Raw genomic sequence first — 144,179 nt, 5'->3', positions numbered from 1 at the left:
GGAATGTTCATTCAAATGCCAGCCTTTGGTGAGGACTAGTGGAAGGCTGAGTGAGGCTTGCCAGCTAGAAACGGGTATTTTCCAGGTCCTGCCTGAAGGTTCCAGGAATGGCCTCTCAAAACAACAGAGACTATAGGAGTTTAGGCTATCTGAAGGTGTCATTGAGACCAAGTCCAAAGGACACAGGAGCCAGCAGCTTCTGAGAAGGAAATCTGAACTGGGATCTGTACTAAGGCTTTCCTGTGCTTGAGAGGGTAAAGAGGGTACTTTTAGATGCACAGTAAATGAGCTCTTTCAAGGGTTTACTAGTAAGTAATAAAGCAAAAGTTCATTAACCAAGTCTGGAGTAGAGCTGTGCTGACTGGGTTTTCTCACAGTGGCCTTTGTAGAGTACCTACCATATTTATCAATGAGCACCCAGTTCCTGGGGACAAGGTCTTGGGAATAAGGGAGCAGAGTAAGACATGATAATATAAACATTTCCATGTGTTTAGTTCAGTGGTGCCAGCAATTACCTGAGCTCAGGAAGCAGAAAACCTGGGTTCGTGATAAAGTGGTTCAAATTTGTATTTGTAAAGAGATGTAATTCCTATCCTAATCTGACTGGGATAAATACATTATGCAATCCAGACTGACCCCTTTCCTAGAGTTTAACTTCACTGATGATCCAAATGGAACCTCTTCAGCCTACACGTTTTGCCCAAGCTCAACTGTTCGTAGTTCCTGGCAGAAGCGTCATGTCCCAAACCCTAGTACCTTCTCCACTAATACTCTCCCAATCAACCCTCTTATATCCTGCTTTGAGTTAACAAAATGCACCTTCCAGTTGCCCAGCAGTAAAGATGCCACATTTCTATGCAGGTTCCAAACACCTAACATCATGATGACTTAGTCTTAGAGGATTCTTAAGCAGAATCTTTGATTCTGCCATCCTATTACAATATTACACATTAGAAAAGGAATTCCATCTTGGCCTTCTTAACTAGAACTAAAGGCACTATATCACAACATTTTTTTAAATGTTAGAATAAAAGGACTATCTAGGTATTTACATGGCCCTCACCAACAAACAGCATTCAAGAACCACAATCATTTATGGATTTTATCCTATGAGATATGGAACTATTTTTCCCATTTGCAGATGAGGAATGGAGACACCGGGTAACTTAAGTCAATTTGCAAAGGTCTGTGACCCAACGAAGAACTGAACACAGGTCTCAAATCTCAGTCCAGTGCTTCATCCTCTAGAAGATCCTTCCAACTATATTAGTACTATTATTGCATCATTCAAAAAACAAAATGAATATTTAAGCTCAACTGTAACTTTAGAATACTGAAATGCACTAACCTGTGAAGTTCTCTTTCTCTTCATCTGAAAGCAACTGCCTTTTCTGCAAGTGTAGGTTTTGTAGAGCAATTTCCAACATGTCTGGTGGAACTGCACAGCATTCCACAGCTTTTTGAAGAAGCTGTTTACACTTCTTTACATTTCCTAGTAAGCAGTAAGGGACAGAGAATTAATTACAAGTTTAGTGAATACAAAAGATACCAATTAAACTAACAGGCAATATGCTCTTAAGCTCCTTTTGTATTAGCATTTTGTTTGGTATGTGCTTTGCATTACCCTCTCAAGATCAGCGTATTCCAAATCCACTACTGATTTTGTGATCTCCCATTTATCAAAGAGACACTGATTGCCCACCCACCTCATAAAGCAAAAATTATGACAGAGGAAATAGGAAAAGCCAGACATATTTTCACTTGAAGTTGTGTATTGCATCATTGTTGGCATTTACTCATCAGCTACAACTACAACCCACTACATTGTTTTATGTTCTAAAAAAACAGTGACTTTTTAAGATGTATCCCAGAAAAGAAAAGGCATATTTTAAAAGTAAAAGATTCTATAATGACTTCCTAGGTCTGATAAAAACAGTCTCTATAATCCCTGTAAATTTTGATTCATGAAGAGCACACAAATAGAAGTTGTGACTTAAATAAATCCAGCAAAACTAGATAAGGAATAAGAAACAAAAGTGACAAGTCCACTAAGGAAGCTACACCAGGAAAACAAAGCTAAACAAAAACCACACATGAGGAATCCGGGGGAAGGATGAGGAGGAAGAATATTGTTTAATTAAGAGAGAAGGAATTGTGCTCAGCATATTATTTCCACTTCTAATATATAAATACAAGAGATATTTAGTGAGTATATTAAAGTTTTTGCTAAAAACAGAATTTGCTTTAAAATACATACATATATACATAGATAATTATTATAAAATTGTGCATTAGAGAGAGAGACACACACACCCCAGGAAAAAAGCCGACCTTGGCCAAATTTCACCTGCCCTCCCCACTATCACTTACCCAGAACCAGTGTGAAATACTTAGCATCTGATAGTACTTATCTGTACAGTGCTTTGAACAAGTAATCAAGTAAATCTGGTCCCCCTCTAGTGCCTTATCCATATACTCAGCCTATTACTATTACCATTTACTCTGTTAATAGAAGTGGTAGGGAGCTGTGCTGTGGATCTAAATGTCATATCCTGCTGATTACCCAAGCTGGGGGTTAATATGGGTCCACATACTGGAATTATTATTTGCTTGTTTTTAAAATTAGGAAATTACATCCAAAATAACCTACATTAAAAGAACATTAAGGTTGCAATGTCAAGCAGTCAAATTCTAAAATGCCATACATAAGGTTGTACATGCAGCCTTAATTTACCCCCTTGTGCACGTCCATTATGATACAGTCTTTAATTATATGTTCACTACTATTGTTCCCCCCAGAGGACTCATACCTGATTCAAGTGAATGGATAGTTATTCAAGATTTCTTATCTTTCTCTTTCAGTGTGTGGCCCCAGGCTTTATTAACTGCACACCATTCAAACCCTGCACTGAACACAAAATTAATTTCCTCTCAGGCGTTTCTATGGTGCTTTCACCATACTATCCAAGAGTATCACAAACATTAATGAATTTTTTTCCACAACACTGGTGAGAATAGGTTCTATTATTATCCCCATTTTATAGGTGAGGTATTGTGGCACAGAGAGATTAAGGTCAAAAGTGTCCACTAATTTGGATGCTCAATTTGAGACACTTAAGTCCTGATTTTCTAGAGTACATAGCACTTCATATGCTCAAAGCACAGCTCCACTTAACTTTAATTGAAGTCACAAATGCTGAGCACCTGTAATCTGGCCCCTTCTCTCATTTTGGGCACCCAAAAAATGAGGAACACAATTAGGGCCAGCTCTACAACAGGACTCGGGTGCCTGACACTTTAGGCAACACAAATATCCTCAAATCCCCCACTCAGTGGCCTCCTTACTCTGTAGACACCTATTTTATGTTCCTAAAGCTCATGCTTCATGGCTTCAATTGGTCACCAGTTCCTTCACCACCACAGTGCATTCTCAGAAGTTTTTGGTCTCCCTTCCTCTGAAGGATGGACATGGCTGGAGATGGAACACTGCCAGGTGGTCCAAGGTGACACCAAGCATTCTCTCTCTCTCTCATGTGCTTAGCTGGTTGGTTCTTGCTCACATATCTAGGGTCTAACTGATTGCCATATGTGCCAAAGGAAAGGAATTTTCCCCCAAGTCAGATTGGCAGTGACCTTGGGAGTATTTCACCTTCTTCTTTCCCTTTCAACAATCCCCAACCTCATTCACTACACACTTTCCAGCTTCTTCAACTAATAAGGCAGGGGCCCTACAGACAGCCTCATTCACTATACGACCCTGATTAATGCCCATATTGATTTCTGAGCACTGAATAAGATGGGGTCCTGTGGTGGTCAGGGGATACAACTATGTGATCATGCTATTAAAAATCTTTCATTATGTATACACACAAGGGTGTCAAATTAAGGCTGTATGGACAACCTTAATTCTGGCATTTTCTACTTTTGAATGCTTGACTTTGCAACCTTACTATTCAGAGTTGGGTATTTTTGGAAGTAGCTTCCTATAATGAATGCTAACAACTATTGCATTTACAAATATTCAGTAAGTTTTTGTAAATGAAGACAAAAGAGGAGGAGGAGCTGTTGGAGCAACTAATTAAGTCAGTGACCAGGCATAATTATTTATCACATTCCCTCATAGCCTCCAATATCTAGAAAGAAGAATCTAGTTCTCTGTAAGCGGAGGTATACGTAACGAGAAAGTCTAGCTGCCGTCTCTAGGGGCCATTGTGACATTCAAAAAAAGGAAAAAAGAGTCACTGCCAAGTACTGGAGGCAGTTTCTCCAGGAGGAGAGGAACGTTTAGGGGAGCATAAAACAAAGCAGTTGGGTAATATGTCATACATATTATGGGTAATAACAAGGGAACTATGGGCTAGAGACCAGAATAAAGGAACAGAACAGACAAGGAGGGGTGCCTGTGAAACCGAAGACACCGATTAACTTTCTCCAAGAAAGGCTACACTTACTATATTAAGTGTTGCTAAAATACATAAACACCTTTCCCTTTATTTTTCCATTTAATTAAGTCCTGTAATTACTTCAGGAATTTTGTTTGATCATAACACAGGTGTTTCATAAGCCACTCTTTATTAAGACATGCTCCATAGTATGATAAAGTTTGAGAACTCCTGCTATCATCTACCTACTGTAGTTTGTAACAAAGTAGTGACTATAGATGCCAACTATACAGTGTATGCAGGAGCATTGCACTGAGCACAGACCAGCAATATCAGTGAGTACGGATATCATGGGTTTAGAGACTGAATACAAACCTGATGAGAGAATCTCTTTCCATAACACAATTTTTATCCACCCTGGATATCAAAAAAAAGATATTTAACCATTTTCCTTTGACAAAATAAACCTGAATAAAATTAAATTTGAAATTATGACAACCTATGTTAAGCCCTAATCTATTAAAATCACTTAAAAAAAATACACTGCATCACTGAGCTTTTCAAAAATGTTATTGGGTTAAAAAGGTGCTGCTGTTTTAATTATATATAGAATTGGGGGAACATTTCAACTTCTTAGGTCAACACAAGCTTCACAAATATTTCATAAAGGTCACATGCTGCATTAAGTATTTGTATTATTTTCCATCTTTACAACAGAGAGAATGCTCTAGACCAGGGATCTCAAACTCAAATCACCACGAGGGGCACATGAGGACTAGTACATTGGCCCGAGGGCCGCATCACTGAAACCTTTTCATACAACGATACAAAAGTATAGTCAAAAATGAAAAAAAATGAAGAGTAATATAGTATGCTATTAAGAGTCAATGTATTGACTATTTTAAAACTGTAATGCGAAGAGGGGTTTTAACAAAATATAAACACCTGTAACTACTCCTTATGGGTCAGTAACACTGATGATGATCTACACTAACAGTCCATCAACACAGTTGTAATGGCAGGAACTTTTTAAAGTAACTATTCATACAAAATACGTTGCCACTTTTAATAAACATTCTTCCCAACTACTCACAGCAAAGAATCATACATGCTGAACTTCATACCTCAGACTGCTCGTCTAGTCCATGAGGCCCCGTCCCTGACCCGCTTCTTCCCACCCCTCCCCCACCCCCCATTCCAACCCATTCCCCCAAGTCCCTGCCCCAACACCACCAGTGGAGTTGGTGCCTATGGCAGGCCACGGGAAATAACTCCACTGGCTGCATGCATTAACCCAGAAACCGCAGCCTCTCCTTTTAAATTGCCAACCCATTTTAAATGGCCAACCCAATGGCTACTTCATATGGGAAATGAGGGCGCTGCTGTTTGAAACCATTCCCACATGTTATGAAGGTTAAAGAAGCCAAAAGACTGTGGCTTACCATGGCTGCCTGCAAGCCGAATTCAGTTGCCTGGCCCTGCGTGAGTGATCTTTCACACCAAACCGGCATACCCACAATAAGAGGCAAAATGCGACCTTTTAATGAAAGTACATGTGCTCTGTAATGTTAACAGCAAGGTTTACCGTGAAAGAGTCTACCCATTGTTCTATAAAATGGGTCTTTTTAACTTCCACTCTCCCTTTTATTTCCTCCACCAGCTGCATATGTTTCTCCTTCCCAGAGGCTAGCGAAGATTAGAAGGCGAAAAAAACTGCACTCACGATGAAATGTTCTCTGACCTCATGCTGTCCTCCCACACTGACAGAGCACAGCAAAATACATGGAGGCAGACAATCTCAGAGTGCAGGAAAACACAATATGACCGCGAAGAGAGGTGGCACGCTGAAGATGGCAGGTGGCGTCAGCTTGCTGAAAGAAGGCAGGAGTCAATGCTCAGGCTGCTGGAGGATCAAACTCATATGCTCCAGTGTATGATTGAGCTGCAGGAAAGGCAGCAGGAACACAGACCGCCGCTACAGCCCCTATGTAAACAACTGCCCTCCTCCCCAAGTTCCATAACCTCCTCACCCAGACGCCCAAGAACGCGGTGCGGGGGCATCCTGCCACTCAGCCACTCCACTCCAGTGGATTGCCCAAGCAACAGAAGGCTGGCATTCAATAAGTTTTAAAGTGCTGTGTGGCCTTGTCCTTCCCTCCTCCACCACCGCACCTGGTGCTTCCCTCCTCCACCACCCCTCCCGGGCTACCTTGGCAGTTAACCACCTAGTTGTGTGATGAATAAATAAAGAATGCATGAATGTGAAGCAACAATGACTTTATTGTCTCTGCAAGTGGTGATCGAAGGGAGGGTGCTTAGCTTACAGGAAAGTAGAGTAAACCCGGGGCGTGGGGGCGGTGTTTCCATCAAAGAGAAACAACAGAACTTTCACACTATAGCCTGGTCATTCCTGAAACTGGTTTTCAAAGCTTCTCTGATGTGCACTGCGCCCTCCTGTACTCTTCTAACCGCCCTGGTGTCTGGATGCGCGTAATCAGCGACCAGGTGATTCGCCTCAACCTCCCACCCTGCTATAAACATCTCCCCCTTACTCTCACAGAGATTGTGGAGTGCAAACAATCAGTAACAACAACAATGGGAAAATTGGTTTCGCTGAGGCCTAAACAACTCAGTAAGCTGCGCCAGCGCACTTTTAAATGCCGAAATGCACATTCTACCACTATTCTGCACTTGCTCAGCCTATAATTGAACTGCTCCTTACTACTGTTCAGGCTGCATGTGTATGGCTTCATGAGCCATGGCATTAAGGGGTAAGCTGGGTCCCCAAGGATAACTATAGGCATTTCAACATCCCAAAGGTTACTTTCTGGTCTGGAAAGTAAGTCCCTTGCTGCAGCTGTTCAATAAGACCAGAGTTCCTGAAGATGCGAGCGTTATGTACCTTTCCCGGCCATCCCACGTTGATGTTGGTGAAACGTCCCTTGTGATCCACCAGTGCTTGCAGCACCATTGAAAAATACCCCTTGCGGTTTATGTACTCGCTGCCTTGGTGCTCCGGTGCCAAGATAGGGATATGGGTTCCGTCTATCATCCCACCACAGTTAGGGAATCCCATTGCAGCAAAGCCATCCACTATGACCTACACATTTCCCAGAGTCACTACCCTTGATAGCAGCAGCTCAGTGATTGCGTTGGCTACTTGCATCACAGCAGCCCCCACAGTAGATTTGCCCACTCCAAATTGATTCCCGACTGACCGGTAGCTGTCTGGCGTTGCAAGCTTCCACAGGCCTATCACCACTCGCTTCTCCTCTTGGTATTCTTGCGCTTCAGGGCAAGGGAAAGCGAGTCACAAAGTTCCATGAAAGTGCCCTTACGCATGCGAAAGTTTCGCAGCCACTGGGAATCATCCCAGACCTGCAACACTATGCGGTCCCACCAGCCTGTGCTTGTTTCCAGGGCCCAGAATTGGCGTTCCACACCATGATGTGCACACTGCAGGGGCCCGTACTTTGTGAGAAGTCTATGTCCATGTCCTCATCACTCTCATCACCGCGCTGCAGTCACCTCCTCCTCTCCTGGTTTCACTTTTCTTGCAGGTTATGGTTCTACATATTCTGCTGGATAATGCGAGTGGTGTTTTTTTGTGCTCATAATTGCCGTGGTGATCTGAGTTGGCTCTATGTTCCCAGCGCTATGGCGTCTGCGCTGAAAAAAGGAGCAAAACGATTGTCTGCCTTTGCTCCGACGGAGGGAGGGGCGACTGACAACATGGCTTACAGGGTTGGCTTGCAGGGAATTAAAATCAATAAAGGGGGTGGCTTTGCATCAAGGAGAAACAGAATGGCCCCCTTAAGGATAGAGCTCAAAACTCTGGGTTTAGCAGGTCGTTGATTTCACAGAGGGAGGAAGGAAGGGGGGAGAAAATGAATATAAAACAAATCTGGTCTATTTCTTGTTTTGATCCACTTCATCTATCTTTATACATCTTGCTGATAGCAGACGGTGTAGTACGACTGCTGGCAGGACTGAATTGCCATGAGACTAAACTTAAAAGGGAAATGACCTGGCTGAGTCACTCCCATGTCTTCCCAGGCATCCCTGACCGACCTCACCGAAGTCAGCTAAAAGAGTACCCTGGAGTACGGTGACAATGGCTACCAGTCATACTGCACTGTCTGCTGCCAAAAGGCAATGAGCTGTTGCTGTGTAGCAATGCAGTACCGTGTCTGCCAGCACCCAGGAGACATACAGTGACAGTGAGCTGAGCGGGCTCCATGCTTGCCATGGTATGGCATCTGCACGGGTAACCCAGGAAAAAAGGCGCGAAAGGATGGTCTGCCTTTGCTTTCCAGGAGGGAGGGAGGGAAGGGGGGGGCTTGATGATATGTACCCAGAACCACCCCTGTCATAAATATAAAGGGAAGGGTAAACCCCTTGGAAATCCCTCCTGGCCAGGGGAAAGCTCCTCTCACCTGTAAAGGGTTAAGAAGCTAAAGGTAACCTCGCTGGTACCTGACCAAAATGACCAATGAGGAGACAAGATACTTTCAAAAGCTGGGAGGAGGGAGAGAAACAAAGGGTCTGTGTCTGTCTGTAGTCGTCTTGGCCAGGGACAGAACAGGAATGGAGTCTTAGAACTTTTAGTAAGTAATCTAGCTAGGTATGTGTTAGCTTATGATTTCTTTAAATGGCTGAGAAAAGGATTGTGCTGAATAGAATAACTATTTCTGTCTGTGTATCTTCTTTGTAACTTAAGGTTTTGCCTAGAGGGGTTCTCTATGTTTTTGAATCTAATTACCCTGTAAGATATCTACCATCCTGATTTTACAGGGGGGATTTCTTTATTTCCATTTACTTCTATTTTTTATTAAAAGTCTTCTTGTAAAACACTGAATGCTTTTTCATTGTTCTCAGATCCAAGGGTTTGGGTCTGTGGTCACCTATGCAAATTGGTGAGGCTTTTTATCCAACATTTCCCAGGAAAGGGGGGGTGCAAGTGTTGGGAGGATTGTTCATTGTTCTTAAGATCCAAGGGTCTGGGTCTGTAGTCACCTAGGCAAATTGGTGAGGCTTTTTACCAAACCTTGTCCAGGAAGTGGGGTGCAAGGTTTTGGGAAGTATTTTGGGGGGAAGGACGCGTCCAAACAGCTCTTCCCCAGTAACCAGTATTAGTTTGGTGGTGGTAGCGGCCAGTCCAAGGATAACGGGCGTAATATTTTGTACCTTGGGGAAGTTTTGACCTAAGCTGGTAAAGATAAGCTTAGGAGGTTTTTCATGCAGGTCCCCACATCTGTACCCTAGAGTTCAGAGTGGGGGAGGAACCTTGACAACCCCGACAATGTTTTTGCCCCATCAGGAATGGTATTTCTACCCAGAATTCAAATTGGCGCAGAGACAGTAGGAACTGGGGGATAGCTACTTACAGTGCAACGCTCTGGAAGTCAACGGTTGCCTCGGTACTGTGGATGTACTCCACCAACTAAATGCATTAGAGCATTTGTGTGGGGACAGACACAATCAACTGCATAAAAACGCTTTCTACAAAACCGACTTCTATAAATTCAACCTAATTTCATAGTGTAGACATACCCTTAGATAGCTAACCTGCCTCTTCCTCGATTTTTCTAATTTCAGTTGAGAGTTGTTTAGAAGTTTGTCAGAGATATTAATTAGGAGTTAAAAACTACAGGGTGTGAGGGGAGATGATTGACCCAAAATACTTTTTGGATTGGCTGCCCTGTTCTTGATTGAAAGATGGAGACCCTTCTTTGTACTGGTGGAAAAAACTTCACAGAAAAGGCAAGTCTTCACACGCCACATTAACCAGTTTCCATAGAAAAATTTTGTGCAGACAATCATCATATCTCGGACTTCTAGGCAGTGAAGTAGTATTACAAAGTCTCTCCTATCTCATATGAAGCTATACTAGAAAATGTTGGAAAATCTGCTCTAACTATATGGATTATGTAGGCTTCAGTAATCAGTCCTAAATATACCATATTCAACAGAACACACTTTCTAAAACAAATCTGAGACACACGTTCTACTAAAATGAAAAAAACCCACACTTTTCTGAAGGGAAGAAACCAGGGCATTTTAGATCAAATGGAAGGAAAAAGTACTTTCTAAATTCTTAAATTTTCCTGATTAAGTACCTACTACACAATATTCTATTTTCTTAATTATACTGATTTTAAAAAAAAAAAAGAAAAAGCTTCTAATATTAGACACATACCTTGTGACAGTTCGAATTGTGCCAAAGCTACGTGCACGAAAGCAAATTTCTTGCAGTTCAGTCTGGCAAGATGAAACTGGTCACGTGCCTCCTCTGGGTCTTGAAACCTGTAAAATAGAACACTGACAGTTATGTAGAGAGGAAAAGCTGGAAATGAAAGAGTAAAGGAAATTTAAGGGCAGGGTTCCATATATTTAGTGATGGACAAGGAATCTGCTGCAAAATTCACCTTTGCCACAGTACTGCCCTCCAGAAGCTAAACAAAAATCTTTCTACTCATCACAACTGTTAAAAAATAAATTAAACAAATGTATACTATTTCCTTGAGTCTGCAGGAAGACTGAAAGAACAGAGGCGTTAACTGCCCTAGTCAATATCAGCGAGGGTATTCTCAAACTCTTCAGGATAATTTTAACTACCAATACTTTTTTCTTGCAGATAATTTTAGCTGAAAAATTTAGTTAATATACTTAAAACACACACAAGCCTCCAACATGTGTGCAAGGTGCTAAGTGTCAAAGCCTCCAGTTTTCCCCTAACTTATGTTTTTGCCATTATAAAAATTTGCAGTATACCAAAAAAATTATCACCTCATTCTAATGTGAAAAAATGAATACAACATCAAGACACAGGAGCACTATAATTAATTGATTTCTGAAATGAATCTGTCACAGAATTTGCAGTTTGCCACACCAAACTGTTGCAGAATGCAGGGATTTTGCCACAGAAACAAGGTCCAGTTTCCCAAGGCATATAGGGGATTTTGTTTTAGGGACATGGCCAAGATTTAGCAGTCCTCCTTGAAAAGTACAGTTTCATATGTACCTCCTCATATTTAGCTTTAAATAGCTTCACTACTACTGGTGAGGCAATATCTTTTGTTGGACCACATTATTCTAGAAGACCTGAAGAAGACCTTTTTATAAGCATGAAAGCTTGTCTCTCTCACCAACAGAAGGTGGCCCAATAAGAGAGAGAGATATTACCTCTCTCACCTTGTCTCTCTAATCTCCTAGGACCGACACGACTACGACACTGCATTCACTGTTGTTGACTCTCAGATATTTAAGCAGGGCAACCACAATTACAGGTATGAGATGTTAGCACACAACGTAACATCCTTCTAAATATCCCTGATCACATACATCCACTCCAAATGCAAGTTAAGGCAGAGCAAGGTTCATATCTATATTACATTCAAATAAAAAGAAGAGATCATTCTAGTTTCGGAGGGAGGGATGGGCTGACCATGACAGTTTTTGTGGCATATGTTTTCTATACAACTAAATTGGGAGTTCTGTAAAAGGAGTTTAGTAGATGGACAAAAAGATACAATTCACAATCAAGAAAGATGACAACTTTAGCTAAAAGCCTATCTGGTTCATTGGCAAAGTGAAGTCAGCAGTTCAAAATAAAAAAGCAACATATAACAAATGGAAATAAGGGGAAATGGATAGCAATTACTATAAAAGTAGAAGTTATGCAGTGCATAAAACTGACAAGGGAAACTAAGGCCATGTCAAACCCAAGGCAGACAGGGTTAAGGACAATGAGAAGAACCATTTCTGTTTGTTTTTAAGTATACGAAGTTCATAAAAATTCTAGCAATGGTATAGGCCCCTTACTAGATGGAGATGGTAAAATTGTTAATGATGATGCAGAACAGGCAGAAGCATTCAATAAATGTATCTTTTTTGTATTTGGAAAGAAGCTAGATGATCTACTTGCCTCACATGAGGAAAATAAAGCACTTTCCAGTCCACTAGTAACCAAGGAGGATGTTAGACAATAGGTACTAGGAGTAAATATTTTTAAATCAGCAAGCCCACATGACTTGAGCCCAAGAGTGTTGGATTTTTAATCCTGAAATAAAACAAAAACTCCAGAACACTGGAAGAGTGCTAATGTTGTGCCAGTATTCAGAATAGACAAGTGTGATGACCTAGGTAACTATAGGCTGGTTAGCTGGACATCAATCCCAAGCAAAATAATGGAAAAGCTGATACAGGATTAAAATTAACAGAATTATTAAACAATAGGAGTATAATTAAGGCCAATTAACATGGTTTTATGGAAAAGTTTTGCCCAACAAACCTATATGTGCATAGATATAATATACTTAGATTTTTGTCAGGCATTTAACTTAGTACAGCATGACATTCTGATTAAAAAATTAGCACTATACAATATCAATAAAGCACATGTTAAATGGATTAAGAAATGGCTAACTGACAGATCTAAGAAAATACTTGTCAACGGGGAAACATCACTGAATAGGAATGTTTTTAGTGGGGTTCTGCCTGGCTTGATACTAGGCCCAAAGCTATTCAACATTTTCATCAATGATCTGGAAGTAAATATAAAAATCACTGCTTATAAAATTTGCATATGATACAAAGATGCAACAGTGGTAAACAACAAGAACAGAAATCATACAGCGTGATCTGAATCACTTGGTAAATTGGGCCCATAAAAAAAAAAAAAAGCATATTTTAATACAGCCAAATGGGAAGTCCAGGAACAAGGACTGTAGGCCATACCTACAGAAAGGGGACCATTCTCAAAAGGATTTAGGAGTCAGTGGACAAGCAACTCACCATATGCTCCCAGTGCGATGCTTTGGAGGAAAGGACTAATGTGATCCTTGGTTGTATCAATAGAGGAGTAGTGAACAGGAGTAGGAGGTGATACAGATGCTGAAATATTGTGTACGGGTCTGGTGTTCACATTTTGAAAAACCAGAGGGTACACAAAAAAATTTTGGGCTGGAGAAAATGCCCTAGGTCTGGTTTACACTACAGAGTCAAGTTGACACAAGGCACCTTATATCGACCTAACTCTGGAAGCATCTACACTTAAATTTCTCTCCCAGTGACGTAACTGCCCCACTACGCCGACTTAACTCCACCTCCATGAGCGGCACAGTCAAAGTCAATTTAATCAGGTGAATGCAGTGTCAGTGTAGACACTGTGTTGCTTATGTTGACTATTACTGGCTTTCAGGAGCCATCCCACAATGCCCCACAGTGACAGTACAATTGATACAAGTGCTCCTGGTGAGTACACGCATCCCCGACACAAGGAGCAAAGTATTGACACACAAGTTATGCAATTAGTGCAGCGGCTGTATGCCAATGTATGTTAGGTTGACTTAATTGTGTAATCCCAGAGCCGAACTGGACATCATGGCTTGTTCCAGGAGGTGTTGCTTCAGACATAGATTTACTGCAACATACACTCTCTTTTTGAAAAAACAGCAGATAGTGCATTTTTCTTTAATGTGCCACTCTGCCAGAGACAACACACACAGACTACAGGGATCACTATTCTTAATAGCCACCCCGCAAGAAGGACATGTTTAAAACCTGGTGAAGGCACAGCACTAGGGTAACTAACAACAAACTACTTAAACTATTTAACTAAATAACTAAAGGGTACTACTGAGTTAAAACTATTTACAAAGCACACAGAGAAATCTCGCCGTGGCGCAGTAAACCAGTGGGAAAAAAAGGACAGGGAACTCCAACTCAGTTCCTTCTCACCGCCCGCTGCCTGTGGTGGTAGGATGCAGAATGTCCACCGACTTACGTGGGTTTTCTTGGACCAGTTCCACCTGGATTCACAGGGAATTAATCATCCCGCTAATGAACTCCTGCTATGTTTTAAAGTAATCTGGAATAGGTGAAAATGAATCAGGACAGAAGGCTTTGCCTGGTGATGCAGATGAATTGTTGCAATATAGAAAAGAGTCCTCAACCTCCAACGGTTGTTGCACCATGGGTACTAAAAGATTGGGTACCTGGGGCAGGTTGTTACCAAGCCCTGTACTAGGCACAGGACCTTCTATGTCATTGGGATGCACTGAAGAGCTTTGTTAAGACTGCTCTTGGGAACCCAATCCAGAAGCTGACAGAATGTCCCATGGGTTCCCATACGGCCATTTTTATGTATGGTATTGGGGGGTGGGGGGGAGGGAGGAAAGGGGGCAGGCAAGCACCTGGCAGACAGCCATGGTGATCTCTCTCTTGATCTGCTACTGTACTGATGACTACGACATGTGCTAGATTTTGCCACTGAAGAATGAGTGGGAGCTAGTCTAGATCTTCTCTTCAGTAAACAGACACACAGCTCCTCCTCTGAATCCAACAAACAGAAACAGCCATCTCTGTGAGACAGTGATCTCAAACTCAAAATCACCATGAGGGCCACATGAGGATTAGTACATTGGCCCGAGGGCTGCATCACTGAAACCTTTTCATACAACGATACAAAAGTATAGTCAAAAATGAAAAAAATGAAGGGTAATATAGTATGCTATTAAAAGTCAATGTATTAACTTTTTTAAAACTGTAACGCAAAGAGGGGTTTTAACAAAATATGAACACCTGTAACTATTTCTTATATGGTCAGTAACACTGATGATTATCTACATTAACAGTCTATTAGCATAGCTGTAATGGCAGGAACTTTTTAAAGTAACTATTCAGACAAAATACGTTGCCACTTTTAACAAACGTTCTTCCCAACTACTCACAGCAAAGAATCATACATGCCGAACTTCATACCTCAGACTGCTCGTCTAGTCCGTGAGGCCCCACCCCTTCCCTGACCCCATTCCAATCCCTTCCCCAAATTCCCCGCCCCAACTCCACCCCCTCCCCGCCTCCTCCCCTGAGCACGCTACATCCCCGCTCCTCGTTCCCTCCCTCCCTCCCGGAAAGTCCTAAGCACCGCCAAACAGCTGTTTGACGGTGGGAAGCACTGAGAGGTAGGTGGAAGAGGGGGGACGCAGCGCACTCAGGGGGAGGGAGGGGAGCTTGGCTGCCAGTGCAGTCGGCGCCTATGGCAGGCCGCAGGAAATAACTACAGCCCACGGGCCATGTGTTTGAGACTCCTGCTGTGAGATGTAGCTGTATGTACAGCTCAGTGGTTTGAGCATTGGCCTGCTAAACCCAGGGTTGTGAGTTCAATCCTTGAGGGGGCCATTTAGGGATCTGGGGCAAAAATTGGGGATTGGTCCTGCTTTGAGCAGGGGGTTGGACCAGATGACCTCCTGTGGTCCCTTCCAACCCTGATATTCTATGATTCTATCTTCAGAACCGGTACAAGAGATTTAAGCCTCACTGGTACTGCATGTCTTGAAGTTGGTACTACAGATTTCCTGACCATAGAAGTAAAAGTATCTGATGGGATTGGTACCAAGCAGGGGAGCCCAGTACCAAAAAAATGCACTAACTGTGGTACCGACTGCATGACTTGAGCAGAATTTCAATATTCTGCCATAGTAGACGGTTTGTATGGATTCCCCTAAGTAAGTTCTTTGCCATTGCATCAGCTACTGCTGTCATCGGTAGCAAAATTGCTTGTGGCAGTGCTAAAGTTGGTGCTTCAACTAATAGTCTCACTTGTGCTGGCCTCGATGTTACCTCAGGAGGTACCAAGTCAATGACTAAGCTTCCTGTAGAAGTCCAACCATTGGTAACAACAAGCTGCGAGTCTCCACACACACTCTAACCTTGCTACACAATGGTTCCCTGAAGACTTACTGAAGCTTCACAGTGTCCCAAGTGCCCTTTAGAAGAGGAACTCTCTTTTGCTTTTGAAGTCAGATTTCATCCTGAGACTGACTTGTGGCTCTTACAATGTGTTCTCGGAGAAGGAAAACACTTCTTCTCCAGTTGCAGAATCTCTGACCCCACACAGCAGAAAGAGCCATAGGAGAACCACTTGAGGCCAAGAGAGAAGTGCTGGGTCTGGACAACCCAGGTCCAAGGAGGGAAGCATGGTACACTCCATGAGGTAGTCTCTCAACCTAATGTTCCTGGACTTCTGGGTCCTCTTTTTAAAAGATCTACAAATAGAGCACCTATCTCTAATATGTCCCTGGCCAAGACAAAGCAGGCAGCAGGTATAAGGGTCACTAACAGGTTGAGACCCTGCACATGAAACAGTGCTTGAAACCAAGCGACTTGGGAATAACCAAGCTCCTTGTACCAAGCAAAAACAAGCTTGGAAAAGTAAACATAAAAAACCTTTACAAAAACAGAAATGAAATATTGCCAAGGGGGAAAAAAAAAAAACATGCATACCCTAAACTACTATTTATAATATGAAGAAAAAGCTTTCCCCAGAGGAGAAAAGGAAACCTTGAGCAACAGTCCACAGACAGCACCACAGGTAGCAAGAAGGAACTGAAGAGAGCATGGGGGCAACTCCACCCTTTACACCCTCAGCTGGATGTAAGAAGTGCATAGCACATGTGCTGCCCTGATAGGTACCACTAGGGAAAACTCTGGCTAGACACACTAGTACATTAGACACACACACACACACACACACACACACAGAGAGAGAGAATAGACAGTGCAGTCTCTCAAAGAAGAACCAGCCCCTTCCACTTCTGTTTCACTGAGAATAAGTTAAGGGACTATTCATTAGCTTCATTTTATTGGGTAAAGTTATATTCTGGTAATTGACTTGTCTTTGTTTCTGTGATATCAGAAAGAAAAATAACAGTGCCTCTCATTCTGGAACACTTGAGGCCGGCAGGCTTGGATAATGTTTTTCTGAAAGATGCATTACTGTTAAATAGATAACCTGCCCTACTGAGAAGTAAGTTGCAACCGCAACACAAAAGTTATGTTAAGTGGGTTCTAAAATTCCAAAGAGAGGTGAATAGGTTAAAAAATTCCTTTTGAGGTGAATAGGTTAAAATACAACTTAGCATTATTACCCACAATACAGAGTTGAGGTGAAACTTGTTAAACTTACAAGTTTCCTATTTTTTTTGTACTTGCACATAATATTTAAGTTTACACAAAATAGGGGTGAAGGGGAAGGAAAGAATGGGAGGCCTCCTCATATCATTTTCAACCTTCCTCACACATACAATCCAAGTAAAAGAAAATTATTTTTAAGCAAGTGTTATTGAAAGTAATGTAACAGACTAATATTTTGGTGAGATTTGGTGTGCTCCCCGTCCCCCATCCCTATGTGTTAAAAATAAGCTGATCAATCATACTCATCAGTATATAAGAAAATATGCCATCTGTGTCACAATAAGTAGGTTTACATTAGTCACTTATCCTGCACAAGCAGTAAGTTTCTAATGGTCCTAGGTGCCCTCTAATTATAAGTTAAATAACAATGTTAATAGAAGTATTTATTTGCCCTAAGGGCAAAAGAGACTTTTGTTAACTGTGTCTATTTTGCCATTGGTAAAATTCAGAAGTCTTCTTTTGGAGTTTTCTTATTGTAAATTGGTGATTGGTACTTACGCTTTCAACTCAGCAAATCTCACTAGGATCCGAGCATAGTTCTCATTTTGACTGTGTTTTTCTGCAGGTAGTGCAGCAACTGCTTGACTGTAACGACCAATCAATCTATTCAATAGACTAATATCAGTCTGAGGTATACCCTTTTTTTCCAATTTAAGCAAGAAACTCAGCCAGTCTTCCGGATTATTTGCAGTCATCATAATTTGATTAACAGTGCCAGAGTTATCTAAGAAAAAACGCAACAACCAAATACATTCTTAGGTTTATGGTTATAAATACATACATACATACACACACAAATATGAACACTAAATGAAAGGGGGGAAATGTCAATATTTGCAAAAAATTCTAAATATGAGTAATCTACAAACAAGTGCAGTTACTGAAAGAAAGGATCTAAGCAGCGTTATCAAGGTGGGCTGAAATTTGTCACTTGTTTTGGGCATCACTTTTTAGTCTTAAAAAGACTGTAAAAAGAAAATACTGAAATAGATTAAACTGTTTTTGTTTAATAGTTCTCAGATTAGTTGACTTTAGCATCAATTGCAGGAAGAGTGAAAATGCAGATTAAGAAAAAAAACATACCTGTTGTATCAGCTGAGACTTTAGTAAAATTAAGCTCATCAGTAACATTGTCTTCATTTTTATATTTATTTTTTAGGTCTCTGACTCGATTCATGATTGAAGCAATTGTCAGTCCTCTTTCGCTTAAATCCTCCTCCTCCATTTCTAGACACAGATAAAAGACAGGGTAACTACTGCAGAGTTCTGTTGCAGTCAAGGTACAAGTGAAAGCTTCTGTAGCAAACAGCCGTTAAAGCCTGAGAGATTTCCTCATGTACATTTTGAAGATTAAGACCATTCCATATCTACCATACTTATTTCAGCAAAAGCTAAAAACTTCTGTTATCAAGGCAATTTTAATTATACTCCTGAAACAAGTTACTTGTTACTAGTTTGTTAATGGTATCTACAACCTAGCATTACTTTTTCCCTGAATATACACAAACAAGTATTTAAAAGCGTTCTTTGAATGAAGGGTGTGCAATGCTGTTCAACAACATAGCACTTCGAAATTTTTCAGGGCAATTTATTCTTTGATGGATTTGACTCAATAGTTCATTTTAATTGAATGTTACCATCTAAAAAAGTGCAATTAAAAAAGATCTGATGCCATTAAGTGAAATAAACACATATACAAATATTTTTTTAAACACAAACACACATTTCAAAGTATTTGGTTGTTATGGTTCCTGCAGACACTTGGCTTTACAGTGCTGTAAGATTCCAAGGTGCTTTACAAGAATATTACAAGACAGATCCCTCTCCCAAAGTTGCAGCCTAAATAAGACATTATACAGACAGTATGCCTTGAGACAGCAATTTAAAGCTGAAAGCTACTAATATTTGTTGCTATGCTCTGGAGTGCAGTGCTTGTAATGCTAGGAGGTGATTGTGAAGGGTGCAGACGATGCACTATGAAGGCTTAAGAAAATTGCTTGTTGCTTTGCAGGGCTCTGTTTGCTTTCAATTAATAGAATAAAGATGGTTTTCAAACCAAAACAATTCTTTTATTGAAAAACAACAACCGAAGGGGAGAGAGACAAAACAAACACATCAGCACTGTGGTGGATGGAGGAAAGGGAGGATCCCAGGAGGAGGTGGGGTCCTGGGACGGTTAAAGATTTGTGTATGTCCAGGTTTCATATCCAATCTTCTCCTTTGGAGTACAGTGCAGCAGGTACTGTACTTCAGCAGGGCTAAACTGCAGAGGGTGTTGAGTGCAGTGGGTACGGGGAGTCTGCAGTGCTGGACTGTGACAGGAGAGGATTGGAATGCAGCAGGTACAGACTGGAGCCAGGAGGTTGATAAGGGTGTTTTGGCGGTGTCTGGGGTGCATGTGAGAAAGAGTTTTGCGACAGCTGCTGCAGGGGAGGGCAGGTGCGGAGCTGCTTGGTTTGCAGTGCTAGTAGCGCCTGGAGAGTGTTCACTTGGGGCTCCATAACGTTTAAGAGCCGCTCTGTGGCTTCGTTCTGGCATGCCACTTTCTCCTTTCAGTCCCTATTCTTGCTGTCCCGCCACTCCTTCAATTCTTGTTTTTCAGCCATGCAGTGCATCATAACATCACGCAGAGTCCTCTTTAGTTCTTCCTGGCTTAATTCTGCACAGCCATTCAGCTGGCAATAATAAAGAGGGAAGCTGGACTCCCAAGGTCATATCTGTGAAGCCAAAATGCAACATTTTACAGAAGCAGTATTGTTTGCAAAACACAGACCACTGATTCAGTGATTTAAAACACAGCCACTATTCACATACCTGTCACTAACTGGCTGACCCCAAGCAAGCACTCATGAGCCACAAGACCCCCAAAATAGTGAGTAACCGCAGGGGCGGTGAAATCAGTGTTCCAGGACTGTACTGTACACTGAGCACGTGGCTCTTGGGGAGAGCCAGTACTGGGGGGTTGGGGTAGGGTGGGGGGCTTATCATTCCTGTCCCCACATTTTCCACAGGCTGCATTCGTTATGGAAGATATCTCACTGCTAAAGGTAAGCAGGGAATCAAGGGAGGGTCTTCTCCAAGACTGCGGCTTCTGCCCTGGCCCTTATGTGGCTCGCCTGTGTGCGGCAATGGTCCTCCGACCCCCCACCACCACCCTGTGACAGTAGAGTGGTGCGTGAAAGTTGCCCTTAATGGGGCAAAAAACAAAGCAGTTCAGCCAAAGAACCTGCAGCAGTGGATTGCCCAGTACCTCCATGAGAGTTTCCTGGAGAGCTCTGAGGCAGATTCCCATGAAGTGAGGGAGTCAATCAACAATCTGTTCTGCCTCTCAGACTAGGCACGTGGTGGTACGCACATCATACAGACACAAGCCTGCTTTCTGCAACCCTCCTGCCTCCAACAACTCGCTTCAGCAATTCCCAAAATCAAAGCCACTTACCAGGGACCTCCTCTCCAGTTTGTGCTTCGCCAAGCTCCGACAGCTGTGACTGGCTAGCCTCCTCTGGGGTAGAGAAGAGGTCCTGGCTGCGTGCATCTCTGACCTCCAAGTCGTTTCTGCCTCTGGGTCCCCTGAACCCCTCCTCATCCAAGATTTCCTCCTCCTGGCTCGGTCCACTCTCGACTGGCACACAAGTCACTGAAGTATCCATGGTGGCCTTCGCAGTGGAGGTGGGGTCGCCACCGAGCACCACGTCCAGCTCTTTGTAGAACCAGCAGCTCATGGGCACAGCACCAGAGCAGCAGTTTCCTCCTGTGCCTTGTGGTAGGCATTCCATAGATCCTTCACTGTGACCCTGCACTGCAGTGTGTCCTGGTCATGGCCCCTTTCTGCCATGCATCGTAAAATCTGTCCATAGGTATCATAATTCCTACAGCTGGAGCGCAGCTGAGACTGGACAGCCTCCTCTCCCCAAATGCTGATGAGGTCCAGCAACTCGGCATTGCTCCAAGCAGGGAATCACCTGGTACGTGGAGCAGGCATGGCCACCCGGAAAGATGTGCTGAGACCACTGCACGCGTCACCGAGCAAACAGGAAGGGGACTCTCAAAATTCCAAGGAATTTAAGGGGTGGGGCTCATGGTTGGTCACCTGAGGGCAGGGGAGTAGAGTTCAAACCGATGACCAGACAGGCAAGAACAGGCATTGTGGGACACCTCCCAGAGGCCAATCGCAGTGCTGAAGTCGATCAGCGTGTCTACACCGGCACCGCGGCTCTGTAGCCCCAGCACATAAAGCTGCATACCTGTCGTCAGGGTGATTTTTTTTTTTTTAAACAGATCTGCAACTGTGCAGTTTCTATGCACTAAGTGGCTTGGTAGTGTGTACACCTTGGGAGTTTCAACGCAGAAAGCTACTTTACTGTGCAGAAACTTGCCAGTGTAGACAAGAGCGGAGTCATGTTTCCATCAGAAGGCATTGTACGTACAATGGTTAAAAGTAACCCCCTAAAATACTATACCATAGAGGGGGAAAACACAGCTTATTTTCCAATTTTGTTTGAATATTGCTTACTTTGACAGCTTAATTTTAAAAGGGCCAAGTTTCTCCTAAACCTGTTTTCCCATATTGTTAAGATTAGTTCGCCTGATGGAACAAAGTTACAATATTTTCTGAAACTAGGGGCAGTGCCTTAATGATTGGCCACAGATTTTGCCTTGTGGCACAGAGACCAGGTCATGTAAAAAAAATCACTGCCTCCAACATTGTCATAAGATGTGGCAATGTTGCAGCCACTGGCCCTCTTCCTTCTCAGAGAAGTTGCCACTTGATAACCATGAAGAAAATGCTGGCAAACATTCCAATATCAAGACAGATAATTAGAACCTTTCATCCCCAATTAGAACCCTCCCACCATGGTCAGAACCCAAATGTTTCTTTGCACCACCACCATCTATCTATGTTGGGTTCTTCTACCCATACCCTTGAAAATGAAATCACACAGAGCTGTGAAAGTTCTATGGAAAAAGCCTCCAGTTTCCATGACCCACCATGCTGAATTAGCTGACAAAATGAATAGCCTATAAAAGGCTTTTACTAAAATATAAAGAGTCATGAGTTATTCAGTTTATTGTTTACTAAACAAAAAACAAAACAAAAAAACCCAGACCACTTGTTCGAGAGTTCTTGTGAATCTGACACCACTGTTGTCAGTTTGATACAGAATTCAGATACAGAATGTCTCAAAATATACAGGTCCCTATTCACGTAAAAAAAAAAAAATCCTCAAGTGGTTTTAACTGGTTAAGAAATAACCCCTTTCAAAAACCAAAATGCATTTTTTGGAATTGCAGTTCAGTCTGTATTATGGTACACACTTTCTTTCATTCACCTCTCATCTCTTTTCTATGGTCACTGCTACATCTTGTGTCAAATTACATTTGAGTGTTTCAGGACAAGGGCTGTTCTACTGTGCTCTTGAACAGTAATTAGCACAATGGCACCCTGATCTTGACTGCTTGTCACAGGTTCCGCTGTAAAACAAAGTAATAAAACAGCAACAACTGCACACTACATAGAAAGTAAGGCAAGAGGAAGAAAAGAGAAGCTTTTGAAGGTCATGAGCAACAAGCACACTGTCGACTTAAGAACATGAAGTAACAAAAACGGTGGGCACTCGTTTGTTCAATATTTATTTTGTTTAAGATGTACCTATCCACAGTTAATTACTAATCAAGATTAAAAGATAAACTTTCATACAGTAACTTGCCAATTCAAATCAGTCCAACTCCCAAAATATAGAATACAAGGAAAACCTCCCACATCTGACTACTCAATAGCCTGCAACTCACCCTCATCCCAGATGGATGGAAAAATAAGTGGACCTCTCAGAATCTCAAAGGGACAAAATCCAGGTTTAGCCTGGTGGTTAGAGTGGAAAGCAAGTTCCAGAGTTGAAGATCCTTCATAGAGAATACCCTGCCACCAGCCTCCATCCACTTAAAGCCAGAGAGCTATTAGCTCAATGGCCCCTCCCAATTGCAACTGTGGCATTAGCAAAGTTAGACATGGTCTCAAAGAAAGGGCTGTTATGCCCAGGTTAAGCTCCCAACACCTATAAAATACTTATAAAAGGCCAGCATCTATGATAACCTCTTACAGGCTAACTCCCCATAACTTGCCTTCACATGGCCGAGATATTTGCACTAACAGTGCGGGGAGGAGAGGATGTGAACATTGAGTATCTGGCAGTTTTCCCTCTAATTTTTCCTACCCATATGCAGAATTAATTTTGTTATGTGCACCAATGTGGAGATGATGTGTGACACATCGCCTTCATATTGGTGCACATAACAAAATTCATGTGGTGGGGCCAAGGAGTTCAGAGTGTGGAAGGGGGCTCAGGGCCAGGGCAGAGGGTTGGGGTGCAGGCTCTTGGGTGGGGCCAGGGATGAGGGGCTCAGAGCTGGGGCAGAGGGTTGAGGTGCGGGGGTGTGAGGGCTCCAGCTAAGGGTGCAGGCTCCGGGGTGTGGCTTGGGATGAGGGGCTCAGGTTTGGAGCAGAGGGTAGAGGTACAGACTCTGGGGTGGGGCCAGGGATGTGGGGTTTGGGATGCAGGAGGGTGCTCCGGAGCGTTCCTCTTCCCAGCCCAGGTTAGCGAGCAGCCCAGCTCTAATGAGCCCCGGGAGCTTCTCCCTGTCAGGCAGGTGATTGCAACCCCCCCCAACTCCCCCCCAAAAGCCAGCAGCTTGGCGAGTAACTCCCTGGTTGCACTGAACCACTTTCCCCTTTGCACGCCTGGCTGGGAAGGCGCGTTAAAGCAAAGTAGGCAGCGACTCTGCTCTACAGCCCGGCCAGCTCACGGGTGCCCCTATGGCCACCAATGAGCGTTTCAACTCACAAGAAGCAATTAGCTCCCCCATCCCAAGTCCCCGTAGCAGAGGCCAGGGAAGGCGTGGAAACCCGCTGCCTTCTGCCCACTGGGACCAACCACGGCCAGAGAGACTAAGCTGCTTCCGCTGCTTCCACTGCCCACCAGCACCAGGGAGCACAATACCTCCAATCTCTGAGACCACCACTAGCCCCAGGCCCCTCCTGCAGCCTCTGGACACTAGATCAGCAGCCCCAGCCCTCTCCTGCAGCCTATGGGCACGAGATCACTGGCTCCAGCCCCCAGGCACGAGATCACCAGCCTCCTTCCCCCTCCTGCAGCCCCCAGGGGCGAGATCACCGGCTCCAGTCCCCTCCTGCACCCCCAGGGGCAAGATCACCAGCTCCAGTCCCCTCCTGCAGCTTCTGGGCTGAGGGGAGAGGCACATCTCCCTACCGCAGCAGCTCCAGGGCTGAGATCGCAGGATAGGCGCCCCTCCCCGCCCAACAAGTCTGGACCGCAGCTGGGTCAGGCCGTGGCAGGGGCGCCCCAGCCGTGGCAGGTCCAGCCCGGGGTTCGGACCATCCCTCCCCCAGCAGGTTGAGGGCTGGGTTAGGTGGGGGCCAGGGAGGGGCACCCAACCCTGGCAGGTCCCGGGGCGGGTTCCCTGAGCACCTGCATGGCGCTAAATAGGCTGCTGCGTGGCCCTGCAGCCACGCAGCTTACAGGGAACTTAGGTATCTGGTACCCTTAACCATACAGCTTATGGGAGGGGGAGTTCTTTAGCCCAAGAAGGCATCCTACCTTGGAGAAGGTGGGAAGAAAATGAGCATGTGTGACACTGCACTCCAAATATTCTTCACAGTGATATTATATGATTATGACATAATCAATGTATTTTATGCAAGATAAGTCATGTGAGACGTCATTGGAAAGGTTATGATTTGCTGAATATGATTATCCTATTTGTATGCATGTATCATTTTTGTATCTGAAGTTATGAATATTGACTATGTATCTGTATTTCAAATGTAGTTACACCTGGGTAACGCCCACTAGACAAGATGTTTTCAGTCTAGACAACTGGTGGGCAAGGGCCATTAGGGAAAACAATAAGCCCTAGGAAAAGCTTATCTCCCACCTGGGGAGCCTTCCTGAGAAGGCTACAGACAGCCTGTAAATAATGACTGCTATGAATCTACAAACGACACGTGATGTGTCCACATATCTCTGGACTCCATTTTGGGATATTAGTGTTTTTCCACAGATTGGTCTGGGAACCAAGCTTTGAAACAAAGAGTTCCCACTATATGCAAAAGCTATATAAGGCGGGGAGACACATCACCTGGTGTTCTTCGCTTCCTACCCAAGAAGACTCCTGGAAACACTTTAGGAACAAAGACTGAACTGGGGAAGTGTTGGACCCAGGCTAAAGGGATTTTTAGCCTGTGAATGGAACATCTCGGGATTCCAAGCTATAAGCAAGTGCAGCTTACCCCTTAAGAATCTGTAGCCTGCTTGTACAATCTCTTAGGGTGAGAATCTGCTATTCATATCCAATCTATTTAGTATATTAAGTTTAGTTTGCGGTTTTTGTTTATTTGCTAGGTAATCTATTTTGATCTGTTTGCTATCCCTTATAATTAGTTAAAATCTATCTTTTGTAGTTAATAAACTTGTTTTTGCTTTATCTAAACTAGTCTGAGGGAATCATAACTCAAAGGCAAAAGGCTGTTGCATATTCCTCTCCACATGGAGGGAGGAGGCAAATTTTATGAACTTATGCTGTAGAGTTCCCTGTGCAGGGCAAGTTGGTATAATTTTGGGTTTATACTCCAGAGGGGATGGGTGCCCGAGGAGCTAGTAGTTGCCCTAGCTGTAGCCTTCCCATGCAGGGGCTGGTCAGAGCGCCTGCATATAACTGCAGCTGGATGTGTCCCTACCTGTATGTATGCTGGTGAAAGTGCAGGCTGGAGCCTGGAGGGCTTTGCAACTTGTCACAACAGTACAGGGTAAGAGGGAGCCCAGGCTGGTGGGTCAGGGAGTCTCAGTGGGACCCCAGTTCCAGTGACATCTCGGGGGGAACCCATCACAGCATGTACTTAGTCTAACTGGGTAAAGGCCCTGTCATTGCGGTGTAAATCAGGGACATCAGCGGATACCAATAAAACCTATAATGTGAAAGACTTGTTTTGGTTTTTTGATGGTGAATTACCAAAGGGCAGTAGTACATGCCAGTTATAAAGAAGGGTGACACTGGCCTGTATTGCTTTTTCTTCAGGGACTACAGTGGGAGAATGTTTCAGCCTTATGATAGTAGATCACCTGCCTCAAGCCTGGCAGCCCCAAGCCAATAGGATTTCTGGTTGCTGGCATCTAAACTGTCCTCTAGACTTGGTTCTGGGCCCTGGGGGGCTGTGAGCAGGTTTCAGGGCATCCGCCAGGCAGGGCCAACATTAGACTCACTGGAGCCCAGGCCAGAAAGCTGAAGTTTCACTGCATGGAGCTGAAGCCTGGGGCCCTCAGCCCTGCTACCTCGGGCAGAAGCCGAAGACTGAGCAATGTACCTTTATGGGGCGCCCTGTGGCATGAGGCCATGGGAAACTGCCCCGCTTGGTACCCACTAATGCCAGACCTGGCTTTTATATACAGAAAAACAATTGTTGTGACATAGGTGGGCCCTGGAGTTTTTATAGCATGTGCGGTGCTCAGAAAGAAAAAGGTTGAGAACCACTGCTCTAGAGCAGTAGGTCTCAACCTATTTACCATTGTAGGCCACATATGAGGCTCTCTATTACTGATGCAAAATAGTAAACAGTTAACCGCTAAGCATTAGTCTTACCGGTTAACCACCCTAACCCTTAACCCCAGCCATGGCGATGCCAGCCCCGGACCGGCCGGCCAGAGCCACCCTAGCCCCAGTGATTAGTCAATATAATTTTAATAGTTAAAGAAGTTAACTGTTTAAAACAATATTTACATCCCTACTCTCTATGGGTAATGTGTGCCACATCCACACTATATACCTGTAAGGCTCTGAAGGTGTCACATGGGCCACAGCTGCGTGCTGATTGGGCTACAAGCAGCTCACAAATTGAGAACCACAGCTTAAAGAGAGTCAAGGCAGGTCTACACTACAAACTTGCATCAGCGTAGCTGCCCTGATACGAGTCCAATTTAAAGTGTCTGCCATGTTTGCAATATCACTATATGCACCTCAACAAGGCTCTGATTAAGAGTTCCCACCAAGACTTGCAGGCTCCAGCGGACACAACAAAATGAAGCATATTATACCACTTTTCTGTCAAAAACAGTGTATTCCTAGGCGCAATATAACATCATTACTTAGGACAGGACAGATAAAGCCCTAAACTGTTTGGGCTCAGGATAGCCAAGGGACCATTTCATTTGTCATGTATTGCTGCTACAGTTGAGGTCCTTTTGCTTTTGTTCTGCATTTGTACAGCATCTAGCACAACCGTCCATCCCTAGGGTTCCTATGTGCTACACAATACAAATAATAAAGAGCCGGACTCTGATTTGTACAGTGGGATGGGAGGCGTGGATACAGGCAGGGGAGACCCAAGGACTAGCCCTACATCAGCCTTCTTGTTATACCAGAGACGAAACCAGCTGCAGCCCTGACATAACGGTTGTAGGTTACAAGTCACCAGGGCGAGCTCCCTCACACAGGCTCCGCAGGGAGCGCCCCGCCTCTGCACCCCAAGATGCTCCCGCAGAGCCCAAGGAGAGGCCGCTGCGTCTCAAGCTGGAGACGGGGGCAAGCTGAAGAGCAGCGCCAGGCTTCCGCGGCGGCCTCAGGCGTCAAAGGCGCCGTTCGCCACGTTGGTGCACAAGGCGCTGCGCGGGCGGCTCGCAGCCAGTCCGAGCGGCTGGCGAGAGGAACCAAGGCGACAGCCAGCCCCGCGCCCCCGCCAGGAGAGCCTCCGTGGGCGGGGGAACAGGCCGCACTCCGGACACCCGACCCCACAGAAACTCTCGTCCTCCGGCAATGACTGCCACCGCCGCCCCCCGGAGCCCGCCCCCGAGGGCAGCAAGAGCCGTTGGGGGAGCTGCACTCACCGCCGAGCGGGCCGCTGCGCCGAGGCAGGAGATTATGAGCGGGCGACCTGAGGCGGAGGAAACGGCGCGCCGCCGCGCTCTGTGTTTGAATATCGTCACCGCCCAACAAGCGGGCCTCGGATTGGCGGGTTCGGCTCTAGGGTGCGGATAGAATTTAGTTCCGATTGGACAAGAGGCTCTTTTGAGCCGCTCCCTCGTCCCGCCCCCTACTAGAGAGAAGAAGCCCCAGCGGAAAAGTTAGACGTTGGAACCGCCACTAATCCGCCGCGGTGCAACTAGTCTCCTTCCGCTGCTCCCCAGCCCCCTCCCTCCCATCCATCCATCCATCCATCCACCGTGTCCAGGCGCTGCTTCGTCTCCCTCCGCTTCAGCCCGGCCCATGGCGCGGGCGCCGCCCCCTGCCCGCCTCAGGGCAGCCGCATAGCCGACTCCGCCTGCTGAAGGGCTGCTTTCAGCCCCGCCAGCGCCTCTCTGCCGGCGGCCGGGCTAAGGCACTCGGAGCCCTGGGGGTATGCAGCCTCATTCACACGCTGCAGAAACAGCCACGTGACCCTTCCCCCTCACCACCTGAAAGGTTAATTAAATACAGGGAGTAAAGGGGCTATCATGCAAGGTGTGTTGTTCACCAGAGGTAGCTCATCATGCCACAGGAACCTGATTTCTTCCCTTGAGGCAATAACTTAAATCATAGAAGATTAGGGTTGGAAGGGACCTCAGGAGGTCATCTAGTCCAACCCCCTGCTCAAAACAGGACCAACACCAACTAAATCGTCCCAGCCAGGACTTTATCAAACTGGGCCTTAAAAACCTCTAAGGATGGAGATTCCACCACCTCCCTAGGTAACCCATTCCAGTGCTTCACCACCATCCTAGTGAAATAATGTTTCCTAATCTCCAACCTAGACCTCCCCCACTGCAACTTGAGACCATTGCTCCTTGTTCTGTCATCTGCCACCACTGAGAACAGCCTGGCTCCATCCTCTTTGGTATCCCCCTTCAGGTAGTTGAAGACTGCTATCAAATTCCCCCCCTCATTCTTCTCCTCTGCACTCTAAAACAAGCCAAGTTCCCACAGCCTCTCCTCGTAAGTCATAAAAAGAAAAGGAGTACTTGTAGCACCTTAGAGACTAACCAATTTATTTGAGCATAAGCTTTCGTGAGCTATAGCTCACTTCATCGGATGCATACTGTGGAAAATACAGAAGATGTTTTTATACACACAAACCATGAAAAATCTTGGGAGACAGGCCAGTCCTTGCCTACAGACAGCCCCCCAACCTGAAGCGAATACTCACCAGCAACCACATACGACACAACAGAACCACTAACCCAAGAACCTATCCTTGCAACAAAGCCCGTTGCCAACTGTGCCTACATATCTATGCAGGGGACACCATCACAGGGCCTAATAACATCAGCCACACTATCAAAGGCTCGTTCACCTGCACATCCACCAATGTGATATATGCTATCATGTGCCAGCAATGCCCCTCTGCCATGTACATTGGGCAAACTAGACAGTCTCTACATAAAAGAATAAATGGACACAAATCAGATGTCAAGAATTATAACATTCAAAAACCAGTCGGAGAACACTTCAATCTCTCTGGTCACTCGATTTCTGATCTCAAAGTGACTATCCTTCAACAAAAAAACTTTGAAAACAGACTCCAACGAGAGACTGCTGAATTGGAATTAATTTGCAAATTGGATACAATTAACTTCGGCTTGAATAGAGACTGGGAATGGTTGAGTCATTATAAAAAGTAACCTATTTCCCCTTGTTTATTCCTCCCCCCCCCCACCACTGTTCCTCAGACGTTCTTGTTAAACCCTGGATTTGTGCTGGAAATAGCCCACCTTGATTATCATAAACATTGTAAGGAGAGTGGTCACTTTAGATAAGCTATTACCAACAGGAGAGTGGGTTTGTGTGGGGAGTGAGGAGCGGGAGAAAACCTGGATTTGTGCTGGAAATGGCCCACCTTGATTATCATACACATTGTAAGGAGAATGATCACTTTAGATAAGCTATTACCAACAGGAGAGTGGGTTTGTTGGGGGGGGGAGAAAACCTGGATTTGTGATGGAAATGGCCCACCTTGATTAGCATACACATTGTAAGGAGAGTGATCACTTTAGATAAGCTATTACCAGCAGGAGAGTAGGGTGGGGGGGAGGGGGGAGAGAAAACCTTTTATAGTGATAAACACCCATTTTTTCATGGTTTGTGTGTATAAAAACATCTTCCGTATTTTCCACAGTATGCATGCGATGAAGTGAGCTGTAGCTCACGAAAGCTTATGCTCAAATAAATTGGTTAGTCTTTAAGGTGCTACAGGTACTCCTTTTCTTTTTGCGAATACAGACTAACACAGCTGTTACTCAGAAACTCGTAAGTCATGTGCCCGAGCCCCCTAATCATTTTCATTGTTTATTTTTAGTTGAGGGAAGTGCAGTAGAGCTGATGTAATCAGACTTCACTAAAGCATTTCAGAAAGATCATAGAATCATAGAAGGTTAGGGTTGGAAAGGACCTCATTTGATCAGGTACCACATGGGAAGGTATTACAATAGTTAAATTAGAAAAGATGGGGATCAGTAGAAGCATCGCAAGGTAGATAAGGAACTAGAAAAGGAGAAGGCAAATGGGTTGTGCTGAATGGTGAACTGTTGAACTGGAGGGTGGTTACTAGAGGAGTTCCTCAAGGATTGTGCAGTGGCACATCAAAACCTGGTGAATAGTCATGACTGTCATTGCTGACCACTCGTTGCTCCAAGAAGATTCCACCATTACATTCTGTGGTGGCATAGATGACTATAAAGGGTGTCTAGAAGACAGGCGAGCTGGTGGGTGATTGAAGAGTTCTGTGTACAAAAGCAGGTCACTATTCTCACGGATCTTGGCCAGTAGCATGACAGAAGTATAATCATGGCAAATATGGGGCAGTGCTATGTTACTAAGTATCAGTAGCCGTGGCAACAGAGTTGCCTGTAAAGTCCCTGTAACAATATGCATCGCTTTGTTAAGCTCTACATCGTCCAGCCTTGTGTGAGGTGAGTGACATCAGATAGGAGCACAATATTCTGCTGTTGAATAGCAGACGGCAAAGGCTGATGTTCTAAGTGTCCGGGTGCTCGCACCCGGGTTGAACCAGCCACTTTTCTGAGCCAGTTGTTCCGAGTTCTGACTTTGGCTGCCATCTTCCTCAAGTGGCTGCAGTACATTAATGACCTATTCAATGTCACACCGAGCTGAACCATGTTTGGCTCATGCTACATGTGTTGGCCATTGAGAAAAACTTTTAACTCGTGGCTTGCGCTATGCAGATGAAATACACTAAAAATGGTCTTGGAAAAATTTGGTTGCAGGCACCATCAACTACAATAGTCTGCCATCAGCTTCCTATCATCATTCAAGACCTTGTCAATTTCTGAGAAGGACTGAGCTTGGTAGCTGCAGTAGATGTCGTCAGCATAGATAAACTTGTGTGAGAGTGTAGCTGGCAGGTTGTTGATGTACACATTGAACGGTATCAGTGAAAGAACTGAGCCTTGAGGAAGGCCGTTGATCTGACACTTCCAAGAGCTGCATCAGTTGCCCATGTGTATTCTAAACTGCCCGTTTTGGAGAAAGAGCTCTACTACTTCGACCACCTAACATGGGGCAACTTGAGAGAATTTAAACAAAAGGTCTCTGTGACAAACTGTGTTGTAGGTGGCGGTCAAATCCAAGAAGTCGGCTCCCATCTTTAGATTTTGTTGAAAACAGTTTTTGATAAAGATGTTCAAGGCCAGAACTTGATCACATGTGCTGCATCCTTTCCTGAACCCTGTCTGCTCAACCTGCAAGACATCGTCCTAACCCAGAGCGATTCGTTGATTCAAATGCTCAAACACCTTGAAATACACCCACAGCTGAAGATGCTGGACAGATGATCCAGGACTCTGAGGGGAACCAAGCATTCTCTTCCTCTTTTATGTGCTTAATTGGATGGTTCTTGCTCACATGCTCAAGATCTAACTGATCCCCATATGTGGGTTTGGGAAGGAATTTCCTCTCAGGTCAGATAGACAGTGACTTTGGAATTTTTTGTTTTGCCTTCCTCTGCAGCATGAGGTGGAGGTCACTTGATAGGATTATCTGGGCATATCTCATTTAATCAATTCTTTGTCATTGCAGGGGCCTCAGGCATTGGTGCACATCAGTCCCTCCTATTCTCTGCCTGTGCTACATAGTAGTTTAGTTACCTGTGGGCTGCAATACTTTGATTTGGTTGTTGGGTTTAGCTTGTGGGTTGTGGTGGTCTGTGATTTACAAGGAGGTCAAACTAGATGATCTGGTTGTCCCTTCTGGTCTTAAACTCTTATGTGGTGGGAACTGACCAGTCCTGTGGCTGGAAAGGGAAATTGTGCCTCACCGGGCTGCTGGAGTTATCTGAGCTCAGCAACAAATGAGCATCACCAACTCTACAGATTATAGGGCAAGTCTCACAAAATTTGGTGCCTTTCTTAAAGCCTCAACTCCCAGGCTTATGGAATTAGGTGAGAATCTCATTTTACATTTAAAAAAATTATTTGAGTAACTGCTGCATATTCACACTCATGGGATGTTCAGGCATGGCCAAGAGGGGATGTGCGAATATGCAGAGGTCACGCAAAGAACTCTGGTTGCAGTTGAATAACTGTCATTTTCTAACAATGCTGAAAGTCAGTTCCTTATTCCCAGCTCCTTATTCATGGTTCCCAGTATAATCAGTGAATTAGGCCCACGGAAAGTTATTTTGGTTCTGACTGACAATGCAGCTAATATGAAATCTGACTGATAAATGAGTATCCATGTCTTCTGTGTTATAGATGTTGTCATAAATATAAAGGGAAGGGTAACCATCTTTCTGTATACAGTGCTATAAAATCCCTCCTGGCCAGAGGCAAAACCCTTTCACCTGTAAAGGGTTAAGAAGCTAAGATAACCTTGCTGGCACCTGACCCAAAATGACCAATAAGGGCACAAGATACATTCAAATCTGGAGGCGGGGGAACAAAGGGTTTGTCTTTCTGTGTGATGCTTTTGCTGGGAACAGATCAGGAATGCAGCCTTACAACTCCTGTTTAGTAAGTAATCTAGCTAGAAATACGTTAGATTTCCTTTTTTTTAATGGCTGGTAAAATAAGCTCTGCCGTGTACATTGGCAACACTGGACAGTCTCTACGTAAAAGAATAAATGGACACAAATCGGACATCAAGAATTATAACATTCAAAAACCAGTTGGAGAACACTTCAATCTCTTTGGTCACTCGATTACAGACCTAAAAGTGGCAATTCTTCAAAAAAAAACTTCAAAAACAGACTCCAACGAGAGACTGCTGAATTGGAATTAATTTGCAAACTGGATACAATTAACTTAGGCTTGAATAAAGACTGGGAGTGGATGTGTCATTACACAAAGTAAAACTATTTCCCCTTGTTTATTCCCCCCTTAATGTTCTTGTAAAGTGCTGGAAATGGCCCACCTTGATTATCTCTACAAAAGGTTCCCCCCGCCCCTGCTTTCCTACTGGTAATAGCTCACCGTTCCTGATCACTCTTGTTACAGTCTGTATGCTAACACCCATTTTTTCCGCAAAAAGAAAAGGAGGACTTGTGGCACCTTAGAGACTAACAAATTTATTTGAGCATAAGCTTTCGTGAGCTACAGCTCACTTCATCGGATGCTGTAGCTCATGAAAGCTTATGCTCAAATAAATTTGTTAGTCTCTAAGGTGCCACAAGTCCTCCTTTTCTTTTTGCGGATACAGACTAACGCGGCTGCTACTCTGAAACCTCTACATGGTTTGGATACTGGCTATGTAGTTGCCACTTCTTTCCCTGTGTAAAACCTTGGCAGTTGCAGTCAACTAAGGTGCTGCAGCTCACAGCTCCTTGTTTTAAACAGACAAAGACTGCAGGAGGGGCTCTCAATTTAAGATTTTGAGCCAGGAAAGCCTGATTTTGCTGTACTTCTATTCTTCCAGATTTTCCTTGGAGTAGAGTGAATTAAGGTATTGTTAAGGGTAGGCTTTGGAGAATGCTGAATAGATTTTCGTGGAAAAAAATTTTAATGGAGAGAAAGTCTTTCGATGCAAATGACTTCAGGGAGACAGCGTGCATTAAGCATGTGAATGAAGGTTTGTAGGATTGGGGCCTAAATGAGCAGCGCAAGCCAGAGTAATAGCATGTCACCACTATTCATTGCATTGTAAGGCTAACCCCATGTGCAGGTGGCATAATGTACTAATGGGCAAAGCATCACCACAGGTCAGTTATCCCAATATGTATTTCTCATTTGACAATGAAAGGTGATGCAGACACCCATGCAGCAATCATGATAACATGATATCAGACACTTATTGCTTTGTTTTAAAATACCAGAAATATAACCTCACATATCATTTTAGTGATTATGCACTAGTTCTCATTATACCAGATGGCAAGTGCTAGGATCTTGCACAGAGATGCATAGTTATTTCTGCTGATTCACCAATCCAGGTGCATCCTGTTAGCTCCAAGAAAAAAGAAAAGGAGTACTTGTGGCACCTTAGAGACTAACCAATTCACAATTATAAAAAAGAGGTTGAGGTGCTCCTCTGTGATAGAGGAGACCAGGTTAACAGCAAAGATGGCCTATGGTCAGAAGCCAAACTCAAAAGAAAGCTTTCAATGAAATTTTGTTTTGCTCAGTGATGAACTGGGGGGGGCTGATATAATGCCCTTGTTAACCAAACCAATACAGTAAAACCTGCCTGAAGAGAGACCACCTGTCACAAGTGACTACTTGCAGAGGCTATGGAACACCACTGCTCTCTGGTGTGCAAACCTTTGAAGTGCTACCATTTTTGCTAAGTCCCATGAGTGGTCTCTCTTGGCAGGTTTTACTGTAGGTGCATTCCATGAAGGAGAATCTCAGCTCTAATTTTGTTAAAATGTATGCTACTAGACCTTTTCCTTGAGAAATTAGCCTTGAAAATATAAAACAATAGACCCAACTACCAGTGTTGAAAAGAACAAACTTCTGGATTCCAGCAGGAGGCTATAGGCACTTAAAAATCCCTACCAATGCATACTTTTCATCTAAACTGAATCAGTTAAAATTTGAGTATATCCCAGAATAAACGTGCTAATTATCTCCAGAATCTATAGACCAAACCTCTACGTAGTAATGGGATAATATTGAACAATAATTGATTGTGGTGGGGGAGGTAGATAGACTTGTGAAATATTTTGCCACTATATCTAAAAATATTGATGCTAGCTGTACTTATTAAATTTTTGACCCTTTCTGAGGCTAGAATTAGCTAGCTTCTACTCTCAGACAATTGCACCCACTGTTGTTGTGGGCCATGGCAGCTGCTGCAAAAGGAGCTCCCTTGCTGTTTTCTTCACCTCTGTCAGTAAGAGTGCATGCAGGGCACACTGCATAGTTCTGGCCTCCTTCAGTATCTACTGGCTGCTGCAGCAGTACAAAAGGAGGCCAGGCTGCTAATGCTCCTCCCCAAAGTTTGAAGGGCTGATATTGGCACTCGAACTGTGGCTCCGCCTCCTGTGCTGCCCCTTCCCCCCTGACATCCCGCTCCTGTGGCACCCATTCCCCACAAGGCCCTGGTCCCACACTGCCTCTTCCCCTGATTCCCCATTCCTGCACCACCTCTTTCCCCCCGCCCCAACCCCATGATGCTGCCTGCTCCTCTCTTCCCCATCATTTGCCCTTACAGCTGGTAAAAAGTGATGGGGCCATGGCCCTCTGCTCCCCGCCCCCATGTTGGCATCCCTGCTGTATACAAAACATGCATTCCCAGTGTTTTTTTCTACAGAAGAGTTTGCTCTTTGTCTCCAGGGAAAACCTTAACAATTTTAAGATATCCCCAAAAAGTCCTCAGAGCCATTTCAAACTGTAATGGGAGGAACTGGAAAATCTGAGAAATGTGAAAATCAAAAACAAAGAAGTGTGGTTTCTCAGAATTCTGTCCTGTGAAAGTGTCTGGGAAATCTAGATTAGGATAATCTAAATGATGAGAAAAGTCAGAAGAACAGACTATGACTGTGACATTACCCAAGGTACAATCTGGACTGTTGAACAGCTGTGTCATAGAATCATAGAATATCAGGGTTGGAAGGGACCTCAGGAGGTCATCTAGTCCAACCCCCTGCTCAAAGCAGGACCAATCCCCAACTAAATCATCCCAGCCAGGGCTTTGTCAAGCCTGGCCTTAAAAATATCTAAGGAAGGAGATTCCACCACCTCCCTAGATAACGCATTCCAGTGTTTCACCACCCTCCTAGTGAAAAAGTTTTTCCTAATATCCAACCTAAATCTCCCCCACTGCAACTTGAGACCATTACTCCTTGTTCTGTCATCTGCTACCACTGAGAACAGTCTAGAGCCATCCTCTTTGGAACCCCCTTTCAGGTAGTTGAAAGCAGCTATCAAATCCCCCCTCATTCTTCTCTTCTGCAGGCTAAACAATCCCAGCTCCCTCAGCCTCTCCTCATAAGTCATGTGTTCTAGACCCCTAATCATTTTTGTTGCCCTCCGCTGGACTCTTTCCAATTTTTCCACATCCTTCTTGTAGTGTGGGGCCCAAAACTGGACACAGTATTCCAGATGAGGCCTCACCAATGTCGAATAGAGGGGAACAATCACGTACCTCGATCTGCTGGCAGTGTCCCTACTTATACATCCCAACATGCCATTGGCCTTCTTGGCAACAAGGGCACACTGTTGACTCATATGCAGCTTCTCGTCCACTGTAACCCCTAGGTCCTTTTCTGCAGAACTGCTGCCTAACCATTCGGTCCCTAGTCTGTAGCGGTGCATGGGGTTCTTCCGTCCTAAGTGCAGGACTCTGCACTTGTCCTTGTTGAACCTCATCAGATTTCTTTTGGCCCAATCCTCTAATTTGTCTAGGGCCCTCTGTATCCTATCCCTACCCTTCAGCGTATCTACCTCTCCTCCCAGTTTAGTGTCATCTGCAAACTTGCTGAGGGTGCAATCCACACCATCCTCTAGATCATTTATGAAGATATTGAACAAAACCGGCTCGAGAACCAACCCTTGGGGCACTCCACTGGATACCGGCTGCCAACTAGACATGGAGCCATTGATCACTACCCGTTGAGCCCGACAATCTAGCCAACTTTCTATCCACCTTATAGTCCATTCATCCAGCCCATACTTCTTTAACTTGCTGGCAAGGATACTGTGGGAGACCGTGTCAAAAGCTTTGCTAAAGTCAAGGAACAACACATCCACTGCTTTCCCTTCATCCACAGAGCCAGTTATCTTGTCATAGAAGGCAATTAGATTAGTCAGGCATGACTTGCCCTTGGTGAATCCATGCTGACTGTTCCTGATCACTTTCCTCTCCTCTAAGTGCTTCAGAATTGATTCCTTGAGGACCTGCTCCATGATTTTTCCAGGGACTGAGGTCAGGCTGACTGGCCTGTAGTTCCCAGGATCCTCCTTCTTCCTTTTTTTAAAGATGGGCACTACATTAGCCTTTTTCCAGTCTTCCGGGACTTCCCCGGATCGCCATGAGTTTTCAAAGATAATGGCCAATGACTCTGCAATCACATCCACCAACTCCTTTAGCACTCTTGGATGCAGCGGATCCGGTCCCATGGACTTGTTCTCATCTAGCTTTTCTAAATGGTCCTGAACCACTTCTTTCTCCACAGAGGGCTGGTCACCTCCTCCCCATGCTGTGCTGCCCAGTGCAGCAGTCTGGGAGCTGACCTTGTTCGTGAAGAAAGAGGCAAAAAAAGCATTGAGTACATTAGCTTTTTCCACATCCTCTGTCACTAGGTTGCCTCCCTCATTCAGTAAGGGGCCCACACTTTCCTTGACTTTCTTCTTGTTGCTAACATACCTGAAGAAGCCTTTCTTTTTACTCTTAACATCTCTTGCTAGCTGCAACTCCAGGTGTGATTTGGCTTTCCTGATTTCACTCCTGCATCCCCGAGCAATATTTATATACTCTTCCCTGGTCATTTGTCCAATCTTCCACTTCTTGTAAGCTTCCTTTTTGTGTTTAAGATCAGCAAGGATTTCACTGTTAAACCAAGCTGGTCACCTGCCATATTTACTATTCTTTCTACACATCGGGATGGTTTGTCCCTGTAACCTCAATAAAGATTCTTTAAAATACAGCCAGCTCTCCTGGACTCCTTTCCCCCTCATGTTATTCTCCCAGGGGATCCTGCCCATAAGTTCCCTGAGGGAGTCAAAGTCTGCTTTTCTGAAGTGCAGGGTCCGTATTCTGCTGCTCTCCTTTCTTCCCTGTGTCAGGATCCTGAACTCAACCATCTCATGGTCACAGCCTCCCAGGTTCCCATCCACTTTAGCTTCCCCTACTAATTCTTCCCGGTTTGTCAGCAGCAGGTCAAGAAGAGCTCTGCCCCTAGTTGGTTCCTCCAGCACTTGCACCAGGAAATTGTCCCCTACACTTTCCAGAAACTTCCTGGATTGTCTGTGCACTGCTGTATTGCTCTCCCAGCAGATATCAGGGTGACTGAAGTCTCCCATGAGAACCAGGGCCTGCGATCTAGTAACTTCCGTGAGTTGCCGGAAGAAAGCCTCGTCCACTTCATCCCCCTGGTCCGGTGGTCTATAGCAGACTCCCACCACGACATCACCCTTGTTGCTCACACTTCTAAACTTAATCCAGAGACACTCAAGTTTTTCTGCAGTTTCATACTTGAGCTCTGAGCAGTCATACTGCTCCCTTACATACAGTGCAACTCCCCCACCTTTTCTGCCCTGCCTGTCCTTCCTGAACAGTTTATATCCATCCATGACAGTACTCCAGTCATGTGAGTTATCCCACCAAGTCTCTGTTATTCCAATCACATCATAATTCCTTGACTGTGCCAGGACTTCCAGTTCTCCCTGCTTGTTTCCCAGATTTCTTGCATTTGTGTATCGGCACTTGAGATAACTCGCCGATCGTCCCTCTTTCTCAGTATGAGGCAGGAGCCCTGCCCTCTCGCATGCTCCTGCTTCCTCCCGGTATCCCACTTCCCCACTTACCTGAGGGCTTTGGTCTCCTTCCCCCAGTGAACCTAGTTTAAAGCCCTCCTCACTAGGTTAGCCAGCCTGCTTGCGAAGATGCTCTTCCCTCTCTTCGATAGGTGGAGCCCGTCTCTGCCTAGCACTCCTCCTTCTTGGAACACCATCCCATGGTCAAAGAATCCAAAGCATTCTCTCCGACACCACCTGCGTAGCCATTCATTGACTTCCACGATTCGACGGTCTCTACCCAGGCCTTTTCCTTTCACAGGGAGGATGGACGAGAAGACCACTTGCACCTCAAACTCCTTTATCCTTCTTCCCAGAGCCATGTAGTCCGCAGTGATCTGCTCAAGGTCATTCTTGGCACTATCATTGGTGCCCACGTGGAGAAGCAGAAAGGGGTAGCGATCTGAGGGCTTGATGAGTCTCGGCAGTCTCTCTGTCACATCGTGAATCCTAGCTCCTGGCAAGCAGCAGACTTTTCGGTTTTCCCAGTCGGGGCAGCAGATAGATGACTCAGTCTCCCTGAGGAGAGAGTCCCCAACCACCACCACCCGCCTCCTTCTCTTGGGAGCAGTGGTCGTGGAACCCCCAACCCTAGGACAGTGCATCTCATGCCTTCCAATCGGCGGAGTCTCCTTCTGTTCCCTTCCCTCAGATGTATCATCTAGTCCACTCTCCGCATTAGTTCCTGTGGAGAGAACATGAAAACGGTTACTTACCTGTATCTGCGTTGCTGGTACAGGGACGCTCCCCTTTCTTCTTCTGGAGGTCACATGCTGCCAAATTTCTTCACCGTCCTCCTGTCCCCGCTGTGCAGCCTGCTCTGAATCTTCAGAACGTTGTGTCTGTAGAAGCATATCCTGACGTCTGTCCAGGAAATCTTCAGTTTCTCTTATGCAACACAGGGTCGATACCTGTTGCTCCAGACCTTGAACCTTCTCTTCCAATATGGAGACCAGCTTGCACTTTGTACAGACAAAGTCGCTTCTGTCCTCTGGAAGAAAGACAAACATGGCACATCCAGTGCAGGTCACAACAGCTGAACACCCCCCATCCATACTACCTTCCTTCTACGAGCTCACTCAGGAGTTGTCCCTTCACTTCTCCAGCTTGGGGTGCCTTTTACCCTGCTTCGCTGTGAGAGCAACCACTCCTGCTCTGCTCACACACAGCCTTCAGCATGTAAACTACTCCCAGCTATATTTTACGAGTGCTATGGCCAGTTACTCAAGTATTATATTGCAGGTCAACACCAGCACATTCCTAGTCCCAGACTTTCCCCCCAGAAATGTGCACTTCGTACTGCCCAGCCCTCTCCTGGACAATACAAGCTCATGTAAAATCTGTCATTTTATTAATAGAAAATGATATGCAAAAATCCTGTTATCCCAAATGAAATTTCTCCAACACTTCAATCCAAACACACAGGTCTAAATAAAACAAGTTTATTAACTACAGAAAGATAGATTTTAAGAGATTATAAGTAATGAGGCATAAATGTCAGAATTGCTTGCAATAAAATAAAGGTAAAATGCAACTAATAGCTAATTTAACAAGCTAAAACAAATTCAAAGCAAAGGATCTCTCTTACCACAAATTATAGTCTTACTGACTGAACTCCTTTCAGACAGGATCCCGCCTTTAATCCAAAGCTGTTTCTTTGTTCCTCAGATGTTGTGGCTGCTGTGGGTAGTGATGAAGGGAGAGATATCTTGGGGCATCTGCTCCCCATTCTTATACCTTTTCCTCTTCTTTGAGAATCATCTCCAGTTGGGGTTCAGAAGACAAGAAGTCTGTGGGGACAGACTGTTTCTTTGCTAAGGTATACATTTCTTGCTTTCACCCCTTTTCCTGCCAAATAATGGCCGCTTAACCAGGTGATGGTCCATTTGATTTCATTGGCACATATATTTTACCAGAACAATAATGATCAGCAAATCATGAGTTTTCAAATGATACTTTACAAGATATATTTTGTACAATATTTATCATAGTCTTGAAAAAGGGGTGAACATAGGGATGCAGACTGTCACACTGACCTTTACATATTTTAGTGCCAGGATTTATTTCTTAACACACTTATTTCATATGCAACACTCCTCATCCTAAGCATGGTGCTTGGCACCAGAAAAATCAGTCCATGAGCCAGATTTTCCAGTAGCCCTTTAAAAAGGGCCAAAAGCAGTAATCTAATAGGAAAAAACAGTCTTGGCAGGTCTGTGTGAAGTTCATAGGATGAGGATAAGGTCTAACAGTCACAACAAAGGATTGGTAGTCAGGAGCCCTGAGTTCTCTTCATGATTCCACAACTGATTTATGTGAATTAAGACTCTGTCCTTCAGTTTTCCTAGCCATAAAACAGGATAATAATAGTTACCTTTGTACTGATTTCAGCTCCTCCTATTGAATGCACTATATACGTACAAATTATGATAATTACATATTTCTGATGGGTGAAATGACTCCACATAGACTTTAGCAGAGATAAAATACCTCAAGAAGCCAACCACTAGTCAATACTTCATCTCCGAGATAAACAGCACTCCCAAACAATGTATCAAGTAGGGTACCACAGGAATTGCTGTTCGGACCAGTCTTATATCATACCTTATTTAATGATTTGAAAGAGGAAGTAAACAATGCATCTGTTCAATTGATAGATGACACTAAATTGGGAGGAATTTGCACACCAGTGAGGATAGAGAAATAAAAGGACCTTGAAAGAAAAGAAAACAGAGCAGAAAACAAAATGATATTCTACAAGGAAAAGTACAATTTAGAACATCTAGAAGTAAAATAATCTGATACACAGACATCCAATAAGAAGGAGAAATCAGTAATACTGCAGAATAGATAATCGTGATAGTGGAGAGTAAGTTAGACATGTTTTATTATGTAATGTTGCAATGAAAAAGGCCAGTGTAATTTTGGGTTGCAGTTAATAGAGAAGGAATTAATATTCCATCTCTATACAGCTCTGGACAAACTTCATCAGAAATTATTTATTTATTTGATCCAATAAAAGATATTTACCTCCAGCCATGTCTCTCTAATATCCTGGGACCAACATGGCTACAACAAAGCTGCATATGCTATCAGAAATATCAGTTGCTTCTTCTGGATAGCCATTACCAGAAATGTATTTACAAAATTGAGAGAATCCAGAAAACATTAAGAAAAATCAGGAAGTTGGAAAGACTGACTTATGAAAAAAATTAAATCAGTTAAATATGTGTAACTTGGCTGGGAGATGATAAAGTAGGCCATTTTTACAACTTTAAAAGGTTTGAAGGGTACTATCATCAAGAAGGGAGAGGAATTATTAAGATTGTGCAACAGAAGCAGCAGATTCTAGGATGTAGCATCTGAATCCAGAGCTCTTCTGTTGAGTCATCCTGATGTTAGATGCTTGAACTCTTGTGATGACTTGTGTGTGTGTTCCCTTTCTGCTTATTGCTTCCTGCTCCCTATTCCTGGCTGTTTCCTGGTTTCTGCTCCATGAACTCAGTGTTCCAGTTCCTGTCTCTATGTGTACATTGAGTTGGGTGTGTGGAATTACTCAGGGCCTGCTGCTACATACCTGCCGTTTGGACTGTTATGAATTGTTCAGTTTATTGCTGGCTCAACTGGTTCCTAGAATCATCAAAGTGCAGGACTGGAAGAATTACTTGTCATGTCTTGCTTACAGCACTCCTGCTAATACATCCCAGAATGGTGTTCACTTTTTTGAAGGGCGGGGGGCGGGGCAACAGTGTTACACTGTTGACTAATATTTAGCTTGTGATCATATAATCCCCCAGATCTCTTTCCACTGTACTCCTTCCTAGGCAGTCATTTCCCATTTTGTATGTGTACAACTGATTGTTCCTTCCTAAGTGGAGTACTTTGCATTTCTTCTTATTGAATTTCATCCTATTTGCTTCAGATCATTTCCCCAGTTTGTCCAGATCATTTTGAATTTTAATCCTATCCTACAAAGCGCTTGCAACTGCTCCCATCTTGGTATTGTCCACAAACTTTGTAAGTGTAGTTTCTCTATCATTTTCTAAATCTTTTATGAAGATATTGAACAGAACTGGACCCAGAACTGATCCTTGCGGGACCCCACTTGATATGCCCTTCTATCTTGACAGTGAACCACTGATAACTACTCTCAGAGAATGGTTTTCCAACCAGTTATACACCCACCTTATAGTAATTCCATCTAGACTATATTTTCCTAGTTTGTTTATGAGAAGGTCATGCAAGACAGTAACAAAAGCCTTACTAAAGTCAAGATATATCACATCTATCACTTACCTCCCCATCCACCAGGCTGTCAAAGAAAGCTATTAGGTTGGTCTGACATGATTTGTTCTTGATAAATCCATGTTAACTCTTACTTATCACCTTATCATCTTCCAGGTGTTTGTAAAACTGATTTCTTGATTATTTGCTCCATTATCTTTCCAGATACTGAAGTTAAGATGACTGGTCTGTAATTCCTGGGTTGTCCTTATTCCCCTTCTATAGTTTGGCAGTATATGTGCCCTCTTCCAGTCCTCTGGAATCTCTCGTCTTCCATGAGTTTTTGAAGGTAATCGCTAATGGCTCAGATATCTCCTCAGTCAGCTTTTAGAGTATTCTCGGATGTATTTCATTAGGCCCTTGTGACTTGAAGACATCTAACTTGTCTAAGTAATTTTTAATTTATTCTTTCTCTATTTTAGCCTGAGATGCTACCTTATTTACACTGGTGTTCACTTTTAGACATCTGATTGCCACTAACCTTATTGAAAACAAACAAAAAAGGCATTTAGCCCTTCTGCCATTTCCACATTTTCTGTTATTATATTCCCCCTTCCCCCCCACCGCCATTGAGTACTGGGCCTACCCTATCCTTAGTCTTCCTCTTGCTCCTACTGTATTTGTAGAATGTTTTCTTGTTACCCTTTATGTCTCTAGGTAGTTTGTCATTTCATACCTTGGGCTTTCTAATTTTGTCCCTTCATGCTTGTATTGTTTGTTTATATTAATTCTTTCTAATTTGACCTCGTTTCCATTTTTTATAGGACTCTTCTTTTGAGTTTCAGATAAGTGAAGATCTCCTGGTTAAGCGGTGGTGGTCTCTTGCTATACTTTCTATCTTTTCTACACAATGGGATAGTTTGCTCTTGTGCCCTTAATAATGTCTTTGCGAAAAACTGCCAACTCTTGCAGACTGTTTTTCCCTTTCGACTTGCTTCCCATGGGATCTTACCTACCAACTCCCTGAGTTTGCTAAAGTCTGCCTTCTTGAAATCCATTATCTTTATTCTGCTGTTTTCCCTCCTTAGAGTCATGAACTCCATCATTTCATGATCACTTTCACCCAAGCTGCCTTCCACTTTCAAATTCTCAACCAGTTCCTCCAGAGTAGTCAAATCTAGAACAGGCTCCCCCAGTAGCTTTCTTCAACTTCTGAAATAAAAGATGTCTTTATGGTCTTCATGGTTATCTCATGTTTTGACTGGCATCTATATACATGTCTTGCTTTGATTTCTTTGTATCTGGGATTGCTGTTCTGGGATGCATCAGAGTGTAACAACTTTGCATGGAGGTGCACTGCAGTTATTGCTCAGTGATACTAGCAGATGGATATTGTTAGCTCTAACTAGGTTATAACAGGGGTTAAGCAGCTCTTTGCACAGAAGGAACTAGGGCCCTGGAAAAAGTTCTTCATGGAAAGTCCTAGAAACAGTCAAACTTGGGGAGACAGCTTAAGTTGAAGTTTATATTAAGTTATTTTTACTACTAAAGCCAAACCCCAGAAAGGAGTAAAGAACCCCATTGTCAATAATGGTCTCTAGTTTCTCTCTCCCCACTAGACAAAATGCTTAGGAACCTGTCTCTACCATTTTGTCTACTGTGCACTGTTTTTTCCTCAAAACTTTATGGAAAATAGTTATTTTAGAGTTTAAGTTTATTTTGGGCTTTTTGTGTATTTAAAAGGTTAGCAGATATTTTCCCTATTGATTACAACAGGATGGTAGACCTGACATTAAGATTTTATGAGGCACATCTCTTGCACTAACAAATATATTTTGTTCTATTGGTATGAGCCACCTCTCCTCTGACTACAAGACTCAAAAATTTCATAGGCTATAGAGCTGAAGATTGTGAAATGTAGCCCATGTGGTGAGTGTATAGCAGGGGTGGGCAAACCTTGGCCCGAGGGCCACATCTGAGTGGGGAAATTGCTTGCAGGGCCATGCATGTAGGGCTGGGGCAGGGGGTGAGGGAGAGAGTTCAGGGTGTGGGAGGGGGTGCAGTGTGCAGGAAGGGGCTCAGGAGGGGTGTGGGGTGCATGAGGGGGCTCAGGGAAGGGGGTTGGGGTGCAGGATGGAGTGCACAGTGCGGAAAGGGGCTCAGGGCAGTGGTGCAGGGAGGGTTATGGAGTGCGGGAGGGGCTCAGGGCAGGGGATTGGGGTGCAGGAGGGGTGCAGGGTGTGGCAGGGGGCTCAGAGCAGGGGTTTGGGGTGCAGGAGGGGTGTGGAGTGCAGCAGGTGGTTGGTGTATAGGCAGGGGGCTCAGGGCAGGGGATTGGGGTACAGGAGGGGTGTGGGGTGCAGGAGGGGTCAGAGTGCAGGCAGGGGGCTCAGGGCAGGGAGTTGGGGTGCAGGGTGTGGCAGGGGGCTCAGGGCAGGGAGTTGGGTGGCGAGGTGCAGGAGGGGTTTAGGCTCCAGCCCAGCACCGCTTACCTGGAGCGGCTCTGGGGTGGCAGTGGTGTGAACAGGGCAGTCCCAACCAGTTTATTTTTCCTTACCTACCCACCCACCTTCAATTGCACTACTTTCCCAAACCTGAGGAAAAACTATGAGTGAAATTGGGAGGAAAAAGGCACATAAACATGAATAAAAATTGGGAGTTCTTTAAGAAGAATTATTAAATGACCAAGCAGCCATGACTCTACAATCCAAAAAGACAACAACTTTGACTAAAAATCCATCCTGGTTCAGTGGCAAAGGGAAGGCAGCAATTAAAAATAAAAAAGCAAAATAACACAAATGGAAACAAGGGGTAAATAAATAGCAATCACTATAAATTAGAAGTTATGAAGTGCAGAAAATGTATATGGAAAAAGAAAAAAAAATCTATGGCTCACAGGGCTAAGGCCAATGAGTGTGTTTTGTTTTGTTTTTTAGGTATATTAACACCCAAGAAATCCTAACAGTGGTTTAAGCCAATGATACTCGGACCTCAGTGGTTCAGGAGCCAAATTAGTGATCAACATTACCAAAAAATGCCATAGTAGAGTGAATTCATTGTTTCATTTACTATAGTATTATATATTCAGATTTAAACAGTGTTTAAATGTTTAATATTTTATAAGGATGCTTATACTGTGTTATTAACCAATTGTAGTTAATATATATTATTAATTATTATTATTATATGTATATTATTCACACAGCAAAATGACTGACCAAGTATTATTTTATCAACTACAATTGGTTAATAACATAGTAAAAGCATCCTGATTGGTTGTTAATTAAATCACACAGTATTTTAATATCATATGCTGCAAAGAGCCGCAGGAGACACATTAAAGAGCCACTTGCGACCCAGGAGCCTCAGTCTGAATATCACTGGTTTAAGCCCATGACTAGATGGAGAGAATAAAATTGTCAATAGATGCAGAAAAGGCAGAAGTGTTTAATAAGTATTTCTCTTCTGTATTTGGTTAACGTATTTCTATCATAGGAGGATGAAGTATTTTCCAGTCCATTCATAAATAAGGAGGAGGATGTACCAGGGATAGATATTTTAAAATCAGCAAGCCCAGATAACTTGTACCCAAGAGTCCTAAGAACTGGATGAGGAGAAAACTGTCCTGCTAATGTTGATTTTTAATAAATCGTGGAATACCTGGGAAATTCCAGTAAACTGGAAGAGTGTTAAACTTGTGCCATTATTCAAAAAAGGGCAAATGGGGTGATCTATGTAATTATAGGCCAGTGACACTGACATTCATGCCAGGCAAAATAACAGAAGGACTGATACCAGTCAATGATACTCAACATGGTTCTATGGAAAACATAGGTCTTGTTGCATACGCCTGATTCATTCTTTGAAGAGATAACAAGTTTGGTTGACATAGGTAATTGCATAGATGTAATATACATAGACTTCTGTAAGGCATTTGACTTAGTACAGCATGAAATTCTATTAAAAATTAGCACTATGCAATATTAATAAAGCACATTACATAGATTAAGAACTGGTTAGCTGACAGATCTCAAAAAGTAGTTTTCAATGGGGAATCATCATCACATGAGAATTTTTCTAGTGGGGGGGCTTCAGACCGGTGCTAGGCATGATGCTATTCAACATCTTTATCGATGATCTGGAAGTAAATATAAAATACTGCTGATCAAATTTGCAGAGGACACAAAAATTGATGGTAAATGGTGTATCAGGGCAGTCTGTGTCTCAAGTGTTTCCCTGTGACACAATGGCTATGCCTGCCTCAGTTTCTCCTTCACTTGCCCCCCAAAAAGAAATATAACCTCTGTCAGCATTCAGTTCAGAGGCCCTGGGTAAAATGTATTCATGTGCACATGAAATAATACACAGAACCTTTGTGATAAAAGTATTTTCCCCAGAACACGAACAGAATCACAGCGGTTTTCCATACCCCCTTTAGGAACATCATTTCTAGCTCACCTTCCCAAGACTCCAGTCTGTTTCCAGTTGCTTTTTGCTCTTGTTTCAGAGCTCCACTCTCCAGAATACACACCTGAAAATTCCCCTATTTGCTTCTTCTGAATGACTCTTCTCTACTAGCCCTAGGTCACGTTTTCTACACATCAGCTCCATACAGATTTCCACTACATAGGCTTCCTCAACTGTGAGTCCCACCCCTGTTCAGGAAACGCCCCTCCAGGACTAACCCCAAGTCCCTGGGCTCAGCTTCCTGCAGTATTCCACCCAGGTCTTCTGCAAGGGGGCTTCCCGCAGTATTCCACTCACCCAGGCCTCTCTGTCTGTAAGTCCTACCCCTGCCCTGTGATTCACCCCCCAGCCTCAATCCTCTTGTTTTGAGCTCACCTTCCCTTCCCCATCTTCCTATGGGCCTCTGCATGAGCTTATCTGTAATTCAACAGGGGTTCCCTGCTCTGGGCAGTCCTCACCAACAAAATACTTCTCCTTTTGCTCTTCCCAACAACTCTCTAGTGCAACAGTCCTCTGGTGCTCCTGTTTTCTTTTGGGTCTCTCCTTTCCTCCTCAAGCTACTCTCCTCTGCCTCCTTCCTTGTCTGCCTTTTTATATGGCCCAGATGCCTTCTCAAACTGAGTTGGGAAACAGCTGACAGGTTCAGGTGCACTGGACCCATGCTCCCTCTTACAGCAGTCAGTCACCTTGTGACAGATTGTAATGGTAAATAATAAGGACAGGCTTGTAATACAGAGCAATCTGCATCACTTGATAAGCTGGGCCACTTTAATTTAATGCAGTCAAATGGAAAGTTATAAATTAATAATAACCAATGCAGGCCATACTTACAGGATGGGAGATTGTATCCTGGAAAGCAGTGACTCTGAAGAAAGGATTTAGGGGTCATGAACAACAACCCACTCAGTGTAAGATCCCACTGCTATACTGTGGCAAAAAGGACTAAGGCGATTCTTGGAAATATAAACAGGAATAGTGAATAGAAGTCCGAAGGTGACTTTACCTCTGTATATAGCATTGGTGAAACAGATACTGAAATGCTGCATCCCGTTCTATTGTCCACATTTGAAGATGGATTTGGGGTGGGGGGAAGGGGAGCTGTGCCGGGTGCAGAAGAGAGCCACAAGTGATTTGGGAGCTGGAAAAAGTGTCTGACAGTGAGACTTTTAAACAGCACAATCTGTCAAATTTATCAAAAAGAATCAGAGAGCATCAGAGTTTAAGGCCACAAGGAAGCACCAGATCATCTAGTCTGACCTTCTGTACATCACATGTCACTGAACCCCATCCAGTTATTCCTGCATTGAACTTTATAAACTGAATTGGCTAAAGTACTACAGCTTCAAGAAACCAGATTATCTGACACAAGCAGAGAATAGAGGGACCAAGATGCCCCAATGCCTGAGGCCCTTTCAATGGTGAGATAATCCAGATGAACCTAGCAAGTGACCTGTGCTCCAGTCTGCAGAAGGCAAAAACAAAAAAACAAAAAACAAAAGAACACCCCAAGGTCCCTGCCAACCTGACCCAGGGAAAAATTCATTCCCAACCCTGAAAATGTGAACCAGTTTGACCCTGAACACATGAGCAAGACCCACCAGTCAAGAGAAGGACAAAAGCACCAGAACCACCAAAAAAACCAAAACAAAAAACCAAAACCAACCCCAGTAACAAACCAAAAACAACCCTCAGACTACAATAGGGATGCCCCCGCCCTCTTCCTTGACTCTGCAGGAGATTGGCTGGAGTCTGAGATTTAGGAACATAAGGCACAGAACGGGAAGAGAACACGGCTGGGCTACTGAGCCCAGCTCCCTGCTATCACAGGCAACATTGTCATGCAATCCCACTAACAAATTTATCAAGATCTCATTACCACTACACAAGTGATTTTCCTCCCTTGGTATTCTACTGTTAATTGAATTGTCTTGTTAGACTGACCCCCCACTTGGTAAGGCAACTCCCATCTTTTCATGTACTATGTATATGTATACCTGCTACTGTATTTTCCACTCCATGCATCTGATGAAATGGGTTCTAGCCCACGAAAGCTTATGCCCAAATAAATTTGTTAGTCTCTAAGATGCCACAAGGACTCCTCGTTATTTTTTCTTAAAACTACATTTTTTGCCCCCCACTACTATTGGGAGGCCATTCTAGGACCTCACATTTCTGATGGTTAGAAACCTAATTTCCAGCCTAAATTTATTAATAGCCAGTTTATACTCATTTGTTCTTGTGCCAATATTGTCCTTTAGTCTAAATAGCTCCTTACCCTCCCTGGTGTTTACTCCTCTAATGTATTTATGGCGAGCAATCATATCCCCTTCTGCCTTCTTTTTGCCAGGCAAAACATGTCAAGCTTTCTTAGTGTCCTTTCATATGATAGGCCCTCCATTGCTTTGATCATCTTAGTAGCTCTTTTCCTTACCTGTTCCAGTGGGAATTCATCTTTCTTGAATGTGAGTGACCAGAATTGTAAACAGTATTCCAGCTGAGGTCTCACAACTGCTTTGTACAATGATTTCTCTATGTCTACTGGAAATACTTCGCCTGATACATCCTAGGATTGCATTTGCCTTATAGGCACATTACATAGTTGGCTCAGTCATCCTGTGACCAACAAATACACTCCGCTCTCTCTCCTTCTGTCATTTTCAAGTGATGAGCCCCCAACTTATAGCAGAAATTATTAGTAGTACCTAAGTACTTAACGTTGCACTTTCTACTACAGAATTTCATCCCATTTCTATTATTTCAGTCCTCTAGGTCATCAAGTTCTTCCTGTATAATATTCTGATCCTCCTCTGGATTGATAATGCCACCCAGCTTTGTGTCAGCTGTAAAATTTCATTAGCACACTTCTACTTTGTATTAGTCATTAATAAAAATTAGCGCTGTCAAACAATTAAAATAATTAATTGGGAGATTTAAAATATTGTGATTAATTGCAGTTTTAATCTCACTGTTCAACAATAATAGAATACCAATTATTTAAATATTTTTGGATGTTTTCATTCTCTGGAATGATAGTCAAAACATGAAGGGGCACACAAATGTTTAGCATATCTGGCATGTAAGATTTTTTTAGCATATCTTGCAACGCCGACTACAGCAGTGACATTTGAACACCTGTTCTTACTTTCAGGTGACATTGTAAATAAGAAGCGGACAGCATTATCTCCTATCAATGTAAACAAACTTGTTTGTAAAAAGAAAAGGAGGACTTGTGGCACCTTAGAGACTAACAAATTTATTTGAGCATAAGCTTTTGTGAGCTATAGCTCACTTCATCGGATTCCACTGAATGCATCCAATGAACTGAGCTGTAGCTCACGAAAGCTTATGCTCAAATAAATTTGTTAGTCTCTAAGGTGCCACAAGTCCTCCTTTTTTTTTTTTTGCGAATACAGACTAACACGGCTGCTACTCTGAAACTTGTTTGTGTTAGCAATTGGCTGGACAAGAAGTAGGACTGAGTGGACTTGTGGGTGCTAAAGTTTTACATTGTTTTGTTTTTGAATGTTATAAATTCAACATTTATAAGTTGCACTTTCATGATATAGAGATTGCACTACAGTACTTGTATGAGGTGAATTGAAAAATACTATTTCTTTCGTTTCTTTTTACAGAGCAAATATTTGTAATAAAAATAATATAAAGTGAGCATTGTACACTTTGTATTCTGTGTTGTAATTGAAATAAATATATTTGAAAATGTAGAAAAATATCCAAATACTTATAATAAATTTAAATTTGTATTCTATTACTGTTTAACGGTGTGATTAAAACTGTGATTAATCACACATAATTTTCAAAATCTAGTTTATTGTTTTACACTAATCACTTGACTTAACTGCGATTAATTGACAGACCTAATAAATATACTGATGAAGATCAGTCCTTAAACTCCACTAGTAATCTCCCTCCACCTTGAGAGTCCTTTTAGCACAACCCATTGTCTCCTCCCCTTTAGCAGGTTCATACTCACCTTACAATTCTCATACTAATCCCCATCGTCTCCAAGTTGAATAGTTTCTCACACAGTACCATGTCAAATGCCTTTCTGAAGTCCAGATAGATCTACTGCATTTCCCTTTTCTTTCTTTCATAAGACAAGACATCAAGTTAGTCTAGCATGATCTACCTTGGGATGAAATGCAGTATGGATTTACCCATGTTACATATACTTCCATTTAAATAAGAAGATTGAGAGGTGACTTGATAAGTGTGTTTAAGTACCTTCAGAAGGAGAGAATACTGGGTAATAAAGGGCTCTTTATGTATCAGAGAAAGCATAACAAGAACCAATGGCTGGAAGTTGAAGCCAGACAATTCAAATTAGAAATAAGGTGGGTGGGATATATAGATATAGATATATATGATTAACCATTGGAACAAACTATCAAGGGAAGTAGTTTATTCTCCTTTTCTTGAGTCTTCAAATCAAAACTAGATTCCTTTCTGGAAGATAAGCTTTAGTCAAACATCACAGTGACCCACCCTATAATCCTGAGGCAAGCCAAATGCATCATGGTTTGATAATAACGGACAAGACTTGGTTACATTTGTTGGAAGTCCCACACTTTTTCATTAACTGATTCCAGAGAGCTAGGGCTTGCTAGCAAGTTATGTGTTCTCTGAGATCATTTCCTCCTTTTTAAAACAAAGAAGATAATACCTTCCTATCTCCCCAGAGTCTTGTATGGGTAAATTAATGTTTATGAAGTGTATAATGCAATGGCAGATAACATTTCTCATCATAGGCATGCTTGTGGCAATTGGATACTCCCTCAGAAGAACTTAAATCTCAAGAATAGCATGCAGGTAGAGTAAAGTGTTGAATGTATTCAGGGTCATTCAAGTTCAGAACCTTAATTCATGGCTGATAAATAAAGGGTGTAACTTCCCCCACACCCCCAATACATCACATAAATAAGGGTATGCCTAGCAATGACATTTACACCCATATTTAGGTAGTTACAGAAGCAGCCAGAGCAGGGGTGCTGGAATAATTTTTATAGTGGGGGTGCTGAGAGCCATTGAACTGAACTGTAAACCCGTCATATAATGGAAACCACGTCAAGTCAGCTGGTGTGGCAACACCCATAGTTCCAGCACCTATGAGCTACAGATAGTGTACACTTTGCACAATCAAGACAATCTTCACCTAATTATATTGTCACAATTGGCATCTGTTGAGGAATATTCCCTACATTTCAGCCAAATACTAGAATAGAAGCCAGGATACAAATCATGGTAGCTACACACCTACTAAGGTGGGTGTACTACACCTGTGGTGTAAGAGCCAGGCAAATGTTGCATTTGTTAGTTAGCAAGGTGCTGTAGATGTGACTGTACAGGTTTCTCTAGTTTCAACATAATGCCCTCAATACACCAGGTAATTCACCATACACTCATGCATATGCATCTTTCATTGCAAAAGTGTGCTTGCCACACCCGGGGGAAAAAAAGGTAGATTCTGTGGCAGATATTATAGCCAATACTTGGCTCTGTAAAAGTAAGAGAAGTTTACATTGTGTTTGGGACTTGGGAGAGTCCCAATACTAGCCAGTAAGAGCATGCACACTTTTCTGAGGTTACCACTATCTTCACTTTACTGAGGTTATCACAGTTCTCATGTCTGTAACACTAGTTTTCAAAAGAAGCTGCACTTGAAACACAAATAAAGCTATGAACATGCACTTGCACATATGAACACACACAAATACACTGTGGATAACACATAAACTAAATGGCTCCTTCTTAGGATAAAACCTCCAGTAATTAGTTATGAATCAATGTCAGGAGGCTAGGGAGCACTCTGAAATGGAGGGTTCATCTTTTGGATCAACCCAGAACAAAAGATCCTTTTCACCTGTGATTGTTGAAAGGATACAATCAGGTCAAATTTGGCACAAGAATTTCAGTTTGGTTTTTTAAAAAGCCACTACAAAAATCTAAGTCCAATAGCAATGTTTACATGATATTTAAATTACAATAGATACATTTTAAAACAAACATTTATACACTCCACTGTGGTGACTGCACCCAAAGACTTCAGCACTGTTCTTGAATGAAGATAAGCAACTAGCTAGCAACAAAAGTTTACTAGTTTGTTTTCGTTGTCCATAATGAGAGAAATGCAAAAGGTAAACAAACATGACAATGTGAAAATACTAATTAAACTTTTAATAATTTGAGCTTTTATTTGTTAGCTTAGGTTTAAAAAAGTGTTTACGAAAACAATATGTTCTTAAGTCAGATAGCATTACTTTAAAAATATCATAATATTTTCCTTAAAAATAGAGATGTCTGCCTCCTGTCCTGGCCAAATTCCAACATGGATAATTACATTCTTCCTACTTTCTATGGCCTCAGCAGTTTCAGTTGGACCCAGTCTGAGATAGTGGCCCCTTCTTCTTAATTTGTGCCAGGCCTTGCCAGGGCACCTCTAGGCTTGGCAGGTCATAGCCCCAACACCTCTGGGATTGCCACATCAGTTATGAAAGTAAAAGAATTGTTTGAGCCCTGGCACCTCTTTCATTACAAATTAAGCACCGATGGCCTCATTGAGCTAGGCACTATATAAATAGATAAAAAGTTTCAGCCATGAGAATTACTGGATATAATGTAACTATAATATTGGATAGGGCCATAGCAAAAATGGTAGAAGTTTGAAACTTGAAGTAGTACTGAATTTGTTTCTGTATCTATGCTGGTCTACACCCGTCTAGTGTCCATTGAAATCAGTTTGAGCTGTAATCTCTTATACCAGGGCTGAATTTTTCCCATATTCCTCATTGAGAACTAGCACCTTTGTATAATTTCTGATACAGCACCCAATTTGTTTGATTCAGGACACTGTTGTTTGTTTTAAAGAAACATGAAAGGAAAGATGTGGTCTAGTGAACTGATTATAGGGTAGATTATAGACAGAAGATCTGGGATCTATTCCTGACTCTGCTAAAGATTCACTGTATGATCCTGCAAAAGCTGTTCAATCTCTTTGTGCATCAGTTACTCCATCTATACAATGATAGGGTTGCCAACTTTCTAATCGCACAAAACCAAACACCCTTGCTCTGTCCATGCCCTGCCCCTTCTATGAGGCCCCACCCCTGCCATGCCCCTTCTCTGAAGCCCCACCCCCTGCTCACTCCATTCTCCCTCCCTCTGTCTCTCATTCTCCCCCTCCCTCACTCGCTCATTTTTACTGGGCTGGGGCAGCAGGTTAGGGTGCAAGAGGGGGAGAGGGCTCTGGGCTAGGGGTGCGGGCTCCGGGGTGAAGCCAGAAATGAGGGGCTAAAGGTGTAGGAGGGGGCTCCGGGCTGGGACAGGAAGCTGAGGTGCGGGCTGTGGGATCGGGCTGTGAGTGGAGGAGGGGGCTCCGGGCTGGGAGGTGGAGCCGAGGGGTTCGGAGTATGGGAGGGGGGTTCTGGGCTGAGGCAGAAGGTTGGAGTGTGGGAGGGGGTATGAGCTCTGGGCTAGGGGTGCAGGTTCTGGGGTGGGGCCAGAAACGAGTGGTTCAGGGTGCAGGAGGGGCTCCAGGCCGGGGCAGAGGTGCGAGGGGGTGCAGGCTCCAGGAGGGAGTTTGGATGTGGGAGGGGGCTCAGGGCTGGGGTGCAGGAGGGGATGCAGGGTGCAGGCTCCAGGAGGAAGTTTGGCTGCAGGAGGGGGCTCAGGGCTGCGGCAAGGCTGTGGGCTCCAGGAGGGAGCTCCAGGCTGGGGCAGGGGGTTGGGGTATGTGAGGGGGTGCGGGCTCTGGGCAGTGCTTACTTCCGGGGGCTCCCTGGAAGTGGTGACATGTCCCTCTGCCCCTAGGGTTAGGCCTGGCCAGGCGATTCTGCGTGGTGCGTGCTGCCTGCATGCATGGGCACCGCCCCCACAACTCTCATTGTCTGTAATTCCCAGCCAATGGGAGCTGCGGAACTGGCACATGGGAAGCCATGCAGAGCCAGGTAGGAAGCTTGCCAGCCCTGCCAATGAGACTTTTAACTGCCCAGTCAACAGTGCTTACTGGAGCCATCAGGATCCCTTTTCGAAAACCGGACACCTGGCAGCCCTAACAATGGAGCAAACCATGCCATGCATAGTAAAGCACTTGACACATATAGACAAAACACATTGTAATTCGTAATATTTTAATTGTTATAATGATTTGACTATTGCATACTGAGCTTATACAGCAGAAAGTTCCCTTAAGCCAACTGAAATTTATTTAAGTATAGAACAGATGCATTATTGCAACTCCTGTGCAGACCAGTTTGCACCTGTTTATTCAAAGAGCATACAAGCTCTGTTGGCATCACCAGTAGAGTTTGTGAGATATACAAATTAATAGTTGCAATACAAGTAGCTTACAAACTCCACTGGTTAAGTCAGAAGACCTCAAACTGTGAAAATTGATTCCTTAACAGGAAAAAAAAGAAAATGTGGAACTACCAATAGAAAGCCAATGAAAAGTTTTCATCTTTCCATACAAACAAGATGTCAAATTCTGCAGAAATCTATGCTCTGTTAAATTTTTGTTATTTTTCTAATCACACACTGCTGGTGGTCTGCAAATGATAAGATTTTTCATCCTGTAGAGAGTTATCATATCAAACCAAAAGCAAGCTGAAGAATTTCTGGACTGAGACATCCTAGAAGATCAGTAACAACTTTTTTTTTTTTTTTTAAAGGGTTGAAAGGGATATTGTAAAGGGGTGGGCCTCTTATGGCCAGAAGTGGCACTGCAGATACACCTCATTTAAATTTTCCTCCCAATGCAGCATTAATAAATCGTCTTGCACAGATCAAGTCAATGAGAAACCAAAACAAACTAATCAGAAGAAAGATATTTCCTTTAATATAGCCCAGGGAAGGAGCACTTGGAACAATAGTTCAAAGGCCCTTATCTCAGGACCCTGGTTCACAGCTCCCAAACTTAAAGTCCAAAACAAAGCCTCAAGCTAGCCCAGACCCTGAGGAAACACACAAACAACCTGCATGACTATACACACAAACTATAACCTGCATGACTTTTATTCTCCACCTTGTTGCCTCTTCCTCTTTATATAGCCCAGCACCATGGCAGGGCCTCATTGATTACACTCCAGGCTATCATTTAAAGGATTAGTACACTATTTCAGAGCGATAAGTACCGGGTTCAGGAAATATGCAAATGTCTGAGAGGAGTGGAGAGGAAACTTTTCTTTGCAGGAGGTAAGCCCATAACTTCCTTTTGCAAGAAGGATTTCTTGCATCTTCCTCTGAAGCACCTGGGATCATCCAGTCACTGACTGAACCCTCTAGGTACCTAAACTTGCCTGGCAACTTCAATCTGAGTGGCACTCCTGGGCAGTATGTCCCTTTTCGCTACAACGCGTAAAAAGATACAGGAGTGAGTCCCACCTATGACTGCTAACAAATAATTGAAAAGCCTGACTTGCCTAAAACTAAGTTCTTAATGTAAACTGTACCTTCATTGTTTGGTTGGTTTAAAATAAAAGTCTCTGACAAAAGTAAAAAAAAACCCTAAATTTTTTCAGTAGAAGTTCCTTGGTGCCTATCCTTCTGCACATATGCACTGCAGCCCCACGCCTAAGCCTCAGAGTGATGCATGAACCAGGGGCGTAGATGCGTGTTCCTCCGCCTAACTCAACTGTAGGGACCAGCTCACCTACAAGTTTGGGCCCTTGTGGCTGGCCCAGGGGGCAGGGAAAAGGGAGGCCCTCCCTTATAACTTTTAGCTCAGTGGTTACGGTACTCACCTGGGATGTAGGAGAGCCCCCTCTACTTGAGTGGGAGAAGGGATTTAAACTGGGATCTGCCACCTCCCAGTGGTCCATCTAGTTCAGTATCCTTCTACTAAATGTTTCATTTTGATCAAAAGTTTGAGAAGTTTATCTTTGAGAATTTGTGGCGGATGTGTGAGATCCTAAAGGACTGGAAAAGGGCAAATATAGTACCTATCAAGGTAAAGGGGAATAAGGCAACCCAGTCTGCTTAACTTCGGTACTAGGAAATATAATGGAGCAAATATTCAAACAATCAAGGGTTTGTCAAAAATCAATCTTGTCAAACCAACTTAATGTCCTTTTCTGATAGGATAACAAGTCTTGGATTGGGGTGGGGGTGGGGGTGGAGGGAAGCAGTAGATGTGATATCTCTCTACTTTAGTAAGGCTTTTGATACTGTCTCACATGACCTTCTCATAAACATCTAGGAATATAACCCAGGTGAACATACTGTAAGGGGGTGCACAACTGGATGGAAAAGCATACTCAAAGAGTAGTTATCAATGGTTCACAGTCAAGCTGGAAGGGCATATCAAGTGAGGTCCCGCAGGGATCAGTCCTGGGTCTAGTTCTATTCAATATATTCATAAATGATTTGGATAATGGCATAGAGAGTATATTTATAAAATTTGCAGACTATACGAAGCTGGGAGGGGTTAGAAGTGCTTTGGAAGAGAGGATGATCTTGACAAACTGAAGAAATGGTCTGAAATAAATAGGACGAGATTTAATAAGGACAAATGCAAAATACTACACTTAGGAAGGAATAATCAATTGAACATACATAAAATGGGAAATGACTGCCTAGGAAAGAGTACCTTGGAAAAAAGCATTTATTTAGTTTATGATTCATTATGAGAGTCAAAAATGTAACACTGTTGCAAAAAAAAAAAAAAAAAAAGGGAACATCATTCTGGCATGTATGAGCAGGAGTATTGTAAGAAAGACTTGAGAAGTAATTCTTCCGCTCTACTCAGCACTCGTACGGACTCCACTGGTGTACAGTGTCCCGTTCTGGGCACCATACTTTGGGAAGGCTGTGGACAAATAAGAGGCAGTCCAGAGGAGAACAACAAAAATGATGAAAGGTCTAGAAGACATGACCTATGAGGAACGATTGAAAAACAACAGGGGGCTGTTTGGTCTGGAGCAGAGAGGGCTGAGGGGGGAGCCATGGCCACAGTCAGCAGGTACAGACAAGGTTGCTGCACAGAGGGGAGGGCGAGCCACCCAGGGCAGGACAAGACGCCTGGGGCTAAATGGCAGCATGGGGATTTAGGCTGGCCCTTCGGGGAAACGTGCTGTCAGGGTGGGGAAGCACTGGGGCAAGCTGGAGGCCAGACAAACACCTGCCAGGGATGGACTAGCTACTACTCAGTCCCCGCGGGACCAGGTGACCGATGGGTCCCCAGCACCAGGCCGGTCCCACCTTGCCAAGTGGGAGGAGGGACCGAGGCGGGCGGGCTGGGAACTGCCGCGTTCGCCCTAACCTCGGCACGCTGCCCCCGCACCTACCATTCCCGAGCGAACTCCCGTCGCAGGCAGCGTCCGCCCCTGCCCCAGGCTGAGCGCCAGGCCGTGTGCGCCTGCGCGGCCGGTGATGGAGCGGTGTCTGCGGAGTGCTGTGGCTAGACAGCGGGAGGCCGCAGGCCAGGTCACGTGATTCGCGCCGAGTGCCGCGGACCATCCCCAGTCACTGGACGCGGAGCCCGGCGCCTGCTCCGCTGCGCCCGCCCGCGCGCCCTGCCCGCGGGCACAGGCCGGTCAGCGCGAGGCGGAGTCTGCGGCGAGAGACCCAGCAGCGGCACACACTTAAATTACGTGCCCGGCGCGAGCAGGGAGCAGCAGCTCCGGCACAGAGGGACCGCAGCGCACCCGCCCCAGACACCTCTGCTGCTGCTCGCCATGGGATCCGCCGCCGAGCAGCCGGGCCGGGCCACGGGCCTCGTGTCCAGCCTGCTGAACGACACCCTCGAGTTCTACCGCTGGAGCTGGAGCATCCGAGGTACCCGGCGCCGCTTGCACGCACCGGCTGTGCCCCAGCCTCCGCTGCGCTGCAGCCTGTGCCTTGCCCCGACTCTGCTGCCCTCGACCGCCGTCGGGCCCCAGCCTGTGCTCCCTCCTAGCCTCCGCCGTGCCCCGTCTCTGCTCCCTTTAGCCCCAGCCAACGCTTCCCACCTAGCCTCTGCTTCCCAGCCACTGCTTCCTACCCCGTTGTCTGCCTTGCCCCAGCTCTCCGCTCTTTGTTAGCTCTCCAGCCCCTATTACCATCCCCTGTGGACCTCCTTCCCTGCCCTGCTCTTACGGAACCTGCCTGTATCGAGCGGCTTCTGCTGTATTCTGTTCCCCTCCCCTGTTCTCCTCATCTCCCCCAGCAGTCCTGTTCCGCTATCCCTCGCTCTCCACTTAGTCTTCCTTTGCCAACCCCTGTTCTCTCTATTTACTGCTTTCTTCTTGTCCCCTGCTACTCTTCACCTGCCCCTCCCCTGCCTACTAGCTCCAGCCGTTCTACCCTCGTTTCTTCTTCCAGGCCACTCTGGAGAGAGGCTGTCCCTCCCTGTCTTCCCTCTTTACTCACTGTCACACAGCGGTCAAAATGGCTCCATTCCTCCAAACAGGGACTCAGTCCCTTAATAGAGCATTGAACAGTTCTGGTTTTAGCCAGACCGTGGGGGTGAGGAAAAGAGGAAGGTGCCCTCCATTCCTGCAGGTAAATTATGAAATAGTAGTCTCTTCTGCCTCAGCTTTCTCTGTTGGGGTCCCTGTTCGGGGTCCCTGTTCAGTTACTGAGAGCTTATTGGTGCATGAGCTTCTGTTCACCCTCTAACCCCGTATTTCCTACGCGTTACTGAATTATATATTATGGTTCAATGTAGTGGCATCTTATTGGAACATAAGACTCTCCACCTCTTAGCTCATTTTAATGACTATATTAAATGCTGTATGAGCCTGTATTCAATAGCAATCATAGTATTAGTACTCTAGGATTTTATTGCTAAGTGAACTTCTAGTTCACTTCCTCCTTCCCCCAATTTACTTTCTTGGTTATATGTTGATATAGCCTCGACTTTGATAGTAGTGATAAACAAGGCCCATATATTCCATGGCATGATATACCTAAATTCACCAATTAGCATGTGATTTCTCTGGCAGTCTAAATGATGCTGCTGCATAATTTCCAAATTTTACAAATCAGGGGTTTTTTTGTTTTGCAAAATAAATAGGGAATCAATTAGTATAATTAAGACATGCTTTTCTATTTATTTTTAAACCAAACTAAAATCACTGTATTCCATTATATGGTGCCCCCACATCTTCCTTGTGGTGCCTTTTTTTTTGGTATTGATAACTCATAGCTACAATGTAGAAGTTGTGAAGGGAAAAGCTGGAAGTTTTGGAATCTTGGGAAAGGTAGGAAGCAGCTTGCAGTTTTGGGACAGGCCTGTTAGGTGGATGTTTCTGCTAAAATGATGGCAGTGAAATAGTTAACAGTAATTGATGTTCAAAGGGTCATCTTTGGGGTGCAGAATTATCCCAATGATATGACATGGGATAGGTCCACACTTTTCAGAGTTGCTTTTCCAGGCAGGCTTCAGGCTCAGAAAGAAAATAATGCATCTGTTTATTCTTAGTTTGTGATTTTTTTGGTTGTCTATAACAGGCAATGGCTTCCACAGCTGTGCAGTGATAATGTATGGAGCCTTGGTTACAGATCCTGGGAACTCGCTACTTCATCAGCGCCTTCCTCTTCCTGCTCTGCAGCCCCCCACCCACAGCCATCTGTCAGATAATAAATTAAGCTTACGTTGTACATACAGACAGCTTATTTCATGATCTGCCTTCCTACCCTAGCTTCTGGTTTTACCTTGACATATTTTAAATATTAAATTAATCCTATGTACTCATCTGTTTCAAATCTTCCAGAAGATGGGATCAAATGGAAAAGCTGCAGCAGAAATGCATTGCAGTCAGCCAGTGTGTGCTACACTGAATCCATTTGCATATACCCATGTAATGCATAAAGGGCACCTTCTTCTCCCTAATCAGTGCTATAGTCAGACTGGAAGAAAATGATGGTAGGGGTCTCCTTACAGTCTTTTAGGGAGAAGGATTTTTTTAGTTTTCCTGCCTACTGAATGTGTTTTTTTTACTGGCTTCTGTGGTACAGTACAATAACCGTAGTGATCAAAAGACAGAGCTGGAAGAAAGGAAACCTCAGGAAAGGGTGATTACAAAAAACAGCAGCAAAAGAGATGGCTGTCTTCTGTTAAAACTGCATATTATAGAAAACTTTTTCTGGCACGATGCAGTTTCTTTGTGCCATAGGCAATAATAGATGCCCTTTTGATGTTTCTAATAGGATGCTGAGCTTTTTTCTAATTAAATCTTCAATAATTTTTCCATTATTGTTCGGTTAATTGCTGGTAATGAAATAGTATTGTAATTTAGGATTTAAAAAAATTTAAAGGTCAGTTACATTGGAGAGGGGGAGAACATATCTTGTTATGACCATCAGGTTATTATTTTTGGAGGCTCCCTGGGAGGACAGTCTTGGAAGGGGCCTAAGCCATACCATAATCATTTAGTATTTCTTAGTTATATAGTGGCAATATGTGACTAGGGCCCCCTTACACAATCAAATGCAGTAATATAAAAAAAATTTACCTCATGTTGTTATGTAGTCTGTGTGTGATGTTTCAATTCATGACAACTTTAGTGTCATCACATGAAAATGCTGTGTCATCAGATGAGACATGACAATGCCCCAAATTCAGTGTATGGATTTGTGGCAGTCTTGCTCAGTTCACTGCTCTTCTGTATATGCTTTTACTTGGGGAAGAAAGGCATGGAGCATCTGGATGCCCCTCTCTCTAAACTAATCCATTTTAAAATCATGAATTTACCACCATCATGTCCTGAAGAATCATAGCAGTGATGTTGTTCAGTAACCGACACAGAAGAAACTATGCCAGGCAATCACATTTCACAGCACAGAGTATGATGAAACTATACCATGTAGCGATGTTGTCCAAATAGTGGTATCCATGGATAAGTATTAATGAATAAGCCATATTGAAACTTCACTACAGGAACAATACACAAATGAAGAAATGATATTCCTGTTACAACTCCTACACAGGGAGCTTTCCTTGTTTATTCCAGCCTTCCCACATTACTTTCTATTTTCTCCCTCATTTGTAATCAGACATCCCAACTCTCACCTCTCCTCATACCGTAGAACCTCAGAGTTGCGAACACCAAAGTTACAAACTGACCAGTCAACCGCATACCCCATTTGGAACTGGATGTATGCAATCAGGCAACAGCAGAGATAAAAAATAAATAAATAGGTATAGTACTGTGTTAAACAAGCTACTAAAAAAATAAAAAGAAGCATTTTTCTTCAGCATAGTGACATGTCAAAGCTATATTAAGTCAATGTTCAGTTGTAAACTTTTGAAAGAACCATAATGGTTTGGTCAACTTAACAGTTACAAACATTTCAGAGTTATAAACAACCTCCATTCCCAAAAAGTGTTTGTAACTGAGGTTCTACTGTATTGCACAACCAGACCTTCCTGCCAATTTGCAATGTTACCAGCCTTCTTTCCTTTTGCTGCCCCAAAAATCCAGGACTGGGACCAGAGATATCTTGGCTTACTTCTCAATTTTGGCATAGACTTCCTGTGCTACCTCAGCTCTACCCTGTCATAAGATCACCAGGAAGAGAAAAATATTGTATTTTTAAAAATCAGTTTAATCTGTCCTGGGATTATAAACACTTTTGTGATAATCCCAATTGTACTTTTTTTCATGGTGTCGCTATAGGGCAAAGTTGTTATTTGTCCTTCAAGTTCAAAGATGACCATGATGTTACTGATTGGTTTTGATTTCTGTGAACGAGTGGCTGGTCAGGCCAGTTTGAGCTTTGAACTGTCTGTGGCACACTGAACGAGAGATACCACTATGAGTTACTTGATTAACATGCTGCTGTTGTGACATTTACACTGCTGGTGCTTCTGCTCTGTCTTAGTAGTTCTCTGCTCATAGACGGTAGCTCTGGTATGGATGAGACTTTGCCAAGTAGAACGATCACAAGCAAAATCTTCCCAAAACTCTGGGTCAGTGGTGAAATGCCTGAAGGATAACTTGAGGGAGTCTTTGAAACATTTCTTCTGGCCTCCCTGAGAGCATTTTCCCTCCTTTAGCTCACCATAAAAGATCTTCTTTTGCAGTCGCTTATCTGACATTTTGGTGACATAGCCTGCTCATTTCATCTGTGATTTCATTGGAGTATGGATGGTTGGAATACCTGCCTGTATCACAACCTCAGTATCTGGAAACTTGTCTTGCCATCTGATCCTCAGTTTCCTCAAAAAGCCCATATGAAAGCGATTCAGCCTCCTAACCTGGTGTCTGTATACAGTCCATTTTTGCATGCATACATCAAAGTGCATGCAAACACAATGGCTTTGTAGACTTTCAGAATTGTTTGACTAATGTGTCTGCACTCCCACGCATTTGCATGTAATCCGCCAAAGGTGACACTTGCTTTGGCAGATCTGGCATTGGTTTAATTGTCGATGTGAACTGCATGTGACCATGTATTGCCAACATAGATGAACTTGTCCACTGCCTGGAGCAGTTGGCCATTCACTGTGATAGTAGGCTCTACGTAAGGCTTTCCTGGTGCAGTCTAGTATATCACTTCTGTCTTCTTGATATTGATTGTGAAATCAAAATTGTCACAAACTGAAGAGAAATAGTCCACACTCCACTCCATATCAGACTCAGATTTGTCATTCAGGGAAACAGTCTCATCAGCAAACAGAAGATCGTGAACAGTCACTTCCTGAATCTTCGTCTTTGCCTATAGTCTACTCAGATTGAAAAGCTTGCCATCAGTCTGGTATCTGATGCCAATCCCAGTGTCACTCATGAAAGGCATCTGAAGCATGGCAGGAGAGGGTTGGGCCAACACGCAGCCCTGCTTTACTGCATTGGTGGCTGGGAATGGTTCAGATGACTTGCCATTGTACATAACACGAGCGAGTATGCCATCATGGAATTGCCTAACCATTGCAATGAATTTCTCCAGGCAGAGTTGTTTGGATGCCCTAAATGTACATTTCCATTCGTTAATGTGTTTGGATTGTTTGTAAGTTTAACCTTAACTCCAAATTTCTGTATTTAAAAGGCTTGTTTTTGAGATAATTGCAATATCTCTATAACTTTTTCCTCTAAGTTATTCATGTACTTTCAACTTTGACACTCTCTATAATAAAGCTTTTTGGTCTTGGAATACTTTTCTGCTCTTTCTTGTCCATTTAGGCCCCAGTCCTGCAGATACTTAAGCACATGCAACTACTCACAGGAGTAGTCTTATTGGAGTATATGGGAGTATTTCCATGAGAAGTACATGTATAACTAATATTTAAGATCAGGGTCTTAGAGTTTAAACTAGGGTGGATTGATTTAAATCAGTAAGCAGGAAACCTGGATTTAAATCAACTTAAAGTTTGTATTTTGCTCTTGTATTTCTTACTTTCTCAAAAAAAAAAAAATTGATTCTCATTAGTTTGTATAATTTGGTACTACTTTTTGGTAACCAGGAGGACACCCTACATTTATATCTTAATTCTTCAGATTCTTAAATTTACATTTTTATGTTACAAAGAGGTAAGTGACTATTCTTATTTACTAGATATTTTTACTCATTGCTCACTAGGGGTACCCAGGGTTGTGAGACACCTAACCCCTACCTGCCCTCAGTATGAGGAAGTCTCTTCTGTGCCTGTTGTGGATCATCTCCCTGAAACTCACTAGCCTCTGCCAACACAAGCACCACCTTGCAGGCCTCGCTTTCTGTACAAGTAGTGATAGGCACACACCAACCCTCAAGTCCATGCAGCATTCCTTGTAGGATCTAGCCCCTTATCCATTGGACACTCAGAGAATTACCAGACCTGCTGTTGCCAAAGCAACAGTATATACACCAGCTTGTAAGAGTCAACTCAGGATCACCACTTTGCTTAACACCATAGCACTTAGTATTATTTTCACTATAAACATATCTATTACTTGAATCTTCTTTAAAATGTAGGAGTATTGGAAACAAATAGTTACATACAAATCATTGCATGCTTTCTAGAGACTAAATTTAACTAACAAGTTAAGCTTCTTTAGACAGGAGGATTCCTCACCAAAAGTTCTCTCCAGCGTTTTCAATCAAGCCTGGCTTAGAACCCTCTTTTATGAAGCAAACTTGCTGTCCATTTACTTTCTTAGTGACGGATGACTGGTTGTCTTTTGTCCCCCCAAAATATAGCAGAGCAAACCTTTGATGTGCACCTCAAGATAGGGTCAGTTCCCCCTCCCCCCCCCCCCGCTGTTTCCTTCTTCCTGTTACTTTTCTCTCTTCAAAATTTTTTTCTTTTATAACCGTTTAGTTTAGGCTAGGGAGAGGGAGACCTATTGTGAACCGTAATACTTAATTTACATACGAACAGCACAACAGGTAAACACTTCTTGTCTGACAAATCTGTTTTTCACCTTTGCTGGTGACCAGTCCCTAAGATCATAAGAATGGCTACACTAGGTCAGACCACTGGTCCATCTAGCACACTCTCCAGTCTTCTAGCAGTGGCCAGTGCCAGATGCTTTAGAAAAAATGAACAGACCAGGGAAATTGCAAACAATCCATCCCGTCATCCAGACCCAGCTTTTCACAGTTAAAGGTTTAGGGACATCCAGAGCATGGGGTTGTGTCCCTGATCATCTTAGCTAATAGGCATTGATGGACCTATCCTTCATGAATTTATTTAAATTTTCTTAACCCAGTCATATTTTTGGCCTTCACAACATCCCTGCCACAGGTTGACTGTGCATTGTGTGAAGTAATTCTTTGTTTTCGTTTTAAACCTGCTGCCTATTAATTTCACTGGGTGGCCCTTGTGTTATGTGAAGAGGTAAATAACTTCTCTATTCACTTTCTCCCCAAAATCCATGATTTTGTAGATCTCTGGCATATCCTCTCCCTTAGCCGTCTCTCTTTTCCGAACTGAAAAGTCCCAGTCTTTTTAATCTCTCCTCATATGGAAGCGGTTTCATAGCCCCAGTCATTTTTGTTTCCTTTCTTTGTACCTCTTCCATTTCGAATATAATTTATTGAGATGAGGCGACCAGATCTGCACACGGTATTCAAGGTGTGGGCATACCATGGATTTATATAATGGCATTATATTTTCTGTGTTTATCTATCCCTTTCCTAATGGTTCCTAACATTGTTAGCTCTTTTGACTGCCACTGCACATTGAACAGATGTTTTCAGAGAACTATCCACTATGAGCCTCAAGATCTTTTTTGAGTGGTAATTGTATGTATAGTTGGGATTATATTTTGCAGTATGTGTTACTTTTCATTTAACATTAGATTTCATCTGCCATTTTGTTGCCCACTCACCCAGGTTTGTCTGTTTTTTTGCCATTTTGTTTGCCCAGTCACCCTAGACGCAGACATAGAACATAATTTTCAATGTATATACATAATGCCTTACACAATATCCGTACATGCGTTTTGCAAGAATATGGATGATGAGCATGACACCAGCTTTGATCTCACATGACATCCTTTGAACTAGAATGTACATACCAGACCCAGGCAAACCCTGTAATCCCTGCATGCCTCCTTGCCAGTTGGCATTAATTGGTTCTTGGGTCCCACTTATAATGCGTATCTAACAGCATTTGGATGAAAGTAGGAATTAAAGAAACACAAAACCAGGATTTTAAAATTGTGTTATTAGTTAAATCTACTTTAAATGTGCTGGATACATAAGAAAATAGATGCAAAATTATAAATTTATCAAAACACAGTTTTATTGAAAAGGAAGTATTCTCTGTAGTTAGTGAATTGGATTGTTTGTCTGTCATCATATCCTTCAAGATTCGTAGAATTAGTATTCTCATCTCATTTTTATTCACAGAGTGGAAGAGGAAAACAAGCTTTCCTACTTTTCAAGTCCTAATCACGTTCTCAATTTTGAATGAATTAATTAGTCATTGAACTGAATCAGTTGAATAAACTGAAAAGTAGAAAATAGTCTGTCTGCACCCACAGCAGAGGCCACTGTTGTCAAAAGCTGTCTTAGCACTTCCAACTCTGGTTCCAGATGGTGAGCCAGTGACTTCCACCAGCTCATTTTAAAGAATGTCAAGCAAACTCAGATTTAAGGCCAGAAGGGACCATTGTGATAGTCTGGTCTGACACCCTGCACATTGTAGGTCACAGAACTGCACTCACCTACTCCTGTAATAGACCCATAACCTCTGGTGGAGTTAGTGAAATCCTCAGACCATGATTTAAAGACTTCAAGTTATAGAGAATCTACTATTTACTCTAGTTTAAACCTGCAAGTGACCCGTGCTGCTTGAATATTGATTGGATTTAAACGACTATATTGTACTAAGCTTACACCTTAAAATAAGTGGTCATAATTTGAAATTTAACTTTAAATGATCTTGTTTTAAAAATTAAAACTGTTTAATTCACATTTAAAAAATCCAGTTTAAATAAAAATCAGAATTTTATAAAAATTGTTTCTTCCTCCCCCGCCTCTCCCCTCCCTCATTTTAAACTCTCCAGAGCAGGGACTACATCTTCAATGTGTATGTACAACACCTAACACAATGGGAACCCTATCAACTGATTTTTCTTCTTCCATTTCCCCCTATTTATTCTTCTGTTTTATCTTAGTTTCTTTTTCCATTCTGTCTATGGTTTATTCTCCCCTTACTATTTTAAGTGTCTATTCTCCTCTCCCACACAATCTCTTTCCTCAGCCCTATCTCTCTTCATACAGGACATTTGGGGCTTTTGGTAGCTCAAGAGGTGACAGAGGAAGTTTGGAAAATCAGGCTTTGTAATCATACTGGCTACAACAGTAGCTGGATGATGGTGCTGAAAATGATCAGCAACAACATAGTTAACAAGTCAAGCACTGGCATGTTTATCTTTAGTTTTCAGAATTAACACTCCTTTAAGAAGAATGAATTCACATCAGTCTGCTCAAGAATTGTTTTAGAATATCTAGAACCACACAGGAAGACAACATTGTATCATACTTTGTTTTAAAAGGAAATTAACATGAAAAGCTGTTACCATAAAGCTAATGCAGTTTAAAATCCCAGGAAGTCACGACCTGGAAAAATTAAGTTCCAACAGCAGTATTTACTAAAGATGAATTGTACACATGAAGGTATTTTCTATTCCTGTAAATTTTTTGTTAAGTGTCTGGTTTAATACGCTTATGTCATTAAAACGTAACAAAATAGGTTCACAAACTTTTTCATAGCATGGACCATGTCTTTTGTGTCTCGCTTCCCTCCCCACTTCTGTTTACATAGTCAGTGTGAAAAAGCAGTTCCTTACATGCAAAATTAGTAGCAGAAAAGAATGAATTTAGGTTTTGGGGGGTTTTGGGTTTTTTTGTTTTTTTTGGAAGCAACAAAACACAAGCATCACCACAAGATCCATGTGTGCTACATGGAACACTGCTCGTACATGAATCACAGTTTGAAAACTGACAATATACAGGAAGTGTAATGTGCCTTGTTAATTAATGTTACTGGATCTTTAACTTGTGTGTTGACTTCTTGTGACTGTTCGATCATAATATTAATATAGCTTTTTGCATTTAACTTGCTTGTTTTTAAAAGAAAAAAATTGTTTAATAAGCATTTAAATGGCCCCAAATAGGTGTTAAAGTTCAGGTCTCTGAAGTGAATGGATGTAAACCTTTACTATTGTTGTATGCTTAAAGAGTATTTTTAGTGGGACTAGGTTAGAAGAACAGCAGTGCCCTGGTTGACATGGCTGCATCTTTGCAAATGTGAGAGGTAAAAAACGAACCTTCAGAATGTTGTAGGATGTAATAAGTAAGATGAGACCATGAAATTCTAAGATCCACATTTTTCTTTCATGCCCATAGTAGTCACTGATGTTAAAGTCATATATATGAGTTCTATTTTAAACCTTTTGCAATGTATTCTTCACTGAGGGCATTTCTACATGTACACATACTGCATGGCACTCAGGTGTAAATCTGCAGTGGTCCGGTACGTTAAGTGTCTGTGCAGAACCTGCTACTGCATGCTAAAAGTATCCTAGTGTGCTTTGACATACAGCTGATTCAAACTGCAGTATGTCAAAGTGCACTAGGGAACTTTTAGTGTGCATCAGCAGGATCCACATGAACAGTTAGTGCACGGCATGCTGAATCACTGTAGATTTGCACCCCAGCATGCCACATGGTAAGAGTAAATTGTATATCTGCCTTGAACCATTTGTCCCAGCAGCATCCTTCCCATGTTTGGCAAGGTGGGTAGGATAAGTGTGTGATGGTGTCAAAGAAAAAACAGCCTAATTTTAAATGTAAGGTTTTTGCTGATACTCGCTGAGTGTGCCCAGAAATGATTTGGTTTTGTGGGGTGGTATTTTTTTGTTAAAGTTAGCAGTAACTGTTTAATCAATGGCAGGTTTCAGAGTAACAGCCGTGTTAGTCTGTATTCGCAAAAAGAAAAGGAGTACTTGTGGCACCTTAGAGACTAACCAATTTATTAGAGCATAAGCTTTCATGAGCTACAGCTCACTTCATCAGATGCATATCGTGGAAACTGCTTGTTTCTGATCACCTGATGATCACTTTAGATAAGCTATTACCAGCAGGACAGTGGGGTGGGAGGAGGTATTGGTTCATATTCTCTGTGTATATATAAAGTCTGCAGCAGTTTCCACGATATGCATCCGATGAAGTGAGCTGTAGCTCACGAAAGCTTATGCTCAAATAAATTGGTTAGTCTCTAAGGTGCCACAAGTCCTCCTTTTCTTTCTGTTTAATCAATGTCCCACCCTCCTCCCCATGAGCAAAGTCACTAGTCCTCAGCAAAGATAGTACTGACTTTAAAACATTGGTAGTTCTGTAGCATTAAAAAAAAAAAAAAAGCCCTGCGGTTAGTGTATTTTGGTTTATGGTGGAAATGCCATTTCTCCACTGAGCTATATCCTCTCTCCATTGTGACCTTAGGTAGAGCTGGTGGCTCAGCAGAGGAACTGATGGTAGATGTCATACATGGCTGCAGGCCCTCACAACAGTGTTGACTATCTGGGGCGCCTATGAGCTATAACTACCTCCAGCCCTAAAATCCTTCCATGCCCATAGCATCATTGTAACAACTTTAAAAAAAAAGTCTCTAGGAGCCACACTAATAAGTCAGCAGCCCCCCATCAGCTCCCTCCACTCCAACCTGCAGCAGCTCCTGCCCGCCAGCAGCCCCACCAATCAGTGTCTCCCGCTCCCTCCCCACTCCTCCTGCCCACCATGATCAGCTGTTACGCAGTGTGCAGGAGGCTCTGGGGTCGGGGGGGGGGGGGGAGTGGGAGAAGAGCAAGGGCATGGCAGGCTCAGGGGAAGGGGTGGAGTGGGGGCAGGCAGGGCCTGGGGCAGAGCAGGGGATTGAGCACTGAGCACTCCCCTGGCACATTGGAAAGTTGGCACTGTAGCTCCATCCCCAGAGTCATTGCCTGTGCAAGGAGACACATACTAACTTCTGCAGAGCCACATGTTGGCTACCCCTGTTTTAATATATTTAGGAACTGTACAATAAAGATCTCCCGCCACCCCCATTTGTTCTCTAACTCAGTATTGGTACCGAGAAACAGCAGGGTCATATTTAGTTTTCTAGGTAGCTCTATGGTTTGGGATGCAAAGTTACTCCATTTCATTCCTTAGACATATCTGTGCAGTCTTTTAAACTTATTCTTTTTAGAACGTATACATTTACTAGTTATATTTCAAGTATGAATGAAATTGCGGGTTTCATTCTACAAACCTTTCTTGGTGGTTTATACCTTTTTAAAACAAATGATTTTTGGTTTGAAATTTTTTAATACTGCTTGTACACAGCTCAAAGGAGGAGGGTTTTTTATTATTATAATTACAGAGTGGGAAGAGAGGGGAAAATTTGAATTAAATCTGTCTTCCTGTTTTTAAAAATGGGAATTAATTGACAAAGGCCAGTTGCTTGGCTCGCATACTCACTCTTGGGCTACCATCCATATAATTCACCAGAGTTAATGTACTCACTCCTCAGTGCTCTTCCAAACATCTACCATGGCTGTCACAACAATGGTATGTGTAGAATCCTCTTACACTAGGTCTATGCTGTTTTCCCTATTAGCACAGTTGAAATGCTGCTGGGTGAAGATAAGGCCCAATCAACCAGCCAGTAAGGCTGGTTAAGGTTGGAGTGCATTTGGAGAAGGGTCATGAGATTGATTAAAGGATTGAAAAACATGCCATATAGCAAAAGACACAAGGAGCTCAATCCGTTTGATAAAACAAAGAGAAGATTGAGTGACTTGATCACAATCTGTAAGTACCTACATAGGGAACAGAAATTTGATAAGAAGTCTCTTCAATCTAACAGACAAAGGTATAACAAGATCCAGTGCAGGAATTTGAAGCTAAACAAATTCAAATTAATAAGGTGCACCTTTGTAACAATGACAACAATTAACCATTGGAACACTTGATGAAGGGTTGTGGTGGATTACCATCACTGGACATTGTTAAATCAAGACTAGGTGTTTCTCTTAAAAAAATATATATACACACACACACACTCCATTTCAGGCATTAATTCAGGGAAGTCCTGTTGTCTGTTTTGTACCTCCAGCTCAGTGATAAAGCTTTGCCTTAGTTCTCCATCTATAAGAGTCACAGAATGCTAATAAATTAATGTTTCTGAGTCACACATAGTACAGTGGTAGAGGAGCATCAATTCCTAAGAAGACAGTCATGTTAAAATCCTTAAAAAAAAAAAACCCACCACTTTATCCATGTTACCAATATCTCACGTTATTAGAAGTGAATTTTTTTGTTTTGCCTTTTTCTTGGCTTGCATTAGTCAGTTTTACTTCTGTTCATAGAAATTTGCTACTCTGGTTCAGTAGCATCTTTTCATATAACCAAAAATACTGCAATGTTTGGATTGCAAATGCCATAGGGGAAAGTTTATTTTTGAAAATTGTTTCTACTGAAAATTTTAAAATCCTGACATTTGTATTGGTCTTGGGTTTTGCAAACAGTTAGTTTTTGTCAGATTTAAGCTTTGGAACAAACTAGACACAATAGTGTCACTTGAAGTGCTGTCTATGGCACAACTGGCTGAAGTGTCAGAAGAGGAATTTAGCAGAGGCCTAGGTGGGGAAAAAATCATTGCTTTTTCCTCCTGTTTGGTGGAGTTTAAGGAAACTGAGACAGGAGGTTAGTTCTCACCTTCAAACTCAAATTGGACACACTGTTTAGTCATTCACCAAAGGGTTTAAAGGGCATATTTGCAGATTTTCTTGAAAGCATTTCTCTTGTCCATTCTGAGGTTTTGGTTATCTTGAACTACTGAGCAGCACGATTCACTCACCTCTTCCTGGCTGCTCACGGTCTGGTACCCCCTTCTGTTGTTTGCTCTCACAGTGTTCCCTCTCACTCAGTGCACTCACTCTTCATGACCCTCCAGCTGGGTCACTATATGTGTTTTCCCTTCCAGGGCAGGATGGCTGCATATCAAAGTCTCTCCAGATGAGCTGTCTGGTTGCCTTTCCAGGCCATCCTCTAATTCAGTGGTCTCCAAACTTTTTGGCTTGTGCACCCCCAGGGTGAAGACCAGAAGACCTGCCGCAGGCATGCCACCAGAGGGGACATGCAGAGCTGCCGCCGAAGAAAAAAAACGGCAGAGTGCTATTCGGCGGCACTCCTGCTGCCGTGCACCCCAGTTTGGAAACCACTGCTGTAATGCAAGACTAGGGCACTTTCTTCAGTGGTGAGCTGGGGAACCCAAGCCCACCCAGTAATCCAGGTTCCGGTACAGGGACCCTCTGTTCAGCAACCACGGTCTGATTACTTCCAAGACCCTGTTACAATTTCCCTGTGCTCATTCCTTATTTTGTCCTCTAGCACTGGCCCTTTAGGATACTGCTGGAGCTCCCTGTGGCTGCTTCACTCCTCTCAGGTGCTTGCTAGAGTCTAGATTCCAAACATACCTCCCTCCTCCCAGGGAATAACTGCAGACTACTTCCCCTGTAGCTCCCTTCTGTTCTCAGACTTCTGGCTTGTACGGGCCCACCCTACACCTGCTCAGCTGAGCTTCATCTTCTGTTAGGGCTTGCTTAGCCAGACTAATTCTCCCGTAGGTGCAGCCTGCTAAGTTAATTAGCCCCTTCCTAGCTACTTCAACCCCTCCAAGTGAGGATTCTTTTGACATCCTGGCTGACTCTTTTGACAAGCTAAAAAAATGTGATAGAATGTATTTGCAATAAATGCAGTATTTGAAATGTTTATTGTGTGTGCTAATTCTTCAGTTTACAAGCTTAGGACCCAGTGTTGCAGACACTTATTAGTGAGTGTCATGCTCTGTACTGTGAGTGATTCCCTTCAGGTCAAGTAGATTATGTGCAGTAGTAAATACTGTACTTGTTAGTAAATGTTTGCATTATTTAGTAAACATTTGGGCCATTATTTATGAAGCATAGTGTTTCTTTGAGCAGTTTAAATTCTCAAAAACCCCATCAGAAGGAAGCTAATTTAAATCCTTTATAAACATTTTGTTGTAGTTTAATGTGTGTGAGCTCATTAATCCTGACTTGCTTTCTTATGATGGCACTCTTTTGTAAAGTCCTTGCTTAATGATAGCAATAGGAGAGCTGACTGAAGGTAACTGAAAAGTCAAATAAAATAATACAGTACCTCAGGAAGTGATCAACTGGTTAATAATATCTGGGATACTATCATTTTCATTGGAATTATTAAAATATCAGTTTAAATTTATTGTCGAAAAACACTGACTGAGATTAAAAAAGCTTGCTCCTGAAGTGCGCCTTTAGAAATGTAACTGTTTAAAGACATCTGCAGAAGTGATGGTAATTGGACAGATGGATATGCTGGATTGGCACTGTAAGTGTCTTTGCGCTGAGAATAGTAGCCATAGCTATTAATACTTTGAAGGCTCCCCAGATAAATTAGTGAGTAGCAACCTTCTAGCTAAGGAATGAATACGCTCTTAATCTAAAAACCTAAACTACTGTGTGTTGATATTACATGGAAATATGAATGCAAGGGTATTTTAAACCTGCATTATATATTTTTAGATGTATAATGCTTTCCAAAGCTAATATAGAAATTGGATGGAAAAGACACATTAGACCATTCAGTCATCTTCCTGCTAATGCAGGATTTCCCCTACAATATATATTTGTAGGTACAGTATTCTTCCGCCTCTTTTCACAGTTTATACTTACTGGTCAAAATAATTTGGAAAGATTAATTTTTGAGTCTCTATAATAACTTACAGATAATTATAAAGAAAATAGCCACTAGCTTTGACAGAAGCAAATTTCACACCAAAAAAATTGAACACCATATAATATGATTTGGTTGAGCTTCTTTCTGTTTTAGCTTTAGCTCACCACATTATTGATTTTCCCCCACCCCCTAAAAACTTTGGAAGATAGGTTAATTGTGTGTCCTTGTTTTCTTAGCATGTGGGTGTTTTATTTAAGTCCTTTATTGAGATTCTCCACCCAGTGCATGTGTGTAACTTCCACTAATGCTAAAGCGGCATGTGTCTCGTAAGGAGAATTTAAATACCACAAGGATAGGTACTTCAAAAAAATTAATTAAAATATATATTCTTTATCTCTTGCTTCAGATTTATAATGTGGGATTTTGAAGAACTTTCACCCCCCCCACAATTATTGTAAAACTTACTCCATATAAAGGTCTGAGTTTTGTATAACTATATTTCTCATGTGGTAAAAACATTAACATTTGGGACTGCTAGACTCCCTGGGATTTTTTTTGTTTTGTTTTGAGTTCATTTTTTCCGCTAAGTGCAAATTAAAACTCTTACCTTTTTGGAATATACACTTTATTTTTCTTACAAAAAGAGATGTAGTTGTGTTGTTGGCTATGCTGTAAAGAGTCATTTTACTTGTGATCAAATTAGAATCTGGGTCTTAGGATTTGGAAGATAAATGCATTAATCCACTGAAACATTCAGTCACTCTCTGTCAATTCTAATCAGATAAAGGCATTTGTAATTTTGAACTGAAGGAGTTGGAGGGGTCAGCTTTCTTGCTTTTATATTTAATTTTCATGGGAAGATTCATTTCTCAACTTCTTGCATGTGAATTTGCTGGATTTAATAAGGCAGTAAGTTCCTTTAAAAAACATAGTTTTCTGTGCCCAGCAGATGTCATTTTGGTCATCACACTGTCTAATGAATAGGGTGCACAATAGTACTGATTTGCTGATGTAAGGATGTTTCTGATTTTTTTGCCTGTTAACAGAATATTTTCAGATTCATTATAAGTATGATATATTATCTGACTGTGAATTAATTTTTCAGAAAAGAAACTCAGGGCAACATCAGAGTGACAGCAGACTATGTTCTTTTGTATACATCAGTCAAGCAACCTTAAATCAGTAAACTGTAGTGAAGTTGTTTTACTGAAGGTACTTATTATGTATTGTCTGATTTGACCATAGCTGTGTGAGTTAATTTAAGCTGTTATAAATGAGTTTCGCATGGACATGCAAAGTAACTTATAAAAGAAACGTTGAGACATGATACAAACCTCCAAAGGACTGCTATATTTCCTGATACATTGAATACATTCCAGTAGCTCTACTGTAAAAAATATATCTTTGCATTTAGTATTGTCTCAAAAATAAATATAAGAAACCATGGTGTAGTAGGTGTGATGGAAGTTACCAACAATTAACTCATTAGTAGTGGAATGTCAATAATAGAATTGATTAGCCAAAGCATATTTCAAGTGCGTGGGATCTTGTCACCCCTTGTGCAGGCACATAACACCTAAAATATAGTAGTACTCATAGGTGCTGGAACTAGGATTGCTGGGGGTGCTGCTGCACTCTCTGGCTTGAAGTGGTTTCCATTATATACAGGATTTACAGTTTGGCTAAATGGCTTTTAGCACCCCCACTATAAAAATTGTTCCAGCACCCTTGGTAGAACTGTCCCAGCAGAGAGACAGGCCACAGAAAGGCCACCCAGGCAGACTTGGAACCTCAGTGCACAATGAGGAGCGATGCTACGTTGTGTTCTCTTTGAAAATGTTTCGGGTGGGCTGGGGAGCAGCTATTAACCGTGCATCTGAACTATGCAGATCCATTGTTCAAGCTGCAAGCATAGTTACAGTTCAGGGGTTTTAACAGCAACTGTGTAGTTGCAGTGTGATTTGCTCTGTACATTGTGGGGAAGGTTGCCACCCATTGAGATGTTTCCTCAGGTATTGCAGAGGTGGTGAAGATTTTACCATAAGTGGAAGGTATCCATATCACGTGTTTTTTTTTTTTTTACCAGATGTTGTATAACTTGTAGCATTATACTTTGTATTGTGATTTGATGACCTATTAAAGGCATAGCTTTGCACCTTTACACAAAAGAGAACATAATTACACTAAGAAAACTATATTTCTTGTCACTTGGAGACTTCAGCTTTACTAGCCTTTTTTGCATTTTGTCAAGTTTTCATCCTATTTTTGAATTTCAGAGTCCCACGTGAAATCTTCAGCCATAATCCTGAAACAGATCTGCATGGGCAGGCACCTGCAGCAGTGTGCAGCCCTAATAAACTCATGAGGGCTTATCACTGGGTAGAGGGGTCTGTCCATCAAGATCCAGTTGCCAGATCAAGGTAGTCTTTGGTTTTGTCTATCGCAGGAGAGAGGTGGAACCTCAAAACCTTCTAGAAACTGTCTGATTCTTTTAAGTTTAATGGAGTTGAGTGCAGTTAGTGTTTGTGGAAGGAAGGTGGTGATGAAATGTCTCCCATATTTTTTCTTATGGAAGGAAATGAAAATATAGGACGAAATTTTATATCTGGCTATTTTTCTGGGGAGGGGGAAGCACCTAGTTCAATAAACTATTGGACTAGTAACTAAAAAATTACCTTTTTACTTTTGTCTTCTTTCTTAAGGTTTATTTGGGATTATGATTTCTAATAGTAAGGGGCAGGGGCACATTCTTTGCTTCAAGGAGTTCACAATCTAATAGGATCCCCTTTTTATTCCATTCTATGGTACTCATGCATGACAAAGCACTTTTGGATTACAGTGAGATAGCTTACTCCAGAGTAGCAGAAGAAATTATGCTATGGAACCCTGCTTGTACAGAAGATCTTGAATCATTTAATATTTTCTGTTCACAGGAAATGACAGAAAAACCCCAAACCCTAATCCACCAGACACCCTAAACATAGACTACATAAAAAGCCACAAGAGTTTAAAAAAAATAAAAAAAGAAAGAAAAGAAAATGCAGGTAGAAGACCAGCATCAGGGGGAGGGAGGCTATCCAGTTTATTGCACTGAGTGCAACATGTATGATTATCTGCCTCATGGGCATGTGTCGTGTGTGCATATGGTGCTAGTAACTCACAGCCCTTGGAGATAGAGTATGGGCTCTTAAGGCCAGAGTGGATGAACTGGAGGTACGCAGAGGAGACTTCTGGGGACATAGTAGAATGGTTCCTTTCCTATCTGGCAGCCTCTGTACGGTTAAGGAGGATGAAAGTGTCGAGGCAGGAGAGCATCAACCTGGAGCAGAAGGAAATGGTCCATAGTTGGGACCCACCTTCCAGAGGATGTCATGATATTCTCTCGCACTGAGGATGCCCTTCCAAGGGTGGGGCCCGGTTTCTAGGAAGAGATAGGTAATAGTCACGGGGGATTCTTTTATTAGAAATAGTTGGGGGGGTTTTGATGACCGGGAGAACCTCCTGGCAAAGGTTGCAGATCTCATGGCACATCTAGATAGCCTTCTAATAGCACTGGGGAGGAGCCAGTGGTCGTGGTGCCTGTTGGTATGACCAATGACATAGGGAAAGGTAACAGAGTAAAGGCTGCTAGGTAAGAGGTTATAGTCCAGGACCTCCCTAGTAGCATTCTCTCAAATGCTTTAGGTTCCACCCACAGGGCCAGTAAGGCGGGCAGATCTGCAAGGGGTAAATGCGTGGATGAGACAATGATGTAAGGAAGAGGAACTTAGGTTTATTAGGAACTGGGAAACCTTCTGGGGAAGGAGTAGCCTGTACTGGAGGGTTGGGTTCCACCTAAACCAGAATGGAACCAGGCTACTAGCACATAAAAGTTAAAAAGTTGTAGAGGATTTCTTTAAAGTAAGGGATGGGGGAAAGCTAACAGGTATGGAGGAACACATGGTTGGGTCAGAGACATCCCTAGGGAGGATTTATTAAAGGGGATACTTTATATCCTAGTGTACAGGAGAGGAAAGAAGTTGGTAAAGTACAGGTAGGATCTAGTGAGGAACAGTCAAACATAAAAGAGTCCCATTTAAACATAAAACATGAAGGGAAGCAACTAAATTCCTTCAAATGTACAAGTGCAAATACTAGAAGTCTAAATACTAAGATGGGTGAAATAGAGTACCTGGCATTAAATGAAGATATTGATATAATAGGCATCACAGAACCTTGGTGGAATGAGGAAAGTCAATGGGACACAGTTATGCCAAGGTACAAAATATATAGGAATGACAGAGTGAGTTGTGCTGCTGGGGGAGCGGCAATATAAGTTTAAAAAAAATAGTCAAATAATGTGAAAATCTTAAATGAAGAAAACTGTACCATGGAATCTCTATGGGTAGAAATTTCATGCTTGAATAATAAGACAATGGCAGTAGGAATATACTACTGATCACCTGACTGGGATGTCGTCAGTGATTATGAAATGCTATGAGAGGTTAGGCTACAAAACCAGAAAATGCAATAATAATGGGTGATGTCAACTATCCTTATGTTGATTAGGTAAATGTTATCTCAGAGTGTGATGCACGGTAAAATTTCTAGACTCCATAAATGACTGCTTCTTGGAGCAGCTAGTCCTGGAATCCATAAGGGAAGAGGCAGCTTTTGATTTAATCCTAAATGGAACAGGATTTGGTCCAAGAGATGATATAGCTGAACTGCTCTTTAATAGTGACCATAATGTAATTAAATTTAACATCCTTGTAGAGGGAAAATATATATAAACCCCCCCCAGTAATATTTAACTTTGAAAAGGGGAACTACATAAGAATGAGGATGCTAGTTAGGCAGAAATTAAAAAGAGCCGTCAAGGGTAAAGTAGCATGGAGACTACTTAAAAATAATAGAGGCTCCATAACAGAGGTTTTAAACTAAACATATACACCAAATCAGAAAAGACAATAGGTGGACCAAAAGAATGGCACCATGGCTCAACAACAGGATAGTGGAGGCCGTTAGAGGCAAAAAGGCATCCTTTAAAATTTCAAAGTCAAATCCTAATAGGAAAATAGGATGGAGCACAAACTGTGGCAAATAAAATGTACAACTATAAGGCAGGCCAACAAAGAATTTGAGAAGCAATTTAATAAATGCACATAAGCTAAGAGTAATTTTTTAAAGTACATTAGAAGCAGGAAGGCTGCCAAACAAGCAGTGGAACCACTAGATGACACAGGTGTTAAAGAAGCACTCAAGGAAGACAAGGCCACTGCAAAGAAGCTAAATGAATTATTTGCAGTGGTCTTCACTTCAGAGGATGTGATGGAAATATTCACATCAGAGCTATTCTTTTTGAGTGACACGTATGAAGTACTGTCCCAAATTAATGTGTCAGTAGAAGAGGTCTGAGAACAATTTGATAAATTAAACAGTAAGAAGTCATCAGGTATTTGATATTCACTCGAGTTCTGAAGGAACTCCGACATGAAATGGTAGAACAACTAACTGTAGTATATAACCTATTGTTGAAACAAGGTGACTGGAACGTAGTTAATGTAATGCCAATTTTTAAAAAAGTGCTCCAGAGGCAATCCTGCAATTAACGGTCAGTTAGCCTAATTTCAGTACTGGGCAAATTGGTAGAAACTGTAGTAAAGAACAGAATTATCGGACACACAGATAAACATAATATGTTGGGAAAGAGTCAACACAGCTTTTATAAAGCTAAATCATGCCTCGCCAATCTATTAGAATATTTGAAGGAGTCAATGAGCATGTGGATCAGGGTAATCCTGTCAATATAGTGTACTTGAATTTTCAGAGAGCCTTTGACAAGGTCCATCATCAAAGGCTCTTAAGCAAAGCAGACAGTCATGCATAGCGGTGGGGGGCGGGGGTGCTGGAGCACCCCCCGGCTTGAAGTGGTTTCCATCATATACAGGGTTTACAGTTTGGTTCAATGGCTTTTATCACCCCCACTATACAAATTGTTCCCGCACCACTGCAGTCATGGGATAAGAGAGAAAGTCCTCTCGTGGATCAGTAACTGGTTAAAAGATAGGAAACAAAGGGTAGGAACAAATGGTCAGTTTTCACAATGGAGAGTGGTGAACAGCAAAGTCCCCTAATGATCTGTACTGAGACCTGTGCTGTTCAACATATTCATTAATGATCTGGAAAAGGGAATGAACAGTGAAGTGGCAAAGTTTGCAGATGATACAAAATTACTCAAGATAATTAAATCCAAAGCTGTCACAAAGGAATCTCACAAAACTCAGTGATTGGGCAACAAAATGGCAAATGAAATTCAACATTGATAAGTGCAAAGTAATGCACATCAGAAAAAAATAATCCCATCTATCTATCTATCGATCTATCTATCTATGCACACAATGATGTGTTCTAACTTAACTGTTACCACCCAAGAAAATCCTGGGAGTCACTGTGAGTAGTTCTCTGAAAACTTCAGCTTGATGCATAGCAGGAGTTAAAAAGGCTAAGAGACTGTTAGGAACTATTAGGAAAGGGACAGAAAATGAAAGAGAAAGTATCATAATGCCATTATATAAATCCATGGTGTACCCATACCTTGAATACTGTGTCCTATCTCAGAAAGGATATAGTAGAATTGGAAAAGGTTCAGAGAAGGGCAGCAAAGATAATTGGGTATGGAATGGCTTCCATACAAGGAGAGACTAAAAAAATTATGGCTATGCAGCTTAAAAGAGACGACTAAGGGGAGATTGCTAGAGAGCTATAAAATCATGAAGGATGTGGAGAAGGTGAACAGAGGAGTGTTATTTACCCTTTCACGCAATACAAAAAGCAGGAGTCCTCTGATGAAATTAATAGGCAGCAGGTTTAATATAAACAAGAGGAAATACTTTTTCACATAAAGCACAACTAACCTATGGAACTCATTGCCATGGGGGATCGTGATGGCCAAAAGTATAACTGGGTTAAAAAAATAACTAGATAAGTTCACAGAGAATAGGTCTATCAATGGCTATCAGCCAGGATGGTCAGGGATGCAACCCCATCGTTGGGCAACGGTGAACATCTGATTACCAGAAGCCAGGAGTGTAAGACAGGGATGGATCACTCCATAATTGCTCTCCTCCTGAAGCTGTGCTCTCCTCCTGAAGCTCTGATATGGGCCAGTCAGAGACAGGATTCGGTGCAAGATGGACCATGGTTTGACCCAGTATGGCAGCTCTTGCATATGTACTAAATACTATGGTAGCATGAGCACAAGACTGCCACTGCCTCTGTGTTAGCTAGGACAAGTCATTTGACCCCCAATGCCCCCTTTTCCCCTATCTGTCTGACATTTTATATAGATATTTACCCTCTTTTCTTTATAAAATTCTTTACAGATGAAAAGCCCTATCAAAATGTAATTATTTGTATTTATTCATATTTCTGTCCTATAGTTCCCAAACTAAATTTGTCAGAATATAATGTGGTGTTAATGCTCTAAGCATGCAAAAATGTTATGGTGTGAGTTTGTGCAGAAAACAAGGATAAGACAGCTGAGGAGATTAACTAGTAGTTTCTTGATTATAATTATGTCTAATCCATGCACCTTTTATCCCCAAGCACTTTACAACATAGCTATACTGATATAGAAACTAAACTCAAGAATCACATCTCCTTCCCCTTAAAGGCATCGATTATCAGGTTCTCACTGAACCTCACTGAGGGCGTCTCCTTTGGGTGAAACATGTCCATTGTCCAAAGTCTCACTGTAATGGTAGGCAGGAGTTTGACAGGACATGAAGAATCTAGGGGTAGTTTTATAAGGTCCAGTCGTGTGCCTATTTTTGAGGTCCCTGTATGTATATGTAGCTGAAAAATACCATAGGCTGGAAGGGATGGGGACAGGGCTCAGGGTTACAACGTGGTGTGTGACATGTGCTGGAGTGGAAATATAGATCAGCCCCCACAATATTTTTATTGCAGGGGTACTAGCCCACACTGCCCTTGGTTTTGCCACACCTGTCATACACCTAAGAAGAGTGCACCCAGAGTGTGCGCCTGTGCGGACTTCGGGTGTTTGTACGATACAGGGATTTTGAAACGAGACTTCAGACAAGCAGGCCTATGATCTTTGCATCTCTTTGGGAGAGAGCAAGTCCCGTCAGTTCTGACAGGCCTAACATCAGTGCAGACACAACATCCGTTCACATTTAGCTATGAATGTGAATGATACTGTTATAAGTATTAGCACTAAAGTCCCCTTCAGGTCAATGTGAATTTGTGCCATGACAGCACTAGAGAACGCAATCCTGGACCACTTCTGAAATCCAGAGGTTTCAGGATCAGTTTTATGTTTATCTCAACATAAAGTGTTTTTACTAATTAAGCCAATAGAGATATAATGATAGCCTGAATTCTACCCCATCGGAGGCAGAACGTTGCCAAAGAGGGAAGAACCTGACCTGTTCCAGATGGTAACAATACAATGCCCAATTTACAACTGGGAAAATTAGCTCATCAAAGCAGATTGATTGGTTTACTTTTTCCCTGCCTGGGAAGAGGATGATAATGGGAACTTTCACCAAAGCCTGGTCACCTTTTAGAGTTAGAGTTGTGGGCTATGCCTCTCCTGATGCCTGCATTGTCCATCTCCACTCTGGTTTCTTTGCACGTATGGTATTTGAGAGACTCAGAGTTTTTCTGTTCCAGACATTTTCTCCAGTCATTTCCATTGGGTTGTAGTTCCCCTTGATGCAGAAGAAGGAATTGCTTTATTATGCTGGAAGTTGCTGGGACTCATATGGTCTCCCTCTGCTCCCATTTCAATACTGGCATATTAGTCATTCAGTGTCTTTTGAACCGCTGGCTGGAGATTAAAGGGAAGATCTTCTGATGCAATCTTGCCCCTTTGCCCTGCTCAGGCAGTGCAAAGAGGCTGTGAACCAACTGGATCTCTTTTTGTTCCTGTGTTGCCACACCCTGGCAGCCCTCCATGTATGAGATGAGAAGGTGATGTGGCCAGAGCATGCTACTTTTTGGCTACTCCCAGCTCTCAGATGGCCCGGAACTGACTCCAGAATCTAGAAGCCATAACTGGTTCCATTGCAGATACTCTCTTATCTTTGCTTGGCAGAAGCTGAGCACAGTTGAGAATCTGCGTCAATTATTTCATTCTGTTAGGAAGCTGAGGTTCTGTTCTTTCTGGTGGTATAAGCATTGCACTTGTTTACCTCAATTTGCTAGAGAGAAAGCAGTTGCTAAAATTGAATGGTAATAGAAGTGTGGGTGGGATGGTAAAATGGTAATCATCACAATGTGATTTCTGGGAAAATATTTAGCATCTTGCTAGGGCTGGAAACAGATGCTGCAGTGCTGAGTATCCCAGACTTTGAGTACTGTAAAATCATGGTTCTCATACTCTTCACAGATTGGATCATATTTTAATAGAGATACTGTCCCAAGAACTGTGTTAATTACGGTCACCTCTTGCCCTTAATGTTTTCTCCCATTCTCACCCGGTCTGTTCCACTATATCTCTCTAGCACAGTTGTCAACTTTCATGCAGTAAATAAGCACCCTGACTTTCACAATAAACTTAATAAAAATCAAGCTAATCCCATTTCAAAACAAGCCAATTCCTAAGAACCCCAACACTCTATGTGACTAGATTTCCCGCCTCCCCAGCGTGCAGTCTGGGACTGTGGTGGGCCCGCTGTGCACCCCTGACTCTCTCCCCCCCTTGCTTGCTGGGAGCCGATCAAAAAAAGGGAAGCAACAAGCTGCAACAAGCTACAAGCCAAAAACTTGTCAACAAGCAACTCACAAACCAATTAAGCCAAAACCAAGCCCAATTTCTGCTTTTTTTCCCCACGGGTTTGGCATGTCTACTCTCTGGTTCACTGTAAATGTTTCTCTGCCACTTGGTCCACTTCTCTTTTCCCTCTACATACTTCCCTGATGCTTGGGTCTTCTCTCCCCTGCAGAAGTTGCCTAGCTGCCTGGTTCCCTTATCCTATTGGCTCCTCTTATTCTAACAGGACCAGTCCTGCTAGTGGCTCCAGTTTTTGAGTCTGTCTTCTATTCCCTTTCCTCTTCCTGTTAAATAGTAACAGCCCCCTAGTGGAAGTAGTTAGCTTGGTTTCTGTTCCCTCTATTTAGGCCTCCAAGCTCTTAATTGCAAAGAAAAGTGTCTGGAAGTGGGGAGGAAGCGCCAGCACCATGTGATTTGTCCTTCCTGCAGGCCACAGTCCAGGAAATTCTGCCATACAGAACTTGTTAAAAGCCCAGGTGGTTTTGAGATATCAGACCTAAAATGTAGTTCTAAGTTGTACAAATGGAAATTTTATGTTTTATAGTTCTCTCATTGATTCTGTATCAGAATTGCACAATTTACAAATGAAAAGATGGGGTTTCTGTCAGCCCTGCAACTTAACCTGAGATCAAGAAGTTATATATTAGTTCAGGATTATGCAACATGACCAGTAATAAAGATTCTGCATGCCAAATTTTACCCTTAGTTACATATGTATACCTATATTTCTTTCAGTGAGGTTGCACAAGTATAACCGAGGGCAAAATTTTAAGACAGTGATATTCCACAAGTGACCCTGTAATTGAAATTTAGTTAATAATACCACTAGTAGTGCATGAGCCAGAAAATAATCCTGTTCACTCTCCTACAGCTGTGCTGACGGTAATGAACAAGTTAGTCTTCGTATGTAGAGTAACTAGATACAATTCTGAGTACAGATAAAAAGCAGATCTGCTGATTAAACTGGTGCCATTTTTTACAGTTATTTTTCAAAGTGGAGCCATGCTTTAATTACTGCATCTCAAAGATGTCACTACGTCCTCAGACTAGCAGTGCTTTTTTTTGACACTGAACCAGGACTTAGTATAGCAAATTCTGGGCCTTTAAGTATAACTTCAGATCTCTGGAGTGGTGCTCTTGAGTGACTCATTGAATCTGTAAATAAAACCTTTGTCTCCCACATGGCAGCACAGGGTACTCTCACTAAGCCAGCCCTTTGAACTGTTTTATTTAGTAGTTTTCCAATACTCTTATTACCTCTAGATCTGAGGCATAGGACACTGACCTATATATCAAGTATAACAATTGGTCCTGCATTAAACTTAGTGTGGTTAAGTTAATTAATGCCTAATTTAAACTAGTATAAAAGCAATTAAATTTTGAGTTCTCTGGTTTACCACATTTATGTGTATCCATACTTGAACCTGAATGACATTGGTGCCAATTCATTTTGTTGCAATAATGTGACTGTAATTTGTGATGGACAATGATACAATTGTTTTTTGTGGACCTGACCAATATAATTTGCCTCACACAGTAATTCCCTAGCTTTTGAATTGTGTACACTAATTTGCATTTTTCTAACCTTTTTAAAAATGTAATGTTACTAAAATACTTTCTTTTGTTTTAAAAAAATGAATGATCAGTGAAAGGACAAGTGCTTTATCTCTTAACTGCCAAGCCCATCTATACCAGGTAGGATAGATGTTATACGAACCTTTAAAAGAAGCAGTGAGAAACGAAGAAGCATCCTTTAAAAAGTGGAAGTTAAATGCTAGTGAGGAAAATAGAAAGGAGCATAAACTCTGGCAAGTGAAGTGTGAAAATGTAATTAGGAAGGCCAAAAAAGAATTTGAAGAACAGCTAGCCAAAGATTCAAAAAGTAAGAACAAATTTTTTTTTCAGTACATCAGAAGCAGGAAGCCTGCTAAACAACCAGTGGGGCCACTGGACGATCGAGATGCTAAAAGATAAGGCCATTGCGGAGAAACTAAATGAATTCTTTGCATCGGTCTTGACGGCTGAGGATGTGAAGGAGACTCCCAAACCTGAGCCATTCTTTTTAGGTGACCAATCTAAGGAACTGTCCCAGATTGAGGTGTCATTAGAGGAGGTTTTGGAACAAATTGATAAACTAAACAGTAATAAGTCACCAGAAACAGATGGTATTCACCCTAGAGTTCTGAAGGAACTCAAATGTGAAATTGCAGAACTACTAACTGTAGTTTGTAATCTATCATTTAAATCAGCTTCTGTACCAAATTACTGGAGGATAGCTAATGTGACACCAATTTTTAAAAAGGGCTCCAGGGGTGATCCTGGCAATTACAGGCCAGTAAGCCTGATTTCAGTACCGAGCAAACTGGTTGAAACTATTGTAAAGAACAAAATTGTTGGACACATAGATGAACATAATTTGTGGGGGAAGAGTCAACATGGTTTTTGTAAAGGGAAATCGTTCCTCACCAAGCTACTAGAATTCTTTGAGGAGGTCAACAAGCATATGGACAAGGGGAAATCCAGTGGATATAGTATACTTATATTTTCAGAAGGCCTTTGACAAGGTCCCTCACCAAAGGCTCTTAAGCAAAGTAAGCTGTCACGGGGTAAGAGGGAAGGTACTCTCATGGATTGGTAACTGGTTAAAAGATAGGAAACAAAGGTTAGGAATAAATGGCCAGATTTCAGGATGAAGAGAGGTAAATAGTGGTGTCCCCCAAGAGTCTGTACTGAGACCAATCCTATTCAACATATTAATAAATGATCTGGAAATAAGGTAAATAGTGAGGTGGCAAAATTTGTAGATGATACAAAACTACTCAAGATAGTTAAGTCCCAAGCAGACTGCGAAGAGCTATAAAAGGATCTCACAAAACTGGGTGACTGGGCAACAAAATGGCAGATGAAATTCAAAGTTGATAAATGCAAAGTAATGCACATGGGAAAACATACTCTCAACTATACATATAAAACGATGGGGTCTAAATTAGCTCTTACCATTCAAGAAAGAGATCTTGGAGTCATTGTGGATAGTTCTCTGAAAACATCCACTCAGTGTGCAGTAGCAGTCAAAAAAGCGAACAGAATGTTGGGAGTCATTAAGAAAGGGATGGATAATAAGACAGAAAATATCATATTGCCTCTATATAAATCCATGGCACACCTACATCTTGAATACTGCGTGCAAATGTGGTTGCCCCATCTCAAAAAAGATATACGGGAATTGGAAAAGGTTCAGAAAAGGGCAACAAAAAAGGTATGAAACAGCTTCCATATGAGCAGAGATTAATAAGACTGGGACTTTTCAGCTTGGAAAAGAGACGACTTGGGGGTTGGGGGGGATATGCTAGAGGTCTATAAAATCATGAGTGGTATAGAGAAAGTAAATAAGGAAGTGTTATTTACTCCTCATAACACGAGAACTAGGGGGTCACCAAATAAAATTAATAGACAGCAGGTTTAAAACAAACAAAAGGAAGGTTTTTTTACACAATGCACAGTCAACCTGTGGAACTCCTTGCCAGAGGATGTTGTGAAGGCCAAGACTATAACAGGTTCAGAAAAGAACTAGATAAATTCAGGGAGGATAGGTCCATCAATGGCTATTCGCCAGTATGGTCAGGGATGATGTCCCTAGCCTCTGTTTTCCAGAAGCTGGGAATGGGCGATGGGATGGATCACTTGATGATTACCTGTTCTGTTCATTCCCTCTGGGGCACTTGGCACTGGCCATTGTCGGAAGACAGGATGCTGGGCTAGATGGACCTTTGGTCTGATCCAGTATGGCTGTTCTTAACTTTTAAGAAATGTGATGCCTAAATTACAGTGAAATATATTTTATTTAAACTTAATGAAAAAATATGTAGTTTGTTATTTCAGTTAATTTGTTGTGTTTTATTTCCCTCAGACAAACGTGTTGATGACTGGTTCTTGATGCAATCTCCATTTCCAACACTGACTATAAGCACTCTTTACCTCCTCACTGTCTGGCTGGGTCCCAAGTGGATGAGGAGAAGAGAACCCTTCCAATTGCGCTTCTTATTGATTAGCTACAACTTTGGAATGGTTCTACTTAACTTCTATATTTTCAAAGAGGTTGGTCTTGTATTTTTATACTTTTGAATTGTGGTAGAATTCACAACTTTGACAGTGTTAGATAAATTGTATCATTTTTATATTCTCTGGATAATTTTACTCGCTGTTTTGGAAGCTGAATACATTGATTGGATATTTTAGAGCTCTGCTGGAATTGGTATATATCACGAGTTTGTGAATCAGCGTACTGTAAAAGCATATATGTAGGAGTCATGTAGAATAGCTTGACTTATTAATACGTTGTTTTAACTCTGATAGTAAAAATCCTTTTTGAGTGGAAGGCATGTCTGTCCCTGCATCAGATTCTTCTCACAAGTACCCAATTCTGGAGCAGATCAACAGAAGTCAGTGGAGTTATTCTAGATTTATACCAGTGTAACTAAAATGAGAATTTGGCACACTGTCTTTAGGTTTTTTCTGCAAGGTCTCAGACAGGCTATTATGTTAGAAACTGAAGGATAGCTACATTATATTAACTTGTATTTTCAATGTATGTCTGCAAAATATTAATGAGGTAATGGAAATTCAAACTTTTGTTGATCTTTAGAATGAGAACAAAAGAGGTAAATCATATTTTCTTTTAGTTAAGGGCAGTGAGGCAAAATTTTACAATAGTATTTCTACTCAGTTCATAGAGTTTTCTGTTGAAAAACATGAGATTTCACAAACAAGGATTTATGATAGCCAAGTTACTTGGTCTTGCTGCCTGCTACACTTCACCTTTCTTAGGCCTTGTTTACATGGGTAAATTGACCAGCATGGCTAAAGCAGAGTATGTTACTCCTCAGTAGCTATTCTGGAATAGCTCCCTAGTGGACACTTTATTCCAGAATAGAGTATTCCTAAAGGGAGTTATTAAGGAATAACTATCGCAGAATATTTTATTCCGCTACAGTTATGACAGTAAATTTCCTTGTGTGGGCAGTGCCTTAATGGGATCATGTTCAGTGACCTAAGCTTGAATTATCTTGCATATAACTTTATAAGGTGAGAAATATTCACCTGAATGCTCTGATTAATAGAACATCCCTTACTGCTTTTTAGTGCAATTCACATCAGTTCAGCAAACATTTTGCTGATTTAAAATTTGTGACTATCTTCATTCACTTGCTGAAAATCTTTCTTCAGATTAACTCCTTGATGGAAGAATTTAGATTTTGCTAGCACAAGATCTGTTGCCAGGAGCCTGGAATTAAGCAAGTGAACTGTGCAGTTGAAACTAACCGCTTTTGGAAACTGGACTCTTAAAAACTCTATTTTTATGTGTTCACCATAGAAGTGGTATTGTTCCCGACAATTATTTTTTCATATGGGCCCAGGGCTTCTTTTACAGCATTGTTTGTCTGTGTGGAAGCTACTTGTGTGAAGACCTATTCAGTAGAACGAATTTTAACCTCCGTGAAAGTCCTCTCGCTGTTAGATTATTCAGAGCATACTGGACCACATTCCTCTCCAGTTTACACCACCTAGTGAAGACAATAGGATTGCAAAGAGTATATGTTAAAGCAGAATTTGACTCACTGTGTGTCTCATCTAATTGCAAAGAATAAACAGTGCAGTGTCAGCACTACATTTGATTTCTTCCGCTAAAGGTGGGAAAGGTAAGGCAACTCCAGGGTCCTCTCTGAAGACTTGTAATACAGGTAGTGTATGCTGGAGAGGGGGAAAGAGAGATTGTTGATCTAAAAATAATATATTCTGTAGTTGCTGTCACATTACATCACTTTTTCAGGTAGATGGCCACCTTCAGCACTAAGTTTCGAAATGTTAGTGCTAATTAAAAACTTAATGTCAGTTTATTCATGGTCACAAGCACTGCTTATCTTGTGAACTTTGCATTGAAGAACACTGGTGTAAAAGCTGCAAATCAAAATCCTCAAGACTCTTCTCCATTCTTTTAATGGACAGCAAGACCAATTTCAGGATACTCTCAGTGTGTTACTCTGCTCCTGTAGTAGAATCTTTAAAGTTACCACAGTGGTATTGGAATTCCCCACTGCACCAAGTTCAGCTTCAAAAAAACAGTTCTGCTACCTACTGCTATCATTGAAATGTCTCTGGTGTGTTTATCTAATGTTAAAGCTATCACTAGTAACTGGTACAAATCAGATTACCCAGTAAACTCAATAGACATTAGGTATCATCTTTAAACTTCAGAATGCTGTCCAGGTATCCTTCCTGATGGCTAAATCCATCAACAACCTTGGAAACCTTTTGACTATGACACTTACAGATTTTTTTTAAGGCCAGAAAGGACCATTTAGATCATCTTGTCTGACCTGTATAACACAAACTGTAGAATTTTACCCACTTTCCCCTGATCCACGTGAACTCATTAGGTGGGATCAGGCCAGTAAGTGGGCTGGTCTTACAATGAATTGTAAGAGGACTCAGTGGGCTATGCTGATTTAATTGTTCTCTCTCCCTATTAACTCTTTTTTGAAGGTCGTTTTTGTCATCTCTCCCTTTCAGCATGTATATACAGCAACTAGTGAAGCTTGATGCCCTGAGCTGCAGATTTATCAGTATCTGAATGACATGCAACTTTACACCATCTCTTTGTTAGCTACTCTGTTCTTTTCCTCCTCTTCCAGTATCTGACAGAGATGGGGACACAGAGCAGTAAATTCATTGAAGATTGATCTGAATAACATAGAAGTGACTGCTCAGTAGAGGCTGGAATAGAGGCTGCATTCTCTTCTGGAGGTCATCTATATAACCATTCTATGCCATTCTGGCTGACAGCCTAGAAGTTGGACCTGATTCATTGCTGTCTTTGAATTTGGAGACATGGCGGGGGAGGGAGGCAGCATGACATACCTTTTTAAAGTTGACCAAAAGGCTGTGGCCCCTCCCTTCAGATGAGAACGTATAACAGTGATTGAAAACTTTATCTCCTGCAGGCTAAATTACTGCAAAGTGCTTTATTTGGGATGACCCTTCCAGAGCACTTGGAAGCTTCTGCTGGTACAGAATGCAGCAGTTAGCCTCAAAGTGGTGTGTATATGAACACATTATACCACTGCTTTTTACTGGTTTTGTATTTGCCTCTGTGTACATTTCCAAGTGTTGGTTACAATATTATAGCTCTGAATGATCTAGGTCCCAGCTATCTGAGAGATCATTTTCTCTCCCTATATCTGATCATAGAATTACACTTCTTGTTGGTTTCATTAAGGGATTCTGTGTCTCAGAAACGTGCTCCCTCTGATGGCAGGTTCCATGTATGAATGGCTTTAGGTCACAGTGGAAGTTATCATTTATTCTGTTCTCTAAATATCTTGCAGATTATTCAGTTTATTTTTTTTTCTGAGTATTTTATGTTTAATTTAGGGGACCACTTGTTTTGACACCACAAGATATGAAAAAGTACATTGTTAAAACTAAATATTGACCACTTTTTAAATAGCATCTTTGTATTGTAAATAAAAATTATTTAAAATACTGCTTTTGGAGTAAGTGTATAAGAACACTAAAATCATTCATAAATAATAAAATTATCTTTTTATGGACTCTTTCCCCTCATATATAATTTTAATATTTTCAGCTATTTTTGGCATCCAGAGCTCAAGGGTACAGCTATATCTGCCAGACAGTGGATTATTCAGATAATATTTATGAAGTCAGGGTGAGTACCCTTTTTATGTACTGTTATTCTGCACAGACAAGAGTGTATTTTAAGCTTTAACTCAACAAGTCTGAAAACCACATGTTTAGAAGCAAAAGGTATTGATCATCTTCCCTCTCTTCACCCCATGCTCTTCTGCAATCCTCTGCTTCCTTCCATGGTTAGCTTCATGTCATCTTTCGCTCACTTCCAAAAGACAGACTAATACCATATGATAACATACATTGCATAAACTTATATTAATATGCAGTTTTCAAGAGATACATTCTAAATAAAGTCAGGAAATGCAAATATTAAAATTCTCATACCACTGTGGATTTGCTCACATACTTCTCCTTTTGTATGGCTTAAAAATAGCAGTGTTAGATGTGCAAGTCTAGGCCAGCAATCCAACTGATTGTTTCAGGTGCCAGAGTGGATTTCAGAGATACTACTGGGATATGATTGGGACATTGATTGACAAGGAGTTCCATAGTTTGAAGTCTATTTCCACAGTCACAGATAGGCTTGTTTCTCAGTGCCCATTTATGGAGAAAGTAGGTGCATCTGCCGTCTGATGTGTGGATGTGATTCAGAGTGGATCATATTTTCTGTGGGAGTGAAAAGCCACAGGGTTCTTTGGCTGAGTCCTTGCTGAGGCATTTATTCGGGATATTGACATCTTTCCACCTTGCTTACCTGTAGTCTTTGGAGGAAAACCCAAATCTTTGAGCTTTTGAGCTATAACCCACAAAAAAGTTTTCTGGATTTGAGTTGAAATCTTGGTATATTATTTAGGTCTTCATGTATTGGAAGATTCTTGTTTCCTTAAATAAGATGGAAGAATTCACATGTTTCAATGACTTTGGGGGGTGGGGTGGATATACACTACTACAGGAAGCCATGGTTGTGTGATTGACTTCACTGTGCCCGTAATAATCTAAACAATGGTGTTAAATTAAGAATGGACAAGTGATGTGTAGGAGCGGTGTATCCAGATTGGTTAGCAGTATTCTCTGTAGAGTAGACAAGGACCGGTGAAGAGGAGCGTAGAGTTTTTGCAGCAGCTCTCCAGGTCATTCCTGCTAGTTGCTGGATGAGATTTACACACATTTTTATTTTGTTGTGAATTTTTTCAGATATTGTCGGCATGTGAAGCTTCAGTCTAATGTCACACCAAGATATTTCAGGGTGGGAATATGTCATATCTACTGGCCACAGAAATCTGCATGGAGTTCCACCTTTCCTTTTGATGTTTAGAAAAATTCTGACATAATAGTCTTAGAGGGGTTTGGTTTTAGCCTCCAGTATAAAAAATATTCTTCCATGATTTTAAGGTGACACACTGAACATCCTGGATGATATTTTCAAACGTACTTAAAAGACTCAGTGAGACTTAAGTGCTTCTGAAGGTTTTGGCCACTTTACATGAAAACTTAGTTTTAACAGTCTAATCCAAAATAGTGTTTATATAATGCTGTTTAATATGTTTAATTAGTAGAATATCCTAAACAAGAACAAAATCCCTTCCCTGAACGGTTGTCTAGCTATGGGTAAAACTCAAAAAGTCCACAGTCTGCTTAAACATCCTAACAGCATGGAAATGAAGAAAAGAATCGCAATTGTCATCATCATCACCACCACTTTATATCAGTTGCATGGCCAATATTGCAAAGCATGAGCAGGAGTAGTGACTCTATATGCAGGATTTTTAGGTCATGTTGTCAGAAATCCTTCACCTTCACCATTGCCATGTTCTTTGCCTCGTGCAGAGCACTGCTGCAGAGCTCAATTCTGTGAAGTACTAGATGTCCTACTACTTTTGCTGACCTCTCAATGGCTCACCTCTTGCACAATGTAATCAAAATAATTCTGTTGCATTTTGGACCTTCTGAAACCCCTCTGAGGAAGAGAGGTCACCTGTCATAATACATAAAAGAACACAATACAGTGAATAAAAAGAAAATGGCATATGCTACAGACATTATGTATGCCCAGTGCGAGCAAGATAACATTGCCAAAAGGAACCTTAACTTTATCAAACTTCATGATAAGTTCTTGATAAACTTTCAGAAGAGAAGCTTAAATGAATTCACAGATTCTAAACCTAAACCATAATGCCTAGGTTTCCAGTTGATCTAGTTGGAATATGGTGGGAAAAATACAAATTGAATAATACCTATTATTTTACTAAAATAGCAGTAATTGGTTGGTAATACCAAACCAATCTTTTATAGACTTTGTCCAATATCAAAAGTTGATTTTCATAACAAAATATCTGATCATTCTTCTGAGTGTATTCCAAATTTATGACAAATTAATGATATGCTAGTTACATTTTAGGTACAATTATTTTTTAAAAAACTTTGTATTCTGTAAAGACATAACACAATTAAATCTGCACAGTTTCATAGGCGCATTTCCTCCTCCTGTAATACAAGACATTCCAAAAGTTGTTACCTAATAGGGAGTTCGAATTTAATTTCCAGACAGTTTCAGTAGGTCCTGCATATGTATTAAGGACTTAATCTCATGAATCCTTTCTTTGACCAGATAGAAATCTTTACTTTAAAACAAAATATTTCCTGATACTCAATTTTCTTTAATTAAATTAGTAAAAATAATCTTAGGAGTATCCAAATCAGTTTTGGTTGCTCTTTCACTTGAAAGTTTACCGTCTGTAAACTTTTTATCATACCTTAAATTGGTGGCATATGTTCTAATAGATCTAGATTAAAAAAAACAACTAGTTTTAGATTTGAATCAAGACCGCTAATTTAATAGCCCAAATATCTCTCTGAAGATGAGTGTCTGTATTGGAATATATATTCTCACTGGTAATAGAATAACCAGTGGATAAAGTTGTCAGGAGTGTAGGAAAATTAATGGCTTGATCTTGCACTATTCAAGTCAATGGGAGTTCTTCCAGTGATTTGAATGGCAGCAGGCTCAATCCCTAAGGAACTTGTACTATTAACCAGCAACTTCAACCCTCTAGGTGGTGCAGAGATTCAGCAGCTACAACTCCAGCCTATCAGACGGCATAGTAGACTAGATAGAAATCTCGGAATCAATCCTCTAGAAGAGACTAAAAGTTAACAACTTTTTCTAACAAAATTTGAACCTGTTGATTTTTAAAATGGCTGCTACCAAGTTGAATTTTGATGTTCAACATGCAGATATATATGGCACCAAAATTCACCAGAAATGTTTGATATACCAATGGTTTGTGCATGAACTTATCATTGAAATCAAACTGTACTTCTCAGTCTATTAAGAAGAGAAATGAGAAGACACAAATCATGGTTTTAACACCTATTGCACCCTAATATTCAACTTTTGATAGCTTTGAGTCATCTATATATTTTAATATTAGAAATAAGTTAGTCAAACACAGAAGCTGTTTTCTCATAAAAAGTGAAATCATTTTCTCAATTTCTTGCATGCTTAGTATTTGTATAGTATGTAATGCTTTGTAGTTTGACCAGAATTAACATAGACATTCTGGCAATGGTACTTTTTTTTACAAACAAAGCAACAGTCGTTAGCTGAGGTGGTTTATAACATTCATATTGGTTACAGCTGAAGATAAACTGGTAGTAATGGAACTGGTAGTAAGTCTCAACAGATCAACCCCAGTTTCCTACAGTCTCTACTTGCTTCTTGGCAAATAACACAGAGAAGATGGGCATGAAGTCAGTGAACAAGGATTGCATAGAATACGGGAGGCAACAGCCATTAGAAAGAAACTACACAATATCATATACGGTGAGGCCATTGACAGAACTGAGTCCATCATTCATTCAGAACAGGCAGTATCAATTGTGTGGCACAGAAATTGCTATGCCCAATACACTGACAAGGGCAAATTCCAGAGGCTACAGAACACAAGAGTATGTGGCAGGCTGTAGTTTTCTCATTAAAAACAATCAGTGTCCGTAATACAAGACAGTCCAGTTTTGTGAAACCTATGAACTGGAGATGTTTTGACAAGATGTGTGTCATAAACAGAGACTCATCTCTGTTACTACATTCAAGATGAGTGAACAGATAATAAGTGCAGGTGCATTTGACCACAAAATGAGTGTTCATTTAGGTGGAGTAAATGACCTCATAGCTGCTGAATCTAACTTGTTACATCTTGTTTATGAGGTCTATGATGAAGAAGAGTGATGGCACCAAAATTACTGATACAGCAATGCGTTGGCTTCAAAGTGAGCTTCAGCATGCAGCCAGCTGAGGTACAGCATCATCACTGCAATCTTGTAAAGGAAACTGGCACTGAAATTCCACACTCCTACATCAGTCATAGATCATCATTTAAGGAAAAACTCCAAGCTCATATTGGAGATTTATTTCAGTTCCTTTCATTGTCTGATTGGTCTCCTGCTGAGAGACAAACACTCTTAATTCCAGCCAAGTATAAATACATATCCAAATCACTAATAATTCTTGCCAAGATGATAAAATGGCTGTCCCCATTTACCATCCCCAAGGAGACATATTTCTGTCACTGGGTACATGTTGCATTTGAAATTCTAGGAGATACTTTGTCACACCCTGGCCGCAAAGGTTTCAGGGTCAGTGAGGATGATGTCTTGCTTGCATTCCAGATAGCCTGCACATGTTCCTCAGGTGCTGTACGAAGACGATGGTAATAAAGAGAACTCTGAGAAACAAGAATTGAAATTCAAGGTGCTTAGTGTAGCTCAATATTTTGTATATGGTGTGAGTATTGGAAGGAAATGGACACTAAAGCATATTGGTCTTGGGTGAACCCTCCATCAGGCAACAAGGTCAAAACAACTTGTTCAGACTTTTCCATAAGACTAGCCACTGCATTAGTTATGAAGAAATCCTAAAAGTGGATTCTAAAATCCTAGCAGAGAAAACCCTACAAAGTATGGAAGCTGAGAATGATGATGTTATTCCTTCCAGCTTGTTCTCAGGATGCTTTTTTCTCTATGCAGCCACCAATACTGACACAAATTATGTGTTTTCTGAATGTCAAACACAAGTTCCATGCAACCCAAGTTACTGCTTGGCAAAGAGGACTTGCCCCATATCTCATGTTGAATCATTTAAAACCATCAAACAACAGCACACTTAATGTTGCTGATGCAATTGACACAGTCTTGTCAGCCAATGTAAGAAATGGTAAAGCTAAACCAGTATTCATGGACCATGTTTGCAAAGAGTGATACTCTGAATCTGAAGAAAACTGCAAAGCTGCGGATGCAGGCAAGAGCTTCTGATTTAGCTTTTATTGTTAAACGTCAAGACCCCAAGATGTGGGTTTCAGCCAGTTGCACATGACAACTAGCACTGGATACCAGCCAATCATTCGTGTGCCTGCCCAAGACCTAGACATCCTCAGTGCTGTTGTACAGAGATGCAAACGTGTCAGTACTTGGCCAGCAGTATGTGGTTCTAAACGTTGATGAATCGCTGTACTATAAACTGATGGAACTAAAAAGGGCACACCAGGGTACAGAGAATGGCTTATTCCATGATTAGGTGGCCTCCATATCTCAATAAGCTTTCAAAGACATATAGGCCAGCACATACAGGCTTGAGGGCTAGCAGATGACTGTATTGAAAGTGGAGTTCTTGGACCAAATCAGCAGAACAAGCTGTGAACCATGTCAGCTCACATGCCAGGGTGATCCAGGACTACAAGCAACGTTTCAAGCATTGTGTTCATAGAATATCAGGGTTGGAAGGAACCTTATCTAGTCCAACCCCCTGCTCAAACCAGGACCAATCCCAATTTTTGCCCCAGATCCCAAAATGGCCCCCTAAATGGTTGAACTCACAACCCTGGGTTTAGCTGGCCAATGGTCAAACCACTGAGCTATCTCTCCCCCCTACTTCTTCCACAACTCTTGGACTTTATAGTAGCACATAATCAAGAGCTTAAAGAGGATATTGTCAAAGCCGATCAGTCACATTCTTATGATGAGTTCATGTCACTTCGTCTTTGTAATTCACAAAAATTTTGAAATCCCACCTCCACATTGGTGACCAGTTGAGGTGAAGATAGTAGGAACTTCAGGTTTTGGTGGTGGTACATGGAAATGATGGTCCTACTGCTCATGCTCAACCATGCCCAGAGAGAAAGAAATTGGGAGCTGCATCTCGTCACCTTCAAATGTGTGATGTCATTCTTCATGAGAGATAACCACACAAACTGTGCAATGTGGGGTACCATCTGCACTGTAGAAATGCATCCACTACCACCTGAAGTGCTCAAGGAGTTCCAGCAAGGGAACTTCATTGTCAAGAAATCATGTCAGAAGTTCAACTGAATGGACCTTGATCAGACCCATAAGTGGCTTAATGGCATAAGAAAGAAAGGAGGTGGAATTATAGGCATCACCAAGATTTGTTCAGCCCCCCAGCAGATGGGCCTTGTCTTACAAGCTGAGAGCCCATATTGCAGCAGACACCAGAGCCAAGTTCCACGTTGGCTTGGATGACCAGCTTATTTGCAATGAGTCAAGAAAGGCAAGGAAGCAACGTGACAATGAAGATGAGGATGCACTCTGACTAATACTTCAAAGGTTCAAAGTTTTCTCTGGGGAGGAACCAACCACTTAATTGCAAAATACTTCAACAAGAAATCTGGCTACTGAAGCCATGCAAAGCACACTGTTGAATGGAAAGATCCTAAGACCAGTGCATTTGGACAGCTTTGTGGAGAAAGTTTATGATATAAGAGGGGATGGCTGGATATGTACACATTCAGAATCCACTGACAAAAAATAATGCTCCAACTTTTTTCCTGCTATATGGGGTGAGAAAAGAAGTCAAAGGAAAGGTTTTAACCATGAAGGCCGACAGAAATATTCTTCAGTGACTAAACGCAGCCTGTGGATTTGCAATAAAATTTGAAACCTGAGTTAATGCCTGTTTTTTGGTATTGGAACAAATAAATGGCAGTCTAAGAACAGGCACAAAAGCAATACTGGGCAATGTAATGACAGCTAATGTCCACTGTCCACCAACAGTTACCCTGAGTCCCATTGATAGTAGGGTTCACTGTTCTTTACGAGCAACTCCTGCTTCAGATCTGACAAATACACTACACCAAATACACCACTTTCATGGTATTTATCCATGTCAGGTAAGGCCTCTAATGAATGCTTGTAACTTATCAATACTCATAATCACTGTGTGATGTGTGTATGGGTAATAGCTAAGGAATAATGCAATGATATTGAAAATTAGGTCTTATGGTTTTGGAGTGAAATTGAGTAACATGGGAACAGTGTGTCTCAGTGTCAGCCCTGGCTATCTGATTATGCAATATATTGCTCAATTGTCCCCCTTTTCCCCAAGCAACAGAAGTTAATGGAAAGCTGTCAAAGGTTTCCCTCAAAACCACTTGCAAGGAAAATATGACTCACTCTCTATGACTAAAAGTAAAAGACTAATTCAGTAGATCACAAGGTGGAAAAACACATTCTGGAACTGTTCACTGAGGATGCGTGGGTGTGTTTCATGAAAAATTGGGTCCTAACTCCTTGGGGTTGCAAGCACTACAAAAGACTCAACTGTGTGGTGAGAATCTACTGTATTAGATAGGAAAGGTAACTGTTAATAAGTGTAGGCCCTATTTCACGTTTTATGATATTGTTTTGTATGTCACCATTTGTTTCCATCATTCACGCTTGTTTCTGTTTGAATCTCTGTTCTTTCTCAAATAAAATTCCTTTTGTTTTACTGTAATTGAACTCAAGTGTTGTGTGTGATACAGGAGCAGTGGTGTTAGGTAAAATTGGTGAACTGGGGTACGCTGCTTCATTGGAAACAAAGTATGTGGGATTTGCTCAGGGTCTGAATTCCACAGGGGGACACTTTGAAGGACTTGGGGGCTGGTGTATATCTATTATCAATCTGCAGGAAGCAGGGTTGGTATAGTCCAGAGGAGAGTGCTTGAGTGGCTAACGGGCTGGTTGTGTTAGCCATAGAAAAGCTATCTGGAGCCAAAACATTGGAGACTTTGCAGACACATTTGTAAAACAGTACTTAAGAGTGGAGAAGACTTCCACAGTATAGATGATGTGTTTGACAGGTACTACCAGGACTCTGTTAAGGGTGGTACAAAGTAAAAATGCTCAAGAGGTGCAAGACCCATGTGAAGAGTGGTGGAAGGCATATATGTGCCTCTTCCACGTAACCAGATGATTTTCACTGTGTTTCCAGAAAATATTTTTATCTGAGCAACTAATGACACAAGGATCACCTGATAAAATCATTCTGGCTGGTGGCTTTCAGGATGAGGCTGAAGCATAAGGCTCAACAGCAACAGTTCACACCAATTAACTGGGTGTTCATGAGGAAGAATGAGACACAAGAAAGATTTTACACCATGTCCACAGTGATGCTGATGCCAACAATGTGGTGATTGCAGCCAGGAACACCCATGTGCTTACCATTTTGCTGGTTTACCATAGCAAAATGGCAGGTAAGCAGTTTTTGGATGAAAGCTGGCACATCAAAGGAACCAAAATATTTTCCTGTTCATGCCATTTGTGAGAAACTACAGTATGGACCCACTTTTCTGGAAACTCTGCTCCCATTTCATGTCCTGACTAGTTACGATGTTACCTCCTATTTTTTATTTTAATCGCTGGACACAATAAGATCATAGAATATCAGGGTTGGAAGGGACCCCTGAAGGTCATCTAGTCCAACCCCCTGCTCGAAGTAGGACCAATTCCCAGTTAAATCATCCCAGCCAGGGCTTTGTCAAGCCTGACCTTAAGAACCTCTAAGGAAGGAGATTCTACCACCTCCCTAGGTAACGCGTTCCAGTGTTTCACCACCCTCTTAGTGAAAAAGTTTTTCCTAATATCCAATCTAAACCTCCCCCACTGCAACTTGAGACCATTACTCCTCGTTCTGTCATCTGCTACCATTGAGAACAGTCTAGAGCCATCCTCTTTGGAACCCCCTTTCAGGTAGTTGAAAGCAGCTATCAAATCCCCCCTCATTCTTCTCTTCTGCAGACTAAACAATCCCAGTTCCCTCAGCCTCTCCTCATAACTCATGTGTTCCAGTCCCCTAATAATTTTTGTTGCCCTTCGCTGGACTCTCTCCAATTTATCCACATCCTTCTTGAAGTGTGGGGCCCAAAACTGGACACAGTACTCCAGATGAGGCCTCACCAATGTCGAATAGAGGGGAACGATCACGTCCCTCGATCTGCTCGCTATGCCCCTACTTATACAAGATATACAGCACATGAAAAGATGGGAGTAGCCTTACCTACTGGGGGGTCAGTGCTTATGAGGTCAATTCAATTAGGGTGGATGTTGCCTGTTTCCAACGGTTGACAAGAAGGGGTGAATATCAATAGAGTGAAAATTATTTTTTGTTGTGACCGAGCCTCTCCTAGCCTTTATTCAGGCCTATACTCAATACTCCAGATGAGGCCTCACCAATGTCGAATAGAGGGGAACGATCACGTCCCTCGATCTGCTCGCTGTGCCCCTACTTATACATCCCAAAATGCCATTGGCCTTCTTGGCAACAAGGGCACACTGCTGACTCATATCCAGCTTCTCGTCCACTGTCACCCCTAGGTCCTTTTCCGCAGAACTGCTGCCTAGCCATTCGGTCCCTAGTCTGTAGCGGTGCATTGGATTCTTCCGTCCTAAGTGCAGGACCCTGCACTTATCCTTATTGAACCTCATCAGATTTCTTTTGGCCCAATCCTCCAATTTGTCTAGGTCCTTCTGTATCCTATCCCTCCCCTCCAGCGTATCTACCACTCCTCCCAGTTTAGTATCATCCGCAAATTTGCAGAGAGTGCAATCCACACCATCCTCCAGATCATTTATGAAGATATTGAACAAAACCGGCCCCAGGACCAATCCTTGGGGCACTCCACTTGATACCGGCTGCCAACTAGACATGGAGCCATTGATCACTACCCGTTGAGCCCGACAATCCAGCCAGCTTTCTACCCACCTTATAGTGCATTCATCCAGCCCATACTTCCTTAACTTGCTGACAAGAATACTGTGGGAGACCGTGTCAAAAGCTTTCTAAAGTCAAGAAACAATACATCCACTGCTTTCCCTTCATCCACAGAACCAGTAATCTCATCATAAAAGGCAATTAGATTAGTCAGGCATGACCTTCCCTTGGTGAATCCATGCTGGCTGTTCCTGATCACTTTCCTCTCATGCAAGTGCTTCAGGATTGATTCTTTGAGGACCTGCTCCATGATTTTTCCAGGGACTGAGGTGAGGCTGACTGGCCTGTAGTTCCCAGGATCCTCCTCCTTCCCTTTTTTAAAAATTGGCACTACATTAGCCTTTTTCCAGTCATCCGGGACTTCCCCCGTTCGCCACGAGTTTTCAAAGATAGTGGCCAATGGCTCTGCAATCACAGCCGCCAATACCTTCAGCACTCTCGGATGCAACTCGTCCGGCTCCATGGACTTGTGCACGTCCAGCTTTTCTAAATAGTCCCTAACCACCTCTATCTCCACCGAGGGCTGGCCATCTCTTCCCCATTTTGTGATGCCCAGCGCAGCAGTCTGGGAGCTGACCTTGTTAGTGAAAACAGAGGCAAAAAAAGCATTGAGTACATTAGCTTTTTCCACATCCTCTGTCACTAGGTTGCCTCCCTCATTCAGTAAGGGGCCCACACTTTCCTTGGCTTTCTTCTTGTTGCCAACATACCTGAAGAAACCCTTCTTGTTACTCTTGACATCTCTTGCTAGCTGCAGCTCCAGGTGCGATTTGGCCCTCCTGATATCATTCCTACATGCCCGAGCAATATTTTTAAACTCTTCCCTGGTCATATGTCCAACCTTCCACTTCTTGTAAGCTTCTTTTTTATGTTTAAGATACGCTAGGATTTCACCATTAAGCCAAGCTGGTCGCCTGCCATATTTACTATTCTTTCGACTCATCGGGATGGTTTGTCCCTGTAACCTCAACAGGGATTCCTTGAAATACAGCCAGCTCTCCTGGACTCCTTTCCCCTTCAAGTTAGTCCCCCAGGGGATCCTGGCCATCCATTCCCTGAGGGAGTCGAAGTCTGCTTTCCTGAAGTCCAGGGTCCAGATGACTGCATGGAAAATGTTTCAGCGACGCCATCAGCTTCTAACACACCTTGGACAGGGTGATGTGCGCTCGTAGAAGGTCAAAAGTGCAAAAGAGTTGATTTGTCAGAGGTAAGACTTGTCAGAGGTCCACAGTACTTATAAAACACATGCCATTTTGTTCACATGCTTGCAGTTATCAGAAGCTATACCCCCAAAAATGGTGCTTTTTTCTTCCACATACAGAGAGCTCATTACCAGGCACTAGTTTGGAGTCAGTCCCACTACCGAAATCTAATTCTTCCTCCTCTAAATACAATGGGTTGAAAACAGGAGAATAGAGGTCTGCTGCCACAGCTCAGGTCATTGCCACCAGTACCAGCAGACTGCCTGGAGGCAATATTCTGTGGCTTCACCACAGAGTGCAGAAGTCAACATTGCAAGAACGGGACTGCACTACTTGTTTGTACAGAAGCATACCAATGTAGAAAACTGGAACAAGGTTGTGTCAATGTACATGACCCTTCGTGTTTACGGACAGTATTATCAGGGAGGGATAGCTCAGTGGTTTGAGCATTGGCCTACTAAACCCAGGGTTCAGAGTTCAATCCTTGAGGGGGGCCATTTAGGGATCTGAGGCAAAAATTGGGGATTGGTCCTGCTTTGAGAAGCGAGTTGGGCTAGATGACCTCCTGAGGTCCCTTCCAACCCTGATATTCTGTGAAAATAAGTAAATGCCGTAAGTGACCCAATAAGATGTTGATTTGATCTGCCACTGTATACCAACGTTTCTTGAAAAAGTACATTAAAATGTGTGCTTAGCTTGTGTGCATTAAAATGTTTACTTAATGTTTAGTCAAGAAAATATTTTCAGTTGTTTTAAAAAGAGGTGTTTTTGAAGTACGTGGTGTATTTCTGATAACTGAATCAGCTTGCACACTTTTGCTAATGCTCAAGAGCCATGTAAAAATTCTCTTCATGGTTGTATAACATATTAAAATATTTCTTGTACCTCTTGAAATAAGAAACTGAAATTCAGTAGCTTTATAAAAAGATTGTGCATATTTGATTACTTTTCTTACATCCTACAGCTCATTATGATTGAACTGAAGGATGTTAATCCCAAACAAAAAAGAAATAGACTTACATTTCAGCCATTTCTGTTTTGTTTCTTTGCTCTCTTTGTAAAGGCCTTTATACACAACATACAGCTTGGTAACAACCATATTTGGATTCAACAGACCCTAATTATCTTTAAAAGACTTGTTACCAACTTTTAACAAAACATACTTCTTACAGTTAACTTTTTTGAAAATCCCAGTAATCTAGAGTAGACAGAGAACCAGAGCTGGGATTTGAGAATTTTACCCAGAGAGAAATTTTTAGCAGCCTTATGGGACCTCTGCAAAATCCTGCACATTCCTCCAGGATATGTATATGAACTTCTGTGACCTAATTTCCTTTCCTGAAAATCTGAAAAAATCTATTTTGTGTTATGCTACGGATTTGAGAAACATTCAGCTAACACCTTATGTTGGAACTTTTTCAAAGAAGGGAAGCTACACATGAGCAGTGTTTCTCTGTTGATGTCTGTCAAGGCAATGTCTTCTATTTCAATATGCATTTTCTGTTCCCATTTTCTCTTGTTGTCTTGTAAATATATTACTAAACTTGTCTAAATCTGAATCATTTTGTTCTTTCTATTGCTTTTTTGTTTTCAATTAATATTTTTACTAGTTTTGAAAACAAAGTGAACTGATTAAATATACGCACAATTTAATGTAAATGTTTGGTGTAGCAGGACTTAGAGTAAAAAGAAAAATTAAATATGAAACAAGCTGAGGGATCGGGGATATGTGGTCATGTAGAAGGGGAAAAGTAAGTAAAAAACACATTATAAAACCAAACATGAACATTATGATAATTTTAAGGAAGAGTTTGTGAATCTGTACTGCTTGAGTCTCGTACAGTATGCAACAACTTTACATTGCCTTCAGCTGAGAGCAGTTTTCTCTCACGAAGAATAGTCTTTGAGTAATTCAAAGGGTTTTTTGGATCAGGCTAAGATATATATTGGTTGGCAAATAATAATGTTTTAACCTATTCTCTGAAAATGATAGCAACAAAACTCAGTACAATTAGGAGGCATCGTACAATTCAGTTCTGTTATGAGCTGGGCTATAGTGTTGCAGGTCTTCACTACCTGCCGGATCGGCGGGTAGTGATCAATCTATCGGGGATCGATTTATCACGTCTTGTCTAGTCGCGATAAATCGATCCCCGAATGCGCTCCCTGTCGACTCCAGAACTCCAGCTCGTGAGAGGTGGAAGAAGAGTCAATGGGGGAGCAGCAGCGGTCAACTCACTGCCGTCCTCACGGCCAGGTAAGTCAACCTAAGATACACCGACTTCAGCTACACTATTTACTTAGCTGAAGTTGCATATCTTAGTTCGACCCCACCCCCACCCCACCCCCAGTGTAGATCAGGACTAAGGAAAGTCGACCAGAGAGCATCTCCCATTGATGCAGTGCAGAAAAGACACCACAGTAAATCGACCTAACCTACGACGACTCCAGCTATGTTATTCGCGTATCTGGAGTAGTGTAACTTAGGTCGACTTACCCCTGTAGTGAAGACAAGCCCTTAGGCACTGTTAGAAAATTCAAGTATATGGGAATCAGCACAATATTTATGCCCTTTCCCTGACGCAATGGAGTTTTTTTCATAACTCTCACTGTCAAGTCTTGTAAGCATAAAGTGAATTTAATTTAGACTGCAAAACTATACATCTTTCATACAGAAGCAAAAAGAGATGAAAGAACAATCAACTTTTTGCCACATTCAGCAGTATGTCCTGCTTTGCATTTAAATTTAAAGATAAAGACCTGAGATTTTCAAAGGTGCTTCAGAGAGAGAGAGAGAGAGAAAGCGTCATAACCACAAAAATCCCATTAAAGTTCAAACTCCTTTAGGCTCTTTACAGCATTTACAGCATGGTCTTTTCAAAAGTTATGAATTTCCTCTTTAATTCTCATCAACTGAACAAATTCCTCAAATAAAGTAAAATTAAGCATCTCTTTTGCTGGATTCCAACCTCCAATTCTCATTTGATCCAACAGAGCCTGGTTTTGTTCTTGCTTTGGGCACATAGTCAGGCTCCTCTAGTCTATTGGGGTTTACAGGGAGCTATGGGTTGAGGAATTCGGGGTCATTGGTTGTGGGGGTATTAAATAGTTTGCAATTTTGAAATGTGCTATTTGTGATGCTGGGTGGACTATAGTGTGAAGTGGCCTAGGACAGTTATCTTTTGAATAAAAGGTATTTATCTTTTTTTGGCATTTCTAATAAGTGTACAAGTGCCTAGAACTTGAATAGGTATTTTTAATATAAAATAAACTAAATCATGTAAATAACTGCAGATTACAAATAAATTTCGGAGTATAAGATTCTAAACTCTTATAAAACTCCATAAGAAGGAAATGTGAGTTTAAAAAAACAAACAAAAACCTCTCCTTCACAGTATATAAAGATGATCTCATAAAGGATACTTCTTCAAGTCCTCTGTAACAAGTCCTTTAATTAGAGTTCTTCTGAAGGGAAAGCAGGGAAAAGAGGGATTCCACTTTAGAATCATGTGGTGTATTGTGGTTTTTTTGGTTTGTTTTTAATTTCTGCCCTTATACTAAATAAATATCCTTTCAAATGTAATGAGAAACATAGTATGTTGTACAAACCGTTCAGGCACGAAAGATGGTGTGTGTGTGCTTGTTTTGGCAGCATGTATATTAAAATTAGAATGAAATAGGAAAAAATTAGCATGGTAACTGTGCCCAGATGACATGCAAGTTCATGAAGCATTACATCTTTTCTGGCCTTTAAATTCTATGAAAATAGTTAGGCCCTGTCTGTGCAGGGCATTTTCACTTGCATAGCTACACTGGTTCAAATCCCCATATAGCTGTACTACACCAGTGTAAAGCAGGCCTTGTACCAGTGCCTTACCCTGGTTTGGATCTGGTGGAAAAATCCTAGCAGTGACAAGGCCTTGGGTTAAAATTGTTAATGTGAGCATGAAGTCATAACTTAAAAAGCTTGCAGTGTGCAGAGGTCATGGAGTTGGATCTGTTGCTGACCTCTTAATCTTAGGTGGTAATGTAATCTTTCTGGGCCATCTGGTGTCTTAACAGAGTTAGATTTGACTCGTATGAAAGCTCTCAGGAAAGAAATTTCATAATAAGAATTACATTATTGGTTTAAAGAATATTTAGTATAATGTCTATTATTTTTAATTATTTTTATTAATTGAATTATTTCATTGTTACTCTCTGTTGAACTTGATATTAAGAAGCAGTTTTATCAAAAATACAACTATCAGTTAGGTCCTACATTTTTGGTGCTTTACAAAGCAAGTTTAATGGTGCCTGTCTGTTCTTGATATATTACTTAATTGAACAGAGCATGGACAAGCATGCTTCCTATCCCCATCTCCACGTGGCTGCTTGACCTTGGACAAGCAATTTAAAATTTCTTTGTTTCGTTTTTTCATCTATAAAAATAGTGATAGTACCTCAATCCTTAGGGGCATTGGGATAATTAAAGACTTTACAGCACTTGAAACCTGTCAGCTTCTTTGTAAGTGATAAGTAGTAGCCAAACTGAATTATTTATAGCTGTTGAGCAGCGCATGCAACTGATATTTTCTACTTATGTAGCACCCTTTAGGTGGGGATTTTGAGGTTCTGTAAAAAAACCCCCAAAAACTAGGTAGGCATAATCCCACTGAGAAATGGGGAAACGGAGGCAAATACCACACTGGATCTTTAAAATTCTGCATGCCTTACAGGAAGGGAATGTCTTTTAAATGGATGCAGTGATGTTCAATTGAATTCACCTAACGGGACGTGAATAATCTGCAGAACAGGTAGAATTCTAAGGCTCCTGGACTATAAATATTGAGTGACCTACTCAAGGTCATATAGCAAGCCTACAGTGTGCTGGACATAGAAACCAGGTTGTCTGACTACCAGACCTCACTTTTACTTCCACACTATGCACTATGCATCCACATTAATCTTCAAACACTGCTTCTTGTTCCAGTGTTTCCTTAAGAGCAGTTACTGTACTACAGTGTCATCAGTGGGGGTGAGACCAAGCCTTGCTGTGGGAGTTAAATATATGACTGCCCGGCCCAGAGGCAGAAGTGCTACTTATTGAGCAATATGTATCTTAAACATTCTTTTGGCTTTCCCATAAATGTGGGAACTCCCAGCTCTGGCAGTCTTCTTTGTTTATTTCTTTCACCTACTCTCCCTCTCCCTATTATGACAGAAATTACCCAGTTTTGTCTCTGTTCGTATAAGCTAATGAGTCTGCCCCACCTCCCTAGCATCTGCACTGGATTCAAAATATATGCAGAGATGATGAAGCAGGCATTCAGCAGTTGATATGCAAAGCATGCAGATTGGTAACAATAAACTGTGGTGTTATCCTTCTGGGAGCTCACTGACTCTGCAATGCAGAACTGCAGTTTCTGCTCCTGTGATGCTTTCTCCTTCCAACCTTTACCTAACCTAAAATGCTCATCTCACTATCCAGAATGTGACTTGATGGATCCAGAGGCAAGTGAAACACCCCCCTTGCTCCTGCTCAGGTTGAGGAGGGAGACATCCCTAAGCAGAAACAGCTGGGGCAGTGCTACATGTCTTCCTACTTCCCCCTTCTCCTCCCTACTCCATTTATGTATTTGCCGGGGAATGTGCAGCTCCTCTCTCTCTCTTTCCTTCTGCCCCTCATGCAGGAGGCTGTCCTCCATGGCTTCCATGGAATGGAGCCCAATACTGGACAGTGGAGCCATCCTGCCAGGGAGGTGAAGGAGAGGGTGGCTTCTGCTTGCTTTTTACTTCAGGGAGTAGTCATTTAGAGCTCTTGCTTTCTGCTGGTCTGCTGCCAGTTTGGCTCTGTTCCAGCCCTGCCAGGGCCATATTAATGGACAGGGTCCCCAGAAGACTTTGGAGACCTTTAATTATGAGCTTACATATTTCATCTTCCATTTTTTATTTATGGAGCCCTAACACACACGTATCCTGTGTTCATCACTGTAAGAGCAGGAGTTTCTGTTCACAACTTTACATATTTATTTGATAACACTTGCAACCCCATCCCTTTGAGCATTTTTGATATGTGGCCTGACTGTTTTTAGATGAATACCAATGTACTTCAGCTACAATGTGGATATGTGAATTACTGTGTGTTCCACTGTATGCTAGCTCACATTGTGCACACTGGTGTTAGCATTCCAGGAGTGGTTAGAATACAGCTAATGTGTAAAATCATGCATGTGTGTACTAACTGTCGCTACTCAGATGGACATGGTAAACAGAAACATAACAAAAAAAGAAAAATGTTAAAAAGACGCAGCTTTATTAGAAAAATTTTCAAAGCTCAACATGGTTTTAAGAAAAAGAAGAAGAAGAAGAAGCCGCTACAAGGGAGTTATGAAGTGGCTGAAATAAAGGACTGGGAGCAACAAGGCCCCCATATGGAGCTGGTGATGTTGAAAATTTGCAAGCAGAAGGAAAGATCGTAGAAATATAGCAGCATGTTACTACATTCAAGACTGATCAAGAATAAAATGTACATGTATCTACAACTGACTACATTTCTACAGATCCTGCACTGTTGAGAAAATCTGATGAAAACAACAGGCAGTTTTAGGTTGCCAAAGGTTGGCTGTGTGTAGAAATGCAGAAATAGAAAACTTCCTGAATTCTACATGGGTAATTGCAGGGAAGAGAAGAGAATGTTTGTTTGTTTTCTAAAGAACTTTTTTTCATTTTGTCTGCATAAGGGTGAAGTTGTTGCGTGAGATTGGCTTATTTACTCTCCATCTACTGGAAATGCTTAGTGTTTTTCATATAGGCTTTTCTCCCAGTAGGTTCCATACGTTTACAGAAGGCTTTAGTGATTGGAAACATCCCAAGTGACTTTTTGAGCATAATAGGGGCATAGAACACTGATTCTGCATGCTGACTTGGGTAACACATACATACAAAACACATACCAGAATCTTGTCTGGTTGGGACAGGATTCACTCTGATCTGGCACACCAATTTAATTCAGAAGAGCAGTACCAAAGAGATGTTCTTTAGCATGTGGTGCCAGTTATAAAGTTTTTAAGTGCTCGTGGGTTTGGCTTCCATGGTCAGGATGTTGTATTAGAATCTGAAAGCATTAGAAATTATTTTGGGATTTTGGAACTAATATCACAATTTGATCTATTTCTGGCTGACCACCTAGCTACATTTGGACAGAAGGGGAAAATTAAGCTCTCCTGTGTCGTCCGCTATCTCTGACATCCATTGAATTGGTGGGAATGATAATTAAAAATACTATAGCAGCAGAATTACAGCAAGCCAAGTATTTTTCTGTAACTGTTTGATACAACTCCTGATGTAGTGCATGTAGACCAGCTCACATTCACCTTCTGATCCCTCAAATCAGAGGGGCATATAATTGTGAAATTCATTGAGTTTCAGCCACCTGAGAACTACATGTGCAAATGGCCAAAGCTGTGGTGGCTCTATTCTTTCCGCTCTGCCTCAACACATTGATGGAAATCCATTTCCACAACATAAATATTGACACTAGCCAGAGACTTTTGACTTTCAGAAGTCTGTCAGATACTCAGTGGTGTAATTGTACCGATTCTACCAAGCCAGTGTGTCAAAACTATAGCAGTATTCAACAAGCCTTGGAAGGTCTTTCAAAAAATATAAATCAGCCTCCTGACACTTGTTTAAATGCAACTTATCTTCACATGAAAATGGAACAATTGGGGACAGCTGTCATGGAGCTCTTTTGGACACTGTGCTTCAGCAGTTCAAACTGATCAGCACCCAGCTACAGAAGATGGACGTAGATCTAAGTGTTGCTGTTGATGTACTGTGCTCCCTGGAAACATTTGTTGGGCTATTATGTGACCAGTTTGAGGATTTTGAATTCAGTGCAAAGAAAATGTGTTTGCTACTTTGCTACAGTGTATTCTGCTTATTAGCAATTCCTCGGTTGCCAGAAAAAGCTGCCATTATCTGGCAGTTGCTAATAAACGAAAGGCAGGTTTGCGAGGCTGCAGCCAGGAATTGCTGGGATGTTCCTTCCCTGGCTGCAGCCCTGCAAACCTTCCTGTGGCAGGTGCTCCACATGTCCCAGTTTTTCCTTCCTTGGTTGCAACCTCATAAACCTGCCTGCAGCTGTACCCTTTCTTCCAAACAATATTGTTAATAAGTGGCATGCCGTTGCCAATGTCCAAATCCCATTAATATTAAAGTCATTGGGTTGGGATTTGTTCCTGGCAAAATATTGCTATTAACTGGAAGTTGTTAATATCCGGATCACTAGTAAGTGGAATCTATTTACAGTCAACATGAGTTTGTCATCCTTGTAAAAAAAAAAACCAATTGAGGGCGAGTCTGAAGGGGCAGTAGAGCCAGTACGTGAATGAAGCCATCCGTTTTGCACTGAAACATTTGTTGTCAGAACTGACAAACTTGCAGCTTGTCTACGTCACAGACTAGATGCTTTCAATGTGCGGTATGAGTTCTATGAAGTCCTGTTTAAATTGGGTTCAGTGTATGTCAATGAAGTGCACAGATATGCAGCAGTTTACCCTCAAGAAGACCAAAACTTTCCTGACGAACTCTTTCAGTGTCGGTTCTCTGCACAAAATGAAACAAGTTACCATATGCACTGCATCAGCTGACACAGTGTCCGTGTGAAATACTACATTTTTATGAAATATCAGAGAATTAGAATAGTGTATATGAGGTCTCTAGAGAGAGCTGTTTTATTATCAATGCCTATTTTTGCTTTTTTGTAAATTGTTTTGGAGAAGAATTGTTAAGACGAAGTCTGCACAAAGTTGGGTAGTAATTCTAGATGATCTTGCTTTAGTGAATACTGTTATATTTGGCTGCAGTAGTAGTCTGTATATGAAACCAAATTGCTCTATTTCTGCTTCCTCTGTAGTTACCTGTTTTCTCTGTCAGTTCTTGCATGGAATTGCTAAGTGTCTAGTGTCTAAACTGACATGCGGTATTGAGCAGGCAGTGCTTCTGAGGAAACCTATTAACTGTAAATATTAATTGCTAGCTAAACCTAATTCTTAATGTCAGCTATGGCGCGTGTTTTGTTCCCTGATTCTGTTAATTTTTTAAATAACATGTTTTTCATCGTATCAGGAAGGTTCAAAGTTTTGGGGGTTTTTTGATTTTTTTTTTCAGGAGGTGATTTAGAATATGTGCCCAAGTCCATAAGAGTTCTTAATCCATCCCTGAGCCCTTCCCTTACTCACCCTTATCTAATGAGCTAGATCTTTTACGATGCCAGGGGCTAGGGTAATTGTCAAACTTGTTTGGGGACTGGAAAGAATTTTTCCCATATGGCAAAATTGGCAAACTGCTGTGTAGGGTTTTTCACCTTCCATCCAGCATATCTGAGGTCTGGATTTGGGTGAGATAAATTGCATTGTCACAACTTTTGCGGGCTCCATTGTGGTTGGTGGGTTTAAAAATGGTCAAATGTGAATCCCCTGCTTCAGCATGAGCTCAGAGGGCTGCTTCGGCATGAGCTCAGAGAAATTTGTTGCATGATGATGGGGTGTGTCTCGTTCAGTGTATGGCTCCCCTTTTCTCCTTTCTCCTACCTTCTTCATGGGGGAAGGGAGCAGGATAGGACTCTGAGTTCCAGAGCAGGCCTGAGCATGTAACGAGGGTATTGCCCTCACATGTGCCTGTCAGGTTTGTAGAACTAGGCACCATTGGTACCCAGTTGAAATCCACACTGGAGCAGCCCAGCTAGGTAGTTGGGGGGAATGCTCTCCACTGGTTAAGGGTTTTAGTGAAGTTGTAGCCTCTGCATTTAACCACATTGTGGTGTATGTGCCTCGTTGTTTCTGTGTTTATGTCAAATTGTGGTGTGCTTATATACAGGACTTTCAGTAGCAATCTCTGTAGAAGAGTCTAAGGTAAAGAGGAAGTACATGAGAGATAGTAAACTGCTTCTCTTTAGAGATCGCTAAATTGTAAAATACGGTAGACCTTATAAAATAGTATATTGAACCCATTTTCATAAATTACAAAGAAAATTCCATCCTTGGCTGGAGTAAAATCCAAAGAAGCCTAATGCTCTGATGTTGCCAGATGTGTAATAGTTAAATCATAACTGACTTCTCCTAACCTTGATTCCACTCCTGCTGTAAATAACCCAGAATTCAGAGCATTTTTCAGAAATGGATTAGAAACTGCCAAATAGGCTAGTTGTATCTTCCATTTCTTCCTCACAGCACATTGATGTATTTAACTTTAATTTCATTTAATTATTTCTTTAAGAATCATTAGGATCTTTGTTCTTATATTGCAGATAGCTGGTGCTTTATGGTGGTATTTTGTCTCAAAAGGAATTGAGTACTTGGACACAATATTTTTCATCCTGAGGAAGAAATTTAACCAAATCAGTTTCCTTCATGTCTATCACCATTTCACTATGTTCACCTTGTGGTGGATTGGTATCAAGTGGGTTCCAGGAGGACAAGGTGAGTCAACTGTCTTTTTCTCTTAAGGCAATATAGACATAACAGTGCGAATCAGCCTTTTGGGAATTAATAAGGAAACCACTATTTCATGGAATTAACTGAATACTATATGATAAGTCTATTGAAACAGCATTGGATCATAGCAGTTATGTAAGTGTAACTTCCTTCTGTGTGAAATGAGGGGGAGGAAGAGAGAGAACAGAGCTGTAGTTTTATGAATTGCAAAACACTTTACTCACAGGCATCAAATGCAAAACTGAGATTTCGTCTTTACAAATTCCATCTTTAAAAAAAATTGTCACCTTGCTACATGGAGCCAGGCAGATAAATTTGTCTCTTGCACCAGACATTGGTCCAATAAAAGAGAATACCTCACCCACGTTATCTCTCTCATATCCTGGGACTGACACAGCTGCAACAACCCTGCCTAATCTAACATTTTGCAGCTACAGAGAATTAAGAATCACAACTATGGGCCAGTTTCTTCCCCGTTACTCCAGCCTAAAGCCATTGATGTTAATGGAGCGATTCTGGATTTTTAGTAGAGTAGAAGTTGGCTCTATATGTGAGTTTTGGGTTTGTTTTGTTTTATAACAAAACAAGTATCAAAATCTGAATGACTCATTTGAAGGTTAGCAATAAACCCGTATCAACCAGTTGTAGACGCTTTATAATGACACAAACCTATAATGTCCTTCTTTCTGTTCCTATAAAGTTCACATCAAGGAAATCCTACATCCATTGTTTTCTCCACACCCTTCTTTTCCTGCGTTGTTCCCATGTCATGTCTTGCTTTGCCTTGTCTCTCTCAAATTCTGCTGAGGCAGAGGTTGGAAGAAAATGTCCCATTCTATTTGGAAAGGGCTGTAAAAATAACTATAAAAATAATTTACAATAATAATCCATGTAATCCAGACTAAAATTAAGCCTTTGTTAAAATATTCATATATTGTATATTTTGGATTTTTTATACACTCACACACTATATGTACATTAGAATATAAAATGTATGGTTATATAAATATTTCAGCCCATGGGGTGAAATTCATATTTACAGCTTATTGGAGGATGGAATTCTCCCCAATCCAGCTTTAGGGTGAGAGGAATCCTGGGTTCACTGCATGTTCAGTCACTACTGTTCACTGTACTCATTACATGAGGTTTGTGGCCATTGAATATGTGCAGTTTGTAGTCCCAACTACCATTTTCCAGTGAACCCCTTACCTTTTAGCCCCTTGTAGTTTGATCTTGTAAGTTGCTGAGTGCCCTCAACTCCCATACCTATGCATGGGGCCATTTCAAAGCTCAGCTCAACTCTGTGGTCCAGCTGTTCAGCCTCTAGAATTCCTGGTACCGACAGAAGAAATGCAGCAGGTCTGTGTTGCGGCCCTTCTGAAGCAACAGAGGCCTGGCATGGGGTCAGGATTTCACCCAATATAAACTAGGATAGGTGTCAAGTTGTTACAGATTTCTTTGTGTGTATCTGTTCCACTGTTTTCTAGCAGACAACACATTGCCTACATACCAGCAGGTCTAAATTTTCTATCAGAGTGCCAATTTACAATGACAACCAATAGTCATTTGGCCAGGGAAAGAATGAGAATGATTCTATAGCCTGGTGGTCAGGCTACTCCCCTATGATATAGGAGACCCAAGTGCAAGTCCCTGCTCCCGGTGACTGTTCATTTCTCCAAAATGATACAGCTTTAACAGGAGAGATTTATTAAGACTCATGCTATAATATCAGGACATTCTCTTGAGAAATGGGAGAACCAAATTCTAATTCTTTCTGCTTATCAGACAGGCAGGAATTGAATTAGGATCTCCCACATTCTGGGCGAGCTGCCTCACCACTAGGCCAGAAGGGAGGCTAGCTACTTCATCATCATCTCCCCTCACAACCCACCTCTGGCAATTTTGTAATCTAGCCCTCTTTCGGTTTTCTCACAATGCTCAAAATTGAAACAAAACATTTAGAGTGGGTCAAAATAAAACATTTTGTCTAGACATTTCTGAAACATTTTGAAACTGTTTGGAGAACTTGACATGAATTCCTGAATACTTTCAGGTTGACCAAAACTGCATTTTTGGTAAACTATTCACTGAACATTTTTTGCCAAGCTCCAGTGATGGTGACATTGTCATGCACTGCTGTCGGGCAATGCACATGCATGCTCTTCCTCAAGACCTGTAAGAGATCATTCATCAGTATCAGCAGCTGCAAAGGTGATGCTGAAGAAGCGGCAGGCATGGATGTGCACAGCAAAAAGGGAATGGGCTGAAGCATGTTGTTTAGTGTTGCTTTGGGGCCCACCCAAAACACTTTTTCAGGCATCAGCAGGGGGGCAATAAAAATGTTATAAAAGTGTGTGAGAAGTTTTTCAAAAGCAAAAATTCTTTACATGCTATAGTTCGAATGAATCAGTTTTTTGAAAATTCAAGTTGACAAGTGTCTCTTTAATGTTGAGCCCTACATGGGGATTTTCAAATGAAATTACAGGGAAATCCTACAGTCCATGTTGTCTAAAAAAGTATTACTGTCTTGCCAGGGGTATCCTACCCTGCAGAGGAAATTACCTTGAGTTCTGGCAAGAAAAGACACCCTTTCCTGCATGTCAATAATTCTTTAGGCAATGTTAGCTGTGTAGCAGTGTGTGATTTGGTGTTTGGAATCCTAGGCCATCCTACATTGCAAATGTATAATATCTAATAAAACATGAATGTCTAAAGTGCACGTATTATTTTTTTTTAAAGGTTGAAGTATAAATTACTACCTAAATAATACTTTTCATATACTGCTGTTGCATCCTATTGAACAGTACTTTCTACTGAAAAGATTTCTTCAAGAGGGAGTGCCTAAATTTTGACATTCAAGTCCATATTTTAAGGGCTTGTCTACACATGGAGTTGTTCCTGATAAACTCCATATTTGCGGTGCTGCTTCTGGTTAGGTTAACCCGCAGAAACAAGGCACTCTTATTCTGAAATAAGAGTGTCCACACATGGAGTTAATTGGGAACAACTCCACTGATACATAAGTCCTTAGGCACCTATGTAAGTGGTTCTGGTTTTCAGAAGACTGTAATTCATTGATGTTAATGGATGTTGCTGGGTGCTCAGCTCTTTTGAAAATCATTCTTTGTATTTGGGTGCCTAATTTTAGCCACCCATAGATGGCAATATTAGCCTAAATGCAAAGAATTATTACATTTTAAGGACAATCCTGAAATATCGGTGTTATTGTTTTAAAGTTTGTTTTTTTTAATAATGGATTGTTAAAAGTGGTGTATTGCATGTTGCAAACACACATGTAACTTTGCTCATGCGAGTAGTCCCACTGAAGTCAGTGGGATTACTCACATGACCAAGTTACTCATATTAGTACATGTTTGCAGGCTCAAGCCTACATAGTCAAACCTGTATAAAAGGACAAAAGATGTGGATTTCAACTTAAGTTCAGTTTTTATGCATATTACTATTTAGTGCTGACAATACACACAAGATTGTAAGTACAAAATGCGCCAATTTTATTTTTACTGTGTAATACAAATAAATAGAGAGAACTTTTTGGTTTTCATGTTTAAAAATAACACTATATGGAATTTTTTTTTATATCTGAACAGCTTTTTTTGGAGCCCAAATGAATTCTTTTATTCACGTTGTTATGTACATGTACTATGGATTAGCTGCCTGTGGCCCTAAATTTCAGAAATATCTTTGGTGGAAACGATACTTGACCATATTACAATTGGTAAGTAAAATCTCTCTCTAAATTTGCTTGCTGTCTGTCTCTGTCAAATGGAATATGTACCAGCCAAGCACGAGGCTGGATGGCTGTCACTTATTCACAGATCAAGTCAGAAACTTGATGTATTTCTAGAACTGCAATGAACTTTTGAAATAATTACATGTAAAATTGCTCTTTGAATACTCTTTAAAACAGTCAAAATATGCAGTTAGCCAGTAATAGTAATTAAACTGTTATTTTGCTTTTGAAAAATAATCAAATCTTTATCAGTTTGATTATAGTGGCATGACAGAAATAATGAATACCTGATTACCAGTAGGCAATTACACTGTGAAACTATTCTGCGCCCTTAACGTAATCTCTTATTTCAAAGGAAAAGACCACCACTATCAAGTTTGATATTTAATCTTATTATTTACATAGCAGCACCTGCTAGTGCAGAGTGTAGTTAAGGGTCTGATGTTGTTTCCATTAGTTTTTCTTACATTTTTAAATTAATTTTAGTGTTAGGGAAACAGCATTGGAGACTGAAGCATGTATTTCAAACCTTAGGGCAGGTGCAACGCACAAAGGGATAATGACAGTTTCCTGATCGTGCCCTACTGAGCTATTTCAATTCTGAACTGCCAGGGATCTCCTCTCAGGGGAGAAAGCCTCCAGCTCTATTCATTTCCTGGTTTGTAAGACTGTCAACAATTGTGTCCTTTGGTTCCCCAGCTGTGAATTATGGGTTTTGTGTTGTGTGAACAAAAATCCATAATGTGCTAGACTGAGTCCACTTACTCTTTCCACATAAACTACCAAACAGCAGCCAAGAGGTAATGAATTGCAATCACTGTTGGGCTGTGGCAACGTACCCCATTACCATATATTGGGGTAAGCGGTAAGGAGTTGCTCCCATTTTCATTTTTTAATGTCACAGATCAAGGATTTTTCTTAGACAATTTCTTCTTTGCCCAGACTTTGTCTTTTCCCTTGTACATGATGATGGCATGTATTGTATTAAATTATGATCTACATGCTGTGTTTTATAAAAAAAACTTTAAAAATATAAAAGGGTTGTATTATGTATGCTTATTGTATGCTACTTTTTATAGTAAGTACCCGTGCGCCGCTCCATGTCCATATTTTTTTTTAAATCATGGGGCCTCAGAACAGAAGAGTAATTCTGTATTCTTTATGTAAGCTTAAGCTAACTGGCAGACGTAAAATTGAAAAGGCTTTTTCTTGTTGATTTTATAGGCCTTGTCTATGCACAAACTTGCACCAAAATAACTGAATCAGTTTTAATATGCACCTTTTGTTAATTCAGTGCAAGTCTGTGTGTGGACGCTCTTAATTCAGAATAAAGGTTTCTTATTTCAGTTTAGCATAAGTAGATTTTTTTCCTAAGTTAATCAGAATAGGATATTTGTATTCTGAAAGAAGTATCCACAAACAGACTTGCAGTGAAATAACAACAGTGTAAATTAAGACTCATTTAGTTAGTTATTTCAGTGTGAGGTTGTAGGTAGAGCTGCCCTTAGCCAGGCCTTTACAATAGTTGTATCTGTATGGTAAATAAAAATAGTAGGTGGAGCTGAGGGGAAGGAAGAGCTTTTTAAAATAATTGTATTACATTTAAAAAGAATTATTTGTAAGCACTGAAGGCTTGACCTTCCTCAGCAGTAGAGGGAGGGAATAGCAGAGAGTGGAGCCATCTTTGGCAACAGGGTCTGGAGGGTATCAGAAGTTGAGGTGCCCATGTTTATAATCAGCATATGAATATGTCGTTTTGAGAACAGAATACTGAGATTTGTATAACTGCTGTGCAGCTTTCCATGATCTCTGCCAGATACTGTAAAGGAACAGCAGTCTAATCTCTAGCAACATCCTTATAAAACTTTAAAGGCTGTGAATGTAAATGTTTTACTACTGTTTGTATTTGTTAGTATAGAGAAATATTGCATTTATATATTACTTATGATATAAGTCTTATGTAAACCATGAATTGTGTTTCACAATTGACAGTTTTTTCTTTATAGTTAATACTTTACTGTATTTTCAATAAAAGTTGGTATAGTCAAATCTAACATCGTATCAAATGGTTTATTATGCAATATTTTATTTTTTTCAGATTCAGTTCCATGTGACTCTTGGCCACACAGCCATGTCTATTTATATCGACTGTCCCTTCCCTAAATGGATGCACTGGGGTGTAATGATCTATGCTATCACCTTTATTTTCTTGTTTGGTAACTTCTACTATCGGACATATAAAATGCCCAAGGAACCCATTAAGAACGGCAAAATAGTGAATGGTGCTGTTGCAAATGGTGTAAGCAAACCAGAAAACAATCTAGTGGTGGAAAATGGAAAAAAGCAGAAAAAGGGAAAAGCAAAAGGAGAGTAACTTATCCAGGCCTTAACCATTGCTGGCAGTGGGGAACCTCCAGTTTGGTTTAAAAAGAAAAAAAAAAAGAAAGAAAGAAAGAAAAGAAACACTATGTACCAATTAACCCTTAGGTTACCGAAGAGCTAGAACACAGATATTTTCATTATTTATGAAGATTGTTTTAACAAAAATACTTCAAGTTAAATTTCTGTTGTAAGTATGTAATTATCAAGCATTTGATGATCTCTGTGTAAACTTTTAGACCGCTGGCGCTGGTGAATGTAAGAAAGAACTGCCGTAAATAATGTGTTTTAGCAGTCCAAAGGTTAATATTACCAATGATCCAATGATTTGTGGATTTTCTACGTGGAAAAAGGTAGCTTTTGATTATTTCTGTTTCTGCCAGAAATTTATTAAATTCCAAATTATGATGATGTATGTTTTTATCTGAAAATGCAACTTCTCTTATTATTAGTTAGGGATATCTCAAGACACAGTTATGTTTATATGCTGAACAGAGTCTGTTGACTTATCAGACTCTCCTTGTTTTGATTTAGTGTCTACTACAATTTTTCTTCTATTATGGAAATATACCTACCTCTTCATCTGCTGAAAAGAACATTTAACATTAAATAACTTTAATTTCTGAAATATGGAGTCTTCTAATATAAATGTCAGTTAATGCTAATTGGAGAAAGAAATTGCTTTCCTGAAGGAATATATTTTCACCTGTTTTGTAGAATTATCATCTGTCTCTTTCAATGCAAGCTTGGAATGGTATTTTGGATGTGATTAAGAGGGGGGGGACTTTAAAAAATATATTTTATGAAACAAAGTACATCTCATAGCCTAAGATAATCCATCTGATGTAAGGTTATTCTACCTTGTCCCCCATGTGCATTAAACCCATGGTGCTAACTCTTGTAATGTTCAAAATGATTGTATGGTGTTATGGTGAGGGAGAACATGCTGTAGAACGTAATCCTTCTTTTGCAAATGCTACGAGCATTCGATGCCAGTCATGTTTAAACAGAACACAGGCACACTTCATCAGGAGAGAGAATCTGCAGTTAAATTATGTCTTTACAGCAAATACATTGTAGGTATATTCTAGAAATGTTTACCTATAAGTTGGTCTTGCATCTTAGTATTATGATGATTCTAGACTACACATCAGGTATTGTTTGCAGGCCTCTGTCTAATGCAAATGATAAAGGTAGATTGGCTGGCTTTTCTCCAATATTGCTGGCTCTTGTCAGTGTAAGTTACAGGCTTGCTGTGCCCATCATTTCTTAGTCAAAACAGCTATAAGAAGACAAAGCCTTTTTATCTAGCACGTCACAAAGATTAATCTTTCCGTCTGTGAGGAAAGCATGGCACTAATTATTATTCCTTTTCTGTTTAGATGGATACTGGGGCATAGAGAATTGTCACTTGTTCCTGCTCACAATGAATATGAGGCAGAACTGGGACTAGAACATAGGTCTCTTAACTCCTAGTTCTCTGTTTAGACCCCAAGAGCTGGCCTGCTGGTTCCCAGATACATTTCTGAGATTTGTGGTTAAAAACAGGTTCATCACTAGTTAGCTCTCTTTCACTGGGGAAATGGTGCAACTTTTAAAGTAAAGAATTCATAAGAAGCTCTGTATGTAGAAGTTAAAATATCCAACACAATTTAAAATTTTTAACTGTTATCAGTCCACCCTATAATAAACAATAGGCAAACAAAACCAACACCTCTTCTCTTACTATATTTCTGTCCTTCCACATTTTACTGAAAACTCTGTCTGTATCCAAATACCAAGATAGGAATGCGAGGAAGAAAACTTAAGGACATAGCCTGTAGTACTGGAAATAGGGGTTAAATTGGAAGTCAGTTCTTCAGTAGTAAGCCCTCTCCCTACCACCAAGCATAATACATGACAGGGTACTGGATTGATAGAGTATAGAGGCTCTATTGCACTGGAACTGGTCTATGACCATTAATTATCCTATTGGCTTAGTCTTGATGCTTTCCAAAAAACCTCTGAATTTGTACAAATGTATATTTCTGTGTAATGATAGTCATAATGCATGTGGGAGGGGGAAAGGATCAAGGTCTTTCTCAGACAAATTTGCATGTATTCTCCCTACTTCTAGTAAACTAGCATTTTGGCTTGGATGTTTTTACTTCCTTTCTTTTTAAGCCAAATTAAATAAAGTGATGCATACATGTAACATCTTCTGGCTCCTAAAAGCCTCTCAAGAAATTTTCTGGTACAGGTTCATTGATCCCTCTGCCACATCTTTGAAATAAAAATTTGATCTTGCATGTTGACCAGTATTTAGGAGCCAAATTCCCACTTACTGTATGCATCAAAAATGCACATAAGAATGAAAACAGCTGAAGGCTATGGCAGGAAGTTAGGCGAATCTTATATGAGAATTTTGGGTATATGACATTGGAATTCTGGGTCAGATGGCGCTTGTAGATGGGGAGCTTGCTGGTGATAAAACTACATTCTGGGTGAATCCAGGTGCAGGCACAGCTGCTATGTCACTTGGGCTCACAGGCAAAGCCAGTTATAGAGCTCTTTCCTGGCACACTGCTAAATGGAGAGGTTACCAACACTGTCACTGAGGTAGCATTGAGCCCACCGCATCCATATTCTGCTACAGGGTTTTCCTTGATGTCCGTATGATTCAGTCCTGCTTTGAGCCTGAGTATGTTGTCTTTTATTGGTGTAGCGTTCTGCAATTTGACCAATGGCATAGCATGGCTGTGAGTGGAATACTTCTACTTTCTCTCCGTTCCTTCCTGTGTCTGAGAAGCCAGAGCTGCAGAACACAGCCAAAGTTGACAGCTTGCAGTTCCTTCTCTTTTCTCAGGTTTGAGGCAGGAATGCACATGTGTGCACTGCTAGAAACTCTCAATCTTGCCCATTCTGTGCCTTGCCTGATTGTCCATGGCACCTCAGAATTTGGCTCCAGATGTAGAGAAAGTAGAGTGCATGTGAAAATGTGTACATATATACAAAATTAAAACTAAAGTGCTGAAAATTTGTATAGTGAATTATTTTTTTGCTATGCACTTCTTATATAATCATGACTCTATTTAACCATTTGGCACCTAAAACTTTTCCATTGAAAGGGATGCTTTCCCTAAGAAATTTTGAAACCTTTGGACCAATCAGCTGTCACACCACTTTACTTGTACCTGATCCTACACACATCTCCTCAACCCTGTTTACCACCATGAAACTTCATCTCTTGATAACTTAATTTTTTTAAAGCAAACTAGGACTTCTATATGTTCTTAACAGGTACTCCCAATTTGAGAAGTAACTTATAAGTTTTAAATAGGACCGTTGGATGCTTCTAGGGATTAACCACCAAAACCAAGCTGCTTCCATTGATTATAGCTCTGATGCCAGGCATTTCAAACGTGAATGGCATTTGTTGGTAATTTTAGGCATAGGGTGCTGGGAACCTCACAATGCCACTTGTTCAAATGTAAAATAAATATTGATGTCTCAAATGCACATTAATTGGGGGATCATTGTCATACATACCTACAGACACCACATGTAATGCATGCTCTGATAGCTGACCAATGACTCCATTCAATGGTAGAGAGCATTTTAAGAAAACTATACTGTTAATGGGATAAAGGAAAAGTCTCTTTCTCAGAATAAGCTTCTAGTACATCTGGCAGCCATGTGCTCGAAGTTGGGAATGGATACGGGTTTACAGGCCCCAATTCTGTAAAGATTTATGAACATGTTTAGCTTTATGCACCCTTTACCAACTTCAGTGGGATTGCTCATGGTGTGTAAAGTTAAACCAAGCATTGCTCTGGTGCAATATCAAGGCCATAACTTGTAAATAAAAGCTTGTAATTTGGCATGTTGCGATTTGGATAGAAGGGAGATTTATTACTGGGTGTCTTGAATCAGTTGCAAGCACAAGCAATGAACATATAGAAGGGGTGAGAAGTAGCAAGTCATCTCTGACTTCTAGTCACCCGGCTATGTGGTGCCAGAATTAATGGGACAAATTTTCTGCTAGTTTGAGCTGTTGAAATTCCACCAAAGTCAATGGAGTTGTGCCCATTTACATCAGCAGAGAATTTGGTCCAATTACTTCTTTTTCCAAAGAATGAAAAAATACTTTCTTCCTGTGTGTTTGTTTCATTTGCCAATAATGCATGTAAATAGAGGTAATAGTGGTTAGGGAGGCTTCTTGTGCCTAGGATGCTTTGCTTTTGTAAACATTAAAATAAAATGTATTTTTCATGCTGTGCAGGAGTTCATTGGTTATGATTTTCATATAGATATGTGTTTTCCTCTCAGTCTCCCACTTGGCTTTGTGAAACTTGTCAACTCTGATTGCATCGCTGCCTTTGTTCTAATGTAACTTGTCACACAGCACAGTACTTCACAGGGAACGTTCTTCCACTTTATGATTTGGGGGGATTTTCTAAATTGAGCTCGGGTCTGAGCAGATTAGTCTGGAGGCTTTGGAGTCCTCGTCAGGGAACTGAAAACTTAGTGAAGAATTGGGCTTCAACTTAGATTCTGTGCACGCCATAGACATCTTAGAGGTGGTACAGTGTGCAAGTCAGTGCCGTATGTGGTCCTAAATGTCAGCTTACGCCAGCAGAAGCTGGAACTGTGTCTGCTGGGCACGGTTTAGCATTTGATGCTTTTCCAGCTTGTTGTAACAGCAATAGTATTGTGCCTTGGTTACATGGGCAGAAGAGAGTGAGTAACTCAGATAAGTAAAGGGAGCCAGTGAAATGGCTGAGTATAATGATCAAGTCGATGGAAGCCTTCTGAATCCAGCCTGTTACTAAAACCTCTCCTATTGTACGCTGGAGAAAGTGCTGAGGAGAAAAACCTTGCACTATCTGAGGGCCTTAGACACTCCTTTCTTTGCAGTATTAATACTAAGAAAAGAGAAATTAAAAAGTAAAGCTACGTGATTTAGTAATTGTATCATACTGCTTTGTAATTATATAGCACCTTTCATCTGAGAATCTCAAAGTGCTTTAGAGACATTGGGCCTGATTCCCCATGGCCTTGTCCTTTGCATAGTCATTTACACTTTACAATCCCATCATTGGTAGGAGTGGAAAATTGTGACTTAATAGTGCTTTATACCTATTTTGCTCCCTCATTACTCAGGTGCAAATGACTACACAAGGTGCAAATCAGTGGTAAAGCAGGCCTAATAGGGGTATGTCTACACTGCATCCAGGAGTGAGCCATAGACTTGTGCTAGCAGGGCTCATGGTAGTGCACTAAAAATAGGTGGACAGATGCTGCTTTGACATTGCGGCTCAGGCTGGCACTTGTGCTCTCAAGCAACCTCTGTCCACCTATTTTTAGTGCACTACTGGGAGCCCCATCAGCACCAGCTTGTGGACCTGGGCCAGGAGGCTTGCTCTCAAATGCAATATAGGCATACCCTAAGGGTATGTCTGTGTTGCTTAGTAAACCTGGGATTAAACTCAGGTTTAAGACCAATGCCCTCACCGGCCACACACAGTCTTCTGACTCATGCCAGAAACCTCTCATGGCTCAGGTTTGAGGATTACCTAGGATTATGGGTCCAAGCCCAAGTCCCACTGTGGCATGAATTCAAGCCCATTCAGTTTGCAGTGTGGAGGTAGCTGAAGCTTAGGTCACTAGGCTCCCATACATAGTCTGCCAATACTATCCCACAAATCCTTAGGCCTTCGTATCCCAGTCCTTCCATCCCCAATTTCTCACTCGATTCCCAGGAACCAGAAGCACCTGCCTGATTCCAGTGCAACTGCTCAGCATGTAACCCTTCATTGCCACCCGGAACACTCAATTGGAAACACACTTAACCCGATGGTATTTTAGCTATGACCAGCACTAACAAGAAGTCCTACATCAAACACACTGCTAGTTGGTCAGAGGAACACAGCCAAATTCTGGTGAAAATGTGGTGTGAAGAGAGAAGAGCTTCAGCTTCCTCAAGAGACCAGAAACAACCATTTGTACAAAAGTATCTAGGCAAGGCTGGCAGCAATGGGGATCCACTGGACTGCCTGTCAATGCCAGGAGTGAGTCAAGATGCTGTAGACAGAGTACTGCGAAGCCAAAGATAACTGCACCTGAGGAAACTCCCTGTCTACCTGCCTCTTCTATGAGGAATTTGGTGGTTGGAACTGCAACAAGCACAGAGCCAGTGGTGTTGCATGACGATCTGCTGAGGAGGGGTGACACACTTATAACCCCTCAGTCACAGGCACCATCAACGGAGAGCCTGCAGCCTTAGGATCAAGCAGCTAAAGTAACCCTGGTCCTCATGCTTGTCAAGGATCAGGCTATGCTGCCAGAGCAGCTACAGCATATCCTGGATCCATATTCAGAGGACTTGTTTGCAGATGGCCTGGGGGAAAGCAGCTTGAAGCTTACGCAGCAGCAGCAGCAAGAAGAAGCTGTCCTGAAGCCGGAGCCTGGTATGTATCGGCTGCCATATATTTAGTTATGAATACTAACAATGGGACAAATTTCTGAGTTATGTGAAATTGAAATAGTACAAGCTGTGGGTTGGAGTGTGCTCCCATTGAGGGCAGAAGCCACACCATTTCCCTAGTGACCCCCAGCCTCCTCCCAGACACCACATGGATAATGGGAAATGAGGGGGAGGGGGAGTTAAACAAGCAAGTAGCATGAAATTTTACTAGTTGCACACTTATTGTTAGAAACGTAGGTTTGAGTTATTAGACTTACGCATCTTACTTTCCATTTCCTGCAAGTACAACGCAGCTTAGAAACTGGCCATGCTGGACCATCCTCCCAGCATAGCTGGAGTGTCCCAGGCTGCCTGTATTGCCAGCCCACATGGCATCAGAGTATGTATTTAGTATTATGGGTATGAATAGTATTTAGTCCACAGTGCCTGTATTATGAGTCTTCATGGCTGTTGAGGATATATTTAGTCCAAGGCTGCTAGTTGAGTCTGTACAGTAATTCAGGGTACTTTTAAGAAGGTGTCTCCATCCAAAATCAGCATCTTTTTTTTTTTTGCCACTAATTTCCCCCCATTTTTGGATGGTGATGCATGCAAACTTCTCATAGAGTGCAAACTCCAGATGGTTACATTCTGGGCTAAGGCATACTTTTAGGTCTGCTTCTGTTGTTTATGAGCCCTGTTCATTCATAGATCAGTAACCAGATGCCAAAAAAGCTCCTTTGCATAGATAGATGGCTCTCCACTGCTGGACTAGAATTAAAGTTCTTGCTTCCATTCAAGCACCTTCAAGACCATGATGTCTTCTAGAGCTTGTCCTGCCTGGAACAATTATGAAACTGTAGCTAGTAACAGGGCCCTTCATGGGATTCCACCTCACCTCCCCCCACCACCAAAAAAGAGGGATTTATAAATGCTTTTAATTTATTTTTGGTATGTGCATCTTACCAAGATGTGTATGTTGGCTTGAACCATGACATTCAGGAACTTCTATGCAGGGCAATGAATTTTAAGTGAATAAAATAAAACCAAAAGATAAAAAGTATCTGGGTCACTTTTGACCTTAAAGTGACCCAGCCCCAGGAAAACTGTAGATTTTAATCTACTTTTAATTTTCACAGACAATGATGCACTCTTTCATTTTTCTTGGCAGGCCCTTCCATCTCTGCTGGGCAGAGGGAAGGAACCAGCAGCCTGGGAGAGCAGACTCTCACATCAGCGTATAAGGAGAGAGAGTGTCACAGATTAAATGAGGCTGGACATTTTGGACAAAGCCAGTAAGCAACTTTCTTATCCGAGAGCGAAGGAAGAAAGAAGGCAAGAAAGTCAGTGAGACTGTCCAGCAAAAGGAGAGATTGGTTTCATGGAGTGAGAGTGGAGGTTGAGGGAAGAAGACAGAGTGCAACAACAGGAGCTGTTTGAGAAGTTGCTCACTCCCATGGTAACCAGTCTGCAGTCTTCAGCTGCAGCTTCATGCTCTGAGTCCCCTACATGCTACCGTGTCCTGCAGGCTATGCAGCGTTTTAGGGTTGGCTGGTCCATGGCAAAGGCAATGAACATAACATTGAACAGTCATGTATACCCTGTATATTCCTCCACTTCTATTTAACCACAGGCCATGCATGTGAAACGTACTAGAAGGGCCAAGGAGAACAGCAATACGGGGGACACACAGAAACACTGAAACTAATATAGTGGCAATGTATATAGTTTGGCTGTTTTTCCCCCTTTTTCATTTGGTTTCTTACTATGCTCTGTTTTTTATTTATTGTCTTTTATGTCTTGATGGCAACTAGTCTGCCTCAAAGATTTTTAAAATGTAACTTCCTTACTTGCATGTTTAAAATAAACATTTGTAAACAAGGATACATGAGTAATTTTTATTAAAATCGATACAAAGAAACCTCATCACAGTAATCCATAAGCTGTGTTGAGGTAAATCAGTTTTATAAAATACAAAACAAAATTCAGAGAACCTCATTACAGTAATCCATAAGCTGTTTGTTGTACATTAACAGTCTTTATAAAACACACCATAAAATTCATAAAAATTCTAACATAGCTGTCTGTAAAAATTCTACATGGCAGTCAGTAATTATATTATGTCACTCCCCTTCACCCATGTCACCCTGAAAACCCATTATGTGAACACACAAAGTATCTCTGGTTTCCTTTGTGTGTGTGTGTGTGTGTGTGTGTGTATCCTGCCCCAGTAATGACAGGTGTACTTTCTGATTGCGTATACCATTGCAGCAATACAACACTGTCTTGAGTCCACGCCTAGTAAAATGGTTTAGCTTTGCAGACATTGTGCAGTACACAGCAGGCCACAATAATGTGATTGGCATTGACAAGATTGGCATCCAAACAGTTCTGGAGACAATGCCGTCTGGATTTCAGTTGACCAAATGCACATTCCACCACCATCTGACTGCTAGTGAGCATGTAATTGAGTCTTTTTTTGTCAGGGCGTCTGAAATCATGGTACAGTTTCATAAGCTGCAGCAGAATGGGCTATGCGGGATTCCCTAGAATAACAGTGGAGACAATGGCTCTATTTATATCAATGTCATTTGGAGGGAATAATGTCCCAACTTGTCCATGAAGGTTATATCCTGATCTCTTGGAAACCCTGGCATCATGCACTTTGCCAGTACATCCCACATTGGTGTCCAGGAACTTGCCTCTATGGTTACCTAGGCCTGCATAATGATGGAGTGGTACCTTTTGTGGTTTATGTACTCCATGCACTCCTTGTGGAGGACAAACACTGAGCTCATGAGTCCCATCAATAGGCCCATAGCAGTCTGGGAAGCCCATTCTCTCAAAACTGGCAGTTATTTCAGGAACATTATTTATGCCCACCACCTTTGAGTAAACCACAGTCCTGATTGCCTCACAAACCTCCACTACCACAACTCCCACAGCTGACTTGCCAACACCAAACTGGTTAGTCATGGATCTGTAGCCAGATGGCCATAGCAACCCACTTCTGGACGGGCATGGCTTCCATTGTGTATGCCCTGATGCTGGAGGGTCAGGACAAGCTGATCACACAGCTTCAGGAACGTCTGCTTCATTATGCAAGAGTTCTGGAACCACTGCTGATCATTCCAGGGTCCACATGATGATGCAATCCAACTAGTCTGTCCTGGTGGTGGTGCTCCAGAAGCACTGGTCTGCATATGGGGCATCTGCAGTTATGGCAGCAAGCATGATCAGTGTCCGCTGCGTCATGGGTGCCATCTATACCCCCCTTGGAGAGGTGCCTTTGATAGGACAAATACTGCTTCCAAAATCTCCACCAGTGTCTCACAGATGCTCTGCTTGCCTGCTGAAATAGCAGTAAGAGGGCAAGTTGGAGCAGTTCTTCTTCCATTGGTGCTGGATCCAACTTACAGGCTCTGGTTGCAGGGAGAGTACAGACCCAAAAATGGCTCCACTGAATGTGGTGGTGGGATAAGAGCACTTCTGGCAAGTGCCAGGCAATGGACAGAGAATTCTCCCACAGTGCACCATGAGCCACCCAGAGTGGCTACAGATAGCAAGGACACTAAGAACCCTGTGATATGACCCCAGAAGCCACATAGTCTACTCATGTCTGCATAATGCAGTATGGATGCATCAAAACAGGTGTGAGAGACTCTTGTTATAATGCAATTGTGAGTGGTCAAGCATGAGCTTGCTAAGAACAAGTCTGCAGGCATGTCCCCCACAGGCCCAGATTTATTGTGAAATGTAGACATACCCTTAATGATAAAGATACCAAAGTAGGATTTTTACTTGACAGTTATGACCAAATTCTGCTCTGATTCACACTTTTTGCAACTCCATTGAAATCAGAGGGCTGATATGCGGGTATATGTCAGGGCAGAACTTGGCCCTCAGTTAAGTAGGAAAATGCAGGTAGTTAGACAATGAAACATTCTGAGGTCTGGATCTTTTTTCTCTGATATATGGCACAATACTTGTAATATATGGTACAATATATTCCCTCTATATATGTAGCAAGAACTAAGCTGGTATTTGTGACCAAGTTAAGTGTTCTGGAATTAAATGATTTGATAGAAAACAAAGGATTTACTGTATTTTGTGTATATATTTTATCATGTCACCTACATCTTTAGCTGTCAGGCTGTTTTTTTGTTGTTTTGCTTGTTTGTGATTAACTACTTATCCATTACCTCTGTTAAGATCAAAGGGGGTTAACACAAAGGTTGAATTGGGTCAACATATTCTGTGGTTTGAGATGCAGTTTTGAACCCCATTTCTCAGATAAAGCATTAGTTAAAGGTCAGTTCTGCAAACTATAAATTCTTTATTGGACTAGTGCCTTTGAGTATCGTTGTGGTTCACCTCATTAAGTGGCCTAATGGCTACAAATATGATTATGCATTGATTATTTAATGTGTCAAGAGAATCACATATTAGTTAATTACAGAAACACTTATTCACATGATTATGGTTCTTGTATTGAGCACTGTTGTATCAATTGTCTGTAGGCTGCTAGTACACATTGTCTTGATAGTATCAAGACTTTAGTGTCCGTGATTGATGGACTGAGCACCAATGGAGTTAGGACAGCCTTAAATGAAAACAAAAGCAATTTCATTTTAGATTCAGTATGATAGAAATGATTATGCCTCATTCAGAATCACTATTGTCTGTGAAATCAATATGTGACAGATTGTAGCCTGCTATATAAAGAGGCAAAATTGATTTTTGTAAATAGATTAGTGACTAACTATTAGTGACTTTTAATAGACTAATGCAGCTTGGGGTTGAGGGCCATTAAGACCGTAACAGTGTCAGGTGATTCCATGTCAGACCTGTGTTTTGTAAATGAACTAAATGTACTAGTTTGTTTTTAAAGGTAAGGAAACTAACTACATACAAACGATGAGTCAGGCCAAAAGTTGGAAAATTCAAAGCTGAGGTTCACTCTTCTCTTAACTTTCGCTATTGTATCTGGATACTGCAGTGCTCTGAGACCATTGCCATAATATTATTGCTATTTATTATGTATACATCCTATAATAGTGCTTTGTGAACATATTTGGCTCTTCACAAAACACTTAGAACGATGACAAGCACCTCAAATCCCAGCCACAACTGCTTAAGTTAAAGGTAGAGTGTTAGATCTGCACACCTATAATGCTTACATAAACAAGTAAACGTTTGCTCTGAATTCTTTGACTTTTGGTCTGTCAGACTTTTAAAATATTTTAAAGCTCTTTACAGGTGAAAGTTGCTGTATAAGTGCAAGTATTATTCCCCAGAGTTCCTTTATATCTGCTTTGTTTCTTTTTGTACCTGTGTCTCCTGGTCAGATGCCTGCTCTTACAGTATATTCTGTGGGTTTCTTCTTTCTTTTTCTTTTTTTTATGTTACAGACTGTAGGAGGGCATGTGATGTAATAAAATAGATTCCAAGGGAATATTGCCATCAAATTCAAGTTGAGGTATGAACTTTGGGCCAGCCCAGTCCCCCATCTGTCACTTTTGTGCCGGCTGAGTGGCACAGAGGGAACATAATCTGGCCACAGTTGACCTGTTGAGAATTTGCCTGGTGGAGGTAGGTGAATACTCAACTGGCATAAAGCTATTAGAGCTGATTCCTAGACCACACTCTCCTTCATTCATTCCTAGGCATAAGGGGCAGGGAGACTGGGATGGGAGAGCTAGAACAGAGTTCCCTTACTGCAATTCTCAGCTGACATATGGCCCCTTAGGATCCATAGCTAGTGGCTCTAAGTTAGAGCAATCCCTAGCACATATTGACGCATGAGCGACTGTTGCCCAGTGCGTTTGAAAGTTTGGAGTCTGCAGTTTGGGTTGCAGAATTTAGTTCCAGGTTCATGTTTCTTCAGCTTAGCATCTCATCTGTTCTTCAGTTCAACCTCTAGTTTCCAATGGCTGGTGTAAGCAAAATGTATCTGGGTTTTCCCAAGAAAACAGTAAAAATTGTTCTTAATAGCTGCTAAATTTTTAATGGAAACGTGTCTTTCTCTCTTTAACCAATGCTCATGTCTGTCTGTCTTTTTGCCCTGCAATGTTATCATGAGTTAATTTATAAAGCCTAGAAGAAAATTGCTCTGTGCACTGAGGAAACAGTTACACTTGTTACAGGTTGTCATTTATAATTCAAAGCAATCAAATTTACTTATTTACTTTAGAGTGTTTAATAAATAGAAAGCTATAGAGGGTTAATGGAAAAAAATACTTTGCACTTTTAGTGCTTTCAAACCAAATATGTCAAACCGCTTTAGAAAAGTGGGTATTTTTTATACAACAGAGCAAACAAGTTCTTTTCAGGTCATTACAATATTTAGTTCACATTTTGCCACTAATTATTGGGTTACAGGGACAAATTGCGGTTTTGTACTCTGTGATGTCAACATACATATACACTGCTTGCAAGAGTTTAGGGCTATGGTGGAGTGAGTGTTTGTTAAACGATAAAAATATTGTTAGAGATTTTGTAATGAGGTATTCTGTTCTGTGATCTATCAAAGTTTAATAAAGAAAAAAGAAAAAACCTTCTAATCTTGTCATGTTAATTGCAGGCAATCAGCAAAAGTTTAATATTTCTTAGATAGGACCAAATTCTTGTCCCATTGAAATCAGTGGAACTTCTTGGCTCACTCTGGACTTGAGCAAAACTCTCTTTAACTTCTGGCTGATTTCAGTGGATGTCCTGGCTGATCAAGGACAGCAGCATTCTGCCCAAAATGTTTAAATAGGATTGCTAAGACATATGGTGCATAGCAAACCTTAAACTTTAATTGGATGGATTTTGCAAAATTAAAACTCTTCATGTATTTTACCCTACACGTGAGTAAAATGGAAATAGAAAATTCAAAATTAAAAAGGCATCCTATTAATCTTGCTATTTAATAGGCAGCAGATTTAAAACAAACAAAAGGCAGTACTTCTTCACACAACGCACAGTCAATCTACAGAACATGTTGCCAGGAGATGTTGTGACAGCCGGAAGTATAACTGGTGTTGCAGCACTCCAGCTTTGCCTTGGGGGGTCCTGCACTTCTAAGCAGTTAGGGGGTTGCCTCAGAGGTTTGCAGTGACTCTCAGGGTAGCCTCTCTCCCCTCCTAGAAGCAAGGGTTACAGCTTACTGATCCACCTTCATTATCGGCCAGTCAACAGGTTTGGTGTAAGAGCCCTGTTTAGTCCCTAACATCCTACTCGGAGAGTGTTTGTGTAGAGGTGTGGGAAGGGTTGGGGGGAACCGAGGCCTGCCCTCTTCTCGGGTTCCAGCCCAGGGACCCTAATGGCACCGGCAACAGGTAGTTGAGTTATACCAGAGCTATAGCCCTTCCCTGGGCTACTTCCCCAAACAGACACTCCTAGGTTCCCCACCATGCTTGTCCTCCCAGCTCTTTCACTGCACACCTTCTTTCTCCCAGTTTTCCCACTGCACACCTTCCTACTCCCAGCTCCTACCAGCTGGCCTCTCTGAAGGGGCTTCCTTTTAAACTAATCCCAGCCGGTTCTAAAAAAGCATCGGGTGATCTGATTAGCCTGTTTCCCTTGATTGCTTCTAGTCAGTTCTTAATTGGTTCCAAGTGTCTTACGGAGTCTGCCTGACTTAATTGCTTCTAGCACCTTCCTGACTGCTCTGGGGCAGCCTCTGCCCGGGTCACTCAGTGAACAGAAAACTATTCATCCAGTGTCCTGTGTGTTTCCTTCGACCAGACTCCTGCACCCAACCGGTCTGGGTCTGTCGCACTGGATTCAGAAAAGAATTAGATAAATTAATGGAGAATACATCCTGTCAATGGCTGTTTGCCAAGATGATCAGGGATATAAACCCATGCTCCAGAAGCTGGATTGGACAACAGGGGATGGATTACTCAAAATTGCCTTGTTCTGTTCATTCCCTGTGAAGCATTTGGAACTGGGCTAGATGGAACTTTGGTCTGATCCAGTATAGCCGTTCTTATGTTCTTAACCATTTTTAAAGACTGAAAATGAAATAGCAGTTACCTGCATAATTACTTTAGTACTAAAGCAGGAAGTGTGATAGCCACATGTATCTGAATATCAGCCCGCACATACCACAGATGACAAGCCAGCATATCCATCATAGTTTATGTAATAGTCACTGAAGAAATAGTCTGCTGAACATTGCAGGGAGCATACAAACAAGCTTTTTCCTCCATCTGTGCATTTTCATTAACAATTGTCTTCATAATAAGAAACCATATTAGTTTCCAGTTTGCACTGGTAGCTCAGGCTTTAGCAGATTCCAAGAACTTCATCAGAGCTAGAGATTATTGTTACAACATTAATCTATGCATTTGATAACTGTGTTTTATCTTATAGGTCTCAAAACTATATTTTTTTGCTCCAAGAACCTGATCCAGAGCCTGGAAAGCTGGAAAAGGCATTTATTTACTAAAAGCTTTTGATTCTGTACTGTTATTAAGCAAACATATATCAGGGTATTTTTGTTTTTAAATTATTGTAAGCCTTTAAGTATTTTTATATTTTTGGGCTCAAATATTGCCTTAGCAAAGGTCTAGTTCTATTTATTTTTCAGTAGGAATTTAGGAGAATATTTTTCTATCAGGGCACTCATGTTTAGCAGCATGCACCCTGGCTTACAGATTTAGGGCTTGCCCCGGGCTCCCATTGACTCCCAAGCAAGCGAGAATGGGCCCACACTAGCAATCATGGTTCAACATTTTGCTGTAAATATTAAAGAGAAGGTAGTCCAGCAACCTACTAGATTGTGCATTAAATGTGAGAGATTTTGCTTCAAGTGTTAACATTTTTATATTGCAATTTGAGACCTTCGTTGTTCTGTCGTAGCACACAAGTACAATGGTTGTACTAGCTTAGGACCAGATTCTGATTCCCTTATTCACATGGAATAGGACCTTTCCTTTCTCCTTGACCAGTACTGCTGAAGTCAGTTGGGCTGCTTGTGGCCAAAGATGCTATTCAGTATGAGTAAGGGTGTCAATCTGGCCCCTACTGTTTATAGTTTGTAGAAACTGTAGCAGACTGCTTTCTTTATGGAATAAACGGAGGGGATTGGTAGATAAGACCTAGAGCAGTGGTTCTCAACCCACAGCCACGGGCCGCATTTGACCCAGTTAGCACACAGTTGCAGCCCAGCTGTGTGCTAAAAAAATCGAAAGTTTCCCACTCCAGTCTGGCAGGGGGCAGTGCTGGCTGAGTGGGAGACGGCATCACGCAGCCCTGTTCCAGTGCTCCTATCAGCAGGCAAGGCGGAGCAGCCCACTGTGGCAGGGAGGAGCTCAGCAGTCCAATGTAGGGGGCCCTGCTGGGCAAGTGGGTCCTGAGGGAGCCCGGCCTCCTGGGCAGGCCCCGCTCTTGCTCCAGCATGACTAATCGTGCCATTCCCGAGTGGCCAGAGCGATCCCTGACCAACCCCAGCCATGTTTCCAGCTCAGCCTGGTGGACACAGTCACCTCCCAGCAGGGCTGGTGAATGTGTTGCCGGCACAGAGTGCCCGAGGCAAGCAACAGCTGGGTTCGTTGCCCGGTGTGCATTGCACCAATGACCACAACGGGGTGGAGAATCAGAGAAATTTATTTGGAGCTCCAAATAGGGCACAGGGAGACTGAGCTGTCTCAAATCCTGCAGCAGTGCAGCAGATTCCAGTATACATTTTATACCTTTGCCTATTTCACTACACAAGCTTATGCAACCAATTACCTGTTGCCCCGTACAATATCATAGCCAATCAGCTAAAGCAGCCAGTTGTGTTTTTCCTCAGTAGCATTGCCCGAGCCTTGCCTATTTGTTACTGTTTTTTGTTAAACATTGCTGCCTTATCTATCTGTTTCCCAGGCTGAAGCTGGCCTTGGCTGGTGAGCCGTGTGCAAACCTGTCTGTTTGTATGCTAGCTTCCTCAGAGTTATGCAGGATCACAGAGGGTTCAAGGAGCAAAGGGGCCTTAGTTTATCCGGGCCTAGAGCAGAAGGGCTTCCTCGATAACTCGTGGTCTTCCACCCTCCCGAGTTACCTAGTATAGTGCCCAGTGTCCCCAACAAATGTGTCCAGGGGGCAGGGCGCAGGAGAGTGGGTCTCTGGGGGGTTTGTGGGGGACTCTGGACAGTGAGGGGGTGGGGGCGCTGGGCAGTGGGGAGTTTGTGGGGGGTGCTGGGCAATGGAGGGCTTGTGGGCAGGGGTGCTGGGCATATGGCTCTTTGGGGGGGCACTTGTCATAGGGATCTTTGGGGGAGGGTCTCTGGGCAGGGGAGAACTGGGCATAGGGAGTTGAGAGAGGTGCTGGGCAGAGGGTTGGTGTGGTGCGTGGTGCAGGACAAGCCCTGAGGGGAAGGGGCACACTGGCAGCGCAGAGTTCGGCAGGCCAGTGTGTGTGTCTGGCTCAGTGGTTCTCAACCTGCGGCTAACATAACACTTTGTGGGCCGCATACGCGGCCCACGATGGTAAATAGGTTGAGAACCACTGAGCTAGAGAGATCTGTTAGTGTTTAAAATCAGATACTGAAAATAGACTATATATTTATTCTATGTGTATGCTTTAAGTAAAATAACTGTAAATAGCCATTTAGTCTTATCTGTTCCTGTTGCAATAATATCTGATTCATGGCTAATTTTAAAAGGCAAGAACTGAATAAATTAAATTAATGTATGTGCCATTTTATGTCATAGTATTCTATTAGGTGCTTTTAGATAAATATGATAGACTTTTGGAACTATTAGGGACTTTTGGGGGGCTATCAAAATGTCAAGTCTAGCTACTTTATGCAGCAGGTTTGGCAAGTACAAAAATGGAACCCACAAAATATTGTTTAAATTAGAACAGTTGTGTTTGCACTGTTTAATATATCAAAATCCTACTGCAAAGTGATCAGATGTACAACAGTGGTAAATCACTGGTGTGGCCTGGTAGTTTTAATTACAACAGTGGTTCTGTTCTGCAAACTACAACCTGCTTAACATTAACCTTTGGAGTTACAATAAATATTTCCATTAGCTTGCATGCATTTTGGACTAGGGTAAAATGAAAGATGCAGAGGTGGCATATGGATTAAAAATGATTTCTCTCCTCAGTTTTGGTGCTGTATTGAAAGTTAAAGTATTGTATCGCAGTTTGGAAAGTACACATTAGCGCAGAAAAGTATTGTTTAAAACAAGCTATATGTTGAAAAGGCAAACTTGCAGGAAGTGAACTAGTGAATATGCTTTGAGCAGTTATGTATTGAATACTTAATATAGAAGAGCATAGAAAATAATAACCTAATGATGGACATCTAGTAAGTAGTTGGGCCTGATCCAACCCCCCTGGACTTTGGGGAAGCCCAGATCCTAACCTGACAACTGACTTCTGTGTCTGTAATGGGCCAAACTAGAATCATGTCACTGAGAGCCCTTGAACTTTGGAGGAGGTTTGGAACCCATCTTTACTAGTAAAGCTTTCACAAGGAGAGAATGTGTAAATGCTGATAAACCACTTGTAGGGGGGCAATCAAGATGTGCTAATAATCATATCAACAGTGTGTTAATGTTAAATGTAATGATATGCAGAATTTAAGGCTAGAAGTGAGTGATTGTGTTGAGATTATGAATGCAAAAGCACTAGTCAGGGTTTGCTGGCTCTTAAATCACCAGGACAATGAAAATATTGCCTTGTTCTCGCTTAACAAACTAGTTTGAACTCTATGTTCCCAGTGTAAATAGTTAGGATAGTAATTTTGACTGCATAGCATCTTGAGGCACTGTGAATATCAGTTTTAATATACAGTATGCACTGCATGCCATATGACAGCTTCTTCCCCTGTCTACACTTACATTACAAGAATAATGTGATGCCATTGAGGCACAAACATTGCCTGCCTTAATATTGTTATTATTTGGCAGGCAATAAATTCTGAATTTTAAATATTTATTTTTGTAAATAATCCACCACTTGGAAAATGTAATATACTCTGCAGCCTCTTCCAGTGACTCTGAAGTCCCGGCCAGGACACAGGGAGACCTTTTATAATGATACTAAAGTACAACAGGCTCTGTGTAGTCTGGGAGTTACTGAGCGTGAAAGAAGTACAGGCTGCTGTTTGTTTCCTATATCTTCAATAACGAATCATCATTTTTGTATTCACTACAACCGAGTCTTCTTGTAAATTAAGAAAAAAATTAAGAATAGGTCAGTAGATGGTGTTTATGGAGTCCATTGCTTAGCACTCTTTTGTACCTCTCTGCTATCCTGGTAGTAAAAGTAACCATAGCTAAGGAACACAGGCGTGCAGCTAATTCTCACACTTTTACCATGAATCTTGAGATATTTTGTAATTTAAAGCCCCAACTCCTGGAGTCGTGTAATTAAAAGGGAATCTCAGCTTTCATTAAAATAAGTTTTTAGCTCTCATGGTTGTGGAGAAGAGTTTGAAAAGATAGACCTTAAAGGCCCCAAATCTAAAAGGCAAATAAAAACTAAAAAATTATTATTTGTTCATCTCTCATGATATTTAAAACTATGTTATGATTTCTGGGGTCTGACTTAAGAGTTTTCAGTGCTTGGGATTGGCAATACTGAACCAGAATCAGACTTGCTGTAATCAAGGTGCAACTTTCAAGTGGAACCACTCAGTTACAATAGAGTTGCCGGTGCTTACGCTGTGTCTACATTTGGCACCATTATTTACAGAGCTCTGCTGACAACACGGGCTGTGCCAGTGGAATGGGTAAAATGCAAAACTCTTTCAAGCTGCACTTGAACTATAGAAGGAACTACTAGACCCTAAAAAAAGGGAAAAGGGGTAAACAGTTAAGAAAAAGTATTTGTTTTTAAGAGGATTAAAAACATTATAGATTGAAAGAATTAGAAATTCTAAAAGTGTGCTTGACCAGCTCCCTTTATTAACTGCAGCCTGCAACCCAAATCACTGGCCACTTTTGTTCAATATCTTCATTAATGATCTGGAGGATGGTGTGGACTGCACCCTCAGCAAATTTGCAAATGACACGAAACTGGGAAGAGTGGTAGATACGCTGGAGGGTAGGGATAGGATACAGAGGGACCTAGACAAATTAGAGGATTAGGCCAAAAGAAACCTGATGAGGTTCAACAAGGACAAGTGCAGAGTCCAGCACTTAGGACAGAAGAATCTCATGCACCACTGCAGACTAGGGACCGAATGGCTAGGCAGCAGTTCTGCAGAAAAGGATCTAGGGGTTACAGTGGACGAGAAGCTGGATATGAGTCAACAGTGTGCCCTTGTTGCCAAGAAGGTCAATGGCATTTTGGGCTGTATAAGTAGGGGCATTGCCAGCAGATCGAGGAAAATGATCGTTCCCCTCTATTTGACATTGGTGAGGCCTCATCTGGAGTACTATGTCCAGTTTTGGGCCCCACATCACAAGAAGGACGTGGAAAAATTTGGAAAGTGTCCAGTGGAGGGCAACAAAAATGATTAGGGGACTGGAACACATGATTTATGAGAGTCGCTGAGGGGACTGGGATTGTTTAGTCTGCAGAAGAGACGAATGAGGGGGATTTGATAGCTGCTTTCAACTACCTGAAAGCGGGTTCCAAAGAGGATGGATCTAGACTGTTCTCAGTGGTAGCAGATGATAGAACAAGGAGTAATGGTCTCAAGTTGCAGAGGGGGAGGTTTAGTTTGGATATTAGGAAAAAAAAATTCACTAGGAGGGTGGTGAAGCACTGGAATGTGTTACCTAGGGAGGTGGTGGAATCTCCTTCCTTTGAGGTTTTTAAGGTCAGGCTTGACAAAGCCCTGGCTGGGATGATTTAGTTGGGGATTGGTCCTGCTTTGAGCAGGGGGTTGGAGTAGATGCCCTCCTGAGGTCCCTTCCAACCCTGATATTCTATTATTCCATTTACCTGAGTCAGGTTTGCTTGTCAGTGCTTATGATTGGGAATGGGAACACCATTCTGGAGGCTGGAAAATAATGATGAAATGGAGCTACTTTCAAGTACAATCTATGAAATTGTTTGAAAGATTTAGCATGTTATTTGAAACAATCAAAGATTAAGATGAATAGATTCCAAGGCCAGAAGGGACCATTGTGATCATCTAGTCTGACCTCCTGTATATGAGACACAAGGTGGGTGAGGTAATATCTTTTTTTGGAGCTATACAAAGCTTTTCGGGTGACCATGTAGCTCAAAAGCCTGTCTCTCTTTCACCAACAGAAGTTGGTCCAATAAAAGATATTACCTCACTCACCCTGTCTCTCTAACATCCTCGGACCCACACAGCTACAACTCTGCAAACCTCCTGTATAACACAAGCCTCTTATGAGCCAGGTAAAACCTTGGTTAGTTGGGTTAAAACCCTGTTGAGGTTGATAGGTGTGAACTCTCCCTTCAGTTACCATAACTATAAACGTAAGTGTGATGGGGTCTGCAGGGTGCAACCTGGACTATGAGACCACTGACCCCTCTGTCCTACCAACCTGGGCTTGCACTCACATTGTGATGCTGATGTCAAGCTACAAACTTCTGGCAGGCACTGCACTTACACAGACATCCACAGACAGGGACACACCCAACTGTGTTATATGAATGATCTCCCAGCCACTCATGAACTATCAGGAGGGAAGCTCCAGCCAATTCCCCCCAACTCCCCAGTCTTGCACCCCAAAACTGTACCATCTTGCAGCGGTGAGAAGCCTGGCCGGCGTAAGTTCATTTAGTTAGCCACTTCCTCCATGTAGAATGGACACACACTAGCCTTTGTAAACTGAGCTGAGATTTCCCAAGTACTTCAACCAAAACACACTGTTTTAGATAAACTATAAATCAGGTTTATTTACTACAGAAAGAAAGATTTGAAGACATAGAGATCAGAGTTGGTTACTGAATAAACAAAAATAAATTTGCAGTCTAAGTTATACACACTAAACGGGGATTTGACTCAAGCTGTGTCTCACCCTGACAGACGGTACAAGCAGGTAACAGATCCTCAATACACAGACTGGACTCCATTTCCAGACTGGGTCCACCTTCCCCAGTTCAAAGTCTTTGTCCTCCAGACAATCCTCCAGGCGTTGAGTTGAGGGGAGGTGGAGGGCAAGTGATGATGTCACTTCCCCTCTTTTATATTTTCTTCCAGAGTGTTTGGACTGAGTATTGTTTAGAGTAGAGGTGTGTGGGTGAACACACAGATTCTGAGGTCACAGGCAAGAACAAAAAAAAAAAAAAAGGCAAAGGAAAAAAGGCAAGAAAAAGCCAGGCAGGAGCCTGTAAACATAGCATGACGCTGGGGAAAGCTAGGGAGAAAGCTTTTGGGGTCTGGTGTTGGCAAGAAGGATTTGGGTGCCTGGTAAGCTAAGAAAGTGCTCCTTTTCTCTTGGTTCATGCTGCATGAAACACAGGACTCTGTACATTCCTTGTAAAGAAACAAGATTGCATCATAGAAATACCTGACTACCACCAATTTTTTCTCCCAACTGGAACACCCACATTTCCTTACTTGGGTCAAAAAGAGGCAACAGGCCATAGAACTTCTCCAAAAGAATTCCTAGAGCATATCTTTCAGAAAAACATCAATCTGGATTTAAAAATGGCCAGGGATGGAGAATCCACCACAAATGTTGGTAAAAAGTTCAGATGGTTAATTGCCTTTACTGTTAAAAATGTACTCCTTATTTCCAGTCAGAGTTTGTCTAGCTTCACCTTTCAGCCTTGGATCATGTTATGCCTTTCTCTGCTAGACTGAAGAGCCCATTATCAAATATTTGTTTCCCATGCAGGTACTTATAACCTGTAATCAAGTCACCCCTTAACCATCTCTTTGTTAAACTAAATAGATTGAGCTCCTTGAGTCTATCACTATATAATTAGGCGTGTTTTCTAATCCTTTAATCGTTCTCTTGGCTCTTCTTTGAACCCTCTCCAATTTATCAACATCCTCTTGAATTGTGGAAACCAGAACTGGACACTGCAGCAGTCACTCCAGTGGCAAATACAGAGGTAAAATAACTTCTCTACTCCTACTTGAGATTCCCCTGTTTATGCATCCAAGGATTGCATTAACCCTTTTGTCCACAACATTGCACTGGGAGCTGATGTTCAGCTGATTATCCACCATCACCCCCATATCTTTTTCAGAGTCATTGCTGCCCAGGAGAGATCCCCCCCCATCCTGTAAGTATGTTCTACATTCTTTTTTCCTAGATATTTACATTTAGCTGTATCAAAACTATATGCTTGTGCCCATCTTATAAACCGGTCCAGATTGCTCAGTATCGATTATATGTCACCTTCATTATTTACCACACCCCCAAGTTTTGTGTCATCTGCAAACTTTATCAGTGATGATTTTGTTTGCTTCCAGGTCATTGATAAAAATGTTAAATAGCATAGGGCCAAAAACTGAACCCTGTGGGACACTACTAGAAATACACCCATTCGATGATGATTCCCCGTTTACAGTTACATTTTGAAATCTATCAGTTAGCCAGTTTTAAATCCATTTAATATGTGCTATGTTAATTTTATATCCATTCTAGTTTTTTTTAAATGAAAATGTCATTTGGTACCAATTCTAGCACCTTGGAGAAGTCTAAATATATCACATCAGCACTGTTACCTTTATCAACCAAACTTGTAAACTCAAAAAATTTTTTGTTAGTTTGAGAAGATCTATTTTCCATAAACCCATGTTTATAGGCATTAATTATATGGCCCTCCTTCAACTCTTTAGTAATCGAGTCCTGTATCAACTGCTCCATTATCTTGCATTTTCAGGCTGAAATTACTATAATTACCCAGGTCATTCTGTTTACTCTCTTTAAAATATTGGTACAACATTAGCTTTCTTCCATTAAATTAAATTCTTTATTAAAAGGTACATATTATTAGTGGTGAAGTCACTTCTGACACATCGGACTCTTATGTCTCTTCAAGACAGCTTCAAGCCCTAGTTAACTCCCCAAATTCTCATGAGAAGAGCCTGGCAATGCTTCTCCAATTTCTCCTTAGCATCAAGAGTTTCAGCCAGTGGATAATCTTAAATAGATTTTCCATGTCCCACAATATCACTGAAAATGAATATCCTCTCTGGTGCTCATAGCAGCTTATGACTATTCTGAGAAGACCAATTTAAGACTTAAACAATGTAAAATAATTCTCAGGAAGGAAGACTGAAGTGTATGAAATGGACAAACCTAGAGTGTTTCTGAAATGCCAGGAGTGTAATAGTGCTTTTCTGTGGGGTATTACATTAGGGGTACATTGTCAAAGCAATGAAAAGTGATGTAGCTGGTTCCCACGAGTGCTACACAAATGTTGCCCATAATAAAAGAGAGTTTCTGAGGTA

The 144,179-nt window shown here is 41.7% G+C and overlaps 2 protein-coding genes across 4 annotated transcripts in view; one reads left to right on the top strand and one right to left on the bottom strand.

Moving 5' to 3' along the window:
* Window positions 1-40,186, bottom strand: part of TTK (TTK protein kinase) — a 99,980-nt gene extending 59,794 nt beyond the window's left edge. The window contains exons 1-5 of one of the 2 annotated variants that reach the window (XM_084623177.1): window positions 40,024-40,186; window positions 18,444-18,587; window positions 17,859-18,084; window positions 10,582-10,688; window positions 1,349-1,492 (exon numbers count right to left, since the gene is read on the bottom strand). In XM_084623177.1, coding sequence (XP_084479303.1) covers window positions 1,349-1,492; window positions 10,582-10,688; window positions 17,859-18,084; window positions 18,444-18,585 — 619 coding nt within the window. In that variant the 5' untranslated portion in view covers window positions 18,586-18,587; window positions 40,024-40,186. Of the gene's footprint in view, window positions 1-1,348; window positions 1,493-10,581; window positions 10,689-17,858; window positions 18,085-18,443; window positions 18,588-28,252; window positions 28,415-40,023 lie in introns of those variants that run through there. The other variant, XM_084623176.1, reaches the window with a different exon arrangement.
* Window positions 40,187-59,450: 19,264 nt separating this feature from the next.
* Window positions 59,451-124,662, top strand: ELOVL4 (ELOVL fatty acid elongase 4). 2 transcript variants are annotated; one of them, XM_084622072.1, is made up of 6 exons: window positions 59,451-59,785; window positions 88,822-89,009; window positions 92,557-92,637; window positions 114,097-114,268; window positions 117,892-118,019; window positions 120,133-124,662. In XM_084622072.1, the coding sequence occupies exons 1-6, from the start codon at window positions 59,686-59,688 to the stop codon at window positions 120,406-120,408; spliced, it is 945 nt and encodes a 314-aa protein (XP_084478198.1). In that variant the 5' UTR covers window positions 59,451-59,685; the 3' UTR covers window positions 120,409-124,662. The 2 variants fall into 2 exon arrangements, with proteins under 2 accessions (XP_084478198.1, XP_084478199.1); XM_084622073.1 differs by lacking the exon at window positions 59,451-59,785 and adding an exon at window positions 60,349-60,490.
* The last annotated feature ends 19,517 nt before the right edge of the window (window positions 124,663-144,179 follow it).

This window comes from Lepidochelys olivacea (assembly GCF_965140295.1).
Source record: "Lepidochelys olivacea isolate rLepOli2 genome assembly, chromosome: 3".
Lineage (NCBI taxonomy): Eukaryota > Metazoa > Chordata > Testudines > Cheloniidae > Lepidochelys > Lepidochelys olivacea.
The sequence above is the reverse complement of the archived record's forward strand: the minus strand, read 5'-3'. Positions and strand labels throughout refer to the sequence as shown.

Excerpts from the sequence above, each read along its gene's own strand:
- ELOVL4 (XM_084622072.1), top strand. The coding sequence starts at position 59,686 with ATGGGATCCGCCGCCGAGCAGCCGGGCCGGGCCACGGGCCTCGTGTCC. Across the intron at positions 89,010-92,556 it reads ACTTCTATATTTTCAAAGAG|CTATTTTTGGCATCCAGAGC; the intron begins GTTGGTCTTGTA and ends TAATATTTTCAG. Across the intron at positions 114,269-117,891 it reads GTGGGTTCCAGGAGGACAAG|CTTTTTTTGGAGCCCAAATG; the intron begins GTGAGTCAACTG and ends ATATCTGAACAG.